Raw genomic sequence first — 144,179 nt, forward strand, 5'->3', positions numbered from 1 at the left:
CAAACTGGACTTGAAAAACTGCGACTCCATGCAGCTTTTTGCCAATTAACACTGATTAGGAAACATCAGATCTGAGTCACACACACACACACACACACATTCCCTCAGACAAGCAGCATGTGAGCTGTTAGCTGTGTGAATGAAGTCCCGCAGCATATTGATTGAGCAGTATGGATCCAGGTGTCAGCTGATCAGAAGTGAAACCAAACCAATCACTTTGACAAACAGCAGCAGCATCTTTCACTCTGGACGTTTTCTTCATCGTTTTCTCTCCACTGTATCATGATCTCGCTATCAATCACAGACGTATCAATTCTCCTCTCTGCTGCCATCCAGTTGGGAAGACAAATCAATAATTAAATTAAACGTATTTATAAAGACAAAGCAAGTTCATCACAAACTGCTTTGCAGAGCAACAAAAAGAGACAAACTAAACACAGGAGACAAAAGAAACAAATCACAACTATAAGAAATGCTGTCAGCAACATAAAGAGACACCCAGTTCACCTAAAGCGTTTTGATTACAGAAAAATTTATTAAAAAATGTATACTACAAACAAAACCCAAAGACAGGAGCAAAAGAAAAAGGAAAGATAATTATACAAAAAGGAATGAAGTGCTGCTGTCTGTATGAGAGAGAGAGAGAGAGAGAGAGAGAGAGAGAGAGAGAGAGAGAGAGAGAGAGATTTTTGATGAGGTCAGTACCATTATATTTTGGATTGAAGCTGCTGATAGTCAATATTAGTGTCAATATTCAATAGATTAAAAGGAACAACAAGAATATTTTACTGGCTCATTGCACAAAATAACCATAATATATCAGCGGGGGTTCGCAAGTGTTGTCGATCAGTGTCAGTCGCTCCACTGTTTCCTCAACGGCTGCTGAGATTTCAAGCTTTCTAAACAAGCCGTCCGGCCCGTACTCTCTGTTCTGGTGAAAACGCTCCACACCGCTAGGCATTTCAAGCTCCGCCCCCTGAGCCCCCCCCTGTGTTCGGAACTTCTTTCAGTTTCATTTGCCCAACCATGGAAGAACGTACAGCGACCAAACGATCGGCTTTGCAAGACACCGCCGCAGCGAAGCCTGAAAAGCCTCGTTCTGAATCCAAAAAGGCCGATAACAAAGCTGCTCCAAAACCCGAGTGAACGCTGCTGCAGCGTTTCAAAGGTAGAGGAACTCTGAAAAACCTCAAGACCGATGCAGAGCTGGCTTCACATTTGTAGGACAGGTAAGCAACTACGATGTAGCTAGCGTTAGCCCCACAAGTAAGCTAACGTTTACTGTTGATGCAACACAGCAAACGTTAGCTCGCCACAGCTTCGCAGGCCGAAGTTTGCCGATGTTGTTGTAGTTCCTATGGCTGACATTGTTACGAAAGAGTCTTTTACTGATTGTTCCTTCAATTTGACCATTTTCAGGCCAAAAAATTCAGGTATTCAGTGTTTCAGACCATCATGGGACACTAAAACTCTCCACTGAAAGGATGATAATGATAATAAAGCCATCACAGATTTTTGAACATCCTATAAAACTGTCTTTCTCTCCGTAACAGATCCTGATATCCCATTGGTTTACACCTCTTGAGTGATCCCTCCGCCCCGTTAACATCCTGTTTCAACTGGCAATGCGTCAAATTACAGAAGCAAGACGCTCTGCATTGTGGCTTTAATACAAGGCCGATATCGGTAAACCAGTATATCAGTCTGGCTGTATAAAGAATCTGCTGATGGCAGCAGCAGGCGGCCCGATGCGGTCTGAGTGAATCCCGGCTGATAAAGCGTAACAGGCTCTTGTTCCCAGATCAGGACGGAGGTAATGGCCCTTCCTTATCGCTCAGCATGATGCAACGCTTTGACAGCCAATCTGCTGCATCTACATTGTGTGTCTAATGTGCAGGCAGCTGCTTTCAGCTGTCAGCAGCCCGGCCCGGCCTGGATAACAGAGCAGAGCAGAGCAGAGAGCCTCGCTGCTCACTGAGTCGATCGGATGGATGCAGGAGTTATGAAAAATTCATGGAGTTTCCCCATACCCTAAATTCTCATCTTATATGTAACATTAGCATGACAGCCCACCGAGATGTACTCACACACACACACACACACACACACACACACACACACACACACACACACACACACAAGCAGGTACACACACATGTACACCAACATTTATCGAGCATGGGCAGACTGCTGCACATCATCCCAGAGTAAAGTAATGGTATTTTCCATTGCTTTGAATTATATGTAATTACGTGTGTGTGTGTGTGTGTGTGTGTGTGTGTGTGTGAGGCATGATGTTGAAGCGCTCATGCATGACGGAGGCTCGGTGAATAATTCAGCAGCCGGCCCCCTGCAGTCGGCCCTTCCACATGCTTCATGTATGGAACATGCACCGATGTCCAACCATGAAGGGAAATGTGACACACGCACACATATGTGCTTTTCATGAACACAAACAACCCCCCCTCACACACACACACACACACACACACACACAACCCCTCCCTCCGCACACACACACACGATCCTCTGTTATGTATCATCAGGTTGTGATGTTCAGTACACTCCAGGAGTTAAAAATGTTGGAATTTACTCTTTTCTGGTGAACCCACTTTCCCTCAACCTGCCTCGTCAACTTCTACTGCAGTTTGTGATTAACTACGTTTCCCAGAATGCCTTTCAACAACCCTCAGAGAAAGGATGTGAACTTGTTCTATTCAGCTGTGGGTTTACCACATTGCAGTTAGTTTAATATTCTATAGATATATTTACTATTCTGTGGATATATTTTCTCAATTATTGAAACCAGTGGTTGTAAATTGATCTTTCTGTTCCAGTAATCACAAATATTTTAATCAATGTGGTTTTACTTGTTTACTTTACAAGTTATTGAAGGTGGAAAACATGAATATCTACTGAATATCCAATATCAAGCGAACTTCACTTCGTTTTTTACGCGTAGGTGAAGAAAATGATAGCAATAGTTCTAGCTGCTGTTTCCAGTCTAGAAAAAGTGAATCTTCCCTTACTGAAACCCCAGCCTGTCTCTCTGCTGCAGTGCATTCTGGTCTCTCTCCTGCTCCTGTGGTGGAGAAACTGGTCTCTCTCCTCTTCTCCGATGGATTTCTCCCTGTATGATTGTTGAACGTCTCTCGGTGCAAAATGGCGGCTCTAGAAAGAAGCCCTCGCTCTTTGATTCTGAGGGACTGACACCAAAACCTGACGTTTACCGCTGATGTTTTACATCCTGAAACATTTTCTCATATCAAACTCCACTGTAGCTGCTGGAAACATCTGGAGGTGACGTCACCTCGTCTACGATTGGCCGGTTATCCACCAAGAAGAAAAACACAACAAACTACTGAATGGAGCCAGGAGTTAAAAGTGTTTTAGAGGGAGTTTTCCTTCAACCATCATCTCTCTCCATCATCCTCACCTTCATCTTCCTCTCCCTCATCATCCTCATCAACAGCCTTGTACAGCTGAACCTCCAGGTTTCCACAAATGAACTGTGGGATTGATTTCTCTCCACTTGGTGCCATTCTGTGTGTGTGTGTGTGTGTGTGTGTGTGTGTGTGTGTGCGTTGCAATGGATATTTTGCTCCCATTCTTTGTACAGTGTGTAGCTAGTGGTAGTGTGTAGCAGCTATAAATAGTATATAGATGGGAGTTGAGTGGACAAACCATAACAGTGAATGAATCCAGTGAAGCTTTGATCTCTTATTAATTTCACTGATTAAATCCACTTCAGTCCTGAAGGAGAAGAGACTAAGTGGCTTTCAGTCTTCTGGACAATCAGTTCAACAGCAGGAAGCACTTATAGTATTTGATACGGATTTACTGATTTGGTCCAACAACACACTGAGGTGATATTTTTAGTTACATGGAAAGAAGAAAGCATTTTTTTTCTCATTGCTTTTTGGTTTTCTGGACCATTAAAGGATCTGTAGATCCAGCAGGCCGCCATCCACATCCATCTTCAGTTACTTAATAAATTATTTAGTCTTAAAATTGCTCCATGCGTTGAGATAAGTAACTAATAAATTAAATTAGTTTGCAGAACTTTTCTTGAAATGTTTGGACTGATCTGCCTTTTGTATTACTTTTTGAAAACAAGTGAAACAAGTTACAGATTTTCACTTGTTTTTTATGACTGATCCCGCATTTAAATGATTTAAATGAAATGTTGAGATGGATATTTTTTACAGTGTAAATACAAAGCTACCAACTGATGCCTTCAGGTCGTCACACAGCAGCACTGCCACACACAACTATTATTTTTCTATAAATGATTGAAAAAATCTGCAGAGGGAGTGAGACAATTTCTGTTGTTTCCATTTTCTTTAAACAAGTATCTTGAAATAAAGATTTCTGCACTCACTGTTTTCATGAACTGGATTTACACTGCAAAAAATCTCAATCTTAACAAGTCATTTAGTCTATTATCAAGTCCTAAAATCATAATTTTCTTAAAATAAGTGAAGAAATCTGCCAGTGAGGCTCAATAATTTCACTTGTTTCCAATGCAAATCAACTTTTTAGTAGAATCAAGAGTCATTTTCTTGACAGCAGTGCAGTGGTCTGCCTTATTCTGACTGGTTTCAACAGATTGACACTAATTTCTAGAAAACTCCTGAAACAAGTGAAGCTGCATTGGAAACAAGTGGAGTTATCTCTCCTCACTGCAGAATGTTTCTCTTGGTTTAAGACAAATAAGATCTGAAGGCTGAATATGAGACTAAAAGACTTTTAAGATGGACGTTTTTTGCAGTGTAGGTTGGATCACTGTGTAATAGCAATCAGATAGAGAGGGGCAACACAGATATTTATTTCTATGAAAATATGGAGGAGTATTGGTGTCAGGTGGATTTGTTTTGCAGTGTAAACAGTGTGGATAAAGGAAGTCAATGCGGAGAGGAGGGAGCCTGTTTGGTTTCCGCTCCGCCTGCGTGACCCGGACTCCTGGCAGGGCGGCGTGTTCATTTCTGCCTCGCCAATCAGTTTTTTTTGCAATCACAACATGCAGCTGTTTGCAGGCTGCGGGAACAAGGCGTTAATTGATTGGCAGATATTTGCATATATACAGTACGGGGAGAAATGCCACGTCGCTCCGTCCCGCTGACCTGACGGGTCTGAGGACAGGCGGGCTGATGAGGCTCATTCATCACCCGGACGCTCTCAACCCATCGCCGCTCCGCTGTCCCGCCGACGCCAGAGAGAGGACAGGACAGGACAGGAAGTGACATCACGCTGTCGCTCAAGTTCGAGTCCACGACCTGCTGTGAGAGTCTGAGCTGAGGAAGGGAATGAAACCGTCTGTCCTTTCTTCCCTAAACAACCGTCACTGAGGAGCTCTTGAGCAAGGCAGGGATGAGTTATGTTTGTGTTCAGTTTTAGGAGGTGAGGCTGAGGTTTTCATATTATTGTTGCATATTAATAATAATAATACCTGATTTCAAATTTTAGGCACTCTGCTGTGCCTAAAATCTGTTGTACAGTGAAGGCCTTTAGTAAAAGTCACATCTTTTATGCATTAATGATCAGCTGCTACGTCATTAAAACTCTTACAGTGCAGATGTTGAAAATTCAAACTCTACTTCTCTTTTCAGCAGGCAGAAGGTGTGATGAGCGGCCTACAACCCAAACCCTTTTCATGCATTTCTAGAGAGAAGGTCAAATTTTAAAATTATAGTTCATTAAAAATTGCTGTCCTATGTTGCAGTAGAAAATTACTGATTGCTGTCATTACAAACAGCCTAAAGGTCTAAAATATCTGCAGCATAACATTGAACTGTAGTTTCACCGGCTGAGTGGTTTGGCATGTTTTTAGATTACTTCTCTGGCATTTTTTGCCTTTTTTTTAGCCAGTTGAAAGAGAGGGGGGATGACATGTGATAAAGATCCTGAGCGGGATTCAAACCCAGGAAGTTGCAGTTACATGGTACACACCTTGGGACGTCCCGCTTCGGACTTTTATAAGCCCCTAAACATTGTACAACCACCAGGACTGCTGTATTTATTTTTTAGAGATTTAAGACAAAGTGCGTTCCCTGGTCAGGTTCCCTCAGTTCCAGACCTGGTTGCAGTTTAGTTCTGTTCTACATGCAAATACCAATCTGCATGAGCGTCTGCATGAGCGTCTGCTGCAGCGGCGGCAGGACGGACGCAGGACGGACGCAGGACGGACGCAGGACGTCTGTGTCTGATCCCACAGTCTGCGCCCCCGCCGCTTTATTGAGCGGCTCATCTGTTTGCGTCCAAGGGCAAAGCAAACAAGATGCGAGCTGCTGGATCCACCGGAGGTCGGTGGCTTGCGGTCCGTGGGGACACGTGTTGTGTGAATACTTTATTCTCTCCCGCAGCCTTCGCTCTGCCGCCCCGCCTCCTGCAGGGCAGAGACGCGTGTCAAACTGTAACGTGTCCTCGCTCACACACAAACATCAATAGGCCAACCTTGTAAAGCGCAGCGTCCCGACCTGCGGTGCGAAGACGAGGGAATAATTGACGAACCAGTTTTTTAAGAGAATGAACTCTCTCTTTTCACATTTTCTCTTATTTTTTTAACCAGTGAATTTATTGGATTTAACAGTGTGTAGCCCATTCAACAGATTCAACACACACACAATAAATACATGAATAAGCAAGTCAAAATATAACATACATAAAACATAATAAAACTTGAAAAAAAGGGACAATAGTGGAACATGAACTTATGTGATACAGCTGTCCACAGTGCAGGTGTCGGTGCAGGTGTTGATTCTCTTCAGAGGGATTTTGCTTTATGAAGTCCGTAAACGAGCCCACGTGTCGTCAGAAGCTCTTCTCCTCTCAGTGGATGTTAGGCAGCAGCCAGACAGAAATAGATGAAAGGTATGAAATTCTTATCTGGATCCGTCTCTCTCTGTTCTCTGTCTGACTGGAGAGCAAAACGGAGGCGAAACCTGGATCTCAACCAAGAGGCCAAAACCACGGGTGAATGTTGAAGCCAATAAGGAAGTGGCGGCAGGCGGCGATTCCTCTAACGTCCGCTAGAGTCCGGCTCTAAAAAGCCTCCAAACCGCCCAACTCCATAAAGTCAATGGGACCACAGCTCAACTTCTGATAAAAATATAAAGTCAATACATTTTTTACACTAGAGGTTTTGGTCTCAGCAGCTAATTTCACTTCTTCTAATGTGTGTCCTTATGGAGATTTTCAATATAATTTTGTCATTAAGGGGATATAACGGTTATAAAACGGGGTTGTTTTCCTAGTGATTGACAGGTTGCCGATTACGGACCACCAAAAAATGTCAACATGGCGGCGACCGTAAACCCGATCTTTTGGCTTCGAAACCCTTCAGAAACCTGTGGGTGAAGAACACTCACTACTCATCTGTTTTTACAGTCTATGATCTCAAGCACAGACTCCTAAAATATAAATATCAGGATTCAGTTTGAACATCAACCTCAAATATCACGTCAGACCAGACCGGTTCTGTTTCTGTATCTGTAAACTGGTCGGCTGGTGAGGCTGTACCAGTGAAATTAGCTGCTCCTCCATTTTGAAAATGGAAGGAAAAGGCGAGCTCCACCTTTCGCCGTGTCTGATAGGCTGGTGAAACAGTGAACGGATGATTACTGCGGCCCGAAAAAAGTTCAAATGCTTTCAACTTTTGACGTTCGAAAAAATCTGAACAGCGCTGTGTAAAAAAGAGAGACAGCCCTCCGTTCTCTCTGTCATCCATCAGAGATTTTCTCCATCGATAGGAAGCCTGATGGTTCCTTCATATGATTGTTGGTTTTTCAGGGATTTTCCAGCAATTGTATTTTTGGCGTGAAGTAAACAGAAATACACTGGAAACACACTGGAAGATCAACAGAAACAACATGAGACACATTTTCTGCTGTTTCCAGAAACCTTTGATTACAGGACATTACGGTGAACAAATATCTAATGTGTCCTTATCTTATTGACATGTGATGCATTGATCTGTGATATTTGTGTTAAAACAGTGCAGGACAGAGGGTGTAACATCAGCCCCCATTAACCAGTTGTAAAAGTTTGAATCTCGTGTTAATAGTTAGGACTTGGGATTTAAAACGAATATCCTTCCAATCCGCTTCACACATTTCCTCATCAGTTTCGTGACTCCGAGCGAGTCTTCAGTCTTCAGACGACTTCAGACACAATTTGAGAGCAACAAAGACTAAAGTACGGACGCTCGGCTAATATCCTAATTTGAAATCCTCGTCACTCTCAGCGCTCCTCGGCTCGTCTGTCTCCGCCGGCACTCGCATTTTCAACTTCCAAAATTACATTCTGCTTTTTTCCCCCCCTGAATCATTATCACTTTATTCCCCAAGTACAATAAAGATAGAGGAGTGTGTATTGGCATCATTGGTGGAGAGACATGTGGACAGACCTCACATCCAGTTCAGACAGCCGCTCTGCTGCTAGTGCTGCAGACGACTGGAGTGGAACCAAATTACTGTATTCAGTCCTTCTATTTACCACCTATTCAGGGTTGCTGGGGAGGGGGTGTCTGGCGTCTATCCCAGCATGCATTTGATTGGAAGGCAGGGAGACACCCTGAACAGGTCTCCAGTCCATCAGAGGGTGAAGACAGACAGACAGACAGAGACTCCCATTCATTCCTATGGACAGTTCAGAGTCTCCAGTTTTTGGCATTTTTTTTTTTTGCCTTTTATTACATAGTTGAAAGTAGAGAGAGACAGGAAAGACTTTGAGAGAGAGAGGGGGATGACATGTGACAAAGGTCCTGGGCTGGGGGTCCACATGGTTCGCTCCTTAAACCGCTGAGCCAGCAGGACGCACCCTAAAATAAAGCAACAGCAAACATGTCGTCACCCACGAATGATGCAGTCCCCGTTTGGGCCAATCAGTAACAAGTAAACAAATGTTGTAGGCCAATCAGTGCAATTTGAATTTTTTTTTCCTAGCAGTTCCTCTTGGTGTTGTGAAGCTGAAGTCAGCATCATGCAGTAAAATGTGATTTCTTTATTGGCTGCAGCTGCACCTGTATAAAGGAAGAACGCACAATCCCATTCTCTCTTTGCAATGTAAATTTCTTTTCTCACATTCCCTCCCTCCCTCTCTCTCTCTCTCTCCACATCGCTCTGCCTCGCTCGCCCCCCTCCTCCCCCCCTCCCGCTCTCCCCAGACTCTCAGTGACTTCCAGCGAAGTGGAAAGGTGACATTCAGGAGTCTCTGGTGAGCTGCCGGCGACGTAAATCAATCAGTTTTGGTAACGGCGGTCCGGAATAACTGGCGGTCAACAAAGGCCCCGGCTTCCTCCCTGCTCCTGTAATCCTGTTACTACAGCGCCCCGCCGTCACCCCCCCCCCCCACCCTGAGGGGGGGTTCGTATCCATCGTAGGACGCCGCTAATGTAGCAGCGTGGAAGGTCATGGAGAATTCCAGCAAGTAGGCTACCTGGGTTTCGCATTACGGGCGTCACGGTGAGGAACCCGACTTCCTGCCTGCTGCCTGTGATAAAGCCGCTGGTTGCATCCTGTTGATTTATGGCACATGAGCATGAACGGGCGACATGGTGGATGAGGTGGTGACAAAGGGGGGACGGGTGCTTTCAGCTCCCCCCGCCTGTATATTAAGTCAAACCATAGCTATCTGGCTTGAGAAATGTGGAAGTCTTCTGCTCAAGGCTTCGCTGCAAAAAAAAATAAAAGTCCATCCTGCCAGCTACCAGGGTTGAAAATCTCATCTCATGTAAAATAAGTGGAAACATCTGGTAATGTGGGGAAATAAGTTCACTTGTTTCCAGTGCAGTGTCAAAAAATTTCACATATCAAATGACAATATTTAATAAAAATGGCAGATCACTAAAATACTAAAAATACAGTCACTTTGAACAGGTTGAGCTCTGCTGGTAAGTGGATGATCTTTCCCCGCTGGCAGATTCCTCCACTTGTTTAAAGTAAAATAAGATTTTGAGGCTGAACGTAAAATTTAATGACATTTTTTGCAGCGCTTCCTGAAGCCCCGGCGCTCCTAACCTTTGCATGAGAGAAAATCCCCCCCCACTGTGAGGGATGTGATGACTCTCAGGCTGCTGAATGAGCGTTGATGCTGGGCTGAGGGACGAGTCGCAGCCCCCTGCTGTCATGAATACAACTTCAACAGCTCTGTGTGTGTGTGTGTGTGTGTGTTTGTACTCATGTATGTGTGCTTGCATGTGTATGCATGTAATATAATAGTAATAATCTTTATTTACATAGAGCTTTTCAAAACACAGCTACAAAACACTATGCAAAGGATTAACAAACAACAAAATCAACAGCAAAAGCAATAAAATAAAAATAAAAAATGAAATAAAAAGCAAGGCAAGACTTATGCAAGTGTGTGTGTCTGTATGTACACATGTGGCCCCAGGATGTCTAATTGTGTCTGTGTATTTAACGTTAGAAGCCATTCAGTGAATGAGTAATTACAAAATAAAAGCCCACAATCCATTTGAACAGAAAGTATATGATGTCTTCAGCAGCATTACCTGCAGCCGGCACCAGCTGACACTTCAGAAGCTGCTTTGCTCTCAGCAGAGAGGGAAGAGGGTCAATCTTGTTCCATCTCCTGCAATCCAACAATATTAGTCCTGGGCTTCAATTTCAGTACAATTTCACGTATTAATAGCTGTCATGAAACACACATCAGGCCAAACATTTTCCTTTATGTTCTGCTTGCCTCTCTCTTAGCAGCTTTACACTAAATGGGAAGAAACGTATTGTAGAAATAAGCTTTCTGGTCCTACAGTTTAATATATTTAATCTATTTTATTATTATTTTTTTCATTTCATTTCCAGAAGTCTGGTTATATCCATAACTGGATGAAAACATCATGAAATAGCAGGGGAAATATGATGATTAAGCATTAACGGCAGACAGGCCTAAATGATATTACCTTATATCCAAGAGATCTTTAATTATTTAATTTAATGAAAGTTTAGCATCTTCTGCTGCGGCTCAGTCTAATGAAGTCACTCTTTTCAAGCAGGGACCCAGCAGACGAAAGGCCCTGACCCAGTTCGGATCCCGATACAGAGCTTTAGAAACCAGGCTTTTTGTTTAAAGGGTCTGCGATAAAATCTGCATTCTCTACAACCCCCAGACCCCCGCTGCCTCCACTGTTTATTCATCCAAGTCGATGCAGTCTGACTGTCCGTCCAGGTGATCGATGCCAGCAGATCTGTCAGCTTCACATCAGACGCTCCGGTCTCGAAGATGCATTAAGTGTCAATCGTCGTGTGGAGAGTCGGATCGAAACCTTCTATTCCCGGCTGTCCCGCCTCCCAAGGTCAAGGTTGATTCAATTGGTGGAGAACCGGCGTTCCCCTGGCTGTCGGCACCCATCTGCCGGTCACACACACACACACACACACACACACACACACACACACACACACACACAAACACATTCACATATCTTCCCCTGGAGAACAAATGAAACCTGTCATTCAACACCCACCAGCCTGAAAAGAGACCCATGGAGAACAATTAGATGTCTGTAGTAGTAGTTTTAGCAGTAGGCTATCAGTAGGTTTTTTGGGCGTGTGTGTGTGTGTGTGTGTGTGTATTGGAGTGAACTGGAGCTACATAAAGCTCTATAGTGAAGAAAGTGGCAAAATGTTGTGGTTGAAAATAAGTTTTCTCTAAAATTGTTGACATGACACACCGATTTGATTATGGTGTCAAAATTAAATTAGACGACTGACCTGATGAAGAAGAGAGATGAAGAAGAACTATAAACTACTACTGCTACTACTACTACTACTACTACTACTACTACTACTACTACTACTACTACTAATACTACTACTGCTACTACTACTACTACTAGTACCACTGCTACTACTACTAGCACTACTAACCATAATCATAATCTCCATCATCATCATAACAGTATATTTTTGTATATTTGCATAGCTCCTCTCTTAACCAAATTACAAAGCGCTGTAGGCTAAAAGCAGCTCATGAATAAACAATCAGCTGTAATAAGCTCATTGCAGGTTATTACAGATTATTAAAGCATGAATCTCTGTGTTGACACTCAAGCCAATGAGGAACACGTCGCCATCAGACTCATTACCGTTATTTAAAAGCAATTTCAGCCTGAGGCGATCGTCATCCTCAGACTTCCTCTCTGGGACGTCGACCTCGAAGGCATCATTACGTTGCTTCTTCCTCGTTGGTGTCGGCAGGGCGTCTCGAACATTTCCATGATCGGACCCCCGAATAGACACACATTAGACCAAGAACCCCAGTTTGATAAGACTGAGTCTGTGGGAGCCGTAAGGGAAGACTGTTGTTGTTGTTGTTGTTGTTGTTGTTGATTTAGTATTGAATTAACTGTCTACACTGTACATGGAGAGATAATAGAGGTGAGAGTACAACCTGTGATAAGAATAGATAAGATAAGATGAAATTTTATTGATCCCCGGGGGAAAATTCGCTGGTTGCAGCAGCAAAAGTAATGGGATTCAGCAGAGAAAACGACAAATACAATATAAGCACACAAGTAGATGCAAAATAAGCAATAAAACCAGTAAAAAAAAAAAAATTAAGCAATAAAGTAGAATGTAAACAATTGTGGGGTTCTACGTTTTGTCGCTGTTGTTTGAAAACCTTGTATCTCCAAAATTTTAACTTTTCTGAAACTAAGAAAAGCAGACTTGATTCCAACTTGACCACCAGGTATATTTGAGTTTATCTAATGGGATTTTAAAGGCTTTCATCAGACCAAGAGTCGACAGGGGAGCATGTGATCCTTCAATTGAAGTTAAAAAATGAAAATCACCAAAAATCATGTTAAAGGGTTTTAACATGACAACAGCAAATGTCTGGGTCAGAAATACAGGACAAGATGGATTACTGACGTGTGGATTAAGTCACATTTGTTACATACAGATGTTACCAGCAGTCACAATTGCTCACCTAAATATGGATTACTAAAGTAGAAACATAAAACATTTATAATGATATGATACATCTGTGGGGATTGATAGGGTTGTTGATCAGTACCACTGGCTCAACGACCCGGTGCAAAACACTACACTGCACTGCAAAAAACATCCAAGTTAACAAGTCATTTATTTTTATTTTTCATTTTTCTTCAAACAAGAAAGAAATTCTGCCAATGGGATGAAACACTTGTTTCCAATGCAGCTTCACTTGTTTCAGGAGTTTTCTAGAAATATCTTGAAAGCAGTCAGAATAAGGCAGATCACTGCACTGCTGTCCAGAAAATGACTCTTGATTCTACAAAGTTCTTGAAACAAGTTGATTTGCATTGGAAACAAGTGAAATGATCAAACCCCACTGGCAGATTTCTTCACTTGTTTTAAGAAAATTAGGATTTTAGGACTCAATAATAGACTGACTTGGTAAGATGGAGATGTTTTGCAGTGTGCTAGATAGGTTCTATTGATTTATTTACTGTGTTATGGGGGCAGTAAGAATCTTAATTATTGACCAAGACCTTAACCTAACAGTTTTACTCCTTTAAACCCAAAACTAACCTTATCCTAAGTGGTTTCAGCACAGGTACAGGTCCTGCTGGCCATATGTTTAGGTATAGTATGAATCAAGGTGCATAACTCTTTCTAAGATATCATATGAGCGCTGTAGAGAACACGCTGGCTGGAGACTCGTGGGTTTCAGTTCGTTCGACAGACAAACTCCTTTAAAGAACCTGAATGCTTTAGAGAGGAACCTCCGGTCCTCAGGGAACACAGACGTCTGCAGCTTTGATGTTTTCCCTTGGTATCTAATTTATCAATTATAGTCCCTGATAGAAGTTTACGATGAGTGTCACCTCACCTTGTTTAACAACTTAAAATTGCTGATTAAAAAGCAACATTAAAATCCAGCAGATGCTGCCAGTTCCCCCGGGGACGTGAATTGGGAGCGAACCAAAAATCAGTGATTATAAAGGCAGACTCTTCACACAGAGCCGCAGATGATACTGATACTGAGAGTCTGATGTCAGACAAACCCAGGGGCATTATGGGAGCTTATGGAAAGTATATACTGTGACTTCGAAGATTCAGCGACCATCTGCTGCTCGATCACACATTTATTTCCATGTGAGTTTATTTCTACACAACTGAGTCCCTGTTCTCCCTGCTGCCTGTGTTTCTACTGATCAATATATTTTTATTTACATTAACAACATATTTAATCCATACTATATCATATTCCGCCATGCATGTATGCTCTTGCATGTGTGTGTGCACGTGTGTGTGTGTAACCTAGACCTGAATATTAGTATTATGTGTCGGTCATTAGTGACAACACACACCAATCTCAAATGCAATATAATAATAAAATAATATAATATAGAAAATAAAAACGGAAAAGAAACAGGTCAACGAAAAACAAATAAATACATTAAAAATAAAATCCAAGTGGAAGATTAGTAAATCTGAAAGAAAGAAGCTTTGACATGGGGATGAACCTCTGACTGCAGCTTGTGTTACACAGTTATGCAAATACCGTAAATGAACCAATAAACCATAAATATTTGTTGTTGTTTTTTAATTGTCAAGCTTTCAGTCCTGCATGATGGTTATGTGGGACCAAAAGCTTGACAATTCAATAATGTATATATATATATATATATATATATATATATATATATATATATTTTGCTTTGATAAAGTGTGCGGAAGCTGTTTTCCTTTCTTAATTTATAAAATAATTTGTAAAGTAAACATTTTTGGCACAAATGACCTCCTGTTTGTTAGTTTACCTCATAAACTAATCCAATGAGAACTGAAGTCTCGATAACTTCAGCTGTAATTTCTTTTTCCTCTTCTTCATCTTCTAAATCTGCAGTGTGTGTCTTCCTCCTGCCCTGACACATGGAGGCAGCAGTGGAATGTAAAGCGGAAAGTTTTCTACACCGCAAACTTCAAGTTTTGCTTTTGCTAGATCAGGAAGTGAGCGAGTAAAATATTGAGTTGATGTAGTTGCATCCAAGGAACCGGTGAATTTCATTATTCTGTGAGAATGCCTTTCATGAAATGCAGAGGCTGGGGGGGTTAATTCATGAATCACATGAGGCCGACACATAATCCTGGTCCTGTGTGAATACAGCTTTAGACACACCTACATGTCCACATTTCACCAGTGGGGTCAGAGGTCAGGCGGCAGCCAGGAGCAGGAAGGAGTTCAGTATCTTTTCTAAGAACTTCAAGAATCAAACCATGTGGTGTCTCGGCAGGTAGAGAGCGGACGCACACCCAAAACTGAATTTACTTTACTTTATTGCCACAAATTTTCTGCAGTGCATTCATAACATCCATCCATAACACAAGATAACACAAAAAAACAGACTGAAGAGAGCAAAAATCTGACACAAATACAGTGATTTAAAAAAGCTAAATTACAATTACAATTCATGGACAAAATTTAAGTTAAAATCCAGTACAATTCAGCAGCCTTAAAACGAGTGCATTGGAGAGAGACTAGAGCTTCAAGTCATTCAGCTGCACATGCAGATCTGAAGTGACCCAAGTCTTTTCAAGCAGGGGGTTTTCTGGATGAGAAGAGGTGCAGATTCACAGAAAACAGGTTCATAATAAAGAAAAAGACACTCAGTGGAAGTGAGGCCGGCCCTCACAGTTTTATTACAATATCTTCTTTTAAAGTATAGCGATGAAATAAAGGCTTTTTGCATTTTTGCCTGCAGAGCGTCTTGCAGCTCCTTCCTTTACCGTGAAACAGAAAACCTTCAACAAACGCTTCCACACACCAAAACCCAAAAGAAGCGTCTCTATCCTCTCTTCTCTGAATGTAGCCTACACACAGAAAAATGAAGGTGTGCAGAACCTTTGTTCTTTAAAGAACCGTGTCTGCTCTCCTTTGCTTAGACTCCTGCGTTGTGTTTTTGTTTATCTGCCCTTGTAAAGCCTCATTTGAAATTGCACAATATACTGTGGAGGGGTTTGGTTATTTTCCACATCACCCACCATCCAATAAGTAAGGACTAAGAACCTTTTAATATATTACCTTTTAAGATATTCCCAAAGAACCATATATTAAAAGGTTGTTGAAAGGTTCTTTGTGGAACCAGAAATGGTTTTGCTATGGCATCACTCAGAAGAACCATTTTCAGTTCCAGTTCACACCTTTATTTTTGTGTGTGTACTTTGTCGCTCCTGCTTCCTGTACTTAAAATCACGTTCTCTGATTCTGTTTGACCACCAAACCTATTAGAGGTAATATGAATATGCGAGCGGTCGATGTGCGGGCGGCCTTTAAGAGACAGGCCCGGCGAGGTCGGGGGGGGGGGGGGCGGGGACACGAGGACAGGAAGGAGGCAAGGAGTCCTGAAGGACGACTCTCCCCGGAGCGAGGGGACAAGCCCGCTCCCCCCCCCCCCCCCCCCCCCCGCCGGGCCGGGAGGACAGGTGCAGCGGCTGCGGCGGCGGCCCGGGCCTCAGCGGACAGCGGTGACAGCAGGGGTGGTGGTGGACTCTACCATTCCTCCGAGAGCTGGGGGGGGGGCGGGCGGGCTGGGACGCTGCCTACAGATGATTAATGGCTGGGTCAAAATAGCTGCTTGAAGGGCAGGTTAGGATTCAACTGGCAGTCCCAACTCGTGGCCTGACATTAGCAGGAGGACAGAACAGTGATTCTCGGAGAGCGCCGAACTCCCTGAAGGCAGCCGAGCTTCGCGCCGCTCCCCAGAGCCTGTCCTCCCTCGCTCCCTCGCTCTCCCACACATCTTAAAACGCCAAATTGCATTCCAGAGACATTTATCATTTGTGTAATTCAGCGCTTGCCTTTTAAACCCATATTTTGAAATTCATTTAAAATCTTTCTCTGCGGTTCCTGAATTACACGTCGTTTTTTAAAAACCTTTTCACGTCTCCGGATTCTTCAAAAGGCCGATGCGATTCCTCCGGTCGTCTGGCGGGACGAGCGGCGCGGCGCCCTGCGGTGCTGAACATGGCTGGGAGATAATGTAACGCTACATGACATTATTAAATGGCTTGAAACAATTTTCTCCTTTCAAATGTGACATTGAGGAAAGGATGACTGCCAGCAGCCTGTAATTTGCAGCGGCGCTGTATGAGGCCGGGCTGCACCGGGGTTTTTCCCTCAAGTGCTCTTACGCTGTTAGAGTGCCAGAGGCTAAGTAACATCACAAATTAGGAAAATTAGACTTATGCTAAATTGTTGCAATAACAGAAGCTGTTCACTTTTTTTTGGTTACACTAGAATAACTAATGCTGACTGGGGTGAGAAGGACAAGTAAGGAGTTTTGTTCCAATATGAATATCCAATCCACCATTTTGTAAAAAGACGAGACTGACTCTGATAAAATGATTTATAGCACAAAAAAATTACTATTTAAAATAATTAACTATGGATAAAATCATTCATAATTAACAAAGGATAAAAGTAAATACAGATGGGATCCTGGATATTTTAGAAATAATTGAATGATGAAATTCAGGTAATGATGTTTGCATGTACAATTTTTGGAAATCAGCTTCTCAAATGTAATTTATCTAATATTTATTGTGGTGCAATCTGCAAGAGCTGTGCACTAATATCTTCTCATTTTGTCACACATAATGAATAATAAACTTTTTCAACAGTTAATCATTCCAGAGGTTTTTTAAACATAGATTTCTTCTTCTTGGGTTTTCTCCTGTACATGTGACCCATGCTATAATCTTTTTTTCATGGGCACCTTCAAGGGAAAAAAACAATAATTTAATTGGGTTTGGTGGTTGTTTGATAGTTTATGAAAAGGATTTCTGGCACAACAAGGTGCAGAATGGGCAGGTAACACTGGAAAAGAAAAGATCCCAGCAACACTTGCAGTACTGGGAACAAACGTTTATTAGTATTATGTAGTATTATTATAGTTTATTAGTTTGATAGTTTACCCACTTTTTTATTTAACACAACATCACTGCATATGACTTATAGAATCTGGAAACTTTTTATTATTTGGCTTACTATTCCTTCAAAAGGATCTACCAGCAGCCTGAAGTGAGACACTGTGAAAGAATTTTCCATGACATTTCCAAAACTTTTGTATAATTTTTTGAGTCTGCGTCAGTTTACACAACTTCTCCAGACCTGGAAAACCAAACTTCAACTTCAGAGACTTTTTCAGGCTGTCTGAACCCTTTACACAGGTTTCCAACAGAGATTCAGGATTTTGTTTTTAATTATATGCATGTGTTTATCTGTTTATGTATATGATATGAGAATATGAATATGTATACGGATTTATTTCCAAGATGAGATAAACACCCTTTGAAAACAGCTGCCGGTTCGGTTCAGACGCACAAGAAGTCGAACCATCGCAGGATCTGGCAGGAAATTCATTAGTAGAAGAAGACTGAAGACTGCAGTGCCTGAGAGTCCAGGGATAAAAGTGAACTGCAGAAACATTGAGTCCGAAGACAAAGTGAACCGAGTCCTGAAGAAACACACAGCTGAACATCGGGACAGAATCCATAGAAAAACTTTATTTTCTTTATTTTTCATCGCAGAGGCTCCAAACAGAAAGCACATACAAACTTTGTGTCAAACATTTCTATTAAATCTTCCTCGTTGACACAGCGTCACCACACCACATCCTCATCACAATAAATATAGAAGGAGTAAACATGCACACACCAGATTAATTAGCACCAATGACAGAGGGAACTGACATCGACCACACGCAGTGACACGGTGTTATATATTTATATTTGGGTCAGAAGAACTGTCGAAATTCAGGCTCGACATCTGTTAGAGAAACCAGAACCTCATGAAACCTGTTTCTGGGGACTAATGGTGCGTTCATGTGCTGGTGGGAAAGTCCGACATCCGGGACTTTCATGTCGGCTGCTTCCAAAACGGCGTTGCATTCATGTGCTATTATGTCGGAAAATCAAACCTGGAATACAAACAGTAAACAAACATGGCCGTCCTGCAGCTTAACAAGATAATGTCGGTCTGGCTAACAGTAAACTTTCAATAAAGCTGCACATGTACGTCACTTTGGATAAAAGCATCTGCCAAATGGGAAATTGAAAATTGCATCTGTATGTGTTTTCCTACTGTTGACTGACACTAAACTTTATTTCCTCGCCTTGCTGAGAAGGTTAAAGGTCATCATTATGTCATAACTCGGAAACTCGGGTAGCAAAAATGTTCTTTTTCCGACTTAATCATCTGACTTTGAGGGCGTTCATGTGAAAAAATCACGTAGGAAAAGTCGTTTTTCGATTTATCTGACAGCACATGAATGCACAATTAGTCTGAGCATAGAAAGTTACACACAACATTTCACAGAAGACACAGAAGACACCATGCCCTGGGGGTGTGATGTTGCTGTTGTCACCAAGGAAGATGTAATGGAAGATGTAATAATGCACAATACACTTTATATTTGGAGCAAATGTGATGCAAAATCGAAGAAAATCATGTTTTTTCTGTGCCTCTGTGAAAAAGATTGTGTGATTCTTCAGGGCCGACTCGGTCCATCAAGCAAAACACATCACTGCTCAGTATTCCAGCGGAAAACCAAAGGCTACTGGCATTATACTGGGCCATAGTGGTTCCAGTATGGATCCAACATGGTACTTATGCAAAGGAAAAACTTTAATTGATTCGTGGCTTAAGGAGAGATGTGCTGCTGGAACATATGCACTTAAGGAGAAGCTGCATGGAGGGTTTTAATTCAGCTCTGCCAAGGCGTTCTCAGAGATAGCGATGCCCTCTGGGGTCGAGGCGAGCGGCGAGCGGAGGAATCCTCCTGGAGGGGCATTATCCACCAATAAAGACAGAGGGGATTAAACCATTAAAACACCAATTTAGCCCTCAGTGTGGCATAAAGACTGCTTTCCTTGTAAACCACCAATGTGGCGATTTGCATAGAAAACAAAATGATGTTATTTATTGAGAGCGGGGGTTCATTTAGTTCAAATGAATAGGGTGTTAAAATCCTACACTTAAGGGAAGGTTTAATCTTTGCCTGGTTAATATTTTAGCCTGGGAAATTAATGTAGATTAAAGCTTGGCATAGTTAGCATAAAGGGGAAACCTGCAGGAATCATTCCAGCGGTCGCCATCGCAGAAGTCTTCCTTCATCCCTCTGTGTGTTTATACTGTGTCTGCCCTACATTAGCATCGCTGAGTTTCCCATTCATGCATTTATCTTGTATCTATCCTGTATAGATGATGCTTTGATGATCCCCGTGAGGAAACTGGGTCATATTATTACACACTGCAGTCAAGTCCCATTTCTGTCCTGCATTAGTCCTGCAAAGCTTCCAGTCCAGTGCAAACCAGTTCTGTCTTGAACGTTACACAGTAGAACCAAGTTAGCATAATGCAAAACACTCTGAAAAATCTCCATTTTAGCAAGTCATTTAGTCTAAATAATGGTTCTCTTCTATCGTTCATTTGTGGAGAGTATTCTAACTTTCTGCTTTATTGCCTGGTATTTCTCACTGTCTGTAGTTAACAAGAACAAACTCAATAAGATTGTTAATATGTCTAGCAAGATTGCGGGTCAGCAACAACATAGTATGACACTGCTTTGTGAGTCCCGAGTGGCGGGGAAAGGGCGAGCAATCCTCAGTGATGTATCACACCCTCTCTGTGGTGAATATGAGTTGTCACCATCAGGACGGAGGTACAGGGGACCGCCTCTGCGGACGTCCCGTGCCCAGAGATCCTTTATACCTTCCAGTATAGCTCTGTTAAACAAATCCCGATGATATGAGGTGTGTGTCACTTGCATTTTGTTGTATTAATTCTTGATTGTTGGTGATGTTGATGTGGAGCACTTTGTTGTTAAATGTCTGTCTTTAATTGTAATGTCCTTTCTGTTGTGGTTGTATTTGTCTGACAGTTACCACAGACACAAAGAGAATTTCCGAAAGGATAATAAACGAACTAACTAACTAACTAAAACTGAGTCCTAAAAATCGCCATTTTCTTAAAATAAGTGAAAAAATCTGCTAGTGAGGTTTGATAATTTTGATTATTTTCTCTTGTTTCCAACGCAAATCAACTTGTTTGAAGAATTTAGTAGAATCAAGAGTCATATTCTTGACAGCAGTGCAGTGATCTGCCTTATTCTGACTGGTTTCAACAGACTGACACTGAAGCAAGTGGAGTTATCTCTCCTCACTGGCAGAATGGTTCTCTTGGGTTAACAAGAATAAGATTTGAAGGTTGAATGTGACACTAAATGATTTAAGATGCACATTTTTTTTGCAGTGAACAAAACTGTCTCTAACCCGACCGGTCACCAGCACAGAGCTTCTAGTTTCAGCAGAACTTGATTTCTCCTCTTGGGGACAAACTAAAGTGCAGCAGCAGTTCAGTCTGCAGTAAAAACTGCGACTTCTACAGCGATCTTTCCATGTTGAGATCTAATATGCTTCATTGTCCCTGATGTCCCTTTATTTTACCCTCAGGTAGTTTTCCAGTGGAAACATGTTTTGTTGTGCTAATGTGTGACCGTCCACATGCAATTAGTTCCAAATGTGCATCTTTAATGCCCTGCAATTATAGATTTGCACCAGAAAAGCAAGAGGTGATGTTCTCTCCTTTTAACGAATGTGTTGCCATCAAATGCAGCTGAGACCCAACAATTTAGTGTGACATTTTGCAGATGTGACAACAAGGCTCCGTCTTTGTTTTGCAGCACTGCGGCTTCTAATTGTTCTCATTTGAATTGCAGATCGTCCGCCTCGCTGCCCGCCGAGCGCCGAGCGCCGGCCGCCTCAGCGCTACCTGAAGAATTCCCAGCAGATATGAACCGTGCTGCTGACAGTCACAGGCAACAATAAACGAGTTCATTCACAAAACACTTAACATCTATCATGTGTGGGAATAAAAAACTGTCAAAATGTTGTGAGATTGTATTGTGAGCTGTGTGAGGCTGTAACAAGACTTGCAAACACACAGATATAAAATTGTGTACTTTGTACCAATATGTAAACTTAAGTTGTGATATATTTTGTAGTTGTAAATAGTTATTTGCAAAATACATTTTGCAGATGAATGTATTTGACAATATGAGCTATATTCTTTTTGTAAATCAATAAAAAACATCTGCAGCCATTTTGACAGTGTCCTGCTGCAGAAACCACAAGCTGTTGTATTATAAGATGTGTGCGGCTGTAACATGACTTGCAAACCTGCAACACAAATGTGCAAATTCAAATTCAAACTCCAGCCCATAAACTTGAAAAGCAAAATATGTGTGTGCTGCAAGGTTGAGACACAATCTGCAAACCTGATGGATTTTGGAACAACTATTTGGAAAAGTGTAAAATACATTTTGCAAAAACGTGTCCAAAGCTTTGGAAACAGTGAGCAGAACTACAACATCACACTGAAAAAAGACAGTAAGAACGTACAGCATTTAGGAAATGTGGAACCAAATCAGATCCTTGCTGTCATTAGCTGCCCTGAAACCACGCTCCGCCATATTTCTTTTTTTTCTTTTAATGAATCGACTTGCTTATTCAAAATCCCCTCCGTATGATTTATTCATTGCTCAGCATTTAAAAGCTAATCCTCTGCTGATACCGTTACCATATTACCAGCATGGCTGATTGTATAGAGCTGCTATGAGGGAGGATTTGAGGCAGTCGCTTGCCGCTGGTTGGGTTTTGTTGCAGAAGAAGAAAAAAACAGAAAAGCGCATCACCAGAGAATGAGGCGGCAGCATGGTAAGTAGGGTCAGAATTACTGGCTGGGATGAGACCGGGCTTCGACTTTGGCTAATGCATATTTGGCTCTATTGTCACCTCTCTCTTCCCCTAATCAGAGCTGACAGGATGGAAATGGGGTTTTAAAGGAACTGGCAAAGGTGGTAATTTTTCTCATTTAGGTGTCAGCTGAGCGGCGGGGCCTGCAGCTGTTTGGCTTCAGGGCGACGCTGAGGGGCGAAGCGCATTATCCTCCGCTGGCCGTCCTGAGCGCTGCGGCTCTCTGTTCTCCACACTCTGCGGGTTTTGGGGCTTCAAGGCACTGTCAAGGTGTTTCCTGCCTTCCATCGTTACCCCGAAAACTCACAACAAGAAATCAAGAACCCCCCACCCCCACCCCCCCATATCCTCCTGCTCCACTGGCTCTGATACAATCTCTCCTGAGCATTTTACCTTCAGGTGCTCAATCTGTCAATTCAGGCTCTATATCTTTATTTATTGCTATATTACTTTCAATATGTTTGATTGTTGCAATTAATTGTTTGTATTACCTTCAGTACTCTCTATTTGTATTATTCTTATCTAAATCCTATTCATTGCTGCAATAATGACCCAATTTCCCTGCAAGGATCATTTGTCTAATCAGATCTAATCTAATCCTACCTTGAAGTAAAAAAAACACCAACCTTTCTATCTTATTCTCTTTCTAATTCCTTCAAAAGAATCTACCAGCAGCCAAGCTTGATCTAACACACGATGGAGCAATTTTCCATGACATTTCCAAAACTTTTGTATCATTCTGTGTATCTGTGATGGTTTTGGACGCCATCCTGGCATGTTTTCATTTTGTATTTTTTGTGTGTGTGTCTTTCTATAAAATAAACCAGTAAATCCTGAGACCTTTTGACATTTTCAAACTTCCCATGTTGGAAACCTGTGTAAATGATTCAGGGATTCAGGATTTTATTTCTATTATATGTACATGTATAAGATTTTAATTCCAAAATGGGATAGCCCCCCTTTGAAAACAGACACCTATTCTTAAAGGTTTCATGGCAAAAATGAATATAAATTATGTTCATTTTTGATGGATAGTAGGTAATCTAAGGACTTCATTGACACCACATACAGGCTGAATCTTCTATATTTTGCTTTTAAGTGATATTTAGTTTAGGTGATATATATTTTTTCAGAGTAATGATACTACTTTTCCCATCAGCCCTCGTCTCTCCTGATCAGTACAGCAGTGTTTGAGCAGAAAGCTTCACGCTGCGTCTCTTCCGTCTGACCCGGCTGATCCGAAGCCCGCGGCAGGAGCGGCGCCTCTGTGAGAAACATCGTTACCGATCCTCCGCATGCCCAGATAACGCTTTATTTCTGGGGCGGACGCTGCTGGAATTTCAAACGTGGGGAGCTGAAGAAGTGAATTAAGGGGAGAACAGGGTGCTCCCCCCCTCCCCTCCCCTCCCCTCCCCTCCCCTCCCCATCCAATCACAACATCGTGAACATTTTAATGGCGTCTAGTCAATGAGGCTGGCAGGTTTTAATAGACCCCTCCTGGGCTTTGCCAAGTTGGGTTAGCATTCACAGGCAGAGCTTTGGGTCGGTTCACATTCATTCTGAGTTCAGAGAGAGAGAGAGAGAGAGAGAGAGAGAGAGAGAGAGAGAGAGAGAGAGAGAGAGAGAGAGAGAGAGAGAGAGAGAGAGAGAGAGAGAGAGAGAGAGAGAGAGAGAGAGAGAGAGAGAGAGAGAGAGAGAGAGAGAGAGAGAGAGAGAGAGAGAGAGGTCTCCACAACACGACTGTCAGGCTCCAGATGAAGACAGGACTAATTGGGGGAGCGGCTCCAGTGTGTGTGTGTGGTGGGAAAAAGCTGCTGTCCCACATGGCAGCGGACCTGTCCTGGTTCCAGACTCCTGAATCGCGTCCCGCACAGTTTTCAGATTTTGTGGAGCGATTCAGAGAGTCTGGCGTTTCCCTCGTCAACGGCATCAACAGCTTTCTCGCTCGGAGAAGCAATAGAGCCAATCGGAGCCTTTGTGGGCGGGACTAAAGTTTGAACCGTTTCTGCAATGGTTTTTCATTGGTGTTTTCGACAGAATAATATTTGTCATTTGAAATCAGCTCCTTTACCAACAGATTGGTGGGATTATTGGTTGGAATGTATATTTACGCCTCCTGGTACAGTATGATGTCACCATTAAAGATACACTGTTTTCCAAGAAGTAAAAGTACTGGGAGTTCATTTCATGGACTGCATCAATTAAAGGTTTTTTTTTGAAGATCATCCATCGGCCTCCAAGACGAGCTGAATTTCTTCTCTTTCTAGTTATTTCCAGTTCATGCATCTTGGTTTAAAGTTTCTCTACATTTCAGTATGAAGTGAAAGCACATGCAGCACAATCTCAGTTTTTGCATTGAATGGCAACATGTGGTTCTGAATTTTGTTGTTTGGTGTAATTTTGTTCTTCCTGTGGATAACAAGATATTTACCTCCACCAACCAACCTGGAAGGATGTTGTGTTTTCACTCCTGCCTGACATCAGGTAGACAGATCACTCTCGGCCCAAAGATCAGTTGTTTCGATTTTGTTTTTTCCACTATTAGACAATTTTTGTTTTTTAGCCATAACTATTATGCTGCATTCATGTGCTGCTGGGAAAGTCCAAACTTCAAAACTTTTTTGAAACTTTTTGCCTCTATGGATAAAATTCAAATCGCACACTCTTCTCTTTTCTTTTAGTTTTGTGCTTTACTGATTTCACTGGCTACACAGCCTTCGTCAGGGTGATGATGGTGGGAAAGTCTGACATCCGGATCGAGTCAAGACTCGAGTCACAGTTTGAATTGTTTGAGACTTGACCTGATTGAAGAGAAGACCTGAGACTTGACTTGACTTGGGTTCTGGTGACTTGGGACTTGACTCTGACTTGTACTTTGATGACTTGAAAAGGTTTCTAAAGTCTTGACTTGAGATCTTGTGTTTGTGTAAATGACTTGAAAGTGATGAGATTTGTTCCAGCGGACGACTGAATTTAAATTCTGTTTTCTGAATTTGTATGGAATGATTGACTTTATTGAAGCTGAAACTGATTATAGAAATCAAACTCATGATGCTCTTACCAAGTTTTTATCCAATTAAAACCATATTGCATTGAAAAGTCCTAGATATTTAGTTTTCTTTAAGATATTAAATTGATACTGACTTGAGGATTTTTTACTTGTTTTAAGAAAAATTCGATTTTAAGATTGAACCTTACACTAAATGACTTGTTAAGACAGACTGTTTTTTTGCAGTGTTGATACAGAGGTCGACTGTGAAGTCAGAACTGCAGCACCACATGCTATAAAATGCTTTTTATGAAGCTTCAATAACCTCTGTAGGTAGGAAGACCCATTTTGTATGAGACTGATTGATGGGGAGGAAGTTGCTTCAGCAGTCGCGTAGCATTTTCTCTCTCTCTCTCTCTCACACACACACACACACACACACACTGCGCGGAGTCCCAGGACGCAGCAGAGGTGGGAGGCCCTGCGGTGGCGGTGTAATAGAAGGTGTTAATGTATGCAGGCTGTTAGTGATGTTAAATGGACCCCGACGCCTCGCTGACACGGGCTCATCTCCCTGCAGCCCAGAGAGAGAGAGAGAGGGGGGGGGGGGGGGGAGAGAGACAGAGAGAGAGAGAGAGAGACAGAGAGAGAGAGAGGGAGAGAGAGAGAGAGAGAGAGAGCATTTCTGTCTTTGTCTGAAGGGTTTCTTAAACTGATCAATCTTGTTTAATTTGACAAGTTATATTCCGATATTCTATACATGCGTTTTATGTTTCCGGTTTGTTTAGAATAAACAGAAGAAGAAGAAGAACTGGGTAGTTAGCATGAGCAGCGATAGCCACCATGGCTGAACAGACAAAGAAAAGAGAAACTCAAACTGCATCAACAGAAAATCCAAGCTCCGCCCACACTGTTTGATTGACAGGTGATCTCTGGGAAGTGCAGTGCAGGAACCAAGCAGCCAAACCCTCAGGTGAAGCAGCAGCAGTTCCTCTAACGTCCGCTAGAGTCCGGCTCCAGAAAGACTCCAAACCGTCCAACTCCATGAAGTCAATGGACCACAACACAACTTCTGATAAAAATATAAAGTCAATACATTTTTTACACAAGAGGTTTTGGCCTCAGTAGCTAATTTCACTTCTTCTAATGTGTGTCCTTATGGAGATTTTCAAAATAATTGTGTCATTAACAGATATAACAGATAAAACATGGGGTTGTTTTCCTATTGATTGACAGGTTGCTGATTACGGGCCAATAGTAGTAGTAGTAGACGACCCAAACCCCGCCCCCTCCACCTTGGCTCCGCCCTTTGACTCGCTTTGCCTCCTCCGGCTCCAAAAAATGTCAACATGGCGGCGTCCGTAAACACAATCTGCAGCTTCAAAACGACCTTTCAGAAGACAATGGGTGACGTCATAAAATTTCATCTCTTTCAACTCTGAGACTCAGCTTCCATGTTTCTGACAGGAATCCAGTTCAGATCAGGTTCCTCCTCCAGTAAAGGATTCTGGTCCAACAGCAGGAACTGGACTGGACATTTCCACCTGTTGGTCACATGAAAAGGTTAGCTAACACTTCAGTTTAGCAGCTAAAACAGTTAGCTTCAGGGTAGCTTCAGGTTTTGCTCACGGTTCAATAAATGAAAACTTGTTGTCATGAGTTGGGAATTGAACCATCCGCCCCCCGACCTCTGACCTCCACACCCTGACTGTCCACCGTCAAACTACTTCCTGGTTCTAGTCCTGTCTCCTCCAGCTGATCCTTTCCTGCTGGGAAACACATTTCTAACACATTTCCTGCATCCAGCTCCTTATTTACATTTTAAGACATCATGATCATTTCACCAGGAGAGCAGACTGGTCACAGCTGTTGCCAGGATGCTGTGGCTCTGACCTTTGACCTTTTTACTATTGGTTGCTTGACATATTGGCAATCTATCAGTTTAAGCTCATTCTACCGCTGCTTGTGTTTCCAGACCCCCCCCCCCCCCCCCCGATAAGAGGGTTAACTACTTGCCTATATGGCCTAGAAAGCGTAAATGTAAACAGATCGACTGTAGCTGCAGTCCATGGCACTGAGCAGAACAAGACCTGCAAGACAGTCTGATCTGTGATTTTAATTCCCACTGCTTGACTATTAATCCATTAAAGTCTGACCCACTTGAAATCCCAGGAGAGAATCTAAAAGGACGACGTCACTGCTTCACCTGAAAAGTCCATAGCTAGAGGGAAACCCACACGATTCCTCAGAGACCCAAATTAAATATGGACAGACAAGACTTCTAACACGCTGCAGGATATCAGCGTTGGAAGAAGAAGTCGATACATCTTACCTTCACCACTTGTTGGGCAAGTTACTCTGAAAATGTAATAAATTTGCTCTTACTTATTACTCATTTAACAAGTAATCGCATTACTTTACTAATTCCTCACCAGCAGCAGTAATTAGTTCCCTTCCTCGTTCATTACTCTGCGTCTCGTTGGCAGCAGCGGCTCCTTGTTTCTCCCTGAGTTTCTCATCTCTGTGTTTCTGTATCAGATGCTTTGATAAAACTGGATGTTGTGTTTTTCTCTGTGGAAAGAGTTTTGCTGCCACACAAAGTTCACAACGGACCAGAATGTTCTCTGATCCTGACTGAGATCAATTCAAAGTAATGGGAAAACTTCCAGCTGCTGAAAGTCTGCGTCTCTCCCTCATCCTCCATCTTTTTTTTTTATTTTTTAGCGAACAGCTGACGTAAAGCTGCTGCATGTCCTGAAGATACATGTGAGGGAAAAAACAGAGATTGAGGGTTCAAGTTTAATTAACGCAGTAACAAAGCGTTACTGGGATTAGTAACTGTAAAGTAATTACTGAATTTGAAATTGTAATCTCCTACACTACTGTTACCAGTGCTGGAAATGGCCAGATTTTACTGGGGGGACTCTACCCAGTATCATCATCCAGAAAAAACAATATGAGCAATGTAATGCACCTGTGATATAAAGCCTACTAGATTAGTCAACTGCTTTTACCTCACTCTGACTCTGCCAAGATGACACAATTGAAAATAAATCATATGATTTCTGCTTGTAGAATATTGTTTAAACACTGGGCCTGTTTTCATAGAGAAAATCAAAGTAGGATACCTGATCTATTCTTACAGGCTCCTTGGTGATCCTCCTTATTCTACTGAAAACTGAGGCTTTATGAATATTGCCTTTTACAGCTTAACTGTCCAATCAGACAAGTAAGATGAGATAAGACCGAAAAAAGTAATCACATTACTGTAATGTGTAACACGTAACCGCCCAACACTGTTGGAAACCGCCTCTTTCACTGCAGATGGTTGTAATATCGGTTCAGCTGTAGAAGCACCAAGCTGCTGCACTTGAGACGATAACTAAAGCAATTAAAAGGGAAAACAAGTGTATATAAAGGCTGGTATGAAAACACAAAGTTGAGCTCGACCTTTGACCCACACAAGCACGTCTACATTTTTCAGATGATGGTTTTTACCGCCTGGTTTGCTGACTAATGACTTCGGTCACAGGGGTTAAAGGTAAAACAAATATTGACCCGCTAACGACTTGGACCCTTGGAGGACCATATTAATGTTTTCTCAGCTAATCCCTATCGGCTCTCCAGACACTCAGCTGCTCCGTTCACACTCACTTGATTATTTCTCCCAGTGATGAACGACTGGGCGGCGGGAATCTTCAGTTTTATGGTCGACTCTATTGACTGTTTCTGTCTCGCTGTGATAGGAGGAGCGCCGGAGAAAGGAACATTACGTATCGATTTGCCTTTTACTACACTGTTATAAAGTCCGTCAGGCTGGGGGACAACACACGGTTTGTCTTATTTTTCAACACAGAGCTGTCACGTGAAAACCTCGTAACTCCAGTTTTTGGTGATTTTCATGTTAAAATGAAGGATTAGATGCTCCTCTAGTTATCCAGTGGGTTGTGAACGGATTTTCTCAACCCACGGGATAACTGGATAATAGGGATGGGACAATACATCGAAATTCATTATATCGTAATACAGAAATGTGGCAATCCGTATGGTGGGTCAGAAAAATGAATGGTGATATCAGCTCCATGTTATTCTGCTGTAGTAATCACTAATGAGACTCTTGACCATCACAGTTTCAAGAGCTCTCCATCATCCAAATTCTATTATTGTCACATTTTTAAATTGTTGTTTACATTCTAGCAAGTAAAAATAAAAATAAACAATAATTTCAAACATGCATCATCAAGCTGAAAGCAAGGCTGTTTTTCTTAGCTCCTGAAAAGTTGATATTTTGGAGATACAAGGTTACGACAGCTACATTTCCATTCAGGTTTTACGCAAATTCTAAGTGAACTTTTGAAAAGTAGACGATCTTAAAATGCAAATCTGGTGCGTTTCCATTAACGGCTTTTAAGAGAATAAGTAGGTTTGTGTGTGTGTGTGTGTGTGTGTGTGTGTGTGTGTGTGTGTGTGTGTGTGTGTGGGGGGGGGGTGGTTGAGACAAGATCACAATGGAGAGAGCTTTCCAAGAGTTACTTGCCATAGGAGAAGTAATCATTTTTCTGTCATGTAATCTGCTGGTGGCTGTATTTCTTTCTTCCTCACGGCGACGACTAAATATTATGGGTAATATTATAGTAGAAATGCCCATTCAACGACGGTCGCCATATATCTGGGAAAAGAGATGCACAAAACAATTCTGGGAGTCACAAAAGGCATTTTACTGAGAGCCTTTGGGTGCAACATTTTAGGGTCCAGAACAACATTTGATCTGCTGCAGGATTATCGGGCCGCCGGTTCCTCCAGAGGAACGCATCGCGACAGACCGGACAAGCTGAAATCAAATCCGCCTCAAGCGAATGTAAATTTTTTTTTGCAATATTTGTGGATTTTTTGCGAAATTTGGTGTTTCCATTCAGCTCATTCCCATTTGAAACTTAAATTTTTGCGTAAAATGGCTTGATGGAAACACGACTAGTGACGATGTGTTCATATCCACATGTACGGACACAACATGTTGGTGTTAATACACAGGTTTTGAAAATCAACACAAGTGTCTGTGGTTCCAGACTAGACACACTGATGTGATGAAAGTGATGCTTCCTTTTTAACAGGGAAGTCTGATAAAATCTCATCATGCTGCATTAGAGGCAGAGACTTTCAGCATGATAGTTTATACCAAATTCAGAAACGATTCTTTCATGTTTAGTTTTGCTATTTAGTGGAGACGCAGGATCTATAATTAAAGAGCTGGAGATGTGAATAGAAAAATTAAGTCAATGTGTTAAAGCATAAGAAGATAACAAATGAAACACTTCTGATCCTGAGGAGGAGATTGATTTGTCTCAGGATGTTTCGCTCTTGATCTTTTTCCTGTTTGTTTCACTTGAAATTCTGTTGGATTTTCTTACAAAACAGAGACATGGAAGTTATTGCTGCTATGGATTAAAAACAACTGCAATTTCAGTGTTTTTCCTAGTTGAACTGAGAGGTTAATGGTTAGGGTTAGACAGACAGAAAACAGACAGAAGGCAGTCACAGTTCATTCTAAAAGACTGTCGGTGATTTTAATTCCCACTGTCTGACTGCAGATTGTAGTTTTAGTTCAACAAACATTTCTCAGATGCAGAAATGATCTCATTGGTTCAGTTAAACCTTAATGGGCGGGGCCAAAGACCCACAGTTTGTTGGTGTGCAAGTTAGCTAGGGGTGTGTTCATATATAATTCTTTTTAAAGGAACCGAACTCAGTCCTTTTTAAGTGAACCAAAAAGTGAACCAGCTGCATATGAACTCAGAGGGTCTGAGTTCATTTGACGTGTTCACATTCACACAAAAAATTGCTGAGTCATTGGAGTGAGTCCACTTGAAAGGCTGAAATGGACCAAGTGTGAAAACATCTGAACTGAATGGCAAAGAAGGAACTCTGGTCAAAATATAAATAAAAAAATATAAATGGCAATGACTTCTTTATTTCATTAATTTATGACCATGGCAACATGATTTGGAAGGTCAACAGCTAGCTAACTAGCTTACCTAGATAGCGATAGGCTAGTATGGCTAGTTTAAGGTGACCAGATTTTTGGGAGCAAATCAGGGACGTGTGTGGTTCATGTAATCCAGATGCTGCTGTGCAGGTCAGTACTGTGTGAATCACCAGATGATTCAGACAGGATTACAGTAACACAGGATGTACAAGTTCATTCATACAATACAGCAGATCGGTCATTTCAGACAGAACAATTAATATTACTAGTAGCATAGTTGTACTGGAGTGAAAAAGTGTTTTCAATCCCATGCATTTTTTCAGTTAGTAGCAGAGCGCTAGGCTTCAAAATATTTGCTTCCTCCTCTCTGTCTTTTTCACTGAGCTTCAGTTTAACATTACTTACCTAGAAAAACGGTGATTCTTTGGCTCCGCCCACTGAGGTTTAACTCAGCCAATGAGATTATTTCTGCTTCCAAGAAATGTTTGTAGGGCTGAAAGTACAATCTGCTGATTGACCACCTGACCCAGTTAAAATCAGGAGTCTAAATGAACGACATCACTGCTTCCCCTTAAAGGTCCCATATGGTGTAAAGCAGGACTCCCCTTGCCTCTGTGATGATAAAGGAGTTGGATGGTCTATCTAAACATGGTGAAAGTATCAAAACTAAATCCACACAATCCATATTAGAAAAGCGAGCCTCTAAACGAGCCGTTTGGACTTCCGTAACTTTGTGGCGTCACAAAGGTTCGCTCATTATCATTTCTGTAAGAAATAATAGACTAACAAAGTGTTTTTTTCAAAGCGGTCGAGCGGTCGTCATCGTTTATTACCGGAGAGTTTTCCCTACCTGTAGCCGCCGGGCCGCGGCGTCTCACGTTTCACTCTCGAAACGGTTAGCCAATCGGAACAGAGGGGTCGTTAATATTAATGAGCCTTAAAGACACGGCGACAGAAACGGCCTGTTCTTGGTAAGGCTCAGAGAGATGCTGGAAAATGAACGTGGAGAAATGGATTGAGAGTGTTTTTGGTTCATGACACCACACACACAGCTTTGAATAGACCTCAAGACACAAAATAAAACAGTGGAAAGTGGAGAATATGGGACCTTTAAAGAACCACAGCTAAAAACCCTCAGGATTCTGGAGACCCAAAAAATCTGGATAGAGGAGCAGAAGTGAAATTCAATCAAATATTTTGATATTTGATTTATATTTTTGGCACTTTGTTAGCAAAGCCATGGTAGGAAACATTTGACTTTTTAGGCATTCGTGATAGGAAATGCTAGGAAATTAAATAACAGCCAGAGAGAAAAGGTTGGAGACAGGAGCATTTTCAAGCAAGTAGAGGAAGATAATGTGGAAGAAGGGGATTTGAAGATATGGAGAAACTCTTCACACATCACCATCTTCTCCCACCTGATAACCGGAGCGGAGGAAACTGATGAGCAAACAGCCAGAAGGACGGACGGCCGGCAGCCATCGTTTACACAGGAGGAGGAAGACGAGCTGAACGGGGGATTATCTGTGAGAAGGAGCCGGGGAAGACTGTGAACACACAGGCTCCAGGTTTCAGCCTCTCAACATCACACACGCTTCTGTTACTGTTCAACACAACACGTTAACAGCATGCGTGTTATCAACAAACTCCAGGAAACTCAGTCTGCCCTGTTTTCAGCTGACATAAATCTTCATGACATAAATTCACAGTATACAGAAGAGTGAGTCCTGTCAAACTGATGAGACCCAGATGAGTAAAAAAAAAACACTTTAATGGTTTTATGGAAGTAAAATTGATTTTTGTTCCTGTTGGTGGTTGTTTTCTTCACATGATCACGTTCTTCATACAGTATTTACCACTGTACTTTTAGTAAATGTTTCTTATTATTTATTTCTTTTAATCAGTATATATTCCTTGTATCTTTTTTCTTTTTATCCTTTTTCATTTTTTAAATCCTTTTGGCCACTTTTGTTATTTATTATTTATTTTGTTTCATTCTTCCTGTTTTTTTTTAATGTAAAGGAGTTTGTATACTGTGTACTATGTAAATGCTGTATAAATAAAGATTATTATGATTATTATTATTGTTGTTGTTGTTGTTGTTACACCACTGGCTGTCCCAAGCTAGTATGTGTTGAAAGTAATGATGTACTTATGTTATAATGTGCTGCTACTACTACAAAAAATGAAACTTGATATGAAATCACATAGCATGATCTTAAAAGAGGTGTAGGCTTATTGTATAACAGAAACATCATATTTGCTACTTAATAACCAAAAACATACAAATTTGAATACAGTAAATACAGCAATAGCATTGAAAATGAATTGTTTTAACCCCAAAGGCTACATATCCATTTTGGTGAAAAAAAAAATAAAAATCTGTAGTTCATCATTCAGTGTCTGTGAAATGTTAAGGATCCAGGCTGTAAATTAATTTTGTAAACCCAGGACTTAAGCTAAAGCTACATGCTATCTGTTAAAGAAAGTATAATGTTTTCTTTTAATTTTGTGAGAGTGTCGCTTTTATTCAGATGCTTGATGTCTCATTTTGGAAGAATAGTCAGGTGACATTTCCCCATCACACTTACCTCAGTGAGCCTCGCCGCCTCCTGGAAGAAAAGCACGTCATATTTAAAAAGCGACATTCACAAAGCGTGACGCCGCCGACCTTTACACGCCTGCCGTGACCTTTACACGCCTGCCGTGACGTGACATGACGTTCTGTCCGGCTTCACTTACTCTGCCTTTAAAAACCCAACAGCTGTATGAAGAGCAGAAATATGCTTATCTCCTCCTCTTGGTAGAAGTGGGCTAATAGTACTGTAGAGTATAACTAGGCCAGAATAAAGTTAATAAATAAAATAGGATAACGTAAGAGAGCCGAAGCCTCTGAGAGTACAGTCCTACATTTTAGCTGCTCAGTATTTTTAGTTCTTCCAAAGCCTTAAAACTGTTCCATTAAGTCAATGTATTCAGCACATATTTCACCAAAAAGGCTTTAAACGTCTGAGTTTCATTTGGCGCTGTGACATTTGAATTAAGACGTGTGAGTCTGGGATCCTGCTAACCTCCACTACCTACCAGGAAGCTAAGATCTTAAAATATACTAATATATCCATTTCTATATATACTATGTAGGTGTTTAATAATTAATGTTTCTCAGTACAGTACATCAGTACATCCACAGCAGCGGGAGCCCACCTCTACATGTTATAATCATCTTTAAAAAAACCATTAATATTCTGATAGAAATGTAGGAAATTCAAAATATTCCATTATCTGATGTAAAACTATGCAAACTGGCATCAAAAGAAAATGTTTCCAGATTAAAGGAGGATGATCAGACTCTCCGTGTTACACATCACTGCCACAAAAAGCACCGTGGTGTCGGTTCAGTTTAATGTAAAACATGGTTCAATAACGCCAGAGCATAAAAACCAAGACAGTCGGGAGGTTCGGATCTTCGCCGGCGGGACGGCCTGCAGGATCGAGACGAGGATCGAGAGACGACTAAGGCAACGAGCTACAGACAGACCGCGTCCTGTGTTTTGGTGTTTTGGTGTTCAGAACTGCAGGAAAACTCTCCGTCTGTCCCCACCAGGAGAAAATACCAGTGTGTCGTCACAAATCATCAGACAGCTCGGAAAGGCAGCGGAGTTCAAATGAACAAGACAGACCAGCAGCTGGAGGACAGAGCTCCTTGTGTATCCACAGTTTATGATGGGCAATGTGACCACATTTTCAGTGTTAAATAAGGTTTTCTACAAAGATACAACATATAAAACTGTTAAATATATAACTTTAGGCTTTTGAAAATACATTTAATGCTTCTTTCCCCCAAACAGATATGACAGATTTGCTTATTTTCTCCCCCTACGCTTTGTTTCTAGTGTGAAATGGTTTGCTTGTTTCACTATAACCAGCCATGCTGACTGCATATTGTCCAAATGTAGCGTTTGAAAATGTAAATTCTGATTTAATGCATGTTCAAAATAGAGCAGTGAGTACACAAGTACAATTAGGCTGTCCCAAGAGAAATGTCACCAAGTTATACAATATCCCCTGACTTACTCTCTTGTTATACATATTTTTTGTCATTAACTTGTATACAATATTACTTTGCGCAATAAGTCACTTATATCACAATGTGTTCATTTGTTTACATGTATGTGTCACTGTCTCCAGTCAGTGGGAATAAGGGTTTGTAACACAAGTCTCCGTTCCCCTTTTCGCCTCGTCCTCCCAAACGTTGCATCGTTGGCTTTGTTCATCTTTGGTCTGTAAAAACAAGACAGAGTCGTGCGCCAAACGAAAAAACTCCAAAAGCAAACGTCTCGTGTTGCGTCTCTGGAGTCGAGCGCAGGCACAGATCCAACAGTTAGCCGTGACCCACTTTTAAAATCTCTTGGAAAAAAAAAGTCACACTGTAAGTCCAGTGGAATCGATATCCAAGCGCTCCGTGTTCAGTCCCTGCTCCTGTCCGCGGCTACAGACCTGTTTCAGCGCCGTCTGAACGGTTCAACATTGCAAAACGGGGAGCGCCGGCTCGCCTCCGGCCCCGACGGCGAAGGATGGGCGGATGGCTGATGATCGTACGGCGGCGGCGGCGGCGGCGGATGCTACCGCTCCGCTCGGCGAAGGGCGATGGACGATGGGAAGCGGCTCGCGCGCCGTGCCTTCTCTTGGGAGCGTGTGTCCTCGCCGCTGTCAGGAGACCTGGGAGGGAGGATCGATAGAAACACAGAGCGTTAGGAGGGAAGCGGATCAGAGCGGCAGAGAATCCATCACAGACAAACGCTACGCCTCGCTGCTGCAAATATGAGCGCTTCTGCTGGTCTAAGCAATGTGGAGGCCGCCATCGATAAAACGAGCGAGCCCACCACTTCACTTTCACTTTCACTTTCAAGTTTATTTGCCATTTGCATAAAAATGCATTGGAATTCTCGATCACGAGCCAAAAAAACACATAAGAGACAGGGAAAAAAAAGAACAAGGACACGTAAGACATTTGTTAAAAAAATACAACAATATCCATTCATAAATCTATTTTATTTATGCCAATATAAATATCCATTTTGGAGAGAACACCTGATGTTAAACGTTCAGTATTTCCAGGTCATTACATCCTCTGAATCTTATTCTTTCGTATGAAAAGGGATCCAGGCGGGCTATTAATTCTGTTCAGTAATCAGTTTTACTTTCATGACATTTCTCAGCGTGTCACATCCTGTAAACGGAGGATATCTCACTGTGGAATGAAACTTCATTTACCGCTAACAACCTGATGCCATGCTGCTGATATTAAACTCCGCTCCGACACACAGACCGGCGCCGCACACACACTCCCGGCGTGTCGGTGACGCTGCGGATATTAAGCGGCTCTGAACGGAGAGGCTTGTACCATCTGCCTGAACCACGGCTCCTGCTTAATTGGATCAAGGAATGTATGGCTTTTCTTTTCTAATTCTCCAGCCTGTGTGACGCTCATTTCCACTAATGAACTCCCCCAGTTGGCTCCGAGGTGTTGCTCCGGTCGAGTCGAGGTGTTCAGCTCCACGAGCCCAAATGTAAATTAAGCTGAAGGGACTGATTCCTGCAAGACGAACCCCAGCCACGTCTCAGCAAGCGCTAATTCAATTAGGCTGCTGTCGCAACAGTTGTTTTTTTTAATTTATACAAAATCCTGATATTACCGAAGTTAAAATGCGCAACCGATCTTCTCCAATATTTTTCTTTTTCCAGACGCTGCTAGACGGCGGTTTGTCTCGGTTCTTAATGCAGCCGGTGTCGGTGAGGTCTACACTTCTCTCCGCCAATTAGCATAATGACTTGTCATGAAGAGAATCTCGGAGATTAAGTTGAAACAGAGACACTACAGCCTGGCTGAACTTTATAGGTGCCGCCTTGTAAATCCATTACAGTCGCCTCTGGCAAGTAGCAGCATCATGAAGTTAAAAGAGAAATCCATCCTGAAACACAATTCACATGAAGCAGCTCTGATTTTTTTAACCAGGTTCCCCCACTTTTTCCATTTCAAAACCTTTTTCAGACCTTAATTTGGTTTAAGAGGATGCTCGATATGTTGTGTACTGACTGTGGCTCTGCAAGACAGCAACTAGGTCACAACAGTCTACAAATGATTACTCTTCACAACAATAAATATCGCAACTCTCCATTGAAACCCAGTGCAACAAAATTTGTATTGCCTGAGTAGTGGGGGAGATTTGAAACCTATCCAGCAAAGTTGGTTGCTCTAGGACTCACAGTCTCTGAGGTACAGATCGTTTTAGAGAAGAAGAAGAAGAAGAAGGAGGAGGAGGAGGTTACTGATGCAGGTGCCTGCATCATTCATGGGGGATGACAGGTTTACTTGTTCAGACTTCAAATTGCTCAAATTATCAAATTTATTTTCAACACAGAAAAGCAGACCTGCCAGACTTACTCAAATCCAAACTTTGTGGATTTGGGTAAGAAACGCTCTCCTCTTACTGTCCATGTTCCCTTCAGCAAGGCACTTAACCTCCACTGATCTGCCAGTCACCACCAGCAGCAGACTGGTTGTACTGGGCAGCTCCCAGTGTGACCGGAGATCAGTCAAGGTTAAAAAGGTTGACTGAAAGATGTAAAGCTGAAACAAAGACGAGAGTCCAGCTCTGCAGCAGGAGCGGCTTCGGTCGTTCTCAGTATCGACTGAACTGTCTGAGATGATAGCAAAAGTATATATGAATTTTTCATCAGGCCGGTCTGCCTCTGGATCCGCAGCACGCTCAGAGTGTGAAACATGCCGCCGCTTCCTGGAACAAACTCAGCTTTCAGAAATACAAAGTGACTTGATGTTTTTCCCAGGATTTGCAGATAAAGAATCGACCTTTCCTGGAACGTAGCTCAAGCTTCAATAATCATCTAATTAGGTTTCTACCAATATGGGTTTCTGAAAGCCGATACCGATATTTTGAAGCAGCTGATATTTTGTACTGATATCCAACATCTTACATTTTTTTTCATTTTTCAAGGATTCAGTGTTTTTTCAATTATCTTCTGAAACATTTAGAGCAGAAAAGCCTCTGAAACATTTAGAGTATCATGGGACACTAAAACTCTCCACTGAAACCTGGGTAATAGCTGTAATCCAGGAAGTCCAGATATGCTGTGTGCAGAATTTCATTGAGATTGGATAAACTTTGCAGGAGAAATAGTGAGAAATAGAGTATGCATAAAATTCACAATGGAAACCAATACGATGGATTTGTTGTGTTTAGCCACTGAATCTGAGGGGGAAATAAAATGATTGTAGGCCTTATGGTTCTGGAGTTATTTGGCCAAAACGTAAAGTTGCTTTCCACAATAGATGGTGGAACTATAACAAATTGTTAACAAATTAACAATTAACATTAACAAATGAGTAGTTGGGGAGATTTGAAACCTATCCACCAAATTTGGTTGCTCTAGGACTTACAATCTCTGAGGTACAGAAAGTTTTAGGGCAGAAGAAGAAGAAGAAGAAGAAGAAGAAGAAGAAGAAGAAGAAGAAGAAGAAGAAGAAGAAGGTTTGAGCCCCACAGGGTTGAACCCCTAATAAAATGTGTAGAGAAAATCAAATGTCCTGTTTAAGGTTTTCCAGTAGCTGTGGTCAGGAGGAACCTGCATCATATCAGAGTGATGATATCTGATATTTAATAAAAGACCAATATCAGCCTGTTATATCAGTCTAACACTACATCTAACTAAAATAATTTAACAGACACTGAGGTCATTTTGCTATAAATCACACTTCTCAACTCATGTAAAGAACAAAAGAACGTAATCAATGAAATTAATTGAATCATACATCCATATATTCACACAGAATCAATCATTTCTTCATAAACATTTTTCATAAATGTCTAACCCAAAGTTAGACGATTATGAACAATTAGCAGAAACGGAAGCCATCTTGCTGTAAAGCTGCAGATCACATAGAAAACAACAGAACATGAAATCAATCCACATCCTCAAGGTGCTGAGAAGTGTGTTTTAAAACTATACATCCGACCTGTGAATCACAGCTGGACAGCCGGGATCGTTTACACTCAACACCTAAACAGTTGAGACATGACATGTATTTCTGAATGCACTGAGAATTTTATTAAAAAAATTAAACACTGGGGAGGAGAAGGGAGAGTTCACTTCTGACCCCTATAAAGGAGAGCTCTCCATAATTGCTTCCAGGTGAAGACTCAGAACAAGTGCACCTTTGGGGCGGCTGGCGCTGAATTATTCATGCCTGTCTTGTACGACTGCAACAGGAATCCAAAAAGAGCCGGGAGAGTCAGACAAGGACAAGCTGGATTATACCAGGACCGTCCCGCCGCCTCCCCCCCGCCCCCCCCCCCCGCTCTGGAAAAGCATCAAACATTAAATCGTCCCTAAACACTTGGGACAGAACTGATTAAACACGGAATAAGATGTATTCAACTTTTCACAGTGTGACAAATGTCTTTTCGTGTTTGCAATTTATTGCTTAAAATTGCCAATTGAAGTTCATTGCTTAAAAACTCAGCTTTCCGACACACGAAAGCTTTCAACATTTCATCTAACAGCGTTACGTGATCATTACGGTCCGGAAAGCCGGGGTGTAATTTGCCGTCACAAAGGTGTAATCATGCATTGCGGTGGAAAACAGAATTCATTTGTACCTTGCTGTGTTGAGCTAGCCTGCCAGGCTGCAGCTAGCTGTTCACATGTCTGTCCTTGAAAAGTGGTTGACTTTTGCTGTCTGTCTGTCTGTCTGGGAATGCCTCCTGTCTGGTTTGTCTGTGTGCCGTCATAGGGCCTGAAATCACAGCAGAGGTACTTTGCATTCATTTTCGGTCACATGCGCAGGGAGAGCAGCAAAGCCTGGGCCCTACTCAATCAAAAAAGAAATCCAATTCTCCTTGGAGGGAAGGACAACAATTTACTTTGAATGTGAACACTGCGTTGTGCAAATTTGAATACTGAATATCTTGTAAAAAAATGTTCCTTTTTCAGAACAAAAAAAAAAAACTGCTACAGTTGCTCTCAAAACACAAAAAGCAGAAGACCTTGTTTTCAGCTCATGCAGAACGCTCAGCAGCCGGGTCTCATTGAAAAGTTCCAGTAAACATTTTGAAGTATTTAAGGAATGAGGAGAGGCATGCAGGAGAGAGGAGAGGAGCAGAGGAAATACACTGTAGACAAAGAAAGTCCAGACAGGAAAGTGGATTGAACAGTTGGGCATTGAAAGATTATTAGGATGGAAAATTTGACATTGACACACAAACATGGTCATTTAATCCTGTATTCAGTTTTAAAAAAGTTTTGTCTTCACAGTGAAAATCTTCTACTTTTCACTTCTTTCTTCTTCTTTCGTCAAGCGTTATCACCAAGATTTATCTGTCAGTGTCTTTAAAATGTGGCAGCTCCACACTGCTATCAAGATGTCACTTCATACAAAACCATGAAACAAGTTGCTTTGTATTGGAAACAACTGAGATTTTTTTCCATTTAATTTAAGAAACATGAACATTTTCTGCAGAATGTTTGGTTCAAACAGCTACAGTAGCTTGTCTCTTTTTATAGCTCGTGTCTGCGGAAGAAAAGTTAAAGACCCTAAAGATAAACCCGACCAGTAGCCATGTTGCAAATCATGCAAAACAGCAGTCCAGAGGGAATAGCATCAAAGCCTGCAGCAACTAAATAAAGAAGCAACATTTTTAAGGAGTGATGTATGCTTATTGCAAATACCAAGAAACAACTTTCTATTGAAGGACAAAGGACACAAGCCTTTTTTTTTTGTTTTTAAATAGCGCAGTAGCAGCAGTAGTTAGTAGTCTTAGTCGGTGTAACAGTAACAGTAGCAGTCGTATTAGTTGTGATCATATCGTCTTGATAAATCCTGACAGACCGGCTCTCTCCACCTCTCCTCTGACATCACTCTGTCCTGACGCTCACTAAGGTTCAGCAGCACGAAGGGACAGTCGGATCAGACCGGACGGATGTCAGATGAACAAGCGGGTATTTGGTGATAAGCGGCGACCAGCTTGGCTCTTAGAGAAGGCGTGGCGGTCACGTCACATTTTGTCCTTTCAGTCTGTGGCTTCAATCAGGAAACTGAACTCCTGGCACAGTAAACAGGATTCTTTAGGCTGGATATTCATTTATAGACACAGAGCTGACAAGACAGATAAACTAGGCTGCAGAGCAATCCAAGGATGTGTCATTTTTAACACATCTGTGTATCTTCTTTGGGACAACACACACTTGTGTTACTTTTCAATACAACAATAACAATACATGTGTTGTTATCTTATATCGACAAGTAACACAAGTGTGTGAGGTTTGATAATTTCACTTGTTTCCAATGCAAATCAACTTGTTTCAAGAATTTAGTAGAATCAAGAGTCATTTCCTTGACAGCAGTGCAGTGATCTGCCTTATTCTGACTGGTTTCAACAGACTGACACTCTGTTCTAGAAAACTCCTGAAACAAGTGAAGCTGCATTGGAAACAAGTGGAGTTATCTCTCCTCACTGCAGAATGTTTCTCTTGGAAAAATAAGATTATGAGACTAAATGACTTGTTAAGATGGATGTTTTTCACAGGGTACTACTTCTGCTGTGGAGTGACCCGATGCATTTTGGGTATGTGAGTCAATTCAATGGAGTCAGCTCCACTAATCAGAGGCAATGTAACACTAGAGTCGGGTGTGAAGTTAGCGCCACCTATCAGACGGAACGTATGAACGGTGAAAATCACTGCCGGCTCATCTGGCTCGATCCAAGATGGCGGAGCAGCAGTGAAAAGAGCCGACTACAGCCTGAGGTTGATCCATTAGATGATGTAACTGAGACACAAAATCTATATAGCTGAGTTACAACCAAGGTAATTATTCATATCATGAATTTCCCCCCCAACCGCTCTGTTTTGTGAGACACATTCATATGGGATAATGAGATTCAGTGTGCCGGATGCATTTGGATCAAGTGAAGATTTCGCAATTCGTCATTTCCTGATTTAGCAAAACAAGACTTGGAAGTTTGCGCTGAAAATGCGTCTGAAACCTTCCTCCATAGATTCCACTGCTGCCTCCATTGTTCATGACAGGAGGAAGATGAAAATCTCATGTCTAGAGGAAGACAAAGAAAACAAATTACAGCGGAAAACACTGAGGGTTAGTATAGTTATAGTATAGTCAGAGGACTGTTGTCTTCAGCAATAATACAGCAGGTGATTTGCACTGGAATTTCTAGTTTACAGTAATCCCATGTGAATCTGCCATGTCAGTATTTTATAATCTAGATGTAGCTGTATTAGCTGTTAGCTGTAATCACGGTTGTGATTTAGAGTTGTGACCTTTGTGTCTGAGCAGCAGTTGGAGTCGTAACACTTTGGCAGTAAGTCAGTTTGGCTCTTTGCATTAAGAGTTGAGCACAGTGAAACTCTGTTGTGAAAATTGGGCCAAAGCGATCGTAAAAAAAAACTGTAAAATCCCCAATGATCTCCGCAATTATTACAAATCACTGGCCGTCCCCAGGTGATATTAGTCCAGTGCGAACAGGACTTAACTCACTAATCTGCACTTTCCTCAGCTTCAGATGTGTGTGTGTGTGTGTGTGTGTGTGTGTGTGTGTGTTGTGTCACTCTGCTGAGACTCCGCTTCAAAGCCTCCCTGCCTTCCCGGCCCGCTGGAAGCATCCGGTGCAGGCAGGCCGAACTGCTACTTCCACACCAGACCTGCTGTTTTGTTGGCATTAGATGAGCAGCTGTCCTGCCGTGGCGATTGGAGTTAAACCTGCATTTTGATTGGCTCCGCTAACGCCCAACGGCCCAATGGGATCAATTACAGGAAGAGGATCAGCCCGCAGCGCCTGTCATGCGCTCTTCTCTGCGCTGTTTTATCCTCTCCCCAAACGGGAATGCTTTTTAATTCATCGCTGGGTGTTCGAGCCGCACATAACGCACACTAACATGAATGCAGCGTATATCCAGAACATATGTTACAGAAGATACAGCATTAGACAGACAGCTGAGTGTGAGTTCAGGCAGACAGATGGACAACAAGCCATGCAGTCCGCAGAATATCTGGAGAGACTGCAGAGCGCAGACTGGAATCCTTATGAAGTTAATACAGCACCTGCATGCCAAAGACCTGCAGATATACATGACACACACACACACATAATACATACATACAAACATATATATGCATGAACACACACAAATGCACACTCACGAGATACACACGTCAAACACAACATCAAACACAAACACACACACACACACACAGAGCCTAAAACAGCTTGACCCAGATGCTCCTTTCCTCCTACAGTTGCAGTGATTACGAGACAATTCATCAATTTCAAACATCCATTGATTGATTGATCCCAGTAGTCCAGTATTGGGATCACTGGATGTTTTACAGTGGAATTTGATTTATTCTAAGTGCTGCTGCTGGAGGTCATCTGAGATCGAGGCAGGAACCTCAAAACTACCTTCAGTACTGGTCAGACTGGACCTGATTCCTGCTGCTGAGGTGTTTGGTTGGAGTGAAAACCAGCAGACTCTCGGTCCTGCACGGCTCATGGTTGCCTCTCCCCGGCTTAGACAAATTCAGTTCACTGTCACCTGGACGTATAGATTGTACCGGCACTGTGTCATCAAGCGTGCTTGGCCAGGGCCACGCCCCCTTTTGGGGGAAAGGAGAGCATGGTATGTATGTGAGTTAATGAGCTTTGAGATCGCACCACATTGGCTGATCAATATGTGTCCTTGTGTCCTCCATGACCTCCATATCTAACCGCCGAAGCATGATTCAATAACAAAAGAACGACAGGATGGAGGATAATCGCGGAAGTTTACTTACTAGTCAACAGTGGATGGAGATTTGACCAACGAGAGCGAACTGAAAGCCCCAGGATTCATTGCGAGAACGACGCATCAGGTCTGAGCAGCGCTGCCGTCTACAGGACAGAGCCGGTTAACAGGTGGGAAAATGTCTTAATCACACTCAGACATGAAGCACACAGTCCATCTGAAACTGTAAAGAGGCTTCTCTGTCCATCGTTCTCTCCAAGACGAATTGGGAGGAACTTTCTTTGTTGTATAAAGTTGAGTTGTGGATTGCACCTCCAGCAAGTGTAAAAATCAGAAATGTTGGCAGTTTACTGCTAGCCTGCCACTGAACTGGTTCCTGACTCATTCACTGCCATCAAAAACAAAGTAATGAAGCATTTACTTTCACTAACCTGGTGATCAGGATCTGTAATGTCTGGATGTCTGGAGCTGAGTTGGCTCACTGATTCACTTTGAGGAGGCAGACTGAGGCTGAACAAGTAACCTGAACGTTTCTAAATATCTGAAACACCTGAGTTCAGGAAGGGTCGCACAATAATCTAAAGACATTTCTTACCTTATTTACTTAATTTAGTGAAATACTAGTGCAGACTGATGTAGACCAATACAGTCTCCCACTTTCTATCCGTTTTGTGTCTTTTTCTTTTTTGTGTAATTGTCTTGTATTGTTTTTTATGGACCTATTTTTAAGATGAGTCTTGAATAAAGTTTAAATTGCACTGAATTGAACTGAATTGAATATAAGTAGAGGCAGAGTCGTGCCGGTCTGACCTGTTGGTTTAACAGCAGGCAGACCGGCAGGCAGGTGAATCTGAAGGTCTGAGAGGACAAAACTGACGACAAGCCTGACAGCCACACAAACATTTACTGCTCACTCTCCATATGAAATAAATATAATGCTTTTTAAATAAATAATGGCTCCACAGAGAGCTTTGTGGACTGTGTGTGTGTGTTTTATTTGATGTTGCCAGCTTGGGTATATTTCCATATTTCCATTGTTTAGCATGTCTGTGATGAAAAGCTGGTGAACTGCACCGTGGCCGGAGTGTGTTTACTGAGGCGGGATGAAAAATACACAGAAATAACAACAGAGCTGCGTTTGAGTATTTATTATATACTGTAGTAAAGATACTGGGACTGAAGCAAATACAGCCAGGGTGAGAGAAGCCTGATGAGTCCGGATCAACTTGTTTTCATAAGCAAGGAAATAAAGGCTTTACAGTTTCTCCAGCCAGCTGAGTCTCCATGATGGAGGAACATTATTGAATCATCTGTTAGTTAATAAAGTGTAAATCTCTACCAAGCAGCTGAGTCAGCTTGTTGTGGTGTGGCTGTAGATCCATTCAGTAACGTTCTCAGTAAAAGTGAATAGTGTGATAAGGTGGATTTGTTTCCAAATGTAGGTTACTGTGACACAGTAAACTGTCTTGTCTTTAGCCCTAGTCTCTACTCCAAAACAGCACAGAAATGAAGCGTGTCTGTTCAGTTGTAAGAAATAAAATGAATATTGTGCGTTTTATATGAATAACACACTCTGTTCTTTGTCCTGCAAAGTGGAGTGTCTTTTGTCCTACTTACTACAATGATGTAATCAGTGCTTGAATGCATGCGTGATCACTATATATGGTTATGTGAGGTTTTGAGTGATTCTATAGGTGGACACGTAGTTAAAAGTCCGAACTGGTGGGTTGGTTTTGAGCCAAGTAGGTTTGGCTATGGGCCTAAGATTATAAGATAAGAAGATAAGGCTAAGATTTATAGTTTTGTTTACTTCAACCTATATAAGTGGATCGTAAACTCCTGTCTTGGTCACTTCTTTGTTGCTTGCCTGGAACACTGAACTGAACCATGCATGTCTGAATAAAGAATCCACAGAAGACTCTTGAACCTTGCAGTTCTTATAGAGAAGGACTAGCAGTAAGTTCTAGTCAGCAGCAGGTCTCCAGACAGGAACTTATCCTCAGCCTGGACCGTGTTTCCAGCTTTATTTGCTGTGATACAGGAAACATACGAAGCCTAGAGTATGATGAAACATATCTGACTCACCAGTACTGATAGAGGTTTTTTTTCTGCTGCTTTTCTTGGAGGCAGAAACCTGCTCCATCAGGCTGACATCTGTTAAAAAACTTGTCAGGTTTGGATTTTTTTTTTAAATCTCTTCTTTAGCTTGCTTTAGTCGTTTGTTTTCTTTTCTTGCATTTCTGTCCAGCTTTGTACGTCTTTCCACATTTCAGCAGAAAACAGCTTGGAAAAAATCTGTTGCGATAGCTTAGAAGTAATACCACTGGTTGTTAATTTTGTGGGACATTTGTCGAGAAAATAATTGTCTGGGCATGGATCCTGCTGCGCTGAACACAGGAAGACATGAATATCCAAACGCCTAAACAAAGCAACACTGAAATGTTAGAAAAATATCTATATATATCATATACAAACAAATATATCACATCCCATATCACATAGCCTAAGTTTATTGTCTACAATAAGAGCTTCTATACTATTTCCATATGCAGGACCTATATGGCTGCTATGCCAATTAGGAGTACATATAGCTGGAACTACTACTGTATTTCCTTGAATAATTTAGAAAATCAAGCAGCAGTTTCTACAGACAGTGGCTCCAGGGAAATGTGGGACAGTGTTGCTCATTTTTTATAAGCTGAAATATTTAATTTTAAAAATTTAAAACGGCTGTCAACTAACGCCTCGGCCTTTTCCTGTATGATGATGATGATGATGATGATAATGATGATGATGACGATACTGCTACTAGTAATGATAATAGCAATTGTACAGCTCGTTTCTTAACAAAGTTACAAACTGCGGTAAAATAAAAAGGAACAAAACAAACACATCAGCAGCCAGCAATAATAAAAGGAAGACTTGTATCGCCGGCTCCATTAAGGCCTATAGCTCGTTAACGCCCACTCAGCAAATTTCAAAAACCACATTGGACTCACAACAAACAAATTAGCAGCAGCACCGCAGCATAATGAGCACAAACAAGTTATCATCTAAATGCAAGTTTCTAAAATGGAGTCGTCATTTGTGTCCCAGAAGGAGACGATGTCCTTCCCACGGCAAAGTTAGAATCCCTTCGGGGGAAAAAGTAATATAAAAAAAAAAAATATCAGTGACAGAGACGACGGGAGCAGACAGCGGCTGGAGTGTCTGTGACAAGATTATACTGAACACTTGACAGCAGCAGATGAGCTTTATCACGCCATTAGTACACATCACATCACTTTAATACACGCCGCCGCACCGCGCTCTTGATTAAAGCACGGTAGAACGGACTACAGGCAGTGTGAATGGTTGCATTATGATAGCTAATTTGTGTGTGTGTGTTGGGTGCAATCTATAGTGTTATCTGCCATTTTCCATGATAAACACGCTAGTTGGAGTAAATTGGAAAGCATACGGTCTCGCGTTTGCTCGGGAGCGAACATAATTGCTTTTTGATAAATAGTGGCCGGCGATGAGTGTGTTTTGAGAGCAGCACAATCAGCTCAATTTCTATTTATTTCAGTTCCGTGGCAAAACAAGCAAGAAATTGTCTCATTAATATTGCAAGACAAACTGTAGTGTAGCTCCTTTAAAATATTAAAGAATGCTATAAAATCCTCTTGTAATATTCTGGGAGACTATAGATATTTAACATACTCCCTGCTGCCAATAGTAGCAGATTACACTCCCATTGTTAAACGGTGCGATGTGTTGGCAGGACGCCCAAGGTGATGCGACCGCTCCGAGCCGAGCCCGTCTGCCTCTCTCTCTCCCTCATCCTCCTCTCCTCTCCTCTCATCCTCCTCTCCTCTCCTCATCCTCTCCTCTCCTCATCCTCTTCTCCTCATCCTCTCCTCATCCTCTCCTCTCCTCATCCTCTCCTCTCATCCTCCTCTCCTCTCCTCATCCTCTCCTCTCATCCTCCTCTCCTCTCCTCTCCTCATCCTCTCCTCTCCTCATCCTCTCATCATCCTCTCCTCTCCTCATCCTCTCCTCATCCTCTTCTCCTCATCCTCTCCTCATCCTCTCCTCTCCTCTCCTCTCATCATCCTCTCCTCTCCTCATCCTCTCCTCTCATCCTCCTCTCCTCTCCTCTCCTCTCCTCTCCTCTCCTCTCCTCTCATCATCCTCTCCTCTCATCATCCTCTCCTCTCCTCTCATCATCCTCTCCTCTCCTCATCCTCTCCTCTCATCATCCTCTCCTCTCCTCTCCTCTCCTCATCCTCTCCTCTCATCCTCCTCTCCTCTCCTCATCCTCTCCTCTCATCATCCTCTCCTCTCCTCATCCTCTCCTCTCCTCTCATCATCCTCTCTTCTCCTCTCATCATCCTCTCCTCTCCTCATCCTCTCCTCTCATCATCCTCTCCTCTCCTCATCCTCTCCTCATCCTCTCCTCTCCTCATCCTCTCCTCTCCTCTCATCATCCTCTCCTCTCATCCTCCTCTCCTCTCCTCATCCTCTCCTCATCCTCTCCTCTCATCATCCTCTCCTCTCCTCATCCTCTCCTCATCCTCTCCTCATCCTCTCCTCTCCTCATCCTCTCCTCTCATCCTCCTCTCATCCTCCTCTCCTCTCCTCATCCTCTCCTCATCCTCTCCTCTCCTCTCCTCATCCTCTCCTCTCCTCTCATCATCCTCTCCTCTCCTCTCCTCATCCTCTCCCCTCCTCATCCTCTCCTCTTCCTCTCCTCTTCCTCTCCTCTCCTCTCTCTCTCCCTCTCCTCATCCTCTCCTCATCCTCTCCTCTCATCATCCTCTCCTCATCCTCTCCTCTCCTCTCCTCTCATCATCCTCTCCTCTCCTCATCCTCTCCTCTCCTCATCCTCTCCTCTCCTTATCTTCTCCTCTCCTCATCCTCTCCTCTTCCTCTTCTCTCCTCTCCTCTCATCCTCCTCTCCTCTTCCTCTCCTCTCCTCTCATCCTCCTCTCCTCTCCTCTCCTCTCCTCTCCCCCCCGCTACCTTTCGGCTCGTATCCAAGCTCGCACCAGCAGACGGATTCCCAGCCATCGAGATTCAACAGCAGTTTTCTCCTGCTGGCTAATTTGCCTGAAACATGGCGGCGGGTACCACTGCGTATTCACCATTCACCCTGGCAGAGCGCGGTATGCAAAGTACGAGGAAATTTTTGTTTTTAAAGGAGCTCCACGCAAAAAAAAACAAGATCCGCCGCTAATGAATGGCAGGAGATATGATTGCCTTGCTGTAAGGCAAATTAAATCAAGGGGACGCAGCGCTGCCGTGAGACAGCGAGTGGGCGTACCGACACGCAACTCTGCTGTGTTTACAAGGAAGTGGAATCCGTGTTCATTAAAACTCGGGTCAAGCAGAACGTGGATGAGTGGAGCGCATTATGCAAAATTAGCCCTGAGAAAATGAGCTGACAAGCCTACAAGGATGTATGGAAAGTGTAGGATGTTTGTTAATTGGTAATATTTAAGAGGTTTGCCTGTGTTTTTGATATACATTTGACTTTCACGCACTATGGTGTCTTCTTTAAAGATTGATGAGAGCCTTTAAAAGGATATTGCTGTTGTTACATGGCTCCTTTATGGTCTAATAAAAGACGGTATTTTCTATGCGACTCTCTCCCCTCCTCCTCCTCTTAAGCCGCTGTATTGTCGGCTCTAATCTGAACATCAAACCCACGGCGGAGCTCAGGTTAAACACTCGGCTGCTCGGTGTTTAATGACCTTGTCTCTGAAGCAAACTCCTCTCTCCTCCTCTGACAACGAGGCCAACGAACCAGCGGGGGAGCAGAAGACCAGAAGTGTCCATCCATCCTCAGCCTCTAACTAAACTCAAGTCTGTCCGTTACACCATGTGCATGTTAGGTATTCATTTTTTTTGGGAAAATGTGCTATGCGAGTTTCCAACTGTCTGACTGATGATTGAAACCTGGAAATGTCAGATGCCGACAACTCAACTGAACTGCTTGTCATTTCTCTTCCTCCGTCTCTGTAAAAACCCGGCAGACATGACAGTGCAGCTTAATACTGGAGAAATAAGGTAACTAGGTGCCCTTCACTGACTGAATTGGGGTAATTGAAGCTGCTGTGTGTGGAATATTTACCTAAATACAGTTTATCATTCTCAAATTAGTTTTGACAACATAGTATAATGGCTGTAGAAAAATGAGACCATCAGCGAGAAAATTGCTTAATTCTGTGTTGTTTTCTGTGTTTATTCTATTTGTCCCCGAGCGTGATTTCCCATGAATTGTGCAGGATTGACTTGCGGCTCAAAGGAAGTGCCTCAACCAAAACAGGAAGAGGACTGCCTCACTTTGAATGAGCAGAGTGAAGCTATTCAACATGGCGCCCAACAAGCTCCCAACAGCTGTTGCCTCTTCAATAAAACGTGAAAAGAAGCCTTTGGCGGAGCGTTAACATCTTCCAGCAGCAGTTAGCTTGTCAATATGAAGATTTTGTCTTCGTCCTCATTGAACCAAAGACCCAAAAATCTGCTTACTCATATTCCTATAACAAATTAGTTAATGGTACAGCGCTGATGTTAGAAACACTAAGAAAACTTAGCTAAAGTTATCTATGGCACTGCTTAGCTAACATGATCCAGCTACACTGTCTTTGCATCAGTGATATAAAACATTACCGCTAAGGGACTGAAGGGGTCGCCGGAGTCATCAAATTTCAAATTCTACTGGTAACAGCTTTAAAAGGATAAGTTCAGCGATTTTGGATCTATATATAATGAGTCTCTTCCTCCCTGTAGCTCTTGGACCCACAGACAGTATTGTCTCCAGTCAGCTGTCAGTTGAAGCAGCGAGCTCCGCTGCCTCTCGCTGCAACAACGAGTCCAAACTGTTTGTCAGAATATCTCCAGAAAATCCAGTCTGTGAAAACGATCTGGAGAGCGACCGACGTATTTCTCTCCGCGGCCCGGAGAGCGGCGGCACCGACCGTTTCCACTCAGCGGATCGTCTTCTACTGAACTCTACTGTTCACAATCTGACCCGACCGTCCAGAACCAGATCACTCTGCCAGGAACCGCCTTTCACCCCACAGCGGTCTGTGCTGCGGCCGAGAAAAATAGTTCTGTGATTTCCTGATTAGTGAAAGTTGCGTAACGGAGGAACTGAGTCTGTTTCCTCTCGACTCTGTGGAGACACAAACGGCTTCTCTGGAGATATTCTGACAAACAGTTTGGACTCGTTGTTGCAGCAAGAGGCAGTGGAGCTTCAACTGACAGCTGACTGGAGACAATACTGTCTGTGGGTCCAACAACTACAGACAATACTGTCTGTGGGTCCAAGAGCTGCAGGCAATACTGTCTGTGGGTCCAACAGCTACAGACAATACTGTCTGTGGGTCCAACAGCTACAGACAATACTGTCTGTGGGTCCAACACCTACAGGAGGAAGAGACCATATAGGGCCAAAATTGCCAAACTTATCCTTTAAGGGAAGTAGTACACTGAATGTGTAAAACAAAAATACAATTGAAATGAACACAGTGGGAACACACACTCACTGAGTTTATTTTGACAACAAACTAAACCAAACTGGGTGACAAACTGGCGCCAGGAGCCAAATATGGAACTATTTCACTCCAGAACAAAGACGGACAGCCAGGCAAGATTGAAACCCCAGAGGAAACGTTCCTGCAGAGCTGTCAGGTCAGATGACTTAGCAAAGCATCTCAGTGATTTTTATATAACATCACTGCCCAGTTTTCTTCGAGTTCTGATATATTTATTTTGTTGGTTGTTCTCATTGCAGAGTTGAATATTTATGAAGTTATTTAAGTTCTTGATGTTGATGTTGTGGCGCTTTCCGGTGGGTTTGGTTAAAATAAATCACAGCGGTTGTTCTGTGGCGTTGCTTGATGTTTTCTTGTTCGCTGTGTTTCAGAAATTAAACTGACAGTATTGGTATCAAAGTCAAAACTCTGGTATCATGACACCCAGGATAAATAAAGGATAAACATTAAAGTGTTTTGGGACGTCCAACTACAAGATGTTATGAGTCAACATACAAACAGAAAGTCACTGATTATAATAGCAGGGTTTCTGCAGCGCTTATGTAACACTGTTTACTACTAGGGCACGGGAGCTGAAATTATGGAGTCAAATATATTCCAAATACAACATCAAAATTCATGAGTTTTTGTTGTAGTCAGCTAAGGTGAGGGCTTAACTTCTGTGAGTCTATTTGCTGGTTTGGACTGGAATAAGCATGTTTGTTTATCCCCGCTAAAGCTGTATCATTAAGAACATCAATTATTCATGCGGCCCTTTGCCAGAAAAGACACAGCGAGCTGGTCATTATCCACCGGCGGCCAAGTCACGTATCGTTTCTTAAAGTTCAATTTATGGCATTAAATACAGTTATAAGTGAAGAGCTTCATGTCCATAACACATTTATGCATTTTGGAAAAACAAATATTTCTTGGTGTTCATTGCTGAATATTTTAAAAACCCACATGATGGCTCTCAGAAATGAATAGATGTGAAACCCTGGAGAAAATTACATATATTTTAAGGAAGAAATCTGACTACTTTCTGAAAATTTATCAGCCTTACATTGACTACATTGAAACCCTGCCTTTGTCAACAATAGAAAGGTATAATACAGATTTGATCTTTCTCATGAAATTGGTCTAAAATGTCTCTACCTTGTATTTTTTTTTGTATTCAGTGTTATGTTTGCTCATAAGTTTGTATGTTTTATATTCTGAAAAACAAAAAATTATATATATACGCTTTAAAATGTCACTATTTTGTGGCTCAATATCAGACCTTTACTTTCATGCCACCAAACATTTTGTCTAAGTAGGTGTCACATTTTCATTTTTCAAAATGCTGGATATCGCATTTTGGAATAAGGTTAATAATAATAAGGTTTTCAATTACAGCATCATATACTCTCATACAGTCAGCGTCATGCAGAGACACTGACTACGTTTACATGGACTGCAATAATCCGACTACTGACCTTATTCTAAATAAGACAATATTTTGATTAAGGTGTTTACATGAGTTTCTTATAGAATATTCCATTCATATTCCCATTTACATGCTACAGAGCAGAGTCCCATTAATGACGCCCACATTACATCCAAGTTTCCCTCTGGAATTTAACCTGAAACCCTTTCTGTCATGTTGCTGCCGTGGTCGGGACAAAATGTGGGGGCTTTCTTTTTACCGGTGGCAGTCATCTTTTCTTCTGTAAACAAGTTGCGCAACACTCGCTGGAAGCTAGACATGTGTCGTCAAGCAGTTGGATTGCCGTACGCGTCGCAAAATGCTGCGAAAACTCTTAATTTGACTGTTTACTCCAACTATGACCTTATTCGGGTTAAGGTAATCAGAAAATGCTGTTTACATGGCAGTGTCCTATTCAGAGTATTGTCTTAATCGGGTTAATATCGGAATATTGCAGTCCATGTAAACGTGCTCACCGTGTGATAGAGCAAAGCTAAAAAATAAAAAATCCCCAAACATTTGTCCGATTTCGAATGGCATAAAATGTAAAAAGCAGCGTTTTGGCCGACTGCTCCCTCCGGCAGCTGAGAGACGACGGACGAGCGGTCTGACACTGAATCTTATATGGTTAGCAGCTCCCCGCTCTCCTGTCCATCTTTAAAACAAGTCCCCTTTGGAAACAAACTCAGGATTCTTGGGCCGAGCAAGGAGGGTGATGGGAGGGGTGTGTGTGTGTGTGTGTGTCTCTGCTTTCCGCGCACAGAAACCGCCTGGATGCTCAAAGTGAACGCCGGCTTGACAGGTTTCATTATTCAGCGAGTATCCTGACAGCGCGGCGGACTCGTCTCAGCCCCTACCAAGCATGGCGGCGAGCGGGGCCGCGTGCGACTCTGCCCGTCAGCTCCCAAACGCTCCCGCATGGAGGAAACGCGCACGCTTCTGATATGCAGAAGAAGAAGAAGAAGAAGAAGAAGAAGAAGAGCGAGCTTGGTGGATGTTTAGCCCGGTCGCTCCGGTTCAACAGAAGACCTTCCACCTAGTTTCATCCCCTAAGAAACCTTAATCACACTAAAGAACGTCCCCTCAGGTATTGTGGCTTTAGCAGCAAATGTGTACTTATTGTGAAAATCCCTTGCCACAATATAATAACAGTGCTGGATTTAGATCTTTTTGATTTTGGAAGAATATTCCCTTCAATATTGGAGACAGTGCATCTCTTGTCATCTTTAAACGGTCTTATTAAAACTTGCTGCTGCAGGTCGGGTCGGTCCTCTCTGACTTGTTGTAGTTAAATATCTGGGATCGCCTCCGAATCAGGAAACAGAATCATTTTAAATTCTTAATCGGTTCCTTTGTAGCTTCCTTCACAGGCCTTGGATATCTTGTTCCTTATATCTTTTCCCCTCATCTGTTTCCTTTGAATATCTGTCTCTTTTGAATCCTCTGCCTTTTAAATACTTTATTGTTTTCTCTTTCCGCTGCTGCAGGACAGGAAACCAGCAGACTACGGCCCAAAGTGTTTTAAATACCTTGTATGGTGTTTTAACCTTTTCTCCTGCATAAATAAATGAATGAGAATGAGAAAGAGGGGAGAGCGAGGCAGATCTCTAACCAGCTCCCTTGTTACCACAGGAGTTAGCATCACAACCACTTTCAGCTCTCATAACGTACAGCTGGCCGCGCTCCGTGGGAATTATCAACACAGCTGGAAGACGCCTTTGCCTAATCAGGTTGTTTGGCTGAAACTACCTGTTGTGTAATGAGTCGTGATTAAACTGGATCTGGTGCCTATACTGCACCAAATGATGTGTACTATGCAAGGAAGTATGTGTATGTATCTGCAGTCATTTAATTCACTCAAGTTTATTTTGTGTTATGCTTCATATCAGGAGAGAAAACACAGGAACCTGCAGCCAGTCCAGTCAACATGCTGACAGTCTACCACAGTGGTTCTCAACGTGGGGTCCGGGGACCAATAGGGGTCCTTGAGGGGATTCCAGGGGGTCTAAAGCAAACTGATGAATTGTTAAATTGCAGCATTATTTCTTTTACAAGAAGTGAACACACTTAGATAATGTAGAATACTGACTGTTTGACTCTTACTACAGATAGTCATGGGATTCTGAACAAAATCATATCTAGCAATAAAAATATTCTCAGATTTGAGTCCGAGAGGCAAAATCTCATTAAATGGGGGTCCGTGGCTCTAATGTGGACTAAATTAGGGTCCTTGATATGAAAAAGGTTGAGAATCACTGGTTGACCACACTGTGCTGTGCATTTTAATGCTTCTGTCCTCTGTCTTACAATGGAAAACTTCAATGTTTGTTGAAAATGAGATTTTTGTCGTTGCTGTTCATCAGCTTTCAGGTCAGGGTGAGAAGAGAAAGAAAAACCTCTTACTGAGCCATCAGATCACATTATCATGGATACTTTAACAGTTTCACACTATAGCCAGCTACTGCCTTGTCTCCTTTGTGGGCAACATCTTCATCAAGTTGTACATATATAAGAAATAAAATGATGATTATCTACTAAACGTCTTTTCAACATCAGAGAGGACAAAAGCAAATCTGAAAAGCAGCAAATCTGACGACAGACAATCAGTCTAATCAGACTAATGGTAATCAGCTCCATAGAAGATGACAAAGAATGATGGAAGACAATGGGTCGTACTTTATAAATCAGCAAATCCTCATTGCACTTTGGTTGGTCTGGTGATGCTGCTGATGCTGATGCCAGCTTAACACTGCATGATGACGCTATTGAAACAACACTTGTTAATCAGCGGGGAGATGAGAGCTGTGAGCAGAGACTGACAGAGCCGCTATTCACTGACTGGAAGCGAGTGTTCGTGGGTAACAATTATTCTATCAACACACACATGAGCTTTGATTTCATAATAGTTACAAGTGGCCCAAGGAGTGTCCTCGTTATGAGCTATTATGTTACTTGAAGCTGACATTAAAATTGGATCCTTCTGTTGCGAACCACTAGTCATTAGCTGCTGGACTGATTGGCTATAAGTAAAGACACAGCGGAGGGAAGGAAAGACGCAAGGATGGGAGGAGGAAGATAGGAAGGAAAGAAAGAAGGAAGGAACGAAAAGAGCCAAACTCCACCACTTTGGCCAGATGCATAAACTCCAGGCCTTGGACTGGTCTTTATAGTTTATTATAAACTAATTTAAATTATTAACTGATTTAGGACTTAAACTGGTCTATAATTCTCTATTTAGACCAGTTTGACTGTATAAGAATGGATCTATAAGAATGTCCATTGCATGATAACAAGCTGAACAGCCACACAAGAAATGCAACTAGCATTCCTCTGTTTTTTTTGGTGTTAACAACAGAAATATAATGTTATCATATTTCTTACCAGAAAACAAAAGACAAGATCACACCACCATGATATTAGCATCTTTACATCGGTTATCTGTTAGTTTTATAATTGAGTTTTAGATTTGAAAACAATATGTCTCTATTGGCTGTTCCAATCTCCAGATTAAAAACACTAAATCTCTATTGGCTGTTCCCAAATCCAAATTAAGAACTATAGGTTAGCCAATAGCTATTGGTGGTTCCAAACTCCAGATTAAAAACAATATGTCTCTATTGGCTGCTCCAATCTCTAGATTAAAAACAATACATTCTATTGGTTGGTCCAAACTCCAGATTAAACACAATAGGTCTCTATTGGCTGCTGAAAACTCCAGATGAAAAACAATATGTCTCTATTGGTTGCCATCTGGGCTCCTAGATGTCCGACCAACCTGCCTGAGGACCACAGGCCGCTAAATCTGTATCAACTTCTATATCACTTCATAAAACTGTTTTATAGACTCACATTTATGTAATGAGCTTTTATTGCTTTGACTTTCCTTTTATGTTTTCTTGCCTTGGATTCATATTTCTTACCTTGCTTTTATTGCTGTTAATTTGATCTGATTTTGTTTCTGATGCTTGCTAGAAGTGCTGGCATCTCCATGTTGCTGTCTGTCAGCCTGTAGTATTTTCATTAGGTCCTAAACTCCTGTTGTAGTAACATTTACAGAGCAGCTGATGCTCCTGCTGCTGCTGGTTTTCATTGCAGTCGCATTGGAAGATTGATTTTTCCATTTCACATTTCTCTGCAATCCAAATGTCTTGTGGAAGCATTTGGCTCGCTAGTGGAAGATTCATTTCAACTTCCCTGGTTTCCTGATCAGGTGAGTCGTCTCGTTTTACAACAACAGATGGTTTGACTTAGGCTTTGCATTTTGTTTGTTGGAGTTCTTCGTTGTTAAGTGGGTGTAGGTAATAGGGTTAGCATAGCAGGGTTAGCATAGCAGGGTTAGCATAGCAGGCCTTGCTAAGTGTATGTTAGCAGTAGCATTAGCTGTTACGTTGGAGTAGTCATTAGCAATTATTGGTGATTTGATTTTATTACATTTACTATGATGCTCACAGCTGGTACACATGGAACTTGTTTTGTAAAATGCTGTACAAGTAAAAATTATATTATTTATCTGTATGCTGTAATCCATATCTTTTAATGCTCTGCTCTGATCTGGCTTGCTTTGGTCTAGTTTGGTCTGGTCTGGTGTTGTCTGGCCTGGTCTGGTCTGGTCTGGTCTGATGTCATCTATTCTGGTCCGGTCTGGTCTAGTCTGGTCTGGCCCAGTCTAGTCTAGTCTGGTCTGGTCAAGTCTGGTCCAGTCTAGCTCGGTTCTGGTCTTACCGTGGTGGTCTTGACCCGGCCTCCCGGCTGTGTGCAGGTCCAGCCCGACTGGTTCACCAGGAGATCGCAGCCTTCGTCATCCAAACACGGCATCATGTCGCACCACTGCCGGCTCCTCACGATACGAGCTGCAGGAGGAAGAGGAGGAGGAAGAGGAGGAGGAGGAGGAGGAGGAACAGGAGGAGGAAGAGGAGGAGCAGGAGGAGGAGGAGGAGGAGGAGGAAGAGGAGGAGGAACAGGAGGAGGAAGAGGAGAGGGAGGTGAGTATATGAGACAAATGTATGTATACATCTATCTATATATGTATTTGTATCTTTTACATAAGATAAGATGTAAGTATATACATTCATACATACACACAAGATACATAGACAGGAAGACACATATAGATATACTGTGGATAGATCAAGTCATCAGCAGCATACTGAGCATAGTAAATAATATTACAGCGTGCTGACTTGAGATATATTTCCCAATGATATTAAAAAAATCATGAACCTGACTACTACACATGTTCACATACAGACTGTATTTCACAACAAGTTTTCTTTATTTTTTAATGTCCAAGTACGACATGTGACTGCAGGACTGCAGACCAAGCTGTCTGAAGTCCCTTGATGTAGATTCATAGATTTCATATGTTTTTACTGAGGCCCGCTCTGCCCCACAATGGCAGCCTATTTAGAAAATAAATGAAGAAAGCAAAAATCAACACGCAATATCGACTCCCTGAGTTTCCACAGATCACAGGAGGCTTCAGTTTTTTTCATAAAGGGAAAGCTGCGAGGGACCGGCTCCTGAACAAGGTATTGAATTCCTGGCCTAAAAATCAGGTTGAACATTGGGAAATATTTCATGATTAAAAAGCAATTAAGTCCTAAGCATGAGAATCTTATTTTTTTTCTTCTTGGATCTTTTTCTGTCATTTGTTTTCAAGCACATAAACTGAAATTAGCGAACAATTCAGTAAATTCGGGAAAATGCATAGCGAAAAGAACCAAAATATTAGTATGATTTAGTTGAATATTTGCATATCTCATCAAGATTTCAGACCGACTTGGGTTGGAAGGAACTGAATAGAAAACACCGGAAAAAATATACTTCTAGTGTCAGGAATGGACATAAATCCAGGTCCAGGCACAACTGTGTCGGGTGTAAAATGTCTTTATTTGGAGGGCAAAGATATAAAAAAACATGATTCAGTATTTTCTCAGGGTTTACAAGCAACAGTGAACTCAGAGAAGCAATCTCAATTTCATACCTGACTCACAGGTGTGTCTGGACTTGGATTTATATACTTTCTTGACACTAGAATTATGTTTTTCCATTCTTTCCTATCAATCTAAAAATGTTTAAATGTCATGGCTTCATTAACCTTCAGACAAATAAAAAAAGCACAAGTCCTATTTCAGTCGAGTCTCCAGAAGAGTTTTCTGACTTACGTCTCAGCCAATATGTAATGTTGACTCGACTTTTTTCTGCCCATTTAAAAATAGAAAAAGGGGAAATGTTTATTGATGATTGGTTCATTTTCTCCCCAGCACTACAGACAGTTTAAGGGATTTCACCTGTACAGATCTGCGTATGTAAAGATCCTCAAATGTCTGTTTACTGATCAGTTGAATGCTGAAGCTCAGATCTACATCTCTGTTAACATGTACAACGTTTACTCAGTTTGCTCTGGTCTCGATCCTGACTTGGTCTCAAACCCTTTTGGACCTGGTCTTGGAACTGACTTGGACTCGACTGGTCCTGATCCTGGAATTGACTCAAACCAAACCAAACCAGACCAGACCAGACCAGACCAAACCGACAGTGAAACTAAAAGTCTGTCTTCTATCAGAGAAGAGTGCGGCTCTCTCCTGTTTACCGTACACACTTCATCATACATGCAGATCTATTTATAAAGAAATAGGACATTCTCACACCCGCATTTGCATATCATGGCACCCCAATTGGCCCACAGAGAGAGAGGGGAGGGGGATGGAGGGGTAGTGAGGGAGGGAGGGGGGTGGGGTGGGTGGGTGGGGGATGGAAGGAAGGAAGAGAGAGAACAAGGACCGACGGAGGAGAGAGAGTGAGTGGAGGGGGTGGGGGGAATGGAGGTGCTGTTGGGGGGAGGGGGGGGTGTTTAGGTCTGGGGGGAGATTATAATTGAGTAGAAAATAGCTAATAAGAAACAAACAGAAAGTATGAGTGCCAGCTAAGCACTGCAGAGGAAGAAGACGAGCACGATGAAGCCGAGGGCGACGCTGCGTTCACAACACTCAATTACCTCCGAACGCCGCGCAGACAAATCAATTCTAGCGGCTCAATTAAACTACAGTAGATTCACACTGCAAACCGCAGATAACACATTTTCCTGATTGCAGCTGTTGCAGCTGCACAACGCTCCCGTCTGATGTCGCGTTTCTGCAGAGAGACTTCAGATGGAGCCGCTGCAGAAGTCCGACTCTTCACTGCAGGCTGGAGAACTGCTGCACTCCAGCAGCTAAAAACACTTTCTGCTCTATTTTTTCACTCGGAAGTTACAAGGAACGGTCTGGTAACTAGTTAGTTATGAGACACAAGAGTTTTGTTAGGAGAGATACAGGATGAATACACAAGGAAAGGGGGTTTTGGTGGGGTGGGGGGTTCAAAATGGCTGCTACTGCTACTGCACATTGAGTAACAGTAGATTAAGTTAAATCCCTGGATAACCGACAGTACAAGCAACCCACAGGAGGTCACTGGTCAGAGTCAGGACTCAGTCAGGATATACAGTATATTGTTAATATAGTCAGTCAGAGAATATGGAGCAAACATCTGTGGGCAATTAGCAATAAGTGCATCTCATTAAAGATGGCCGCTAAAAACAGGGAGAAAAGAAAGCAATATGACAACATGCAGATGAAGGATAAAGGATTAAGATAAGCCAGACCAGAATGTGACATAACGACATGACATGACATGACATAACATGACCTGATATAACATAACATGACATTAACATAACATAGCATAACATGACGTAACACAATGACATGACATGACATGACATTAACATAATGACATGACGTGAAGTGACATGACACCGCATGCATAATGCAACATTCAACACAACGCAACATGACATAACGCAACGCAGCGAAACGTAGTGTAACATAGCTTAACGTAACAAAATACAGCATGACATAACATCAGTGTATCTAATATCTGCCGTTTGGTGGACATTTGGCGGTCTCGAGTGCCTGTATCGACAGTACGGACGGCCTCAGGGGGAACGGACCCCCCGACCCCGTCCCGTCAGAGCCTCGCTCCGCCTCTGAGCCGCACATACAGCACATAACAAACCTTTCTGTCTACAAAAGAAAATATGAGTCTCTGCCCTCCTGTGTGTGTCAGCTCAGTGAATCCTGCATCCTCCGACCGCTGTGATCTCATCTGAAAATGACAGTTCAGTTGGAGGGATGTACCGAGGTTCGTGTGACACTTTACGACGAACCGGCCAAATCATTTCTGCCGCTCCGATCCGCGGCACTAAATTACAATTTGCGCGCGGGGCCCAGGGATAGATAAAGAAAATGAAAGGCTATACGGGCCTGTAATACATAACTAGGTAATAAGTTCTCCCTTTGGTGCCGGGAAGCAGGAATGTGATTGTGATAGCCCGTTAGCCCCAATTATCAATCCAATTTTCTATTGAACAACACAAGGGGGGAACCCATCTCCCTCTCAGCCATGATACTTAATTAAATTCTTACATCGCCTCATACCTCTATCCGATGGGGAGGGGGGGGGGGGAGAAAGAGAGAGAGAGAGGAAATGGTACAAGTAGGTGTCATGTAAGAGTGTGTCTTTAGACTTAAGTTGTGTGTGTGTGTGTGTGTGTGTGTGTGTTCTTGTACTTATGAGGACCAAGTGTCCCCACCAGCAGAGTAAGATGAGTAAAATCCTCCAGAGTGAGGAAACATTTAGGCCGAAGGGTTATTTTAGGATTAGGACTGGGTTTAAGGTTAGGAGGCAGTGGAGAGGGTAGTCAATAGTGAGTGTGTGTGTGTGTGTGTGTGTGTGTGTGTGTGTGTGTGTGTGTGTGTGTGTGTGTGTGTGAGAGAGAGAGAGAGATAATACTCTGGTCTGTATTTCTGTCATTAGGAGACAGATAAAGGGTCATTCCACTCATTCCTATTCAGCAAAGAAGTAAAGAAATGTCATGAGAAGATTGAACTAAGTATTCTAGAGTGTGTGTGTGTGTGTGTGTGTGTGTGTGATACCATTATATAATATCCAAACATAAATAAAGCAAGAGTAGCTGTAAAAAGGCACATTTTTGCTCTCAGTACTCCAGTAGGCTAGTATAAAGTGTATTCAGTGTGTGTGTGTGTGTGTGTGTGTGTGTGTGTGTGTGTATGCAGGCGTGAAGTTTGATTGATCCATTACAGTAATGCAGGCACACATGGTCATGATGCATGCGAGCATGACACACACACACACACTAAATTTTATAGTAGCCTACTAGACTACTGAGAGAAAAAATATGCCTTTTTACAGCTACTCTTCTTTTATTTATGTATGGATATCATATAATAGTAACACACACACACACACACACACACACACACACACACACCCTTGCATTTCTATCCTTATGAGAACCGTGCATCGACTCTGTTCATTCCCTCACCTCTAACCTAACCTTCATCCTAATTCTTAGGCTATTTCAACCCAAATCCTAAACTAACTGTTTGTAGAAGTGCGGGCAGGGAAAATGACGTCACTCTGAAGGTCTAACTCTCTGGTTCTCCCAAGGATACACACACACACACACACACACACACACACACACACACCAGAATAGCTTCATTACAGCAGCAGCGGGGTGGATCTCACCATGATGTCAACAGTTGCTGATGAATCTCTTTGCTGCAGCTCAAACTGATTCTGCAGCAGAAGACACTCGGTGTGATTTACAGTGAGCAGGAATGTTTCAGATGTTTACCTGAAGTCTCTAAAACACCGTACAGTTCGTCATCTAACAGAAGGAATTACAATCTCAAATCCTGCTGTTTGTCTAAAATACATTTAAACACCTTCTGTGATCCTCCTGCTGCTTTTCTCTGCTCTGAACCAGAGTGGAAAAGTTGACGTTGTTGTATTTTAGTATTTGGTTCTTTTAGGTTCAAACTGACCAATTACAAGCCAACCGGGACTTGGAAACAAAAGTCACATGACTCACAAGCAGCTTGTTTATTGGACAGAGTTTTAACCTGTCATCCTGCAGGTTGGAGATGACGGACTTGTCTGTCTCTTCAAGTCAAGTCAAGTCAAATTTTATTATCCCACTAGGGGAAATTTAGTTGTAGCCAGGTATTAAAAACACATTCAATCCATCATAAAATACATCATGAAAGACAACATACCATACAGAACAAGAGACAACAATACAATACAGTACAATATAGTACAGTGCAAGATCACTTCATGTGAAAAACAAAAGACGAACAAATTGCCGAGTGCAGAAAGTGCTTAGTACAATCATTTGTGCAAATTCAGCCTTCTAATTGCAGTGCAACCAAAAGAGTCTGAATTTTTTAGTCCTCTGAGTTTGAACTCTATATATTCTACCTGAAGGTAGAAGCTCAAACTCCCTCTGCAGGGGGAGGTCAGGACAGTCCAATATGGCACGGGCCTTCCTTACGACCTTCCGATCGTAAAGGTCAGAGAGCTGTGCTTGGTTCACCCCAGTAACTTTACTGGCCGCTCTGACAAGCCGACCAAGCCTATTCTTATTGGCCGGATCCAGGTTCCCAAACCACGCCACAATACACAGCCTGAAAGCACAAGCTATTATCAAACACAGTACCCAGATATTTGTAGTTCTCCACCAAATCAATCTCAGTTCCCTCAAGAACTGTGAGTTTGGGGATGGGTGCTGACTTCCTAAAATCAATAATCATGTCCTTGGTTTTAAACACATTCAGTTCAAGGAAAGACTCCTTACACCATGACACAAAGTCATTAACACACATTCTGACAGCTGTTTGTGTAAAGAATATAAAGAAGGGGAGAGCGTACACATCCTTGGGGTGAACCAGTGGGACACCGTTAACTCTCACACACTGTGATCCATCTGTCAGGAAGTCTAAAATCCATCCAATAATATTAATATCATCTTCTTCTGTGGTGTTCATACCAGTTCAGAACACATGAAGAAATAACTGAATATGAGCATCAGTCCAGACTTCATTTTGTTCTGCTAGGCTTTTCCAAGCATGAGGAACCACATCCGTCTCCTTCTACCCATAATCCCTTGCGTTTTGGGGTGGTTTCCTGTAGTTGGTTCGGATTGGTTTCGAAAGCCAGAAATCTCAGCACCTGGCCGAGGAATCGTTGATCAAACCTAACAGATAGATTATGGTAATTTTGTGCTGCTTGTACATTTTAACTTCAAAAATGTAACTATTTAAAAAAAATAATAAATTCAGTCTTCCTGTCTCTTCCTTCTGTACACTACTGAAGCAGAAATGCCATGACAATAATCTAAAAAACAGAATCCTACTGTAGATAATTGCGCACATTTAAAATGACAAACAAGAGTGGGAGAAAAAACAAACACTGTAGAATTATCCATGTTAACGAGCCATTTAATCCTGTAATTAGTCTTAAAATCTTATTTTTCCAAAGAATAAGTGGAAAAACTCTGCCAGTGGGCTGAGATCATTTCAATTGTTTCTAATGCAAATCAACTTGCTGCAAGAATTCTCTTGGATCAAGTGGCATTATCTTGATAGCAGTGGACTAATCTGTCTGACGAGTGAAGTTTCACCCCGCTGGCTGATTCTTTTTCACTTATTTTAAGTAAAATAAGACTTTAAGACTCAGGACTAGGCTGAATGTCTGGTTATGACGTTTCTGCAGTGTGTAACCCCAAATTTCAGTTATTAATGTAATTCCTGTGTCTCCTGTCAGCGAGCGCAGCCTCGCTCGCTGCTCAGCCCTAATCCTGTCTTCCCTTGAAGAATTAACATTCATTACCAAAGTCTGGGCTAATGACAGCTCAAACAGCCTCTTAGGCTAATTCACTGCATCTTTATTTGCATTGCCACTTCTGATACGAACGCTCCGGCTCGGCTCATTGAAATCTCAGAGAAAGGGAATCGCTGCCTGGATTTGACGGAATGTGATTGGCTGTGACGAACGCTCTTCCTGTTGTGGCTTCAGTGAATGTTATTCAGCTCATGAACGTTGTTTTCTGCGCTGCTCTCTGCTCAGTACAGTGTACACTTCATATTCTGATCCGGCATTACAGTGAGCAGAAGGATAATTTAACTGTGAATGCTGTTAACTAGTGTGTGTGTGTGTGTTGTGTGTGTGTGTCCGCTGCAGTGTGATCCACGCTGCTTTCTGTGCTGGGCTTGCAAATTGAATTTCCCTCGGGGCCGCAGGCTCCCTTACCCTGCAGCAAGGTTATTTAATTTCAGGACTAGTTTAAATGATTTCCATCCTCTTACTTGGTATTTATGTCTTTGCTGTCTTTGTGCTGTTGAGTTTTCATGCCATCGGGTTTCTGTTGGTCAGTTCACCGTGTTTCTGTCGTCTTGATAGTTTTCCTTTTTGGGGGATGAGATGTTTTTATAAGCCCCTTGTATTTCTTTTCTCCTTTGTTTCATTTTAATCATTTGCATGTGTAAATAAATTAAACCTAAATTAGTCCTAGCAGTCCTTCAGCAGCTGGGAAACCCAGTTCGTTTGGTTCTATTTTGGGTTATTTAGTCTTTGGTTAAGCGCTTCATGCCACTAATGATGTAAAATCAAACAGGCTGGTTTCCATTAGGTGGCTTCTTCTCTCTTTCTAAATCTAAACCTATAATTAACTTGTGTCTTGTATTCCCCCTGATGTATAGTCTGCTTGATTTCAGCAGCAGTAACATTAGTAGCAGCCATACAGGGAAAGCCTGGCTCTAATTGCTTTTCATGATCACAATATTGTTGGTAGCATTTTAAAATGCCGTTATCACCGGTGGACTGACTATGGAAAGCTATAATACACAATAAAAATGTGTATGTACTTAATATAAAAATCTCCCTAATGGCTTGAGGGTTTTTTTTGCACAATCTTTCAAAATTATAATATCTGGCGCTCTGTCCGCTCTCCAAAAGCCTCCCAGCTCATCCCATGCATTCCCCTCCTACTCATGTTCTGCTGCCGAGCGGCCTGAACACACGGCAGAGACTGGAAGCTGCAGAATATATGGAGAGTCTGCTGTACCATGAGCCAGGATGGATTTATTATTACTTGTTTTTTTTACTTACTTAGTTATTTATTACTGTTTCTTTAGGGGACAACTTGTATTGACCGGGTATTTGTGTGGTTAGGAACACACTTTTATGTAAAATTCTTTCTGTTTTTAGTTGTATCTCTGTTTCCCAGTGGTATCTGTGTACACTGCAGAAACATTTCCATCTTAACAAGTCATTTAAGTCTATTATTTAGTCCTAAAATTGTAATTTTCTTAAAATAAGTGAGAAAATCTGCTAGTGGGGTTTGATAATTTCACTTGTTTCCAATGCAAATCAACTTCAAAAATGTTGTAGAAGTGTCATTTTCTTGATAGTAGTGATGCTAATTTCTAAGAAAAATTCCTGAAAGAAGTGAAACTGCATTGTAAATAAGTGCCTAAATTATGACTTCGATAGTTCAACCTAAACATTCAATATTACTACGATTAAAAACATCAAGCATTGCCACAGAATAACCACTGTTTATTTTAACCAAAAGCACCAAGGAAATCATCATAGCTTCAACATCAATATATGAGAAAATGAGACAAGAAAAATATATCAAGAACTTGAATAAAACTGTGCAAGACGTTTCTGCAGCGCTGCAGAAATGTTTCCTCTGGTGTTTTACTGTCGGCTGGCTGTCCGTCTTTGTTCTGGAAGTGAAATCGTTCCAGTTTCGGTTCCTGGTGCCAGTTTGCCAACCAGGTTCAGGTGGACTGGGATCCAGTTCAAGACGTGATGGACTGTTTCATGAATGATTTCAGGTGTTTGACCGCTGCAGTCCGCTGTCAGCAGCCAGACCGGCGCTCCGGATGAACATCAGATCCAAGAACACCAAGTCAGTCCTCGTGTCCTTGAGGAGAAAGTTGTTCCTAAGTTGTGCTGGAGAGAACAAACCTCTGAAGAACAGAGAAGCTTCTTTACAGTTTGGGATGGACTGTGTGCTTGATGTCACGCGTTCAGTTAAGACGCATATTTGCTAATTTTCTCAGCTGTTTTTAACTTGTTCTGTACTACAGACTACAGCGCTGTTCAGGTATGAAGCGTCATTCTGGTCTTGAATCCTGAGGTTTCCCGTTCGTTCTGGTCGGCCGAGTCGACGTCCGTCCACAGCTGGTAGAAAACCTGTGGGATCTTTCTCCGTCCTCCGGCCTTCTGTTCTAGAATCGTGCTTCACTGCTTCGGCCGTTACACTTTACATCAAATGCTTCCTGGAGGACAGAAGAACACAAACTGAGGAATGGTTTCTGTCTAGTTCAATCCTCCTCCTCCTTCTTGTTCTTTTCTTCCTCCTCCTCTTCTCCTCCTTCCTCCTCCTCCCCCTTCCTTTTCTTCTTCTTCTTCCCCTCCCACTTCCTCCTCCTCTTCCTCCTTCACCACCTCCTCCTCTTCTTCTTCTTCTTCTTCTTCTTCTCCTCCTCCTCCTCCTCCTCCTCCTCCTCCTCCTCCTCCTCCTCCTCCTCCTCCTTCTCCTCCTCCTTCTCCTCCTCCTTTTCCTCCTTCTTCTTCTTCTTCTTCTTCTTCTTCTTCTTCCTCCTCTTCTTCTTCTTCTCCTCCTCCTGCTCCCTTCTTCTTTAAAATATTCCAATCTGCATGTTTATATCTTCTGGAGGCGATGTTGAAATGGAATTTCATCTGAAAGAACACATTTGGTGAAAGTATCAAACGTTTCCCCTTGTGTACATCATGTATTAGGTGGATTTCTCTTTTGAACTGATCCAAATCATCTCTCATATCACTTCTTAGTTTTTCCTTGAATGTTTCCAAATCAGTCTTCAATTCTGATTTAAGGTCCTTTATCTGTTTGCTGATGGTTTCCAAACCTGTTCGCACCTCGGATTCTGGAATCACTGCGGTTGTATTTCCCTCGCCGCCATTTTCCTCAACTTTGCAGATGTCGGGTGTCTCTTCCATTTCGCCTTTATTTGCTTTTATGTTTCTTACCTCCATTCATGCTAAGAAAACTATTATTCGTCGTTCAGTTGTATGATTTTAGGGGGATTTTCGCAGACGACCTCAGGGAGTTCAGAAGTTACACAGCCACTCTGGCCATAGCGCCAGAAGTCCTCGCATCATGTATGAGGGAGATATTCATTAAGTTCTTTCATAGTATTGTTGTGTACTTTCTATAGATTAATACACTGAGAGTGAGTGTTAGTTTTTGTGCACAGCTCAGAGAAAACAACAGACGTCCATCCGAGCTTTCTGTCATTCCTCTAATTAAAGCTGTTCTCTCTCTTCATCAGTCCACTGGTGCGAGTCACTTCTCTCTCTCTCTGTGTCACATGACCTGCCGCTCTACTGTACAGTTACAGCACTGGGTCACGGTCGGCAGGCGAAACAAAAGAAGCCTTTTCCGCATAATTAGCCACAGAATTTTTTAATTAGATTATTCTGCTCGTTCGGTGGGCCTGATGAGCGTCCGCCGGCGCCGAGCAGCCGCCGTCAGACTCGGAGAGGTTGGACGAGGGGGCGTTTGATTCGAGGCTCAGTACGAGGAGGTTGGGTGAAAATTGCTAAAGTGCATCGGAAGATCAGTGGGAAGCGGAGCGTTCGTCTGTTGTTGTGATGATGAGGAGGGAGATGATGGGAGGTACAGTAACTTACAAGACAGTCTCATGGGATGAAGACACCATGAGCTCATCCTGGGAGAATCTGTATACAGATATATAGTGTCACTTGTTAACATGTTTTACCTATGGGATGTGATGTTAGGGTGAGGCTGATCAACCTATTGACAATGGTGTAAGATACTCTACCAGTCAAAAGTTTAGACCCACCTGACTGAATGTTCTGTGTTTTTCATTCTCTTAAAGCCATTTTGATCTAAAGGCTTCTGCTTAAATGCTTGAAATGAGTTTCTTAGTCAAATATAAACAGTGAAGTTGATCCTATGTATGAATTTCTTTCCAAAGCCTTTGCCTTTCCATCAAGGCAAAGGGCGGCTACTTTAAAGAATCTAAAATATAAGATAGTTTTGATTTGTTTAACACTTTTTTGGTCTCTGCATAATTCCATTTGTGTTATTTCATAGTTTTGATGTCTTTACTATTATTCTAAAATGTGGAAAATAGTAAAAATAAAGAGAAATGTGGTGTGTCCAAACATTTGACTGGTAGTGTAACATTGTCCTCCCGCTTCCCCTTCCCTTAACATTAATATACAATAAGAGGTATTACAACTCAAAATATAATAAAATGTTTATTGTTATTCATTCTGTAACTCATTGTGCTGCTGTGGCCAGGTCTTCATTGTAAAATAATTTAACAAGACTAACCTGGAAAAGGTAAACAGAAAGATACATCAAAGTAAAACAAACAAATAAATAAACAAATAAATATATCCTCTAATTGTGTCAGATGAAGGCAGTATTGCTAATCACATCAGAGGCGGTGTGTAAGTAGGAGGTGGGCATTACTGAGGCGAACAAACACAAACACCTCGCACTCCAGCCGTCCTATCAGCTGTCAGGAAACGCTGCGACATCCACCTCTAATGAGGCAGACGCTGTCATGGCGGCTCTGAGCGCCTGTCACTCGGCGGCGGCGGCGCAGACCTGAGCGGAGCACAGCTGTTCCCAGCGCAGCGTTTGTTAAGTCGTCACTTCAAAGCCGCGTACTCTGCCTGAACCCGGAGCTGCCGGACGCAGGCGGGCCGGCTGAGGAGAGGAGAGGAGAGGAGCCGCTGTCCCGGCTGCACCTGAGGGGGTCGGACCGGGGCTTTTTAAAACACATTGTTTATATCCACAACATGGTTGACTGAGCATGTGTGCTGGTCTGCAGCAAAATGCCCTTCTTCACATTCATAGACAGGGAGCTGACCAGAACAACCACAGAAGAAGAGCCTTCCTCAAGATGGGAGGGGGACGGGACATGAGGCCTTCACCTTCACACTCATTATAAATTCTTCTGAATAAGAGCGGCGGCTAAATGAGTGAAGCCAAAATAAATAATAAATAAAAGCTTAAATCTTTGCTGGCATAATGAGCATGCAATAAAGAATCTGTAGATTTCAGCGGAGGGTGAAGGATCGATTTCAGCGGTTTGACTTCCTACTGATTCCTGCTCCTCCTCACAGGGGGAATGTTGAGCCTGGAGCTGGATGAGACTGATAAAAAAATCATGTTTTTTTTTTTTACTGAATGAGTGTGATATGAATTGCAATATATCTGGAGACAGTTTTTCTTTTTTTTCATAATTATGAGAGTGAAGAGGGGAATGCTAATGCTTCAGATTTGGTGAGTTTGAATCCGATGAAGGATTTTCATTTTGTCTGATGTGTAAGTTGATTTGGAGGCCGGGGATCCTGCAGCAGCACACCTCATATCTCATATAGGAAGCTGCCTGAAACACCTTTCCCTCTGATAAACAAACTGCAGCCTCTTGCAATTTGAAAATCGCCGTTGTCAATATTGCAAATGAGATTTTTTGCGATTAGCCCCGGCAGATCCACCTCGCGATGCCGTTTCTCGCATAATGAGCAAACCGTAGAGAATCCATAACAATTTCAGCTCAGAGAGTTCAGAGAGGCTTCATTTGAAAATACATTTCACCACATTCACCGCCACGCTCCTTTTTGGCGGTGCCTTCCTCCGCGGTGCGAGTGCGCATGTTCATATTACCCCAGAGGCATAATGGAAAGTGTCAAAGAGTACAACAGTGGGATGTAGAGAGGCAGGAATTCAGGAGCCACCTGTTCCCACTCGGAGATGTAATCACAGCTCCGACGCATAAGGGCCTGTTTTCTCTTGTTACTCCCGGCCGAGGAAGTGTATCGAACCCGACAGAGGCGAGGACATTTTTCTTTGTGGTCTCTCGCGGGGGAGACGCTGCCCCTTAATCTAATTCCCCAGGAATGTCTCCGGCTACGTCTCTATCCTCCATCATCCCGGGACACCTTCGCTAAGTGAGCACGCCACGCGCTTCCCTTGATAACACTTTCATTAATTCAGCTCCGTCTTTGCCTCGGCTCCGAGACGGCTTTTTATCGGAAGCCTCACGGCGAGACTCTAAAGCGTTAAGGCCTTTCATGCTATCGGCCCGAGAGCGGACGGGCTGTATAGATACCGGCGGCCGCTCTGTCGTTTTGGAAACGCCTCGCAGCCTTGGCAAGCCGGCCCTGTTGTGTTTGGCTGAACACCAGCCGAGACAATAGCCATAGCTTCTCATGTTGACAGGCGGATCAGATAAACACACATTACCGGGTCCAGAAGACGCAGCCTTGCATGGATGTTACCTGTTGGCCTGTGGCTTCTGTTTAAACCAATAATGTGACGTCGTATCCCATAGGAACGAGTTTTAATAATAAGGGTGAAGTGCAGTCCCGAAATATCCTTAATTTCTCAAATACATAAACATTATTTATCCATCAAAAATAACATAGCTTTAAAAAATTAAGGGTTAGTATCATGGGTTTATAGGGGATTTATTCATGGGTTGATTAATATTTAAATGTTTTAATGCCTTTTGTCTGTGATTTACAGGGTTATTAATGAGTTATTAAGGGAAAGTTCCTGTCTCCCTGAAATGTTCATATATATTAGAAAGTCAAAAATGAAGGGGGGGTTTAAGGGGGTTTCGATGGGGGTGGGGTCTCCTCAATTATTAACTCCCTTAACTCATTTTAAGGCTATTTTGAATGCATGAATGAAGGTGTTAATTAATGTAAATGTGAGGTTATTTTAAGGGATTAGCGGTTCGTAGTGTAATGTGTCACTAAAACATCTACTGGGTTTCAGGCAACCCTAACTAATGGGGTTAGGGTTAGGGTTACAGTCTTAGGGTTAGGGTTAGGGTTACTGTCTGTAGAGATGCAGCAAACAGACAAGTGACTCTTTGTTGAACATCTACTTCCTGTTACCTGAGGATCAAAACACTGGACTGTCCAAATAAAGTGTTACCAAGAGTTGTTTGAGGATAAAATGATTAGTTTTTGACTCATTGACTCATGCATTTCAGGTAGTAATTTATTTTTATAGTTATTTCTAGTGTTTCGGAGTGAATTATTGCAGAGCCTGCTGTGCTGCACAGCTGGTCCTGAACCTGCAGGTCTCTGCCAGCCTCAGTGTGGTCTCAGCTGGATCCTGATGTCTGAGAGGCAGCAGCGTCTCTGGAGCTTCCGTGGTCTTGACCCACTTAAGATGGCCGCTGACTGATGACCGCTGCAGAGACCTGCCACCAGGATTTATGGAGCCGATAAACGGACGAGTGCATCGCGGCGGAGAGATTATTTATACTTTTCAATAAAGACTTTGTGTGAGAATTACGCCACCGTGTGCTGCCGGTTTATTTTCCAGGAGACAAACTGCTCTCCTTCCTCTTCGGTCATTTCTGATCCGCACAGGATTGATTAGTATCCCTGATTATTTGCTCAGCCAAGCTCAAAATACATGCTGTACAGCAGACCGGGAGCACAGTCGGAGGTAGAATGCATGAAAATGTCACTTGTGCTAATGGCATTTACTGTACTGTAACGAAAAATTAACATCAGAGCCTAAGCATCGGTTACACAGTGGAGTTCACGGCTCAGGAGTCGGAGTGCTAACATCTGTGGCCACTAACTGCCCGGGTGTTGTGCTTGACATTTCCAACAAATCAGCTCCAATCAATAACAAAGGTTACGGCGGCGGCACTCCGGGCCCGGGCCGAGCTAAATGGAGTCAGTCCGCTCCGTGTGAACTCTGCCCCGCTCCTAAAACACTCCGCCGGTTCTGCTGGGCCTTTCCCTCCCACATCGATCTGAAGCATCGGCTGCCGGTGTAAGATCTTTATTATTTGCTGCGGAGAACATTAAATATCAGCTTTCTGTTGGGGGGTGTGCAACACTGAATATTTACTTGGAATTTAGGAAGCTTAGGTGTACTTTTCAACTTAATTGTCTCATAAAGCGGGAAGACAGAAGGTGTTGTTGGCTTTGTATGTGAAAATGCATTCTATCTGATTACAGTAACGCTCAGTCGAAATGAAAAGTTGATCTTATGCCATTTGGTGGACGCTTTCATCAAAAATGTCTTACTTTTTTTTTTTATTTTTTTACATTACATACATTTTTAGCATGGATGGACTCAATGCTCTTCCTGTTGAGCTGTATCATGGCCAAGGCTTCTCCTCAAGAAAAACACTAAACAACTCATCAGATATTCATTTGTCACTGGAGCCACAGAGGAGGGGTGTGTGTGTGTGTGTGTGTGGATACTCGCTTTTCTCCGAGCAAAATTAGCTGATCGATTTCTGCTCAAGTGGGAGGCTATCAACAGTTTTATACAGAAGTGTGTTAAAACGTTAAAAGCGGTGGCAACTGAACAGACTCTCACATCATGCTTTTTATAACTAGGGCTGAAACTAACAATTATTTTCATTATCAACTAATGTATCGATTATTTTTTGGATTAATCAATTATTTATTTAGTCTAGAAAATATCAAAAATAATGACAAATTCCCATCACCAGTTACCACAGCCCAAAGCAGCAGCCAAAAACACCCCAAAGAATTCATTTCATAATGATATTAAACAGAGAAAAGCAGCAAATCTTAACATTTGTGAAGCTGTAACTACCAAACGTTTGGTATTTTCACTTGATAAATGACTAAAACAATTAATCGATTATCAAAATTATAAATCGATCAATTTACATTTACATTCACACAGTTCCAGACGTCCATCCAGGAGCTGAACCTCAGCTCCTGTTGCTCAAAGGCACATCGGCAGTTCAGAGAGAAAACTCCTCTGATCCTCTTCACTGTCAGATCTCGTCAGTCTGTGATGTTCAGTCCATTCATGGAGTTATTTTGTGATGAAGAGTAATTTACTTTTCTGGTGAACCCACTTTCCCTCAACCTGCCTCGTCTGCTTCTACTGCAGTTAGTGATTTGCTACGTTTCCCAGAATGCCTTTGGACAAGCCCCAGAGAAGGGGAGTGAACTTACCGCATCCAGCTGTGGGTTTTAGGTGAAGATTGAGAGAGTGATATCGATAGTAAGAGCAAGAGAGTGAGAGTTTTTCCAGTCTAAAAAAAAGTGAGAGTCTCCCCCACACAACCTGTCTCTCTGCTGCAGTGCATTCTGGTCTCTCTCCTGCTCCTGTGGGTGGAGAAACTGGTCTCTCTCCTCTTCTACGATGGATTTCTCCCTGTATGATTGTTGAACGTCTCTCGGTGCAAAATGGCGGCTCTAGAAAGAAGCCCTCGCTCTTTGATTCTGAGGGACTGACACCAAAACCTGACGTTTACCGCTGATGTTTTACATCCTGAAACATTTTCTCATATCAAACTCCATTGTAGCTGCTGGAAATATCTGGAGGTGACGTCACCTCGTCTACGATTGGCCGGTTATCCACCAAGAAGAAAAACACAACAAACTACTGAATGGAGTCAGGAATGAAAAGTACATCAACAATGGCTGATTTTAACATTTTAACAGAGTTACAGTGTTTTAGGGTTGGGGGTTGGGGGTTGGGGGGTTGGGGGGGGTCTTACTCGCTGCCTCCCACCCAGCAGCTTCTTTAACAAGCTTTCCTGCTGCTGCCGCCTCCACATGTGCAGCCTGTGTGGGCTTCATATGTGAGTGATGCTGCACTGTCTTCTGCATTTACATTCAACTTCCAGCTTCCTCATAGTGTCTATATGGGTTTTCATGCCCCTCCCCCCTCCTCCTCTCTCCCCCCCCCTCCTCCTCCTGACACTACCAACACTGCTTGGAGGTATTTTGAGACAAATTATTGGTGGAAAGAGGCGCTCAACTGAAAATGTTTTCAGCCAAAAAATTGTAATAGATGTTCTATACCAACCTTTAAAAACAAAAGGGGTTTCACAGAATTAGGCTGCGTTCGCACACAGCGTTTTTTCCCCAACCGCCAGCGCCCTTTTCTCATTAAAAGCAACGGGAAGCGGCCGCAAGGCGCACAAAAGGCGGCCGCTCCCGAAAAGCCCTGCAGCCGGCGTTTTTTTCGTCAGAGCGGAGCGCTTTCAAAAGTTCAGAAATGTTCAACTTTTTCCAGCCGACCAATCGCGATCACAGAGACGCCGGCCGTTTCCCATAGCAACAACAAATATGGAGAAAGTGAAAGTGCCGGAGAAATTGGACGTTGTAATAAGTGAGTTTCCGTTACCGCAACAGAGATCTTCAAGGCAGTATGGATTATACTGGACATGTATTAGAAATATCTGGTAAGCCTTTGCTTGTTGCACAACACTGTTCTGTTTTGTCTGATAGAAGTGCTAACCAGCTGCTCAGCTAACGTCAGGTGACATTATCATGATCTGCTTCTTATTTCTCCTTTCAAAAAGCGCTCCAGGCAGCGCTTTTTCCACATCAAAAAACACTATGTGTGAATGCAGCCTTAATGGTGTTTTAAATCACTGTTAACACTGCCACACTTGCTATGGGTTTACCTCCAAATCTCTCTGTGCAAACTCCAAGTCACAGTGTGGGTGGAATACTATTTTTGGTTTCAAAACACCATCAACAAGGGGCTTCAAGCTTCTTTCTACTAACAGGGAAGGAAAACAGCTGCAACTCCAACTGGGCTCGCTCGCTCCGACTGCCGTAAAAAACCCTCCTTCAGCTCTTCTTGTTATGCTGCGGGGCGAGCGGCGCCGCGCCGCCGGCCCGCTGGCATTTGGGCTGAAATGGATGCATAAACTGTCACAGCCTGAAGCACACCGATGTTGGCAGCTGGATCAGTCTTCTGGTTGCCCGCTCCCTGGACAAATTCACAGCCATTTGAGAGGCTTGGCAGTCGCAGGTTTCCTCACACAAATCTCCCTGCAGCTTTCACAAGTCACATCACAACAGTTTGTTTCAGGTTAACAGTCGGTCCTTTTAAAATGGACATCGGGACGATGCTGGCATTTCAGGCCGAGTTAAGAATCCACATCAGAATTAATGTGATTTCATTCCATTTTTACATTGATCACCAATCAATAGTGACATAATGTCTTGAGAGTGGTGACAGATCCTTTTGATTGACACGCCTCCATGTTGGAGTGACAGCAAAGGCAAAGCTGGCAATGTTATCTTCTCTTCTCTTCTCGTCTCAAGTCAAGTCTCAAGTCTAAATGTAGAACAGCAAGTCAAGTCAGAACAAATCAAGAGTCCAGTATCAATTTAATATCTTAAAGAAAACTAAATATCTAGGACTTTTCAATGCAATATGGTTTTAATAGGATAAAAACTTGGTAAGAGCATCATGAGTTTGATTTCTATAATCAGTTTCAACTTCAATAAATTCAATCATTCCATACAAATTCAGAAAACAGAATTTAAATTCAGTCGTCCGCTGGAACAAATCTCATCACTTTCAATCTAAGTCATTTACACAAACACAAGATCTCAAGTCAAGACTTTAGAAACCTTTTCAAGTCATCAAAGTACAAGTCAGAGTCAAGTCCCAAGTCACCAGAACCCAAGTCAAGTCAAGTCTCAAGTCTTCTCTTCATGAATCAAGTCAAGTCTCAAGCAATTAAAATTGAATCGAGTCCAAGTCATGTGATTTGAGTCCCCACCTCTAACAGTCATCAATATAATATCAAATATCGAGATAATTTTAATATGAAACATTGTTATTGACACAGAATCTAATCCCAGCACTGCTCAGAAACCAGACTCCTTCCTTTATTCACAGGCAGAGAGGTGAAGCTGTTCTCACCTCTCCTTTAGTCAGAAACCCCAAACTCTCTGACAGACGCTGCTTTCCACAATAGACGGATCTGAATAATCCATTATGTGCAATCAATTATTGTACAAAAAGACTACGGAGTATGATTGATTAATATTAACGTCATATTTTGTGGCGTTGCTTGTGATATCGCTGCGGTGCTGACGGGAAGGGGAAACATTTTGACATCTGTTTCTCGGCGGCTCTCTTGATGAAGTGAGGAGCGTGGGAGCGGCTTCATCGAGGAAACGGCGTCACGGAGGGAGAAAAAAAAAAACTGAATCTGCGGTGACGCTACAGTAAATATTAATTCACGCATCACTCATCCCTCCCTCCGCCTCACCGGCTGTAATCATTTGCCTTTTAGCCGTCCCTCATTTGTTTCTCTCATGCTGCATGAGCCTGTTGTCACTGCTGTAATAAGGGACAGTTTGAGTCACACACACACATACACACACTCTCTCACACACACACACACACACACACACAAGCACACACAGCTGTATGCTCACACAAAGTTACACGCAGGGTTGGACACAAACCCTTCAGACACACACACACAGACACACACTTAGACTGTATGCTTAGAAGCAAATGGACACAAACACACACACACCCGAGCAGCACACACACGCACACACACACGCACATGAGCACACACACACACGTGAACACATATAGTACACCAACAACAGGCATGCACACACACACACGCATTTGTACGCTCACACAAAGTTACACACACAGACACAAACCCTTCAGACAAACACACATGCACACAAACCAGACACACACACACACACACACACACACACACCCCCTTCAGACACACACAGGCACACACAAACAAACAGACACACAAGAACAAGAACACACAAAGGTAAAGGCACATGAGCACACACACACACTCAAACAAGTACGCCAGAAACAAACACACACACACACACACACACACACACACACACACACACACACACACACACACACACACACACTCTCTCTCTGTAAACCCAGCCAGTGAACAGCAGTCTTGAATGAAAATGGCCTGCAGCGCCGCAGCAGAGGGACGCTCGTCTTTATTTCGATGCTTTTTTAATTCCGCCCTCTGGACCGGACAGCAGCTCCGCAGCATCATGATGAATGTCTGCTTTCATTAAGGCCATCAGGACACAACCGCCGCTCCGCTCCACTCCCCGCTACCTGATTTCCCACCGTACCGTACCGCGGCTCGGAGAAGAATGAACCTCGCCGTCTGACTGTCCCGGGCCGGTCCGATTAGCTGAGCGGGTCTCAGCCGATACGAGTTTAGTAAGAGGAAAGCAACCTGAACTCCAAACAACAAGACTGAGAGGTTTATTATACGAGATATAAGTCTGTTTTAATCCAGCGTGCGGGACAGGGAGGAACGCACTGCTCACTGAATACTCTCAAGTCCTAAAACACTGAGAAACACAGCCAAATGTGAATTTCTTCAAAATTAATATAATGATTTAAAATAAATTTAAATGGCAGCTGTTGAGTATAATCTGCTGTTAAAGCTGGATGCACACGAGATTTCACAGCAGATTTTGAACATATTCAGGCAAAGTTAAACCATTTCTTAGAGCATAATGATCTGAAAATTGTCTGGAGCTTTAGTTTTTAGTGTTTAATTAAAGCAAGAATTGATCAATTTGGTGTAAAAGATGTTAGGTTTACTGCTCACTGTTTCAAAGACACATGAATATTTCTCCAAAATCTAAGCAAAACCGGTCCTCAGATCCCAAGATAACTAACACTATCCATAACATTGATGAGTTTTATTATCATGACACAAATCGTTCTGTCAGAGTCGGTGTAAAAATGAATAACTGGACATGCCTTGGGTGCCTGTGGTGAGTGTCTGGCCTGGTACTCGGGTGGTTCAGCTGTTATTTTCGACATCACACAAACAGGAAGGTGGCTTTCATCATCGGCCCATGCATCACTGACTCATTTCTTGCCTCCCTGCACAAATCAAGCAAATCACCTCCTGCTAGATCATCTCTGCACATTACTGACGGACCTGAGATCAAACATGTCACTTTGACTAATGGCAGCAGTACTGTGCATGTGTGTGTGTGTGTGTGTGTGTGTGTGTGTGTGTGTGTGTGTGTGTGTGTGTGTGTGTGTGTGTGTGTGTGTGCCTGAACACATTTATGTCCCAGAGCTCCATCACCGCTACACCATATTGTATGTAATGGCTACATGTTTTGCAAGTGAAAATCACAGGATGTAACAGCCATGATGCATCGGGCCAAATATACACTCCACACATTCTGTACTGGAAGCATCCTCATATCATTTATATGGAAACTAATGGATTTAGTTTTATATTCTGCCCACTGCTGAGCTCGTTGGCCTCTTCATATTCCGAGTTCGTCTTCCTCGAGTGACCCGGCTGATAATTTAACTGTGAATGTTGTCAGCTAGTCAATGCGTGGATGTTTTCTCTGCCGCCGTTGTTCGATGCCCGCCGCTGCTTTACGCCGGCCTTGTAAAGTGAATTTCCCTCGGGACGATAAATGGCATCATATCAGACAATATATCATGGATCTAATCAAAACGGAAACTGAGAGACGATAGGAAAAAAAAATAAGTGAAAAGGGAAAATGTCAAATTTTCCAACCAGGGGAGGAAATATCTTGCTCATTCACAGTCGTCGATGGATTCACAAAATTCACCAGACACTTTCACAGCTTTACCATCCAAATACAGTTTTAAAAAACAGAACAACGGCTAAACGACACCTGCCAAAAAGTCAAACTTAGCAGCTGCTGTCGAAGTTTAGCAGCATTCAACGTGGGGTCCGGGGACCACCAGGGGGTCCTTGAGGGGGTTCCAGAGGGTCCCCAGCAAAATGATGAATTGTTAACCTTCAGCATTATTTCATTTACAAGAAGTTAGGGAAATTAGCGAATGTAGAAGAATGACTGTTTTGATCATAGTTTCTCTGTTATCTCTCTACCTGCAATACAGATAGTCATGGAGTTCTGGACAAAATCATATCTGACAATAAAAATATTCTCCGATTTGGGTCCGAGAGACAAAATCTCATTAAAATGGGGGTCAGTGGCTCTAATGTGGACTACTTTTGGGTTCCTTGATATGAAAAAGGTTGAGAATCACTTGCTTACAATACATTAAATTAACAGTACTGATGCTTAATGCTCCTTCTAAATGCTTAATTAGTGTTGATGGTCCTAAATTAAATCATAATTTTGAAAACAACATATAGATGTGGGGAAAAGACTCATTTATCTGCAGGCCTCCGTTCCTATCGATAAACAGAGCATGTTAGATGTAAAAGCTTTCCTACTCAGGTGATAAATATAGAAAACAGTCATCCAGGACTACAGACCAACAAACGGCCTCTAATTGCGCAGCTAATTAACTGAAGCTGTGCGTCTTCAGAGCGAGCGTATTAATCTCACGTATCAATGAACACACCTGAACACCTGCGAACACTGCATCACCGCGCCCGCTCTGATTAATGGACGCCGCGCGCAAATCCATAGGATGCGTCCGCCGCAGAAGTAAGTCCATTTATTCAAAGAGGAAGCCATTTTGTAATCACTTCATTCATCAATATGGTGGCGTCGTCCGGAATGAGCGGCGCTTTACGTCCCCTGAGGCAGAAATGAACGAAGAGGAGAGAGGAGAAGAAAATCAAATGAGGTGCAGCACAAAGAGACGGGAGGAAAAAAAAAAAGAATGTAAATGAATGGAAAAAAACCTCAACCTTGCTACAGTCGGGGAAAGTAAGTGGGCACAAAAATCCATTAGTTCTCACTTAATGAAGGGACAGATAGTATTTGATGAGCCGCACAGGAAAATGCCCGCAGGCTTTAGAGGATTCCACTGTTTGGTGAAGTTACATCACTGCCTGTCGTTCCTCCTCTCTACAGTTCAACGTCCCTTTCCTGTCTTTTACACTTCATACAATTCACATTCAGCTCCCATCTGTGATCCAAGCTGCCGACCAATGAAACTTCCACCCGCATCTAAGCACAGGCAGAGTCACATCATTTTATGTATTTCAATTTGGAAAAAGTTTGGCATCTGAAATTAATCAGACAGTATTTGAAAAAGCTGTCCTGAAAAAAGCAAAAGTCATCAGATGACTTCAATACCAACCCATAATGTGCTTCACTTTCATGCCAGCTGTCAATATGGGAGAGTGGCTGTCATTTTATTTTATTTTTTTTAAAATAAAAAAAATAATTTTGGAATCTCTTCACTTTCAGTTGACATAATCCCCTTCTGGCGGCCATATTGGAGGTCTGAGAACAGCCGATTGTGTTTTTAAACGTACTTCACCGTCTCAACAGAATTGAACAGACGGTTAATTTCTGTCTGTTTCTGACTGAACTGATCATTTCATCACTGATCCATCTGAGTGATTTAGTGTTTAGATAATGTCAGCTTGTTAGCTAGCTAACCATAGTATCTGGTCAGCTAACATCACTGTCTTGTTGTTAACACATCTGATTAGCACGCTAGCTAACGTAGCTAGTAGCAGCTAGCGTTAGCATGTTCACATTAACATCAGTGTGTTTGCCGGCTAGTTAGCTAGCTAACAGTTTGTTCAGGTTAACTGAGCTGACTCTTCTCAAGCTACAACTCAGAGTGTTTTGGAGTAGAGACTAGGGCTAAAGACAAGACAGTTTACTGTGTCACAGTAACCAAATCCACCTTATCACACTATTCACTTTTACTGAGAACGTTACTGAATGGATCTACAGCCACACCACAACAAGCTGACTCAGCTGCTCTCTCTACAGATTTACACTTTATTAACTAACAGACTACAATGTTCCTCGTATTTCACCATTCTGTCATAGGAGCGGTGATTCTTGCCCTTTTTCTACACTCACTCATTTTTTTATTTTTGAGGATAATAGAGTTCAGTTTTTTAGTTATTCAGGAAGGAAGAAAAGAATGCGTACTTCCTCATTGATACCCATGTATTTTTGAAATCATACAATGGAGGTTTTAACAGGTTTCAAGGGCCTGAGTGTCATTAAACTCACTCAACACAAATGACCATGTCAATTTTCAATTCAAAATTTGCTTTGGACATTTCGCTTCATGGAAAAATGTTGCTCATCTTAAATATATTTATTGTATCTGAAGGTGTCAGACAGGCCAGTCAATATCTGTGAACTCTCCTCCAAGAAACTGGGATACAGAGACTCTCAATTTATGATGCCATTAGCTGCCCCATTGATAATGAATGGGAGGATGACTGTCAACTCCCACCCCAGTGAGCTCCATTTCACAACAGTAATGAGTTCAGAATCAGAAAATACACTCAATATGCCCTTGTCCCTATAAAACTATCACAGGAACTGTCAAAATCACTGTTTACATCACTTCTAATTGATTCTCAGTGAAGCTTCACATCACATCACAGATTAGGGACAGATTATGTTTCTGGCTATGGAATAGAGCTGCACAATTAATAGAAAAAAATCTTCAATTTCCAAATCATAAGAGGCTACAACATATTTATCAGAGTGGTGGCTCCTGAACATATTACTCTGGTTCTGAGCTTGACTTCTGGCCTATAAATTAAATTGCACACTGTAAAAAAAAAACGTTCACTGCATTCAAACAGAGCAAATCGTATGCAACAAGATCTGAGTTTTTAAAATTGTTTCTTGTCGGCTGAAAATCTAAAATATTGAAAAATCTGTGTCTGTATACTGTACTGCAATTTATATTGGAATTGCAATATTCAGAACAAGTGTCTAACTGGGGTTTCCAACAACACGAAAAACTCTCTAGCCTTTCTCCTCTTTACCTATTTTACCTCTTTATCTGTACATGATCATTACCTGAACATGTGACTGATGTCTTTGGCTTGACTCTGGTCCAGCAGCCTTGTTGCATCATGTCATTCAGGCTGGATTAACACAGCGTGCCCTAGGATGACCTCACATGAAGTGCCCCCCTCCTTCCACTTTACACGCAAAAAAAGTGACATTTACTATCGCAATAAAGATCATAAATTTACATTAACTTAAACTATACAGGCTCAACACACATACTACAGACAAATGTAAGACAGTGTACTAACCAACAAATTACTTTATACCATAGATTGACTTGAGCCTACAAATGCCATTTTAGGCTTTACACACAGAGCTATACTGTATCAAATTTGAATGCAACTCACATCAAAGACATCATGCTAAAAATCATTGTTTCCACCATAAATTTGGCCTGAATGAAGACTAAATGCCAAACCATTACAGAGCATGACTAAAAAAATCATAAAACAAAAAAGAAAAACAAATCACTACACAGACATCTAATGCAACTTCAGCACCACAGACAAGGCCCCACATACCACTAAATAAGGCAAGCTCAGTGACTGTAGCAAGCAATCACTTGCAGAAGGTGAAAGCAGCAGCACATTGAGACGATGTATTCTGGGATGGACTGGGACGTTAGTCCAGACCGGTCCAGACCAGCCCACCCCAATCGGCCGGACACCAACCATCCTTGCTGGTGATTTCACAACACAACCTGTCAGCTCCGCGGCTCAGATTAAACAGTGCCTGTCATTTGATGTGAGTTTGTTTAACGTGGTCCAGCTTCCCGGTTGGGTGGAGTTTGTGTTTTTAAGTGCTGTGATTGGCCCGAAGGTCCAAACACCGCCCAGCCGGCAAACTTGGTGTAAAAACTAACCAAACCAGTTGTTTAAGCCAGCAAAACTTGTATAACAACCGGTACTGCTCCGTATTTATTTTTTCAGAACCGGAATGCCGTCGTCAGATTCACTCCCGGATTGCCGATCCAGTGCGTTCCGGCCCCATGACACCCTCTCACTCTGTTTATAGAGTAGATAGAGCGGCCCACAGTTAGTAACAGGCAGGTTAAGAAAAGCCTGACTGCGGCAAACACACTTGGGAAAGTAGTTTTCAGCCTACTTTTTTGTAGCAGCTCCGCCGGTGAACGGTTTTTGTCTTCCCACACAAAATGCTTAAACTGGACAAATTCAAATGTGATGGGGGGGGGGTCATAAAGAAAATATGACAAAACTTTTAAAAGTATAATTGTGGTTTGAATGTGTGGTGCCCCCCCAACAAGGCAAATTGGCTGATGCCCCCGGGCATATATGGATAATCCGGCCCAGATGTCATTCAACTCTTTCCTGTCTTTCTCCACTGTAATCTATCCAGAAGAAAGAAGAAACTCCATAAATAATAATACAAAATAAGTATTTGTTGTGTCTATTGTCAGGAAGCTGTGGCTCTGACATTTTGCACACCTTATTATTGGTTGCTTGTAACGTCGGCAGTCTGGGAATTTAAGCTCATTCTGCTGTTGCACTCACTGTCAGCCTCTCTGGATAAGAGAGTCTGGGAAATGCCTAAAATATAAAACTGCAGATGAATTGTCCTCAGACACAGGGATAACATGAAAGCTACAATTGACTGGAATTCTTTTGAAAAGATTTAAGGCTTACGTGATATAATAAAGAGAAAAAATATCTAAACAGAGGTTTGACAGCACAAGTGCTAGAATCCCATTTGAAGTGTTCGCTGTGCAGAAGCAAGCAGTGAGAAAATACTGTGAATATAGTCACAGGTCAGCGATGATGTTAGTTCATAAAGTGCGCTAACAGCCGCCTGCAGGCAGGTCCTTGATCCTCGACGCTCTCAGGTTCACCGCTGATGACAGAAATACCAGAGGAGACCGTTCAGACATGTTGAAAAATGGCATCATTTCCTGCAGATGATATTGCTTTCTTTGGCAACTGTGAACTCTGGGAGACACCAGAAATCACTTGAAATGAGTCAAGTCCCCGAATGCAGAGAGTCTGCCCTTTCGGTCGCCCCGTCTGCTTCAAAAGGTCTCGGCTCTCGCCTGTTTCGTAATCGCGGCGGTGCGGAGTGAGCTCCTCTCTGTCCCTGCTGGCCTTTCTGCAGGCCGCCCGGTCTGATCTGATTACATCCACCGAAGACATCAACAACAGGGGGAATCTGCCTGGTGGTTACTTCATCCCTCTCTCTACAGCACCTTTTCATTTTCCCACTTTCTCTAACTGAAATCAATAGCCTGCATCTTGTTTCGCAGAAGGAGAGCGATGAAAGAGAAGAAAATGTCAGATAAGGACCGTCTGCGGTCAATCCACACCACACAAAACAAACTTTCTGTTTGCAATTATGCCTGTTTTTGTGGACTCAGACCAGACTCTGCTTTCTCGCTTTCAGGATTCAGAGGTAATTTCTCCGCTAATGTCTTGGATGGAGAACGACAGCTGCTCCTTACGTGATCAGAAAGGGCCTTGTGGGTCTTTTGAAAAGATCAAAGTCACAGGTGCGATCATTACAAGGCAAACCACCACAATGCAGCAGCAATCTGAGCCAAGACTCAACCTTTGTGTTTGTATTTCTGCCAGAGAATACCGTTGGCTCTTTTCCTCCAGCTCGCCTGGATATTACAATCAGCTGTTATTCAGAGAAACTTTCATTTGGTGAGCTTAGTTCGTTTAGGTTTAGGTTTACACACTATTCTTGCTACTGTGAATAATCAGATTAAGTTGGTAGTTTGGTTAAAGTGTTCACATGGTTGGAAGCAACGCAACTTCCCTCAGTAACCCGGGTTTACAGGCATTTATTTGATAGATGTCAGTTTAGTCTGAGAAGAATGTGACACGATGAGATCCAGCTCACGATCATCATCTCAATATCAGACCAAAATGTCAAAACATTTGGTCAGATTTGTGTCTTTATTAGAGAGTTCAGAGCAGAGAGACAGCAGAGAGAGAGAGAGGGGGATGACATGTGACAAGGTCTCAGGCTGTCAGGGTTTTTTTTTTGGTGTTCTTTGTTGTTTGTATTGATGTGCTTACAGAGCATCTTTATGCGAGCAGCATTATTCTCAGTGTCAGCTGTCATTTATATAAACAAACTGCCACTGCATCCAGGTCAACTTCCATGATCTTTTTTGACAAAGCCTCACATTGAAAAAACAAGAGTGATATCAGGCTGAGGCAGACTACTGCTGGGTTTCTATCCTAACAGGCAGCTAATTGCTTTCACCTTGCATCCCAGGTGTAACTCAGTCCCTGATTAGCAAACTAGAATGAAACCAGCAGGACTCTGGGTCCGAGGACCAGGACAGAAAACTACAAAAAACATCCATCTCAATCTCAAATCAAGTCATTTAGTCTCATATTCAGCCTTAAAATCGTATTTTTCTTAAACCAAGAGAAACATTCTGCACGTTCCGTCTGATAGGTGGCACTAATTTCACGCCCGACTCTAGTGTTACATTGCCTCTGATTAGTGGAGCTGACTCCATTGAATTGACTCACATACCCAAAATGCATTGGGTCACTCCACAGCAGAAGTAGTGCAATGCAAAAAACATCCATTTTAACAAGTCATTTAGTCTCACAATCTTATTTCTCTTAAACCAAGAGAAACATTCTGCAGTGAGGAGAGATAACTCCACTTGTTTCCAATGCAGCTTCACTTGTTTCAGGAGTTTTCTAGAACAGTGTGTGTCAACAGAGTGTCAACAGAGTGTCAGTCTGTTGAAACCAGTCAGAATAAGGCAGATCACTGCACTGCTGTCAGGAAAATGACTCTTGATTCTACTAAATTCTTCAGACAAGTTGATTTGCATTGGAAACAAGTGAAATTATCAAACCCCACTGGCAGATTTTTCACCCATTTAAAAAAAAAAAAATACAATTTTAGGACTCAATAATAGACAAAATTACTTGTTAAGATGGAGATGTTTGCAGTGTATTTATGTTTACACTAATTATGACCTTTCTCTTTTTTTGTTTTTTTGTTTTTGATATCATCAGTTTGTCATGTTCAATACATTCATTCCAGTTATTTTGAGATATATTTTGAGCTTCAGTTAGTGATTTCCTACTTTTCCCAGAATGCCTTTGGACGACCTCCAGAGAAGGAGGCTCAGTTTGTGAGGGTGGAGAGAGGAATAGTGTAGTGAGAGGAGAGAGAACGATGCTGCGGTGCCCGGCTGCTCAAATTACAAATCAGAAACACTGAAGAGGCAGTTTGGTGTGTTTCACATGCTACCAACAACACATCCACCAAGATGGAAGCTGTAGCTGCATTGCATTCTGGTCTATTAGAAATTGGTCTCTCTCCTCTTCTCCGATGGATTTCTCCCTGTATGATTGTTGAACGTCTCTCGGTGCAAAATGGCGGCTCTAGAAAGAAGCCCTCGCTCTTTGATTCTGAGGGACTGACACCAAAACCTGACGTTTACCGCTGATGTTTTACATCCTGAAACATTTTCTCATGTCAAACTCCATTGTAGCTGTGCTGCAACAAAATGAACCCAGACATGCAAGCTTCATCTTGACTTCCTGTGGGTGGAAATATTCCCACTACTCTGATGAATTTTGATAACTTCAAAGATTAAGTGAGAGAAGGAGAATATTGTTTTGTGCAAAGTTTGAAGAAATAACTGAAAAATGTCATCAGTAAAAGAATCACCTTTAATCTGCTTAGATTGAAAGTGATGGCCAGTAGCTGTTTTTAATCGTGTTGAAGTGGATTTTTCCTTTAATCATCTTCCTGAACTTGGATTATTAATGTGCCTGTGAACATGAACAGGCAGGAGTTCAGTGGCTTCCTGAAGGACACATGAAGGGACGGTGTCTCGAACCTCAAAGCCGGCCTGACGCTGAAACCACATCTGTACGACCGCATCTGACTGCGATGGATATTTGGATTATCCTGTTCAGAGCGTGACCTTACCAGAGGAACGGGACGGGGATCGACAACAAAGTGAACCGAGGTATTCAAGCCAAACGGCCTAGGAGCTTTGTGATCCGAAAGAGAGATAAAAAAAAAAAAAACGATTGAAATCTCATTTAGCCTTTCAACTTCAGCGGTCTAAACCCTGCGCTGCGAGCGCTGGTATATTTCTGGAGCAGACGACAAAAGAAAGTGAGTGCCCCTCCACAGATACAAGCTGACATAAATACCAAGATGCAGCGCACACCGGTTGTGTAAAGGTCACAGAGAGATATGGATGAAGCCACTGGAGAAGTCCCACTTTTTACTGCGTACTTGCTGAACTATTGCTGCACTTTGGCTCCATCCTCAAGAGGAATTGTTAGAAAAACTTGAACTGTTGGAAGTTACAAGGAATAGCAATGAGACACCGGACTGTAGAACATTAAAAAAAGAAACGCCTGCAGTATTAATGAGGGTAGATGCAGGATCGATGCATGAAGGAGGATTTCTACAGCATGTGTAGCATCTTCTATGTGAGAATAATTGCAACCCCTGGTCATCTTGTGCAGTTAAACTTGTTAGAAAAGGGTTTACAAAGGGTTTAGTTTTCACTTTCAGAGAGATTCAAAAGTATCGTGGCAGCGGGCGATGGGAGAAGCAGGTTGACACCCTCTGAGCTCAGAAAGCAGGTCACAGCAATCAGCAGCATTCTCACAACACCAAACAAGTCTGCCACTGCCTAAAATATCCTCCCGCGGTACCAAAGCACATTCAAACAAATTTCTGAATCATTGCCGTTTCCCCGTGCAAAATATTAACCTTTTCGATTCTGTTCCACATTCACGTTCGTCATCTGAACCTCTGTAGGAAAGTGTGCAGAAGAGCAGGTACTTTAACTCAACAAAACATTTGTTTGCAACCTCTGAAATTTCGATGAGCCCGACGCAATCCCCGCAGAGACGATCCTGTCTCTCCCAGCTGTTTTCCATCGTCTCCAGATGGCACACAAAAACAGGGAGACAGCAGGTGATGAAATGCAATGCAACACTCTGCTGTTCCCATATGAGGAGCCTTTATCCACCTTTGTGAAGATGGAGTCCAGATGAAGCCGTGGGATTGGGGGGGAAAATTTGGCTTCTGACAAGCCAAAACTGATACAAGCTCCATAGCGTCTCTGTTTGTGTTTGCTTCCCAGCAGCGCTACAGCTGGGCGCAGAAATTAAAAATAAATGACACTGTTTTATTTTATGCATCGAACCGGCCTCCTCTGTCTCAGAGGTACGGCAGAAGATCCTTCAGATTACAGACACAGAAACCGTCTGAAGCATACAGATATCCACTCTTCACTGCATGCTTCTTTAACTCATATTGCACAAAGGGAACTGCTTGGAAAAATTTAAGTTTTGCTCTCTTTCAGCCATCAGTTACACTACATGCAGGTTATTAATTGAGAGTCACACTACCAGTCAAAAGTCTGGACTCACCTGATTGAATGTATTACGTTTTTCATTCTCTTAAAGCCATTTTGATCTAAAGGCTTCTGCTTAAATGCTTGAAATTAGTTTCTTAGACAAATATAAATAGTGAAGTTGATCCTATGTATGAATTTCTTCAAGGCTACTTTAAAGAATCTAAAATATAAGATAGTTTTGATTTGTTTAACACTTTTTTTGGTCGCTGCATAATTCCATTTGTGTTATTTTTATGGTTTTGATGTCTTTACTGTTATTCTAAAATGTGGAAAATAGTAAAAATACAGAAAAATGTGGAGTGTCCAAACTTTTGACTGGCAGTGTATGTGTTACAATACACTGATTTGGTTCTCCTCTAACATTAAAGAATAATTTCTCTGCAGTATTAATGCAGGATAGATGCAGGATAAATTCATGAAAGGGAACTTCTGCAGTGCCTGAAACTGTATCGTACCATAACTACTAATTTATCCTCAGACCAAGATTCCTGCCCTCAATATTCTGTACACCCTATCCCATAAATCCATAAATATATATATATAACAGGAACAGTGAGGGCAGGAATCCCTTTTATATACAGTATATTTATGGATTTATGAGATAGTGTGTAGAGAATATTGAGGACAGGGATCTTGGTCTGAGGATAAGGCAGCAGCCTGTTTGAATCCAATGGATGATAATGAGTCTTTTATGCTTTTATATATTTATTTTCATTTTCCTGCTGTGTTGAAATGTCAGAATTTTGTTAATGTTATATGTAGTTTTTATATAATGCTGCTGGGTGACACCCAAATTAATAAAGTACATCTGTATCTGCATCATGTCATTTAATGCAGTGGTTCTCAACATGGGGTCCGGGGACCACCAGGGGTCCTTGAGGGGATTTCAGGGGGTCCCCAGCAAATTGATGAATTATGAAATTATTGATTTACATGAAGTTAACACAATTAGAGAATGTAGAAGAATGACTGTTTTGATCATAGTTTCTCTGTTATCTCTCTACCTACAATACAGACAGTCATGGGATTCTGGACAAAATCATATCTGACAATAAAAATATTCTCAGATTTGGGTCCGAGAGACAAATCTCATCAAATGGGGGTCTGTGGCTCTAATGTGGACTAAATTAGGGTCCTTGATATAAAAAAGGTTGAGAATCACTGACTTAATGGACGCGTTAGCGCAGTGTTGCTGCCTTGCTCTACCTACTGAGCTCAACCTGGACCTCCTTTCTCACTCTCTATGTTTTCACTCTCTCACACCAAAAATCAGGAGGAGAAGAAGAAGAAGAAGGAGGCGGGACACGGCGGCTCTTACCGTCGACGCAGGCCGGTCTGGCTCGTGTGGTGCCGGCGATCTGGCCCTTCTTGCAGGCGCACCTCGCCGTCTGCCGCGCGATGGTCCGCCTCGGCTGGCTGCTGTCGCGATCCAGAGTGACGATCTCACACGTTCCCGCCGCCAGCTGACCTGGAGGAGAGAAGAGGAAGTGATGTCACTCACGGACGATGGACATACAGGTCGCTTGGACGGTTTTGCGGAGGAGAGAGACAGGAAAGATGGGAGAGAGAGAGAGATTTCACACAGGTTGGATAGATAGTTAACTGAGCCACCAGAACACCCACAACAAGTCAGTTTGGGAAAACACGCATTTGAATTACTTTTCAAAACAACATGTGGTCATGATAACATATGTTGTGTCAATCTGTGCTGATACTAACACATACTGTGTTGAAAACATGGGTGTGTTGGCTGGTTTCTGGTTCTGACTATATATAAAAAAACTAGTCATGCTGCTGATTTTGTGGAACATCGAAATCCGGTCGGAAGGATTTCAGTGTTCCACTTGTTCAAACTGAAAGGTTTAATAAACATAAAGAAAGAGATTCACTTAAACACAATTCAGCAGCAGGACTAGTTTTTTATATATAGTCAGAATCTGCTTTGTCGGCGTTCCTTTATGTGCTAGAAGTGATTTTCAGACTGTTCCTCCAGACAACGGCAGTGAATGGAGAGAGAAAAAAACACAATTCTCCAGTCTGCTCTACCGGAGCAACAGATCACAGAATCACTGATTTTGGGGGTTTTATCATGGAGGAAGAGACACGACCCAAGACACTACCAGAGTCACACAGAGATTTAAGAGTTGGACAGCAACTGGTCTGATGTGGATCAACATTTACATCTAAAAACATTTCATCCTTAATTCAGCGTTTGTTGCCCCAGATCTCAGTGTCACGTCAAATTTATTCATAAAGCGTTTTTTTTTTTTAATCAATCAGGCTCTTCACAAAGTGCTTTACAGAAAACAAAGGGCAGAAAGACAGAAAAAAAAAGGAGAAAGACATAAACATGAGCGCATAAACCAAACATGCGTGTGTGTTTATTTTCAAACACACAGTATGTATGTGTGAATTAAATTGGTGTTGAGGAAGCTCGCTCTGAGACACAATATATATGTTTAGGAAGAAATATGAATCTAAAATTCATCATTCAACAGTTCTCAATATCTCCAAAATATAGAGGATTCAGTCTAAGTGCTTTTGTTTTTTTAACCAAGAACTTAAGTTACCTCCCATCCTTTAAACAGAACCATTATTTTTACTTGGTAAGACAGAAACATGTAAATCTCATCAAATCCTGCTGAAACGCTCTCAACTGTAAATCTGTGAATTTGTCGCTAACCATCACAGAGAGACTTCTTAACAGCCAGTAGAAACTTTTAAATAGTATCATGCTGTACATTTAATACGTCTTTTATTTCTTTGTATTCTTATTTATATCCTTTATTACCTCTTTATTAATATCCTTCAGCACATTTTACTCTTTGTTCTTCAAGCTACATCTCTATTCTTTGCTGCTGCACCGATTCACTTTCCCCTCGGGGATCAATAAAGTTCATCTTTTCTTTTTCTTTTCTTTTTTTTTTTGGTGTTTCAGTCATTTTGCAAGAGTCTTTATTTGCCAAATGCCGGATGTTTCAACTCTTCAAATGATCCAAAAAAATCCCCGTCCACCAGCAACACTACAGTCAATACATCTGAGTGGTGGGAACCATGTGACACACACACACACACACACACACACACACACACGTCCATAGGGAACTAGTAGTCCATCACAGAAAGGGTGTTTAATTTGTGAACACACACACACACACACACACACACACACACACACACCCACACACCCACACACAGTGATTTAATCTGGCCCCAAGTCACCGTGTCGAGGATCTGGGAGAGTTAATTAAGTTTACTGCAGGGAAACATCCAAAGTAATGGCTGTGTGTCAGGAGAGTGATTATAAAGTACTGGGAGCGCTGGGTCAGACTGCAGCGGCTGCAGCTCACACACCTGATGCAAAAAACCACTGAAGTAATAATAATCCACCACTTTTTCATATAAATAAACTGTCTTGTTTGTGTGCGGCCGTGCTGTGGCGTCTGTTTCCTTGGATTTCCTGTTGCTGCAGTTTGAGTTTCTCTTTTCTCTGTCTGTTCAGTCATGGTGGCTATCGCTGCTCATGCTAACTACCCAGTTCTTCTTCTTCTTCTGTTGATTCCAAATAAAGTGGAAACGTAAAACGCATCACAGCTTTCATGAAGTGAATATAGGTTGGATCACTGTTGAGTTAGAGCAGAGAGAGAGGAGCAGGACAGACAGGTATTTAGTTGTTAGTAAGAATCTGAATCTAGATAAAATAAATTAAACTAAAGTAACATTTTGTTAGTAACATAACGATAAGTCATGACTCCAGTATGTTTTAACTTCAATTGAAGGATTGCATGTTTCATCTATGAGTTCATCTATGAATTCTCCCTCCTTCGGGTTTATGAAACCTTTTCAGAGCGAGAGAGAGAATTATATATTCAAAAACACATGGTGGTCAAGCTGAAATCAACGCTGATTTTCTTGAATGAATGAATGAATTCACAACCAAAAGAATCTCCACTGATGTTCAGCTTCAGCGTCTCGCAGGGCAAACACAGCGACTGTGTTAGTTTACGCTCCGAGCTGCAGGAAGTGCTGCAGCTTCCGGTCACTCCTCTGTCGCCCTGCTGCAGGAAAACACCCAGCCTCCCCAAAACAAACCGCTGCTCCTCTTCCTCCACCTCCTCCTCTTCCTCCACCTCCTCCTCTTCCTCCTTCTCCTTGTTCAGAAAGGCAGACGGACTCCCATCACTCATGCTAACCCAGGCATGAATGTTAGAGATGCAGCCGGTCTAGAAGTCCTTCTTTTACTGCATGTTTGCTGCACCACTGCTGCACTGTGGCTCCTCCCCCAAGAGGAAATGTTCTTCCTGTTTTTCTTCCCTCTCAGCTGTCAGGACCGGTCCGGTGGCAGTTTGACAGATTACAGTTTTGGTTGTTGTTGTCGGTTGAGAAACACCGGTGTTTCAAATCATACACGGCTTTTTCAATACTCAATTCTAATTGGCCAATGAAGGCCTTCTTATTTCTGAATAACAGAGCGCTGTTTCACATCTCCTCGTATCACTCTGCAGTCAAGAAGTCTGCTGCATTTCGTTGATTTCTAATCAGATTAAGTGGCGCCTTGTGGCAAAAACACATTCCTCCCCGGTTCCTGCAGGCGGACCTGCTGGACCAGGGTTTTGCTGAAAGCTTGTAAATTATTTTTTAGCTCATAATAAAATCATTTTAAATCAGTATTTGGTGTCAAGTGATGAATGTCATTGGTGAGTCGCTGTGTAATAAACAGAGTAACGTACAGCGAGCCTCCGCTTCACGTCGGGGTTTGATTCATCCTGTTGGGGCTTATTTTAATAATTTGTTTCACAATAAAGAATTTTTTTTTATTTCAAAACACTAAAAAATGACATCCATTGATATCCATTTGGGGAAAAAAATTAATTACCTTAAGTTTATCATTCAACCTCCATTCAAGGTGTTCTCTTTTCGTCAACTAAGGACAAACAGACGTACTGTCCTTTAAAAAGTACTGTGATTTGTTTTATTTTTGTGCTACTAATCATTTCGTAAGAGTAGGTGTCGTTTTTTTCCAGAAGGTGGATCTCATTTCGTAATAAAAATTCTTCCCTTGTCTGCAGGATGAATCTGCAGCACGGAGGCTCCTCCAGCTCTGCTGTGGGAAAGCCATGCAGGCTATAAATACACATTACGCTTCATAAAGCCGAGGTGTCACGTTAACGACGGCCAGATGAAGATGCGTGTGATGCGATGGGGGATTGTTGGGGAAAAATAAATGTTCCATCAAAAGCCTGTATGGAGACAGATTAGGGTTCAGATACTGTACCGCATTATCAATAGGATTATTGACAGTCCGGCCTTCGGTGCGCTGCCCGCTGTGTCGCTGCTCATTTGGATTTATTTGCCAACTAGAAATGAAATTGGGAATAAAGTCCTGGCGACAGGTGTGTGAATATTGTTTTCATGCTGTGTTCCATTTTCACCATGAAATAAACAGGGTTCCTACGCAGGTCTGGAAAGTCTGGAAAAGTATTAAAAATGAATTTGATCATTTCCAGGTCTTGAATAGTTTGGGAATTTGAAAAAAATGTCTGGAAAAGTATGGAAAATGTTGTGGTTCAGGTCCGATACACACATAATTATAGCTTTTATGTTGTTGTAGACCCACTTTGAATCCACAGTTTTGGTTGATGTGAAGAATAATGTTCAGATAGAGGGATGCTCTTATTACCCAGCCGCTGTCAGCGTGCATTATATCAAATACCGACCAAAATCAAATCCAGTCAAGAACATAGGGTCTGGGAAAAATATGGAATTTTAAAATGGAAACCGTGTAGGAACCTGCCAATCATCTCACATATTCTGATAGGCTATTTGTCGCTGTGAAGAACAATCTTCATCTATACAGTGATATGACCTAGTTAGCAGGGGCAAGATGTCTGTCTGCGTAAATCATATTGAACACCAGACAAAATCTTCAAAACAAATGGAATGGAAAAAAGTATGGAATTTTTTAATTGAAAATGTGTAGGAACCCTGAATAAAGTCTTCTGCTTTCAATTCCCTGCTTAGCATCACACTGGATCCACATCTGAGAAACTCTTGGAAGGTCTCAATAACTGTGTACACTCATATTTTATCATTCTGAAACGTAAGAATTTAGGTGTTCAATTATCATTGATGAAAACTGGTTGATTCTGAGCACAAGTGGCTGCTGTTCTGATTTAGATTCAGGTGGATTATTATTTACTGACAAAGGTTTAAAGCATGGTTATGAATCCAAAGCAGTCAGTTAACCATCCATGAGAAAGAACTGAGACAAGTGTTTGGTCTTTCCTGTTGCTTGGAAATATCTTTCATTTGAGGAATTCAGAATAATTATGATCTGGTAATTCATCATCAAGACGCGGCTCTGCTGATTTCTTTGTCTTGATGTTCTATATTTTGTTTCATGTACGTCTATACTTGTACTCAGGAGGGTTTGTTTTCGTCTGTCTGTCTGTCTGTTAGCAAGATTTCTCGAAAAGTTATAAACAGGTTTGTCTGAAATCTGGTGGACAGATCTCTCTTGGCCCAACGATCAGCTGATTAGATTTCCACCATTACACTATTCTCATTTTTATGTCATCAACTATTATGGTTTGTATTCATATGTTGGTGGGAAAAGTCTGACATCTGGGACTTCCAAGTTGCTTTCACGTGGTATTTTGTGGGAAAATCAGACACTAAAGAAACAAACCATTGTGGAGGCTGCAGCTTTGAAGATGGAGGATTGTTCAGCGTTTGACTGCTGAGAGACTTTTAGTTTTCTTGAGGTTAGAGAAGCAAACTTGTGACTGGGAGGTTTCTGGGTCAAATCTTCCAACTGCCTGGGAAAACTCGGTGGGGGAAAGTAAAGGAGAAACTGTCTCCCCTCCCTCAATAACTACTGCTGTTTCCCTTGAGCAAGGCACTGAACCCCCAGCCGGTCCACTGGAACCACTCAGTGTCCAACAGCAGGAGACTGGTTGTACTGGGCAGATCCCAGGTCAGTGTGTGTCAGTGTGTGAGTGTTGCTGTGAAAGAGTGTGTTCAGTCACCCTTCCCTGGATAAATCAAGGTTTAAAAACATACATTCATGATTCACTGGAAACTGTCTACCTGGCAGCTGCAACAGACATTTACATTTTACATTTCAGGCATTTAGCTGATGCTCTTATCCAGAGCGACTTACAGTAAGCTTCACTTCCTAGATTTCCCATGTACCTGTGCTGCGGTGTCAAATGCACAGCACCGCTAAAGATGACAGAGGCTGAACACTGTAATTCAGCCGATGGAGCGAGGCGTGCGATTCCTCCCTCTACGCTTTTATCCACGTCGCTTTAAAGTGGAGCTGCGGTCTCCGCTTTCACCCGGGCCCATTTTCTGCCTCTGCCTGCTGAGCTCAAGTGGCTGTCAGCTCTCAGCTCCTCGCCACGGAGCAAAGAAACTGATTTCTCTCATCGTGATGAATCTCATCGTGGCGAGGTAAATGATGTGCATTAAAAGGTGCGTTTGCTACAGAGGAGAGCGGCTTTAAACGTCGAGTTTAGAAATCAAGGGAAGAAACGCTCCCGAGCCGAGAGGCGGGGCTCGACGGGGAACGAAGGCAGCTGCGAGCGCCTTGATACGGTAAATGTGATTTTAAAAAACTGTCCTGAAGGACAGACTCCAAATATTATAATCAAAACTGCTGATAAGCTTCCTGTCTGTATGCCAAGCCCTGCCTCTGCTGTACAGTGGGACTCTGTGCTACTTCATCCACAATGTATTTTTAACATTTTATACTCAACGTAATTAGGAATTTGTTTCTTTGCATATAAAGCTAAGGACTAATATTCACTGCAAAAAATTTCCATCTTAACGAGTCATTTAGTCTATTATTGAGTCTTAAAATCCTAATTTCACTTGTTTCCAAGAATTTTGTAGAACCGAGTGTCATTTTCTTATTCTGACTTAAAGATTTTGACACTCACAAAATGCAAGTGAAACTGCATTGGGAAAAAAGTGAAATTATAAAACACCCATTGGTGATTTTTTCACTTGTTTTAACAAAATTAGGAATGTAGGACTCAATAATAGACTAAATGACTTGTTAAGATGGAGATTTATTGCAGTGTAGGGACTTCATGTAATTTATGACTTAACCCCAATCTCTGTGTTTTGTCAAACTCATTCACACTGGATAATGAAATTCGCTCAAATCACTGGTGTCACAGATACAAGTGCATAAAGATTTTGCAATTCAGCACTTCCTGATTTAGCACAGCAAAAGTTTGTGCCAGAATTTCTTTCAAAACGTTCCTCTATAAATTCCACTTTCATGACAGGAGAAAGAGAGACATGACTCATGTAGAAGAAGAACAAAAAGAAATCTCATGCCAAAAAATAATTACAGCTGAAATTACCAAGAGTTCGATTCACCCTATTAGTATTATCTGGGAAACTGTCTTCACCAAAGTACAGGAGGCAATTTGCGCTGTAATTTTTACTTTACAGATTACAGACATTCACACAGGATTCAAATCATCCAATCAACAATCTTCTCAATTATAGCAAATCGCTGGACGATTTTATTATTTTATTTTCTCTTTTATCCTTTTTTTATTCTCTTACTTTATTATTTGTTTTACTACCTTTTAGTCCTGCTTTTTACTCTGTTTTATGACAATTTTTGAACTCCGTTGGTGATTTTATCTTGTTTTGTAAAACACTTTGTAACCTAGTTTTGAAAAGTCCTAAATAAATAAAGTTTATTATTATATTAGTCCCATACAAACAGGGCTTCAGACTCAGTTTCAGACACATGAGCTGTTTCCAGGCTCCATACAGTTACAGTCCGTCTTTCTAACAAACCATGTAGAAGAAATGCAACATCTAAATCAAAGCTACTGTAAAAAAAAGAAAAGAGAAAGTTTTGTGGACGACACGCCGTTGCAGCAGATCTCATCATAAAAACCCAAAAAGTACTTTCAATCCAATCTATTTCAGAGAGGCCGAGCTACTGGAGCGCTTCACTGATTATTGGAAGGTTTTGAGGAGGCGATTCTCTCTCTGCTCTCTCTCCTGATCCCCCTCCGCTCCGCTCACAAGTTATTCACAAACCTCCAACTGTTTATTCAACTCTGCCGCCTTGTTTTTCACTCCAAAACACTGAGTGAATACCCGCCTCAAAACTGCTTTATCCTCCATGGCAGTGACTTGAGTGCACCGACCGACGTTTCTGCATCTAATAAAATATCAATTAATTTCAATCGAGGAGGCTCATTACCGGACGACCTGCTTTCATTTGGTCGATAGAAATTCTGTTTTGTCTCGTTTTATAGTTTTCCTGTTTCCCATTAGCAAGACTAGAAGAAGAGCACGTTGTTTCTAAAAGCCCTGTGTGTGTGTTTGATGCAGAGTATAAAGGATCCAGATCAGCGTAAACCCGCACGGATCACGGTGTTCCCTCCCTCCTCTTTCACACCCCGTCTCTCTCGCCCTTCACATGAAAACTCCACGGCAACCGCAGTTTCGGGTCAGTCGGCCCAAAGCGCCGCGTGTTTTGGGGAGGAGCGGAGCCTTTTTTTAAAACCACTGGCAGGAGGTTTCTCATCTCTCCTGCTGAAGTCCAACACAAAATAAACCTTTTGTTGCTGCTAGTTTTCAGAATCAAGTCAAGTCAAAGTTTTATTTATTTATAGCCCGATATCACACAGCTTGCCTCAAAGGGCTTCACAAAACAAAAAGGTAAAAGCAGCGGTCATGAAGACCGAAACAATTTGTTCAAACCCTTCCTCTAAAAATTCCACTTTCATGTCAGGAGGAAGAGAGAAATCGCACGTGTAGAAGAAGAAGAAAAATAAATCTAATGCCAAAAAATAATTGCGGCTGAAATTACCGATTCACCTGGTTTCAGCATCGTCAGGGGAAATCTGTCTTCACTGAAATATGGGAGGTCATTTGTGCTGGAATGTTTACTTCACAAATTATAGACAAGATTCGCACAAGAGGAAAAAACAAAAAAAACAAATGCATGACAAGAAATCACAATGCATGACATTGACAAAAAAGTTTCCCGACTAAATCCGTGTCCTTTAAAACGAGCCACAGCAACAGCAATTTACAACAAATTGCCCAATTTTTTTATTCATTTATAGCCCGGTATCACACAGCATGCCTCACAGGGCTTCATGAAACAAAAGGTAAAAGCAGTGGTCATGAACACCATTAAGTAAAATGAAAAAACAACCCTAAAAAAAAATCACAATGACATTGACAAAAAAAAGTTTGCAGACTAAATCTGTGTCGTTTAAAAACGAGCCGCAGCAATTTACAGCAAATTGCCCAATTTTCCCTCAAAGATCATCACAGTTTCTTCTTCTCTGAGCAGATTGGTTCAATTAAAGGCTTAACGAATGTCTGGAGTGTTGTTGCTTGTTTTTCTCTACGTCGCCCCACTTTGACCCCTGAGAACCCCCATTCTGAAGACAGCAACCCCCCCAACACACACACACACACACACACACACGCGCTCTATTTCCCACTGATTTCCTTTGCCTCAGAGGCCGTGATTGTTGTGTCCGGGTTGGTGCTGAAGTGCGGAGAGTCCATGGATCCATTGATGGCAGTTGATCAGCATGCGAGGCGGCAGCCGCTCACACAGGGACCGAATACAGACTCCAGCTCCTGAGGCTTTAATCTCTCCCTCCTCCCCCCCACACTCATTCACTCATTTATTCATTCATTCATTCGTTCATTCACTCTTTCACCCATTCAGGCCCTGGCTTCAGCTGTATGGTAAACATACACACATCCTCTCTCTCCCTCTCTTTTATTTCAAATACACCCTTCAAATACAACTTCAATTTTTGCAAGTTTTTAATGGTTCAAGACTCTTGTTGGGATTTCTATTTCTTGAATTCTCTGCCACACATGCAGAAAATGGTTCCAAAAAGTGCTGCCATAGAAGAACCATTTCTGGTTCCACAAAGACCAGATCAAGGTTCTTTAAAGAACCATTTCTGCTCTCCTTTGCTTAGACTCCTGCATTGTGTTTTTGTTTATCTGCTCTCGTAAAGCCTCATTTGCACAATATATACTGTGGAGGGGTTTGGTTATTTTCCACATTTATGTCATCACCTACCATCCAATAACTAAGAATTAAGAACGTTTTTTGGGGATATTAAAAGGTTCTTAAGGTTCTTTGTGGAACCAGAAATGGTTCTTCTATGGCATCACTCCCAAGAACCATTTTCGGTTCCAGTTCGCACCTTTTATTTTTCTGTGTGAGGAAACTATAGGAAAGAAGTAAGAGTGAAGAGTGCACTCTTCACTCTTACTTCTTTCCTACTTTCCTCTCCTCCTTCCACTCTTCTTCTCTGATCTAAATCTCTGCATCTCACCTGACAGAAGTGTCTCTTCTGGATGCTGACGGCCTCAAAAGGTTTAGCGAGGTTTCTACATTCCCGCTGCCTGTTTATTATTGCCGAGCAGCTGCTAGTAATCTCCTCTGATATCTTTTTGAAGGCTTTCTGACTCATAGAGCAGATGCGAAATAGAAATTTATGAGCCATTTCCTCCATGCATTAAATATCAGATAAGAGATGAATAGTTGTGCTAATGTGCAATTTCACTGTCAAGGAGAAAACAAAAAAACGAGTCAGGTTTGAAACAACACTAAGTGCAGATCAGTATGAGACTTTAAATCCAAATGTATGAAACTGTCCGTCATGTCGGTCTTTTATATAAGAATTTTTATTACAAGATTTGTATTAGAGCTTCATCATTATATGGCACAAATGATAATTAGGATTATTTTGCTAAATATTGTGATTAAGATGATTATCACAATTATTTGTCCTGTCTTATGAAACAAAATTATTTTATTGCACTTATTTTGCACATTATCATATATTTTCACTTTGTCCCTTTTTTCAGTTCAGTATTTCTCAAAGTATCAGCAGCTAAAAAGTTATTTTCCTCTTACTTAAAGTCAAATCATCAGTAATTATTACTTTATTACTTTGCATTCTGCTACAAACTGAAGGCAAAATGACCAGAATCTGGACTTGTTTGTCATCTGATTTCAAAGTGTCACGATTATTAATCATGGAAACATAAAATCACAATATACGATTATCTATGATTAATTTTGCTGCAGGACACCCGGCTGCAGCAGGACACACTGTGCTGCAGCAGGACACCCGGCTGCTGCAGGACACCCGGCTGCTGCAGGACACACTGTGCTGCAGCAGGACACACTGTGCTGCAGCAGGACACCCGGCTGCAGCAGGACACACTGTGCTGCAGCAGGACACCCGGCTGCTGCAGGACACCCGGCTGCAGCAGGACACACTGTGCTGCAGCAGGACACCCGGCTGCTGCAGGACATCTGGCTGCAGCAGGACACCCGGCTGCTGCAGGACACCCGGCTGCTGCAGGACACACTGTGCTGCAGCAGGACACACTGTGCTGCAGCAGGACACCCGGCTGCAGCAGGACACACTGTGCTGCAGCAGGACACCCGGCTGCTGCAGGACACCCGGCTGCTGCAGGACACCCGGCTGCTGCAGGACACACTGTGCTGCAGCAGGACACCCGGCTGCAGCAGGACACACTGTGCTGCAGCAGGACACCCGGCTGCTGCAGGACATCTGGCTGCAGCAGGACACCCGGCTACAGCAGGACACACTGTGCTGCAGCAGGACACCCGGCTGCTGCAGGACACACTGTGCTGCAGGACTCAGTGGCTGCAGAGGGAATCGAACCCGTGTCTTTCCTCTCACTGAGTGCTTTGCCTCACCAGCAGCCGCCTGACAAAGCTCCCAGAGCGTCAGGATCTGCTGTGGCTCTCATGACCTTGGAGAAAAGCAACAAAAGCAAACAAACTAAAACTCCTTTGCAGTATTTACAGTATATCTGTTAATAATTGCGTGATAAAACAGCTTACTGTAACGCTTACTGCAGCGGTTTAGGCGTCATGCAGCAACTGCGCTGCAACTGTTGTCATTTCCAGCAGAAATAACCTTTTGGAGTCTCATTTACAGTAGAAGTCAAGGACCTTGTGTTGTTTTGGAGAGAAAAATAATCCTCATCCATGTAGTTTATCACAGAGACACTAATCCCCCCAAATGCCTTTGAGCGATAATGCTGAGCCCTTCTTAAGCGAGCCAAAGTCGTAATGGACAACGGCGATGACTTTGAGCAGATAAACAATGTGTCTTCATTTGTGTTGGCGGAGCGGCGGCTGACAGCGAGCGCTGCCCGCCGCAGCGCCGCCGCTCCCGACTTCAGTTAGCGCGTCATGTTCCCTCTCTTCAATCTGACAACTGTGTCATCCAAAGAGGCTTTTGCCCTGACAATGTCGTGTATTTCAAAAGCGCTCTCATACCGGGCAGAAATGACAGGATGAAAAAAAAAAAAGAAAAAAAAGCCGTCTTTACTCCTGAAGGACAGACTCGCCTTTCAAAGCAGCTGCAAAACGCTGCTTTCATACTTGACAGGGAAATTGTGCATTAGCAAAACTATTCATCTCTGATCTGATATCCACAGCATGACCAAATGTTAATGAGATGGCTCATAAATCACTATTCAACATCTATCTGCTCAGGTTACGGGTGAGAAAGTGCACCAGAGGATATAATTAGAGGTTAACAGTAGCTGCTTAGCATCAATAAACAGCCGCACCGGCTTTAACCGCTCAGCTGCTAACTGTCCAAGATGGCCGCCATACAAACAACCGTTGAACTCTTGAAGCTGAAAAACCGAAGCGCCCTCACTGCAAAAAATGACAAGCTGTCCAGTGATTTGAACTTGTTTCCAGATCGAGTTTATTTCATGATAATTAGAAGTGAACTGCTGGTTCTACTAGCAGCGTTTCTTAAACTGACAGGTTGGGGTCCTGGTCCTGGTCCTGGTCCTGGTCCAGGGTGAAGTCATAGACATGTAAGATGGTCTGCAACTCCAACAAAATGGTCCACCACTTATATGGAATTTCAATATTTATTTATTTTGCAGAGCAATGCTTAGGCGTTTCGACTTTGTCTTAGTGGTGCACCATTTTGTTGGGTTGTTGCAGACCATCTCACACGCTTATTTCATGATATTTTAGTCAAATTATCTCACTGCACTGGCAGATAATCTTGCTGGTTTCAGTAAATTTCACTTGATCCCCGGCAATATGACAAGAAATCATCATAAAACCATGAAAAATCTGGAAACAAGAAACTTTCTCCAAGACAATTTCCCTTTGACCCAGTAAAAGTTACATTCTCCTGCCAGTGCAGTGAGACACAGCTAAAATCAGCTTGATAAGTCTGGATACAAGATAAAATAACTCAAGTCTGTGAGTTTCTGCAGCGCTCCCAGTCCTGGCTGATGGGAATAAAATGTTGCGCGCTGCAGCAGGAGGAGGTGTGAGCGCTGACCCCTCGGAGGCCGGCAGACTGTGGCGATAGTCTGCTGGTTATCTGTCCGGCTGCCAGACGGTTTTGGCAGCGGGCCGCAGCGCGCCGCAGCCAACACAGCGCTGACAGCGATAGGCTGCACATCCCACACCGCCGGGCTGCAGCCAACCGCAGGGACACTGTTGGAAAATGTGTCTGTCTCCATGTTCCGGTGCTGTGCCATGGCACCGGATTCCTGTAATTATGTCCTTTAATCAGGGGCGGACTTTAGTGATTCGGGGGCCCCACGCAAAGCCGAGCGCGGGGCCCCCCGGATCCCACACCGGACCCTTTTCAGTCCATCCTTTCTCTACGTTACCTTCAGGTTGGGGCTGAGCAAAGGCTGAGACTCCCTTGGCGTCACTCTCCATGTTTTCTGTCTTCCTCTCTGTTTTTGTTTTTCTGTTCCACTTGGCTACATTTGCTTCATTTTTTTCACTCCTCTCCCAGCAGCCGGTGCAGAGGGAGGAAGACGAGCTTAAAGTCAAGTGGCAAAACAAAAAGCTAGAAGGTAAAGGAGAGTCCAGTGTGATGAGTGTGTGAGTTTTTACCATCCCTTTAGCGTTAACTGTTAATTGACAGTTTTTACATGCATGAGCCACAATTAAAGGCATCTAAAGGCATCTTACATCTGCTTTCTATTTCTGCTTTTCAGCCAATAGCTAATGTTCTCTGCCATTCCGTTAGGCCCCGCCTCCTGTCAATCAACCCAGTCAAGCCAACAGACAAACCAAAGCAAGACTCTTCCTCCAGCTACAGTCTGTAAAATGAAACGGAAATTAAAGATAGATTTTACACAATTCCAGCTTTAAACTGCTGCCCTCTTCTTTACTGGGACTAACTCGCAATATTTACACAGAGTTTGATTCAGAATATTTACTTTGAAAAACAACTAAGACGAAGGCAAAATATCAAATATCTCCTAATGTGATAAAAGCTGGAAAACCATCTTCAGTGATGTAAAACAGGAAGGGAATGAGGTGTGTGTGTATGTGTGTGTGTGTGTGTGTGTGTGTGTCTGTGAGTAAGTATCTCTTTTAAATTGATGACTATAGAGTTTGTCATTGCCACTTTACTTGCTGAACAAGGGCGTCAAAACGTCCGTGCGGCAAATACATATGTATAAAGGAGTGCTGTCCTGTAATATTTATTTTTTAAATTGATGAAAAATAGGTTTATATTAGTTCTATTCTAGTCTGTTGTGGCCCTCTGGCTGCCTGAAGCCTCTGTCTTTAATTGATTTATCTTTTGTCGTTGCATTTTTTTTTGCATCTGGCTGCTGTAAAAGACATTTACATTTTCTGTTTAGCTGAAGCTCTCATCCAGAGCGACTTACACTGACTGCACACAGTAGAAGAGGCTTTAGCTTTGGTTGTAATGTTGGTGATCCTGGAATTAGAGTCAAACTGCTGAGTCTCCTGCTACAATGGAAGGATAATGTGAGAGAGAGTTTGAGAAGTGACTGGAGAGGAAATAAGAGCTGAGCAGAGAGGTGGGAAAGGTTTTGTAAGGAGGAAAGTTTAATCTAATTACTGATGAGTGTACAGAAGCAGCCGCACATCCACAGCCTGCAGTACAACCAGAACAACGTCAGAGAGCAGCGGGAAACAACACAGGGTTTGTGTCCTGGTGCAATCTGCAGTATTTCTAGTTAGTTGATTATTTTCGTCTCGGATTCTTAGCAACTGTTGCTACTGATGCTAATTATTGGATTCTAGTGTATGCAGGCAATATAAATGATAGGAGGAATTCATTTCCGAAATGCTATATATACATTTTTCTAAAAACATTCAATGAAGCACTTCAGGTTTTTCAAAAACAGACGATCAAGTGTTGACAAAGTGTTACAATTTTGTCAAGTATGGGCTTAAATTAACTACTATTCTTTAAAAATGTTTAAAATTGTGGTACGAATGAATCACTTTGTGAGAATGGATGTCAGTTTTTCTAAATAGTGGATATCTCATCTCTGAACTAAACTCTTTATATCTTTACAGTGTCTGGGTAAGTGTTACATTTCACAGGACAGGATACAGATCAGAGCCATAAAGCAGTGGCATCCAATCCATCTGCTCAGACTTTACAAGAAAAAAAACCCAAAAAGATATTTTTTATCACTCTGAGCTCCTGTCAAAAGTGCCTGAGCAGAGCCGGCGGGACGGCCTCCAATCACAGAGCGGGAACAAAGCACGACACCGAAACCTGTCCTTCTGAAAAGTAATTTACATCCTCTTCAAAAACAGAAAGGCCAAACAAGCGCTTTCCAAATAATAAGCGGTTCAGAAGCGACAGAATCTTTCCCTCCTCACAGATCTAAGAGGAGCGAGTTCCTCCGACTCGCCTCAACCTTAACCAACCTCGTAATTGCTTTTGACAGCCTGTATTAAGATATGAGTCTGGGCTTCTTCAATCAGAGCTGGTCCCTCTCTATTGTGACCCCCCTCCCCCCTGCCCCCCTGCCCCCCTGCCCCCTCCCCCCAGGGCTACATGGGAGCTAATATATCTCATCTCTCGGCTGCTCGGCGGCCGGTGAAAGCCGGTCTGATAAGGGTTATCAAACCTCCTACCCCCACCCCCACCCCAACCCCCCCAACAGCTCCAGCCTGCCTGCACTGAGATAACACGGCCTCTCCACAGCATCTTTCTATGAATAGAGAACGACTCGTGTGCGCCGCGGAGGCCGTGAGCGCTTTCATCCGATGGTGTTTTCCTCGTGTCTTCTCTACACGGACGGTTAAAGGTTAAAATCAAAAGGTGTCGGAGCGCTGTCTCTGCCAGCAGAGGGTTTAGCCGGCGCTGACCGCAGCTAACAGCTGTAAACGACACAAAAGGGGAAAAGAGAGAGACGCTTTTACCTTCATCCTCCGAGCGTAGTCGAGTCTAACGCGAATGTCAGAGGGTCAAAAGATGGTTTCCCGAGAAAAAACAGTGTGAAGGAGCGCTTGTTGGTGTTTGGTGTTACCTCCACTGATGCCCTCTGGGAAGGGATCAGCGTATTCAATAAAAAATCATCAAATCCGAGGCGCTCACGAGGGGTGTGGAGGTACAAAGCTTTATTTCAGCAGGGCTCAGGCATTAAAACCCTTCCCATGGTTCCCTACAACTGAAATCAATCAAAGAGTCAAGAACTTTTGATCTAAAACAAGCAGAGTTTTAAGCCTGGAAGCAGCCGCACCAGTCTGAAAGCCAAATAATTTATCATACTCAGCTGCTCAACTGATCTCTGCTTATCATCCTTTAACTGACATGGCTGTGGCTAGGTGTCGAAGCCCTCGACTGAATCAGCAGAAAATAAAATACCATTCCAATTTGAACCTTCGGCTGCGGCGCACCGCGATGGGAACTGTCAGGAGCCGGGGGGGAATTGGGGAACCGGCTCTTGCCATTTCCCTTTCCTGTGTTTCTGAATATCACAGGCTGCGCTTTTTTTTACTTCAATTATGCTGCGACTCTGGGCTGCGGAGAAAAGACCTGCTTCAGCACCAGTTGAAGCCCAGGAGAAAGGTAGTTATTTGCGGTAATTGGCATTCTGTCTGCATGTAGATGATGTAAGACGCGGCGGAGAGCCGGAGAGACGGAGCCGGGTAATGGGTATCCCATGGTAACCAGAGAGAATGGCAGCGGCGCTCCTTCTATCTGCCGATCTCTCGCTGCTCTCTTTGCTCATTACCTCCAGTTCATCGCCGCGGCCTTCATTTTCTCCATCTGGCGCGGCGCACAGTAATAAAAACGGGAAGAGTTGATGTTCCCCCTCGGCCTCAAAAGACAATGCTTGAAAACGGCGGCTCAATAGAACGTTGTAAACACGATTAAAGAGAAGCGGCGACTAAAAATATCCTCAAAAGCAAAAAGGCAACTTCAGTGGGAAGCTGCGGAGGACCGAGGCTCCGCGGTGGTCTGGTAGCTTTGGAGCAGAAGGCTAAAACTTTTAATTGTTTGGCATCTTTAATTAGTATTAGAGCTGTGTTGTGCTCTGCTAATTATTCAGCCTGTTCTCTGTCTGTATGTAGAGTCACATGATGGATTGCTGCGAGTTACAGGCTTGTTTCTGCTGTTTGTAGCTGCAGCAGAGACTGAACAGGTATTGATCTTTAAGCCAGAAATAGCATCTCAATCACAAAAGAGAGCAGGTATCTTTCATAATTTCACCACTGACACACACACACACACACACACACACACACACACTACAGCTGCAGCATACTGGAAAACAATCAAATTTTGCTGAATATTGCAATTGCTAAAAAAAAAGAGTTGCAATACAGTATACAGACACAGATTTCTCACTATTTTAGATTTTTCAGCAAACAAGCAACAAAATCTCTTTTTTTTTTAATTAAAAATGTTTAAGACTTACTCTGTTTGAATAGAATGAAAGCATTTTTTGCAATGTGCAGTTTTAATTTACAAGCCAGAAACTGAGCTCAGGAACAGAAAACATTCAGCTAAAATAACTGCAGATTCTTACTATTTGGAAAATAATTTGTTCATATTGCAATTTTCAATTAACTGTGCAACCCTAACACTCATACACACACACACACACACACACACACACACACACACGCACACTCTCCCTTTAAGAACTGGGCTATTCCAACTGTTTCAGATGAAGGTCATTTAATTCCAGCCAGATGAAAAGCGCAGCAGCCTGCACAGTACAGTAAGCACTCAGTCAGCGGCCATCAGAACATGAATGGATGTTGTGACCCTTGTAATGTCTCGTCCCAAATAGACCGGGGAAGACTCCAAAATAGCTCTGCATAAATTGCGGCGGCGGGGCGATACGTTCTGCTGTACGGCGCCGCGATGACAGGAATGTTCGCCCTTGTGCAAGCTCGTGATTTTTATGATGGATAAGTGGAAATAAAGAAGTCATTTATGGAGGTTGAAAGGTACACTGACTACTTTTAAACAAGATGTCAGTCTTTAGAGCTAAATGTCATTCTGTGGTGCAGAAACAGCCCGGGAGCCTCATTAATACTGGAACACCGGATATACAGAAGCAGCCGATTTCCACTCTGCTGTATATTCATATCGGACAAAAGATCATTCTGCGGTTCACTCAGGTGTTCAGTCCAGATGGTCCATTTGTGGAAACAGAGTTCAAAGCTGCAGGAACTGAGCTAGCTTCTCTCTGCTGGACTGTCAGTTCCTACCTCTGTGCACTGCAAAAATCTCCATCTTAACAAGTCTAGTAATTTTCTTAAAACAAGTGAAGAAATCTGCCAGTGGGGTTTGATAATGTCACTTGCTTCCAATGCAAATCAACTTGTATCAAGAATTTAGCAGAATCAAGTGTCATTTTCTTGACAGCAGTGCAGTGATCTGCCTTATTCTAACAATCTAGAAAATTCCCGACACAAGTGAAGCCTCATTGGAAACAAGTGGAGTTATCTCACCTCACTGGCAGAATTGTACTCGTGTTAAGAAAAGTAAGATTTGAAGATTGAATATGAGACTAAATGACTTGTTAAGATGGACGCTTTTCGCAGTGTGAGGAATATTTTTTCAGTTCTGAAAATGTTTGCGCTTCAGTATTTTCCCAAAACTGATTACTGTGAGCCGTTTTTTGTACGAGAGAAATCCTGATTACAACAACTAAACAACTTCAAACAGGATTAGGATTAGATTTGGTTACATTGTTACTTCTGTGTATTGATAATTATTCAGTTTGTATGCGAATCCTGCAGCCGTCTCTTATGGAAGGAAGCACTTATACAGCAGCAACCGTTCTTTGATGGCATTTAAATATGGAATATGCATTTCAACTCTTTTTTGTTGTCAGACATGAGTTATAGAGTAATATACATTTATCAAGTTGCTGACATAACTTTACAATTTTCCATGAACAACATGAAACAAGACAAAAACAAATAAACGCACATACTGTACATGCAAACAACTGTAATGGGAAGGCAAGAGATTGTCACATCTACTTCTCTAGTAGAAAACCTCTTAACTTCCTCTTCCTTAACTTCCTTCCTGTCTACACATCACTTCCTGTGCTTCAGACCTGAGTGACATCATCACGTCTCTCATGCATCTCATCAACCGAACATAACTACAGCCTGGCAGACCGAACCAGTCGGCACACTTCCCTCTGCAGCTGCACTAGTTACACCAGTTACACCGCACTGCTTTAATGCACAGAATGAATGATGAGTGAACATGTAGAGAGACATGTAGAGTCCACTGTGTGTTCTGTCTCTGCATCATGCTGCATGTGAGGAATGAGGAAGTGTTGAATTTCCTCATCCTGCATACAGTGCATGCTGTGTTCAGGGCAGAAACTATAGGGAGAATTGTTTTTAGTCTTTATTAGCATCATAAAGACCTATCCTATCTTAAATATCTTATTTTGTTTTATTTTTCTTTACTTTTTTATTCGTATTCTTTAGCACCGGGCGCTCTCTGCTCACCTCCAGCTCTGCTGCCTGCTGACGACCCGCTTTCCCCCGGGGATCGATGAACTTCTTATCTTCTGGCTCCCGTGTCGGGAGGAGCCGGGCGAGCCGGCAGTTTGTCTCTGCGCCGGCGTCGCCGCCGCAAACTCTTGTACATTTATTGTCCTTTGCGATTACAGTGATTATGTTTCTGATTCAGCCGTAGGAATGCGGGCCGACGAGAACGGCAGAATCGCAGAACGTTGTAATGTAGAAGAGAGAATGGAGCGCTGCCTATTGTGCAGCGTAATGACTGCAGCAAACCAGAAGCCCACTCAAATTACCACAAATAATGAAATTATGGCGGGATCCGACAGAACGTCTTCTCTGGCGATATTGCTTTTGCGTTGCCGCTCGGCCTGAATCACAATTCCTCCAAATTGCATCGCGGGCTCGGCCCAATTGCAACTGGCATGCAATCTATTCAAGGATGAGGGAATAAGAGAAAGTGACATGCGTTGATACGGGCATTCATTAAGCACCATCTTTTTTAATTCCTCGCAAAATTGAAAATAAGAATAACAATCACGCAGCGCATTACATGGGCATGCCGCAAACTCAAGTCGCCTTGTTTCCCTGTAAAGTAAAGACAGGGAAATAATGATTAGGTCCAAATTGCTTTTGACATAATGTGGCGCCCGATGCTGATCTTCTTATGACGGTTAATAACTCCATTATTGTGCAGCATGAGCAAAATCCATAATCCTATGAGGTTTGTATGGAACGTCATCAAAGTCTCAAGTGCAGGTGGGAGCTGCTTGTTCTGCAGCAAGCTTCACATCAGCTGACGGACTGGAAACAGCAGGGAAGAAACGCTGTTCAAGGCTTACATGCAAGTCACGGGTATTTGTCGTTGAACATGTTAAACACGTTAACCGACAGTCTTTAAACAACGGGTCAAACTTTAATGATAAGTGACAGTTTTTGAGGTACAAAAACCTCAAAAACGACACATCCCGCTCTGGAAAAAATACTATTTCTCTGAAGATAATCTAAAAAATTCGACATTACTATTTTGTCCAGACTGGAGGAAGTTTCCGTCCTTTCAAAAGTACCATCATTTGTTTGAATTTTGTACTATCAATCATTTTAGAAAAAGCAGTGTCACTTTCTTCATTTCGACTCAACACCGTTCATTTTAAAAATCAGAATATGGCGTCAGATTTAAAGAGTCGAACATGACAACAATTTTCCCAGCAGGTCATTCTGTACCGTCTGAAAATCACACCAATCAGGCAGCAAAATAGGAGAACTTCTTCTTGCTGTTTTTTTTACAGGGTAGTCGGATATTTTAAACTCCACTCAGAATCGACTAGAGAAATAAAACTGTGCGGCTTCACTGTAGGCATGTAAAACTGTAAAAAAAATAAAAACACACAGGTTAACATATGTAGCGTAAATGTGTATTGTTGAGAAATACAGAAGAAAAATCCTCATGAGCTCTGACCAACCACTCTGCCACAGTATTTGTGTGAAAAGCTTTAATGAACACAAACCGCAGAAAAAATCTAATTCTCACGACTCTCTATTTACTGTGTTTTTTTGTTTTTTTTAGCCTGCTTATAAGCCTCATTTAGATCCTGGAAACAAGCCTATTATGCACAAGACACACTGTTGTGCCTGTGGTATATAAAGCTTACCTAAGGAGTCTTCAGAGTCCAAATTAATTCTCAATGCTCCATTAAGTCAAGCATATATTCATGGGAATTATGAACACGCTGCATCTGAATGGGAGGCCATGACGCTCAAACAGAAAATCAGCAGCTGGGAAAAACACAAACAAAAATTAACTGAGCAAAAGACTGCAACGGCGTAATTAGATTTGAATAAATTCGTCTGCAGCAGGAATGTTGAGCGAGCGGCTCGGCTCCGCGCAGAACGCTTTTCAAAACCTCGGCCGCTTCCCTCCGTCAGGAAGAGTCGCTGGACGGATTCTTCCTGGAGCGCGGCGAGGTGCTTGACCGGCCGCCGGCGAGCGCCGCTGGAGTGCCGGGGCGGGGCGGGGAAGACGGGACGATTACAATACGACTAAAGAAGTGACGGTTATCATTATCCCTCTTCAGAGTGAAGAGCCTCTGCAGTGCCAGACGGACACACCCTCCTTTAGGGTTGACACAGTTTGGGGTCGAAGTGCTCAATTTCAGTCAACGACACTGTATGATTTTCCTATGCTCTCTAGCATGCACTGAAAAAATGACATTTAGTCTCATAGTCAACCTTCAAATCTTATTTTTCTTAAAACAAGAGAAACATTCTGCCAGTGAGGTGAGATAACTCCAATGCAGCTTCACTTGTTTCAGGAATTATCGAACCCCACTGGCAGATTTTTTCACTTGTTTTGAGAAAATTACGATTTTAGGACTCAATAATAGACTAAATGAGTTGGGTACTTGGGGAAATGAGGAGCAGCTGCAAACCAAACACTGCTGGATTTCAGCTACCAGACATTTTAACAGATAGCAGAATGATGTGTGTCGTCTTCTGTCTAGAGTCTGTAGGTTTTCACTCCAACCAAACACTACAGCATCTGGTTTCACTGGTGAGTTCCTCCTCTCTGGATGAAGGTTGTTAACCAGTGATATCAGTTTCCCTCCCTGTCCTACTGTACTGCACTAACATCAGCTCCTGTTGTTCCCATGTGTGTCAGTATAGGGTTAGGGTTAGGGTTAGGGTTAGGGTCTTTTTGTGAACAAGATATTAATATCTCTGCACTAATGCCACCAAGACATTTTCCTGTGCATTTACTGTACAAAAAATAAAAATAAAGCTGTCGAAAATGGTTCTTGGGAGTGATGCCATAGAATAACCATTTCTGGTTCCACAAAGAACCTTTCAGATCAAGGGTCTTTAAAGAACCATTTCTGCTCTCCTTTGCTTAGACACCTGCATTGTGTTTTTGTTTATCTGACCATGTATAGCCTCATTTGCAATTACACATTATATGCTATGGAGGGGTTTGGTTATTTTACACATTTATCACCCACCATCCAATAACTTAGAATGAATAACCTTTTAATATTCTTTGGGATAATAAAACCAGGTGGAACCAGAAGTGGTTCTTCGATGGCATCACTCCAAAGAACCATTTCCGGTTCCAGTTCGCATCTTTGTTTTTCTGAGTGACTTAGTGAATAAAGTGATTCAGATTCTGAACTTTGAGGTCCAGCAACATCTGTGGCCAGAAGACAGAAAGTTTTTTTCCTGCCTTCAGTTTATTTCAGAAAGCTTCAGTGGATCCAGACTCAGAGGGAAGAGACACAAGTTAAGACTTGAGACAGAAGCATCTAAACATTTGGGTCGTCTCTCTGCTTCATATGTTCTGTGGAAGAGAGCTGACTGTCCAGTCAACAGACCTTCATAAAGGTTTAACCTGGGATATAAGCAGGTCAAGATGCCAGTTGGTCCACTGTCCACACTATCGATCAGTATGAACTGTAGTGAAGCACACTGGGCCGCTTTAATCCCAACAGCACTGAACTACAGCATGAGAGTTCAACTGAGCAACTCTCTGACTCAAAGCAAAATCCTGCTTCTTTCATTTTACGTTTCCATTTGAGGCATTTAGCTGAGGCTCTTCCACAGCAACTTACAATCAGTTAAACAGCAGACTAAAACCAACATTACAAGCAACCAATAGTAATGAGCGAATGGGTCAAAGCCAGAGTGTCCTTACAAGAGATGGAACAAAATATTCCTGACACCCTAAAATCATCACAGAGGTTAATTCATGCTGGAGAAGAAAAGAAATGTGAGAAGTGGGAAGAGGAAACTGTTTCATTCCTTTCTGCTCAAACCAGAAGCCCAGTGGCTTCCACATGGCCAACTTCCATCAGCTGTAGTGAACAACATTTAAGTATGCTAAATCGAAAAGCATGCTAATTTGTAAAGTATAATTTTGAAAAGCATAATAACTTTGAAAAGCATGTTAATTTTAAAGGCATAATAATTTTGCCCATGTTGCCGTAACGACCTCGTCAGTCGCCCAACACACAGCTACCTGACAGGAATGTAGATCCTGCCACCGTCCTCTAAACCAGTGGTTTTCAAAGTGGGGTCCGGGGACCACCAGCGGTCCTTGAGGGGCTTCCAGGGGGTCCCCAGCAAATTGATGAATTGTTAAACTTCAGCATTATTTCATTTACAAGAAGTTAACATGGTAACACTTAAGGGTCACTAAGTTAAGGGTTAGTTAATGCTTAATAAGCATTAACTAACCCTTAATTAACAGTTAACTAATGTGTCTGGTAATCATTTAATAATGGTGTTCATGTTAACTAAGGTATTCATTTATACATTATTTAATAGTCATCTTTATAAACTATTAATGTATAAATGAATACCTTAGTTAACATGAACACCATTAGTAAATTACACATTACTTAACTGTTAATTAAGGGTTAGTTAATGCTTATTAAGCATTAAGTAACCCTTATTAAGCATTAAGTAACCCTTATTAAGCATTAACTAACCCTTAACTTAGTGTACCCTTACTGTTTTGATAATAGTTTCTCTGTTATCTCTCTACCTACAATACAGATAGTCATGGGATTCTGGACAAAATCATATCTGACAATAAAAATATTCTCAGATTTTGGGTCCGAGAGACAAAATCTCATCACATGGGGGTCTGTGGCTCTAATGTGGACTAAATTAGGGTCTTTGATATGGAAAAGGTTGAGAATCTCTGCTCTAAACGATTTGAACGTCAGTAAGTAAACTGATATGATCGATGCTTTACTCTGTGTGTGAGCTCCTGCTGTCCTGCACCATGTGTGTCAGTGTCACTGTGCTGCGTCTCTGCACCAAATGTCACCAAGACTAAGACTCATTGCTGTGCATTCATTGCATTAAATGAATAAAATATCTTTCACTCTGATTGTGAACAGCATCCAACCTCTGTACGATGTCAGCAGATGCAAGAAACCCAACAGGCGGTCTGGTGTTGTGTGTCAGTCTGGACCGATCAGTCGGTCTAACCGGCTCTGGTGACGACACACAGTGATGTCATGGGGAGGTAAAAAGGAAGATGAACTTTGACCCCCAGTCGGTGATGATCACACCACCAGCACAAGCAAAAATCTATTTAACTTCCAGAATTGTATTGATTCAAACTTGTTCCCTCTTAAAAGGCCTTGTCTGCATTAACTTGCAGCAGATTGATGGTACTTATTATGATATATATTATAATTTACCTCATAAATACTTATGCTGGCCCTAAAATGGAGGGTAAACTCTATTCTAAGAGCAAGAGAGAAATATCTGCATGCTAAGGTAAAGTCCAATGATATTAGGTTTGATTCAGGTGTGTGGGTTCAAAAATCACAAGCAATAACAATCCAACAAGAACTCCTACACTGATAATAAAAAAGTAAGAAATCCAAAAGAGGCCAAGAGATGCAAAAAAGGACAAACATTTACATAAAGTGACAACAGAAAATGCTTCAGTCATGAAGCATCATCAGTCCACAAGTTCTGTGACATTTTTGTTGCTTTTACACCTTCTGTTATTAGGTATGGGACGATATTCTTATCTGACGATATGCAGAGTCTGACTGTGCAGAATTCTGTTTATTTCTGAGTCACAAATCTTTCTAGGGATGCCATTGGCTGCTAGAATGTAAACAACAATTGAAAAATGGCATTACAAAGGGACAATAATATAATTTGGATGATGGAGAGCTCTTGAAACTGTGATGGTCAAGAGTCTCATTTGTGATTACTACAGCAGATTAACATGGAGCTGATATCACCATTCATTTTTCTGACCCACGATACTTATTGTCACATTTTTTTTATCGCAATATATTGAATTTCGATATATCGTCCCATCCCTATTACTGTAATGAATGTCCTTGTTTTGCATCACTTGGCCTCTTTTGGAATTCTTCCTTTTTTATCATCAGTGTGTGAGTTCTTGCTGGTTTCTCTCTCACGTCTATTTCAACACAGACCGGGTAAACCGACTGCAGGTTTCGTCGCTGCCTGTCCGAACCGGCAGACGACGCGCCGCGGCGGTCGAACCCGGCCGCCGCTCCGGTTCGTCCTCCATCCTCCGCCTTCTAATCTCATAACGAAGGAACAAACTCCCACTGAATCTGGCTGGCAGACAGAAGGCAGGCATGGGAGAGCAATTACTCCTCACAATGGGTCATTCTTGACCGCCTTTCACGCCAAGACATGGAGGGAAGAGGATTAAGCAGCGCTGCCGGGCCGAGTGTATTCATCCCACAAAGAGAGAGAGAGGGAGGGAGAGAGAGAGGGAGAGGGAGAGAGGGAAGGAGAGAGAGGGAGAGGGAGAGAGAGATGAAAACACGTCACCTCGCTCTGTCCTTCACGTTGCAGCGGACCGGACCACTCAGCCTCAACAACACTGGATTGTTTTAGTGCGGCCACACAAGAAATCACTTAACACAGCATGAAGACATGTGACGTGTGTGTGTGTGTGTATGTGTGTGTGTGTGTGTGTGAGAGAGAGAGAGAGAGAGAGAGAGAGAGAGAGAGAGAGAGAGAGAGAGAGAGAGAGAGAGAGAGAGAGAGTGTATGCTGTGATGTGTCTGTTCCTGTGTGTGTGTGTGTGTGTGTGTGTGTGTGTGTGTGTTCATACATAGGCAGTGTGTGTTCATGCAGGCATGATCGTGTACGTGTGTGTGTGTATGTGTGTGTGAGAGAGAGAGAGAGAGAGAGAGATAGGGTGAGCATGCTTTTGTGTGTGTGTGTATGTGTGTGTGTGTGTGTGTGTGTGTGTGTGTGTGTGTTCATACACTGTGCAGCATTCTTGAGCATGTGAGAATGTGAGTGTGTGAGCGAGCCTTCGTGTTTTTTGTGAGCATCCGAGTGTGTGTGTGTGTGTGTGTATGTGCGTGTATGTGTGTATGTATGTGTATGTAAGAGAGAGAGTGGTAGAGTTACAGTGCTGATCTTCCTAATCTGACATAAATATTGAAATATTCTGGATTATTCCTCAGCAGGAAAACACTGGAGCTCCACTGCAGTTAAATCAGACCCAAACCAAAGCTGTACCGGTCCGAGCTGCACTGCTGTTACTAATGTGACTGGTGTGACTGGTGCGACTGGTGCGACTGGTGTTAGTGGGTCTGCTGCTGGTCAGACAGCGTGTCCCTTCAGAGAGACTCTGGTGCCATCTATTGAGGAATAACCAAATAAAGCGGAGCGACAATAGACTTGATCTGTTCTGCCTCCCTGGAACCAGATCTCCTCATGCACAGGCGGGACGGGTGCGCAAACACGCACGACTGCACGCGCACACACACACACACACACACACACACACACACACACACACACACACACACACACACAATACGCATTCCCTTAACGCTGTCTCCCCCTCTCACTCACTCACACCAAATAATAATAATTATGTGAATAATAAGGAATATCTGCGTCGTCCTTTAGCTGAGCTGTTAACCTGTTGAGGCTCGGGCAGAGACGTGACACTCGGTCTGATCGTCGCCTGCGCCGTTCCCCTGCCTAAAGTCTCCAGACTGCAGCTTACCTTCTTTCAGGACGTGGGAGTGGATGAGCAGAATCACCAAAAAGCAGACCGCCGCCGCCGTCAGCGCCCAGGCCAGCCGGAGGAGCTGCATCGCCGCGCCGCAAGAAAAAAAGTCCAAATGACCCGCAGGAGCGCACGGTGCCTCAGCGGCAGCACGATGCCACATCCATCCCGATCCGGTGCAGAGGAACACGGGAGACGGGTGGCATTTCCTCACGGCAACCGAGAAGACTTTACAGATTCCCCAGATATCACACAGGCACGGATCCGCAAGTGAGAAAGTACGATCCCGCGTCAAGTCCCGCACACAGACGGAACGGGTTATATTTGGAGGAGCGGAAAGTTGACGTCGTGAGAGGATTTTTTTTTTTTTCCCCTCTCTCTGACTCTCCAGGTGAAGCCGCCGGTCACCGCGGGTTCCTCACTGCGCTCCGCGGCGCGTCACGGTGCGCAGCGGCCAGCAGATGCCTGGGTTGATCGGAGCCGGCTGCGCCACAGGAGCTCTCCGCTGCAGCAGTTTCATGAGATGCGATTTGTCTCGATGTTTTCCGCATGAGATGCCGAGCCGAGCGTTTCTCCTCCAAGTTAAAGCTCTCTGCGCTTTGGATCCATTTGGAGTCCGCGTCCGCGTCCGCTCGTCCGCGTAAATTCCTCCAGCCGTCTGATGAGAGGTAAATCTGACACCGGATCAGACCGGACCTCACCGACCATGATGCAGCCCGTCAAGCCCCGCAGCTTCCCCCCTTCCGCTGCCCCTCGGACCGGCTGATCGCTGATCAGCTGCTGAGTGAAGCTCGGTGGAGAAGACTGCAGCTGCCTCCTGGGTTTGTTGCCCCGCTTCTGCAGCCTCGACAGCGACTTTCTCTCGACTCCCAGCCTGACGTCACACCGGTTATAACGTGTATCTCGGGGCAAATCCACAGGCTGTACATAGGGGTTGATGGCAGTACAGCAGGGGTGCGCAAACTGGGGTCCGGGGGGCCTCCAGGGGACCCTCAGTGCAACACCAGGGGGTCAGGATTTGTTCAGTTTTCATTTCTGTTTTAGTTGTAATTCCTCTCTAATACAGTTTAGTTTGAGTTGGTTTTCCGCTGCAGCAGAGATGATTTTTCATGTCTGGTATAACATTTACAAATCTATCTTGTCATCTGTCTTGGCAAAATGTTCTGGCTGCGTTTCCCATCACAAACCAAACAAATTTATTTTTACACTTGTTTAGTTTTCAGTTTTGAAGACATATATTATTAATAGAAGCCGTCCAATGTGGCAAAGTATTTCACCAGATTCTATTTTTCACTTTCTCAATCAGTTTATGTTGTTTTCAGAGTGTGTTTGTTAATTTCAATCAAAGCAGTTTATTTTTTTCCCACATGATTTAGTTTTTATTCATTTAGAACCCGATGATGTGAGATCTTTACTTCATGTTTAGGAAAGGAGCCTAAACATTAATGTTTTTTTAATATGTCTGAAGCTAAATTCCCTTAAGTTGGGAGATTAATTTGCTCTGATGCTCTCTACACACTCAGGACTGTCAAACCACAAATTGAACAGTGATCCATGACCATTTGGAACCAGGTAATATACTGTAGTTTTAATTTAGTTTTAGTTTTTAAGCTTCATTTAGTTTGGATTTTCATCTTGGTTGATGGAAATGTTTTTGGTTTTTTTGGCATTTTCTTTTAGTTGTAGTTTTTGAACTCGCAGGGGATCAAAATGAGGAACAGTTTAATTTAATTCTTGTTTATATCAGATAATTTACAAGGATTGTTTTTATCCAAGTTATCTTCACACCTACATACAGACATGCATGCAGTTCTGAATCATAACGAGCTGTAAAAATCTTCACATGGAGTTCCTGAGGACAAAACCCTGTCAGATGAGGCTCTGTGGTCTAATCCACTTCTGTTCATGGTCCTTCACAGGTTTGGCTCCTGCATCCACGACGACTTAGCCTACTTTTATTTTTGTTTCTGACACAAATTTCAGTGAGAGCAGAACCCACAGCTTCCACTGCAGGATCAGAAACTGAAGGACATCGTTACCATAACGATCACCAAAACACAGCAAGTATATCATGAATGTTGATGTTAGAAAATACATTGAGCTATAAAAGTATTTGGACATCCTTACTCTTATTTCCTTGGATGTGAGAGATGTGAGAACAGATTATGTGCTTTAATTTATTTTCAGGGATCTCAGATGAAAAGGTTTTTTTTTAGCTCTTTTTGCACATACTGTACAAAGAAGTCATTTTTACTATGAAGTTAAACATTCTTCATTACATTAAATCACTACTGTATGGCTCTTACTCCACTACAGCAGCATGCTCTACTTTCTCTCCCTGACGTAAAATGTACAAACCTCCACATTACTCTTGTTGTTGTTTCTAATCCAGTCTGGCACAATGTTCCCGCTGCCTCCCCATCATGACCCAGCTGCGTTTAGGGTTAAAACATTAGGGGTTAAAAAGACATGCATTGTTAGATGCAATCTGGTGGATGATTTTCTAAAGAGGATGTATTGTTGTAAAGCAAAATTTACATATTCGAGATGTTGGCAAGGAGCCTCGACACCATCAATTATTACAGCGACGTACCAGGCGATGTCTATTTTTACGTTTTCTCTCAACTGAGATGTATTTCAGGCCGGCTCTGCAATCTGGAACTCTTTACATTATGCTCTAATTACTGTGTTATTTACTTTTAAGGTATAAATAATTCATTGTTTCTATAGAGACTGAGCTCACCAATGCATAAGTGAAGGGGTGTTAGCAGAGTAAACTGCTGCCAGCAGCCAGAGGGATGAAGGACGAGGAAGAGCTTCACCCAAAACTCTGGTTCTGGTGTTCATGGCCCCTCGTCATATCTTGTCACACGGCCCAGAATCCCTTGCAGCACCCCTGACCCATGCATTATTCAAGTGACAACGCTGGCCAACGTTCTGTAATTTCCCTGACGCTGGTAAAGCAAAAGCTTATTTACAGTGTTGTAGTTTATTCCTTTAGATCCTCTACTGGACCGGCCTGTAAGCTGCAGGTTTCAGGTTTGATCCCAGCCTGTTGAGATTAGATCAGACCAGATGAAACTTTATTGATCCTGTGGGGAAACTGAGACGCTGCAGCAGCAAATAAAAATAGAATATGAATGAGAATAGAGGAAATGTGGTTTGCATAAACGTACACAACACTAGAACATATGAAGTAGAAATGTGTGAATGAAAAGTATGAAGTAAAAACAGCATGATGAGGAAGTGTGAAATAACAGACTGAGAAAATGAATGCAGATTATGTATGATATGAAAATATACCAATACTACTACTATTGCTATTACCACCACTACTACTACTGCCACTACTGCTAATAATAATCATAGGAATAAGAATAAACTTTATATAACACTTTTCAAAACAGAAGTTTCAAAGTGCTGAACAAACAGACAGTCAAAAGAAACAGCAAAAAAAAATGATAATCCAATAAAAATACATCAAAATAATTAAACTCATGCAAGTAAATGGGTAGAAATGGGTCTTGCCAGTCTAAACTAATATCAAATATATTCAGTATGAAACAAGTCAAAAATAGAGATATATATAGAATAATATAGAACAAATGAAAGACATGAGAATATGCAGAAAACAAATATGTTAATTTACAGCATATATACAGGATGTGTAAACCTGCATTGTGTTCACATTACCAGTCTGCAGAAGCCATCAGCATGTACAGAGAGTATTAGACATCCTCCTGAATTTATTTATTTTAGTATGGAGCGTTACAATCTATTTGCAAAAACAGAAATCCTCCAGCGGCGGTGAGATAACTCTTAACTTAATTCCACTGCAAATCAGCGTTGATTCAAGACGATTCTTGAATCAAGTGTCATTATCTTGATACTTGAGAGCGCTATGATGCGAGATTTACTTGTTGTCATGGCAACGCTGACAAAAATTCTGATGCGGGCGTTCAAACACCAGTCGCATGTAGGTCACATGCGGTCCAGATGGGAAGCGGAAAAACTGCCGACTCCAAGCAGCTTTTTTCTCCCGTTCACACCGATCAGAAAACATCAGATCTGCACTTTGAGCTGCAGTGTGAACGGAGCCAGACACACACACACACACACACACACACACACACACACACACACACACACACACGCAGCAGTTGTGGATGTGATGGGGCAGTAATCACGCCCCACACATGTTCCCAGCTGACAGCGTGTCGGCCGGCGGGTGATTGACAGCGGAGGAGCGGGCCGCTGTCGGCTGCCTGTCTGCCTGACTGTTCGCTCTGCCTGACCTTTGTTTATCTCCCAGACAGCAGAGCAAACACACACACACACACACACACACACACTGCAGAGGGAAAGGTCTCACACCCTGATACTGACACCACTCCTCTGATCCCACAGGGAAACAGATCACCAACACCACAACGTTACAACTAATTAAAATGCTTTTTAAGGACAGTACAGCAGCTAAATCAAGGATGTGTATGGTTCTGTGAAAACTTGTATCTCCAAAATGTCAACTGTTCTGTAACTAAGAAACACAGCCTGGTTTTCCGCCTGATCATGCATTTTTGAGCTTATCTAATTGGTTTTGAAAAAGTTTAAGTGAAACATGAAAATCTACAAAATTGCATTCATGAGGTTTTCACCTGACAGAGACGGCGCAGATATGAATCCTCAGATCTCTCACTTGGTTTTTTATTCAGTGATGAAGTGATTAATAATCGTCGGTGTCCAGCATGAAGCTATGCTCTTATTTCATTTAGCTGAAAATAGTTTTGTTCCAAAATAACAGATCCACCTTTAGAAAAGTGACACCTGCTGTCACAACATGACTGATATCGCAACATTAGAACTGATTAAAATGCTTTTTAAGGACAGTTCAGCAGCTAAATCAAGGATGTGTATGGTTCTGTGAAAACCTTGTATCTCCAAAATATCAACTGCTCTGTAACTAAGAAAAACAGCTTGGTTTTCGGCCTGATCATGCATTTTTGAGCTTATCTAATTGGTTTTTAAAAGGTTTCATAAACTTACATACAGCAGCATGTGAAGTGAAACATGAAAATCTACAAAATTGGAGTTATGAGGTTTTCACCCGACAGAGACGGTACAGATATGAATCCTCAGATCTCTCACTTGGTTTTTATTCAGTGATGAAGTGAATAATAATCGTTGGTGTGCAGCATGAAGCTATGCTCTGATTTCATTTAGCTGAAAATAGTTTTATTCCAAAATGACAGATCCACCTTCAGAAAAGTGGCACCAACATGAGTGATATCACAACATTAGAACTGATTAAAGTGCTTCTTTAATGTCAGTAAATCCAGGATACAGACAGCAGCACTCAGATATGAATCCTTGTCAGTTGATTTTTCCTCATTGATGAAGTTAGTACGGTTTATAACGGTTATCAGTCTGCAGCGTGACGCCGCGCTCGGATTAGATTTAATTAAAGAGACTTCTGTACTGAAATGAGATATTATCCACCGTTTGAAAAGCGACACCTACTTTAACAATATGACTGATATCACAAAAGTGGAACAAATTGCAATGCTTTTTTTAATGACAGAAGCTAATTCAAGTCTTCAGTTAATAAAACGACGAGCTGTTAAAGAGTGGAACCTCTTCACTTTAAAGGATTCTGACCTTCAGGTGATGAATATCCAGCCGGAGCCATACAGATCTCCTGAATGCTTCATCTTGTATCAGTCTTGCATTAGTTCAGCTGATTTGGTTTTTTATTCTACTGAGTACAACCAAAGTAGTTTAAACTGAATGTGCAAAATATCATGAAGTCCACTGATCACTTATTGATTTCCCTCATTAAATCAATACTGATCACACAGAGGGAGACGGAGATGAAGAGGAGCAGACGAGTTACAGACGTCTGAAGCTTTGAGACAGTTTGACATGTGGATTGTGCAGCTTCAATATCAGGAACATGTTTCTAATATTTTCTATATTCATGTTAATCTGTTGTCAGAGCAAGGTCATGGTATCAAGACAGATATAGATGGATAGATAGAGAAAGACCAAAGAAGATGCGAAGAGGAGAGGCACTGTGAGATGATGGAGAAGAAAGACTATTTGTCAGAGAGAGAGAGAGAGAGAGAGAGAGAGAGAGAGAGAGAGAGAGAGAGAGAGAGAGAGAGAGAGAGAGAGAGAGAGAGAGAGAGAGAGAGAGAGAGAGAGAGAGAGAGAGAGAGAGAGAGAGAGAGATAGATAGCAGGGCTGGGGTCAATTCTTGAATGATGTCATCAGTTCCAATTCAACTGAGGAATTGGAATTTTAATTTGAAAAAACCTACAGGAAACATAATTGGAATTGAATTGGTATTTCAGGAAGTTGAATTTAATTCTGTATATGTATGTATGTATTTTTTTGTTTTTTCTTCCCACATATCTGAGATTTCACATAGTGTTATATATTATCAATACTGAATATCATAAAATGTTAAAGGAACCTTTCAGCTGGTGTTTGATGCAGAACATGTAATGGTAATCCATACATTATGATTGACTGTATTTGATTTGTTTAACTGTCTTTTATTTGATTTTCATAATGTTGAGACAAACTCTCTCAGAAGTGGAATTTAATGGAATTTAATTCTGTGTTCCTGTCATTCCAATTCAGTTCACATTCAGTTTCCTTACAGCTGGGAGACTTTCACACTCACACTGCAGGAGCTGAGTTGGAATTTATCATGCATTTAGCAGTAAGCAGTAAACAGTGGAAATGTTGTCCTGCCCCATATAAATCAAGAATGAAAGAAAGATACAGCACAAATCCATGTCTGCACATCACTATGTACAGTATACAAATCACACAGCACAAATCTGTATCCACATACTGAACGTAATTGCATTTAAGCTCATTAATTATGAATTGAAGTTTATTCCACGGTTACTGCGCTCGTTCAGCTGAACTCCTGCAGTGTGACTGGAGCAGATCCCGGCTCCTGCAGCGCCGGGCTTATCTGGTTCAGCCCGTCCTGCGGAGCGGCCGCCCGCGTGTCTGGAAGACAGATTACAGTGGGGGGGGGAGGATTTAAGGCGCGACGCCGCCTCGCCGCTCGCAGCGCGCCCGCTATCTGCAAGGTCACCGGCCGCCTATCGGGGAGATCGTCCCGACGCGAGCGAGAGGAGCCGACTTTAACGCGTTCAAGTACGCTCAAGTGCCGTATTTCATCTTCATTCACGCTCCCGGCAGGCGGGCGGGGAGCCGAGGGCGCTAATGGCTCGGCCCCGCCGGCCGGAGACGCTCTGATGTCAGAGAGCTGAACACGCTGCCAAGAGCGCCGCTGTACGCCGGGCTGCTCCGGCTTCATGTGCACCGCAAGAAATGACCATCTGAACGTCTGAAGTAATAATCTGCGACATTTTCACCTAAATAACTGTCTGTCCTGCTCCTCTCTCTCTGCTCTAACACAACAGTGATCCAACCTATAGTATATCCACTTCATAAAGCTTCTCCATCTTCTGTTTCCGGGGAGAATATGGCTCAAGTACATTCTGCCTGAGGAAGAGCACAAAGCTTTTAACATGTTGCTTATCCTGCATGTAGCACAGAAACCACAAATCACTGTTTGGTTTTATTCTGAAGGGTTAGCACCTTATTGTTTTGCACCTACAAAGCTAATAAACTAATAAACTTTTATCCTCTGCAGTGAAGTGGCTTCCAACCTTTGCATGTGATAAATGGTTATATAAATAATCAAACTTGAACTTTTCTTTTTGTACATTGTCTGTTCTAAACAGCCGGTGTCTGGTCGCTCTTTCCCGGGAAAACTCCTCTGCCGCACAGGAAGTGATGCGTTTTATGTTTCCGGTTTGTTTGGAATCAACAGAAGAAGAAGAACTGGGTATAGTTAGCATGAGCAGCGATAGCTGAACAGACAGAGAAAAGAGAAACTCAAACTGCAGCAACAGAAAGAAAATCCAAGCTCCGCCCACACTGTTTGATTGACAGGTGATCTGTGGGAAGTGCAGTGCAGAAACACCACAGCAAAGGAGGCCATTTTAATTTTGTAGTCAGTGTGCAGATCTCATGTAATGTAAAGATAAATTCACTTCATTACACTGCAGCTCAGCCTGTTACAAAATCAAGTCAAAGATATAAAAAGACGACACATTTGACACAAGTGACACAAGTGAAGCTGCATTGGAAATATGAAATTATTTCTATTATTTGACCCCTTATTTCTATTGCTTTATGAACAAAATAAGATTTGGAGATTGGATAGATGAGATGACATGTTTTTGGTCATGTGTTTGCAGTGTGTGTTTGCAGTGTGTGTGTGTGTGTGTGTGTGTGTGTGCATGCCGGCAGTGTGCCAGCAGTCATCTGATTATTGTAATGCTCTGCGGAGCCGGCCGGCCAGCGGCTCGCATTTAAAACACATTTGGCGGTCCGGGGAGCGGAGGCATCATGTTTATGTATCGCTCGCCGCCTCCCATAGTTTCCTGTCGCACAACAAAGTTTTCTGGGCAGGAAGAAGAAACTCGCCGCTTTCTGAAGAGGCATTTAACATTTCTTTTATTTATGAGTGCATGAAAAATCCCCCATACAGATAAACAAACAGCGCAAATGTGTAGATTTTAGGTTTATGAATGGATTCATGTGTGGCTTCTTGTCCGCTCTGCCTGGCTGCAAGCACACACACACACACACACACACACACACACACACACACACACAGAGTAGGGAACCTGAGTCCTGTCACTGCAGTGGATATGAAAGTAGTGTCACTGGTATAAAACACACAAACAAATACACCAGGAAAGATGATAATAATATTAACTTTATCTGTATAGCACTTTTCTAAAAACAATGTTTACAAAGTGCTTTACATCCAATAAAACCCAAAGAGACGGTGATGTAAAAGTACCACAATTAAATAAATAAAATAAAGTTGAATTAAAAAATGTTAAACAAATAAAAAAAATAGGAATAAATGGTAATAGAAGAGATAAACAGATATAAAAGTTTGAGCTGAACTACATGAACGTCCTAAAGAGACAGTAATACATAACTAAATAAGTAAAAAAAACAAGTAATAAAACGAGAAACACAATTACAAAATGTAAAACAGATGAGTAGTGAGTGACATCACCCACAGGTTTCTGAGGGCCGTTTTGAAGCCTAAAGATCGGGTTTACAGTCGCCGCCATGTTGACATTTTTTGGAGCCGGAGCAGCCAGAGAGCCGCAGCTCCGCCTGCTATTGGCCCGTAATTGATGACCTGTCAATCACTAGGAAAACAATATCCCGTTATATCCCGTTAATGACGCAATTATTTTGAAAATCTCCATAAGGACACACATTAGAAGAAGTGAAATTAGCAACTGAGACCAAAACCTCTTGTCGAAATCATGGAGTTGGACGGTTTGGAGTCTTTTTGGAGCCGGACTCTAGTGGAATTAGCAGATTAGAGGAATTGCAGCTTTCAGCCACTTCCTTATTGGCTTCAAAATTCGCCCGTGGTTTTGGCCGCTTTGTCTGGAGAGAGCAGGTACACCTCAGCAGGTACGATTCCCCCCGCCGGCTCCAGGACTCCCGGCGGTCGCTACACGCCAATTAAGCCGCATTAGTCAAAAGGAATCTCTCACTGCCACTAAATTAATTGGCCGGCTCCTGGAGGAACAAAATAAAACCCAGAAGAGACGGGAAAGAAAAGAAAAGAAAAGACGGGCTAATCTCCAGCTCTTTGGATTCTCCATCGGACGGATCGGCAGAATCGTGGCTCGTTTCCGTAAAAATCCACTTTTTAAAGCAAAACGTCCCGTTCTAATTTACTGTGTGCAGCTTCTTCTTCTGAATTTACATACGTTTCATGGTGATTGAAGTGATTTTTCCCCACAATTCCTCCGTGTCTGCAGAAGCATGTAATGGAGTCTGGAGGTATTTTGCCAGCACAGCGCATGTGAAGCACATTTCCACGTAATAAACAATAGAGTCCTGTTCCATCCAGTTAACACTTTCTTCTTTGCACATGAAAGTCAACAGTCAGTTCATGCACATTTGAAAAACCCCCTCAGCGTCTCTTATGCTAATAGCCGCTGGGAAGCTGCTGCATATTCAACAAACTCCAGTGGAGAATTCAGCTCATCCTGTCCTCCTGTGTGACGTTTATTCAGAAAGCAGAAGAAGAAACTCTAATTTTGATAATAACTTTATAGACTATAGGACTTTTCTTAAAGTGGTAAACCTCAAGTTCCTCTTTTTTTTATTTTAGTCTCCATCTTTGTCCCTCAGCCTCTTTGCTGTGGTGTTTCTGCTCTGCTCTTCCCACAGATCACCTGTCAATCAAACAGTGTGGGCGGAGCTTGGATTTCCTGTTGATGCAGTTTGAGTTTCTCTTCTCTCTGTCTGTTCAGTCATGGTGGCTATCGCTGCTCATGCTAACTACCCAGCTCTTCTTCTTCTGTTGATTCCAAACAAACCGGAAACGTAAAACGCATCACTTCCTGTGCAGCAGGAAAGAGCGACCAGACACCGGCTGTTCAGAACAGACAGTGGAGAAGCTTTATGAACTGGATATATGCTGGATCACTGTTGTGTTAGAGAGAGAGAGAGGAGAACAGACAGTTATTTAGAGGAAAATGTGGTGTTTTTTAATGTAACGAAGTTACAAAGCGCTGTAAAATTAAAGGGAGAAAACAAACATACCGACAGTTGGCGCCCAAAACTCATTAAAGCTGCAATAAGTGAAATGTTCTGACCACTAGAGGGTGACAGAGACTGCGACAGCTTTGTTAATTAAGCCATATACGCCCACTGCACTACGGAGGCCTACCAAGGACAAACATTGCAAAGCAGCGTGCATAAAGGCTAACAGCTAAGCTAACCGTACCAACAGAGAAGTGTCACCGGTTACCAGTCTCACTTTGACAGATCTTTCTCCTGCTGAAGGTCACATGACCCACAATGTTCACTAGTTTAACATGTGTACTAGTTTAACAAGTTCACTAGTTTAACATGTTTACTAGTTTAACAAGTTTACTAGTTTAACAAGTTCACTAATTTAACAAGTTTACTAGTTTAACAAGTTTACTAGTTTAACAGATTTACTGGTTTAACAAGTTCACTAATTTAACAAGTTTACTAGTTTAACAAGTTCACTAATTTAACAAGTTTACTAGTTTAACAAGTTTACTAGTTTAACAGATTTACTGGTTTAACAAGTTCACTAATTTAACAAGTTTACTAGTTTAACAAGTTCACTAATTTAACAAGTTTACTAGTTTAACAGGTTTACTAGTTTAACAAGTTTACTGGTTTAACATGTTTACTAGTTTAACAGGTTTACTAGTTTAACAAGTTTACTAGTTTAACAGGTTTACTAGTTTAACAAGTTTACTGGTTTAACTAGTTTACTAGTTTAACAAATTTACTCGCTCTTCATCGATTCTGCCATTGCGAGAGTATTTTCCGGAATGGGAGGGGGAGAGCTCCGCTTTTAAACAGCGAGGGAGGAGCCTAAAACATTTAAAAGCTGCTGAACGGAGCGGGAGGAGCTTCGTTCAGGAGCGGAATCTGACAACAAGCTTTAGAAAAGAGGAGAAAACAGCAACACAGCTGCTGCCGTGTGGATATTGGTTTATATCATTTTGTCTCAATGAAATCTCCACACAGCACACATTAGCTTCAGGATTGGTTATACGGTCTGATATCGTTTATTGCAGCTTTAAGGCTGACTCCGCAACATTCAGAAACCACTTTGGATTCCCAACAACAAACGAATGGTGATGAACTGCTCAGTCGGAGGTTTGAGTCTCCGCGGTTCAGACTGAATTGCGGCCGTCCTGCAATCTCCAAACACACACCTCTGATCCGCCGCTCCATCGTGTCAGACGGAGGCGATCTGTCGCCGCTCGGACAGTTCCATTCCCCGTGTCGCTCCGAGACGACAGATGAGACCTGACAGGGCCTGTGTTGATATCTCACTCCCCCCCACCCCCCACCCCCCACCTCCTTCTCACATGAAACCAGAGGCTGCTGATGGACAGCGCTGTGGAAAGGTAATCGATGGGGAAAAAGCATCAGCAATAATCACTCCCGCAGGGGGCCGGGAGACTTTAGCCTGATGGAAAGAGATCCCAATCAAAACACAGAGGGCAACTTTGATGGAGTTTCCATGACAGATGCAGGAGTGTTGAGGGATTTGATAAGACTCTTGGCCTCTCTTAACTCCCCGCTCCACAAAAGCCGGCCGATCAATCTCCTCGCTGGACTAATTTGAGGAGAGAGAAGCAGGAGGCGGCCGGTGGCTGGAGAGCCGACAGTCTGCTTCCACAGCAACTGAAACACTTCCCGCCGTCGGTTAAAAGTTTGTATTAAAATAAAACCTGGTGCATCTGCGTTATCACAGCGTCGTTATCAGGACGCATATGCTTCGCTTAGTGGTTGACTTAAAAAAAATGGAACGCTAATGGAAGAAAACATCTGTGTATAAACTCTTTAGGTCACTGCATCTTCCTCCCATACCTTCACTGCAAAAACTGACAAACTTGTTAGGTTATTTTTATCTTGTCTCCAGACTTATCAAGCTTATTTTAGCTATTTTTTGGTGAAATCATCTTACTGCGCTGGCAGATAATTTTACCGGTTTCAACACATGACTGAAATTGATTGAAACCAGCAAGATTATCTGCCAGTGCAGTGAGATCATTTGACTAAAAATATCATGAAATAAGCTTGATTGGTCTGGAAACAAGATAAAATCACTGGACAACATTTTTTGCAGTGTTCCTCATCAATTTGTACTGAAAATGCAGCTGCCTTGTTTATGAAAGGATAATCCTGCTGTTTTTTTTTAAGGTGGCTTTCTCACCTACATTGTTCGGTCTGCACTTTACAAACTTTTTTGCCAAATTCAGATCATTGTGACAGCTGTGAACACGCCATGTGGACTCGGTGCAGACCAAACACTTGTTTTTAGACAAATTACAGCCAAGAGGAAAGAGTTTACAGTCGTAGCTTGGTCAGTATTGTAAACACAGAGCTAGTAGCAACAATATCCTTTTCTCTTTTTTCTCCACAAATAATCCACAGATTATTGGTATTTTTATTTGTGTGTGTGAGACTGAAACTTTAAAAATCCCCGAAATGTTACCCCTAGTTTTTACCTTGTAATCATTGCCTTGGCTATTGTTGATCGTTAAACTTGTGGTTTATAATGACTTATAAATAATAATGAAGTATAAAAGCTGATTATTTGCTTTTTAAAGCTGCATTTAACAAACAACCACCTGGATGTTATGTAACCATAAACATAAGCTTTTTATAAACTCAACCATAAACAACCATAGCCATAAACAATTATAAACAGGATGGTATTTGGATTCGGGAACGTTGCTACTAAGCGCTCTGCTGATGCAGCTATCTGAAGTCAGCTAACGCCTGAAATGTAAATGCAGAATGTAAATCTGCTCAGATCCTCAGATCCAAACCTCATTCTGCATTCTTCACCGGCTTCAAACTTCTGTTTCTGTCTCTCTGCTGATGTTTAAATCTTATTTTTCTTTCCTTTTTTAACCTTCATTTATCTAGAGAAGTGTGCATGCAGTATACAGTTGAATTTTACTTGTTTCTAATGAATGTTCACTTACTTCTATCTTAAAGTAAGGCAGATCGCTTCACTGATATCTTGTATTTTAAGAAAATTCTCATTTTAATCAAGGGGAATTCTCTCATCCCATTTGCAGATTTATTTCCACTTGTTTAGAAACAGATGTAAAGACTGTAGAGATAGATGCAGTAGATCAGAGAGATTTTTTTTGCAGTGTATCAGACTAGCAGCTCCTCCCTGCCTCCCTCGCCTCCCGCCGGGCGCCGGGGCCACGTCTTTATCAGCCTCAGGCCAGATGCACCCTGGGAGGTTTCAGTCGTGCTCCGTCTGCCCGGCGCGGCGGCCGCAGCGGGACCGACGCATCGAGACGCCTCACACAGGAAGCCGGCGAGGGCGCTTCCTGTCACGGTGAGGACGGCGAGGCCTGCCCTCGATAGCGAGGCGGCGCCACGAGGGAAGCGAGGGTAGTGCCGTCGCCATGGTAACAGGGTGACCCCTTCTGCAGCGTGTCGCCATCCTATTAGATCCTGTTATTCAGTCGCAGCCTCAGAGCCGCCAGGCCGCACCCTCACTGTAAACACACATCCGCCTTAACAAGCCACTTAGCCTTCACAGTCTTTAAATCTTCCTTGTTTCCCTAAAACAAGTGAAGAAGAAGATCTGCCAATGAGGTGAGATCATTCCCTCTGTCCTTATCTGTCCCTGCAGTCAGAGAGAAACTGCAGGCAGAAGAGCTTTTCTGACTGTGTGATTAGAGAGGAAAGCTCTACTGATGTCTTTAAATCCAGGATTAAAACCTATTTTATCTTCACCAGCATTTGGTCAAACTTAACTCAACAGTTAACTTAACAGTTACTGGGACTGACTCAGTCTCTTATTAATATTACAGTAAGTTAGACCAGCTGGCTCTATAGCTCAGGTTCCTGCCCATGGGAATTTAGTCTGTGTGTCCTGTTTGTTCATGTTGTTCATGTCTGTCTTTATTTGCAACACAAATGAACTGACTTGTTTCTAGTGCAGTTTCACGTGTTTCAAATCTTTCTCTGAATCAGATCGCTCCACTAGTATCAAGATTATATCACTTACAAGAAAGATACAAGAAAATTGTTGGTAATTTGCATTATCTCACCACACTGGTACATTTCTTCACTTGTTTCAGTGAAGGATTACATGACTCATACAAACACATCTGACTGATCCGTGGTCAGAGTGATAACAGGAGAATCTGGTGTTGTGACTGACTTCTCTGAACAGCACTGAGCTGTAGTGTGAGTGTGAGTTTGTTCAATAGTGGCTCAGGAACGTAGAAAGTAGAAAGATGGTTTTGTCTAAAGTATTCTTTTCCACATCCCACTACTATAATTGGAGAGCGGTTTGTGTGTTTGTGTGTCCCACCATGGAGGAGAGGAGAGGAGAGGAGAGGAGAAGAGGAGAGGAGACAAGGAGAGGAGAGGAGAGGAGAGGAGAGGAGAGGAGAGGAGAGGAGAGGAGAGGAGAGGAGAGGAGAGGGGAGGAGAGGAGAGGAGAAGAGGAGAGGAGACAAGGAGAGGAGAGGAGAGGAGAGGGGAGGAGAGGAGGGGAGGAGAGGAGGAGAGGAGAGGAGAGGGGAGAGGAGAGGAGAGGAGAGGGGAGGAGAGGAGAGCAGGAGAGGAAAGGAGAGGAGAGAGGAGAGGAGACGAGACAAGGAGAGGAGAGGAGGGGAGAGGAGAGAGGAGAGGAGGAGAAGAGAGGAGAGGAGGAGAGGAGACAAGGAGAGGAGGAGGAGGAGAGGAGAGGAGAGGAGGAGACAAGGAGAGGAGAGGAGAGGAGACAAGGAGAGGAGGAGGAGAGGAGAGGAGACAAGGAGAGGAGAGAGGAGAGGAGAGGAGACAAGGAGAGGAGAGGAGGAGGTTATAAATTCTAGTTAGCAGAATAAGAAGACGATATTGCAGTAACGCCTTCACTGTATTCTGTAATTATTGATACAGCGGTGATGCAGCAGGTACGAGGTGCAGCAGTACATCAGCATCACTGGACGTCCCATAGTACAACCTATAGAAGGGTATTATGTATGGATGGGACGATATATTGAATTCAATATATTGCAATGCAAAAATTTGACAATCCGTATGTTGTGTCAGGAACATGAATGGTGATATCAGCTCCATGTTATTCTGCTGTCAGGAACATGAATGGTGATATCAGCTCCATGTTATTCTGCTGTAGTAATCACTAATGAGACTCTTGACCATCACAGTTTCACAAGCTCTCCATCCAAATTATATTATTGTCGCTTTGTAATGACATTTTTAAATTGTTGTTTACATTCTAGCGGCCAATGGCATCGCTAGAAAGATTTGTGTCTCAGAAATAAACAGAATTCTGCACAGACTTTGTTGTCATTGAGCTTTTATTTATCACATTAGCCCCTTTTCCACTGAGGGCCAAACCTGGTGCTTGAACTTAGTTCCAGAGTTCCTGACCCCTTTCCACTGGGTTGGCCTGGGCCAAAACAGGGCTAGTCCAGGAACTCAAGCCCCACTACTTGGGCCTTCCAAATCCTCAGGGCCAAAGCTGTTAGCCCTGGTGCTTATACATCATCATATTCTGTATTTTTTCAAATAGGGGGTGTTAACGTCTGTAACTGAGTGCAGCCATTCCTACATTAATGAGCATCTACCTGTTAGAAACTAGGTACGTTAATTCTTAAATCTGCATTACTTTCAGCTGCTATCTTAGAAAAAAAAACAACCAAAAAATACATCTTGCTACACATAGAAAAATAAGACTGTTATGAGTTGGAAACAACTTTTTAGCCTGATACCGTATATTAAAACCAACATTGGCCTTATTTAGCTGTGTAGAAAATACCCCAACTACTATCACTCACTTTCCAAGTTTGACACACACAGTAGTAAAGGACTAATGTTAAAGGAAAAAAAACTGCATTTGCTTACGCAGGCAAGGCAGTTTTCAGTAGGCGTTTAAATCACTGCCCAGCGATGACACTTTGTTTTTTTATGACAAAGTGTCATGTATGATGTTAACCTCATGCTGCAACCTTCTTCTTTTTTATAACTTCCCACAAAGTAATTAAAACTAATGTTAACGATCATACGGTACATTTGACAGCAGCGTTGTCTGCCATGTTTGATGACAAGCAGTTGTGTAAGTTAGTTGTCATGGTTACGCAGGGACCAGGTTGCTCAGTGGAAACACTTTAACAAGTTTAGCCCAGTGCTTAAGTTCCAGGCTAGAGTTCCTGGGCCGAAGTTCTTGGGCTTTTGGCCTTCAGTGGAAAGGGGGCTAATGTATCCTGGTTGTATTGAATCCTGATCTGAAGGTCTGAAGCCTCATATTGTGTATCGAATCGTATCGTGCGATAAGCAGATCGTCCCATCCCTAGTATTATGGTCTGTATACAACACTTAACAACTCATGTGTGGCCTCCTGTCTGGAGAGTTTATCCACAGATTGCTAATTAAATCCCTGGTTAGCAAAAGAGTCAACATTGTAGCCGATGAAGGCACAGCTAGTGGTGTATTATGGGAATCATCGGCACGATTTGAAAGTCTATTCGACCAATCAGATTGTCTGGCTGAAACTTCCTGGTTCCATTTCTATTCTCAGAAACCGCTTCCCTCGCCTTTCATCTCCCTGATGCTCTCCGGTCTGGAAACCAGATCGATGCCATTTGCCAAGTACAGGACAAATAAAACCTGAACGATGATGGAATTAGATCAGAAACACAGCAGAGTAACTTAATCCAGGGAAGCGCTCTCTTTCTCAGATTGACCTTTAGAAATGTTAGTCACCTGTAAATGGAGTGTGTTGCCATGGAGACAGAGACTCTGAAGTTACATCACTTTTTACCTTCATTTATCCAGGAGGACGGACTGAGCGTGCTCTGTGCTTTATTAAATCTTCTCCACACAGGAAGAGACCGATCCAGACTGAAGAGGGAAATCCAGAAGAGGAAGCTGGACTCACCAACATTAGATCTTTTCCTCTCTGGTTCCTTTGGTTTCCTTTGGTATGAAGCAGCACGGACCGCTTTACTGACCTCACCACACAGGGTTTCTGGGTAATGTCCAAACTATGTGAAGTTGCCTCGCGCAGCTTTAATAAAGTGTAACCCGCAGCAGCAGCCCGGACAGACTGGTGACATACGGCTCTGACAACAAGGAAATACGGCCTGGTGACAGCAGCAGCCACTGATTACACAGAGGCAGTAAAAAATAAAGTAGCGGTGATTAAATATGAATGCAGTCCAACAGATTTTATCGCCCTACTTGCTGTAACTTATGACAGCGAGTGTTGGCTGTTGCCTGAGATGTCCAGCATGCTAATCTGTGGTGAAGACGGTCGGTCTGCACGCTGCCCGGCCCGACGCCGCTTTACTTTTACACTCAGTGCAAGACGAGTCATTAAAAGTTTGCTTTTTCCTTTTCAAATATTTGAGCTACCTGACAGGTGCTGGAGATTTCAGCACATCACTTCTAAGACAAAGTTAATTCACGTCTGCAAACTGCAGTTTTGCCCATATGTGGAAGAAAATCGAATCAATAGAGAACATACAGCAGATATTAACTCAGCACCGAGGCCAAAGCTGCATTTATAAATACATCTGATTCATGTATGGAAGTAACTAAAAACAGGATGGGAGGGGGGTGGGGGGTGGGGGGGTGGGGGTCTGAGGTGTAATCGATTATACAGTTACAACCATTATGAGCAGAGATGTCGTGGAAAATAAACGTTAGATTTATTTATGATTATCTTCAGGCAAGGAACCACCAATAGGAACACGACCTGGTTTCTACCGCACTTTCACATCCACAGCAACATTTTAGCTGTTTAACTGTTTGTGAGTGCAGCAGCAGGATGAGCTTTGATTCCTTAATGAGCAACAACATCACAGTCAGCAGGTCAGGGGTCAGAGGTCAGCAGGTCAGGGGTCAGAGGTCACCGTGTCCTGATAATTACTGTAATAGAACAAATATTTCTGTGACCCTTGAATGATAAGATAGAGGAGAGCTCCAGGTAAACAAATAAGACAGCAAACCTCTCATAACTGGTATCTACGTATCTATCTATCTATCTATCTATCTATCTATCTATCTATCTATCTATGATGTAATGAACAACAACGCCAAAAACGGCATTCAAACTTGCTGCTAAATGAGACTTTTTAATGGACCGGCTTTTAAAAAAAATGTGCAGAAACATACTGCAGAGGAACTTAACTGTGTGTTAAACGATCCATTTCCAATCTGACGCTGCAGTAAAAATGAGCAATGGATTTTTGGCAAATAGTCTTAAAAACGAGCGCCAAAAAAACCCCAGAGGGCGATCTCCGATCTCCTCGGAGATATTACGGGTGTAACATAACGATTCGGCTTAAATATTGTTTGGAGCGACATTACGGCTTTGTGTTGAGGAAAAGCCTCTTCTTCTTCTTCTTCTTCTGCTCCCAAACACGCAGCGGTAGATTGAAAGAGAAGAAATAACCTTAATGTTCCCATAAAAGACGGGACGCTGGATGAGTTTTACTGGCCTGGGGTCAGATGTTCGCACATTTCCCCCAAATCCTGTTTGAAATTTATCTCTGTTTCCGGTCGTTGCTATGCAAAGCACACAAAGACTTTCTCAAGGCAACTCATAAAATATCTGTGGGTGAGAGACACTCACACTGAACTGACTCTCTCTCTCTCTCTCTCTCTCTCTCTCTCTCTCCCTCTGTCTTTGTCTCTCGCTCATTCTCTCACTTGGCCTCTGTCCATCTGTCTTTCCTTCTCTCTCTCTCTCTCTTTCTTCTCACTCTCACTTTCTCTTTCTCTCCCTCTGTCTTTGTCTCTCGCTCATTCTCTCACTTGGCCTCTCTCTGTCCGTCTGTCTTTCCTTCTCTCTCTCTCTCTCTCTCTCTCTCTCCCCCTCACTCTCTCTGTCTCTCTCACTCTCTCATTTTCTCTTTCATTTTCTCTTTCTCCCTCTGTCTTTGTCTCTCCCTTTTTCTCATTCTCTCCCTTTCTCTCTCCCTTTTTCTCATTGTCTCTTTTTCTCTCCCTTTTTTTCTCATGCTCTCTCTCTCCCTCCCTTTCTCATTCTCTCACTTGGCCTCTCTCTGTCCGTCTGTCTTTCCTTGTCTCTCTCTCTCTCTCTCTCTCTCTCTCCCCCTCGCTGTCTCTCTCTGTGTCTCTCTCACTCTCTCTCTTATTTTCTCTCACTTTCTCTTTCTCCCTCTGTCTTTGTCTCTCCCTTTTTTTCCCATGCTCTCTCTCTCCCTCCCTTTCTCATTCTCTCACTTGGCCTCTCTCTGTCCGTCTGTCTTTCCTTGTCTCTCTCTCTCTCTCTCTCTCTCTCTCCCCCTCGCTCTCTCTCTCTGTGTCTCTCTCACTCTCTCTCTTATTTTCTCTCACTTTCTCTTTCTCCCTCTGTCTTTGTCTCTCCCTTTTTTTCTCATTCTCTCACTTTCTCTCTCCCTTTTTCTCATTGTCTCTCTTTTTCTCTCTTTTTTTCTCATGCTCTCTCTCTCTCTCCCTCTTTCTCATTCTCTCTCACTTTCTCTTTCTCTCCCTCTGTCTTTGTCTCTCGCTCATTCTCTCACTTGGCCTCGCTCTGTCCGTCTGTCTTTCCTTTTCTCTCTATCTCTCTCTCTCTGTCTCTGTCTTTTTCATTTTTTTTTCTATTTAACGAGCTTTATTGGCATGAATGTTGAAAACAATATCGCCAAATCAACGAAACAATCAATGTCAAAGTAGTGAGTTAATCAACATTTAACCAAAATGTTTAAATCTCTTTCTCTCTCTTTCTCTTACCCCCTCTCTCTGTGTGTGTTTCTATCTCTCTCTGTCAGTCTTTCTCTCTCTCTCTCCCATTCCCTCCATCTCTCTCTTCCTCTTTCTGTCCCCTCTGTCATGGATGTCCTCTCTCTCTCTCTCCCTCCATCTCTTATCTGTCTGTCTCTCTATTTTTCTATTCTTTTACCCTGTGTGTGTGTGTGTGTGTGTGTGTGTGTGTGTGTGTGTGCGTGTGTGTGTGTGGACAGTTGATGGACTGTTGAAGTATTAATAAAAGAAAAGATAATAAGCTCGCCCTCGTCTTCCAGTCTGCGCTCCCATTATTCTGCTTTTATCAAACTGTCTGCATCTTTTTTTTACTTTAAAGCCATAATCTGTAAAATTGTCCTCTAACTCTCTGTCTGTCCTGCTCCTCTCTCTCTCTCTCTCTCTCTCTCTCTCTCTCTAACTCAACAGTGATCCAACCTATCTCCAGTTCATAAATCTTCTCCTCTGTCTGTTCTAACCAGCCGGTGTCTGGTCGCTCTTTCCTGGGAAAAATCCTCTGCCGCACAGGAAGTGATGCGTTTTACGTTTCCGGTTTGTTTGGAATCAACAGAAGAAGAAGAATGGGGTAGTTAGCATGAGCAGTGATAGCCACCATGACTGAACAGGCAAAGAAAAGAGAAACTCAAACTGCAGCAACAGAAAGAAAATCCAAGCTCCGCCCACACTGTTTGATTGACAGGTGATCTGTGGGAAGAGCAGAGCAGAAACACCACAGTGTCTGTTTACAGTAATTATACCAAGGTAGCAATATTAATTTGATAATGATAGATTGACGTTTTAAACCCTAATTTTGCTGTGTGTGTGTGTGTGTGTGTGTGTGTGTGTGTGTGTGTGTGAGATGTCATGTCAAAGGCTGTGAATGGTTCAGAGCGGATTAAGAAGCGACACTGGGATTTGATGTTCGCCTGCAGCTTTCTGCCCCCAGCTGCCGTATTACACCACCGGGTGGGATTCACTGTGTGTGTGTGTGTGTGTGTGGGTGTGTGTGGGTGTGTGTGTGTGTGTGTGTGTCCTCAGGCTGTGTGCTGTAGCTCCAGGCTCAGTTGGACTGTCTCACAGCGCTGTGCGGTCTGAAGCTGCAGCTCCTTCCAGCTGAACTCTCGGTGACCTTTCACAACCAAACAGCCTGGACTGCTGCTGCTGTGGCTCCGCCCACTGAGGAGGCGTATACATGCAAGTAAAAAATGAAATGAAAATGAAATATACCCTGAGTCTGATCCAAAATGTGACCGTTGTGGTGAGCCCCAAGCACATCTCACGCATATGTATTGGTCTTGTCTAGGGACCAATACATGGCTAAAATGGAATATCGGTATCGGAGATTTTACCCAAAACTAAAATCTGATACCGAAAGCCATGAGTAACATGTAAGAAATAAAAGCAAACTGTCTTGACTTTATGCATTTGTGGCACATAGAAGCCTGTATTTCTCAAACAGTGGGAAAAACAAAGATTTTATCTCAATAATTTTGTCCACTGACCCCAAACTAAGGAAGTAAGCCTGCACTGTTCAGTAAAAGTAATGGATCGGATCGGTACTCGGTATCGGCCGATACTTAAACTTTCATACTTGTAATCGGTATCGGCATTGAAAAAGTGGCATCGGTGCATCCCTAGTCTTGTCCACAACTGCAACTATTCTGGTCTTCAGTGTTTGATACGTTATCTACTGTCCTACATATACCACTAAACCATGATATGTTATCTACTGTCCTACATATACCACTACCACCATGATACGTTATCTACTGTCCTACATATACATATATATTGAGTATTTCAATAACCTGTCAACCATTCCTCCAGACTAAGAGTCAAATCTCTGGCCTGTTTACTACATGTATAATCTGTTGATCTATTAAGTATGCCGGTACCTTTATAACCTGTCAGTCTATTCCATTTACTCCACTAAATAACAACGTTTAACTCCCTGACGAGTCTCCTTACCCTCGCTTCTCTTTTTTTTTTTTTTTTTTTTCCTTCTCTCTCTTGTGTTGCTGTTTGGTTTTGGTTTGTTTATTTGTTTTTTTCTTTTACAACTTCTTGAGTTGTGATGTTATAGTTACAGTAAAAGTAAAATATGGTGATATGTAATTGACCATTGACTATGTTATACCTGTATCTCGCTTTCACCAATAAAAACAGCTGACAAAACCAAAAAAAAAAAAAAATAATAATAATAATAAATACAAGGCACAGTCTGGTAACTAGCTGCTTCAGAGACAGTAGAGTTTTCACATTATAATATACTAATTTGGTTCTGAGAAATGATTCCATACAGCACTAATACGGGATAGATAGGCTACATGGAGGAGGATTTTAAAGGTGCAACCTGTAGGATTTTAGAACAATCTATCGTAGTCAAATTAATGTTGCTCAGTTGGTCTAATGACTGTAAACCAATGAGAGCATGGTGGAGACGATCGGTCTCCTCTGTCTCACAGCTGTAGTATTGTTAATTCTAGTGTTTCTCCACATTAAGACTACATTTCCCATCAGCCCCGTTGCTTCCTGCCCCCCCCCTTCCCCCTCCCTGAAGAGGATCAACATGTTGGAAGTGATTTCTCCATCTTCCTTTCCCTCCTTCCACCATCTGCTGCCAGAAACTCTTTCAGCTTTAGCTCCGTTTGCTCTGGAAGAACAGAACCTCTTCCTGTTTTGTGCCGTAAAGCGATCCAGCAGATTTCCCTCCAGATCCACCAGGTGGAGAAACTATGGAGGATGGAGTAAAGGCCGTTATTAATTATACTAATGTCTCTAAATTAATGTGGTGATGATTTACTGATGATAAAATGATACGTGTAGCAGCTTTAAAGCCAGAAACACACCGGAAGTGTCAGACGTCAGATAGCTATGTCCATGTTATGATGCATGCTTTTAATATATTTCTAATTTGCAGTCTTATATTACAGGGCGTTAATTAAAATGTGACTCATGGTAGAACTTTCCTTTGAGGAAGCTAGGAATTGAACTCCAGTCGCCGGCTTTGAAGGCAAACATGCTAAACATGTCTGCAGTCACGGCAGCATGAGGCACTTTGGATAAAAGCGTCAACAAAGTGGTTGATGGGAAGCTTGTTATGTGTTGAAAATGTCAGAGCAATTTTTTCACCTGTACTGAAGAGTTCCAGCAGCTCGGAAAAGGAAACTGACTTCCACAAATTCAGACGGAGAGGCGGAGTGTGTCGTGTTCATGCTCTGCTCTCCCCGGCTCCGTTCCTCCAGTCATTTACCGTTCACTTAATGCACACAAACACATAGACACACACACACGCATGCACACACGCACACACACATACACACACACACACACACTGGTACACACCGAGGTCAGAGAGGGTCTGAGAGATTTAAAAGGTTTTAACATGATGAAGCTTCCTCTTTAACCTGCAGGTGAAGCTCTGGCAGGGCCGAGATGTCAGCACTGCTGGATCTCCAGGCAGCGCAACCAGGCTGCAACCAGGCTGCAACCAGGCTGCAACCAGGCTACAACCAGGCAGCAACCAGGCTGCAACCAGGCAACAACCAGGCTGCAACCAGGCAACAACCAGGCAGCAACCAGGCTGCAACCAGGCAACAACCAGGCTGCAACCAGGCTGCAACCAGGCTGCAACCAGGCAACAACCAGGCTGCAACCAGGCTGCAACCAGGCAACAACCAGGCTGCAACCAGGCTGCAACCAGGCTGCAACCAGGCTGCAACCAGGCAACAACCAGGCAGCAACCAGGCTGCAACCAGGCAACAACCAGGCTGCAACCAGGCTGCAACCAGGCAACAACCAGGCTGCAACCAGGCTTCAACCAGGCAACAACCAGGCTGCAACCAGGCTGCAACCAGGCTTCAACCAGACTGCAACCAGGCATCAACCAGGCTGCAACCAGGCTGCAATCAGGCTGCAACCAGGCAACAACCAGGCTGCAACCAGGCTGCAACCAGACTGCAACCAGGCATCAACCAGGCTGCAACCAGGCTGCAATCAGGCTGCAACCAGGCAACAACCAGGCTGCAACCAGGCTGCAACCAGGCAGCAACCAGGCTGCAACCAGACTGCAACCAGGCAGCAACCAGGCAGCAACCAGGCAACAACCAGGCAGCAACCAGGCAGCAACCAGGCTGCAACCAGACTGCAACCAGGCTGCAACCAGACTGCAACCAGGCTGCAACCAGACTGCAACCAGGCAGCAACCAGGCAGCAACCAGGCAGCAACCAGGCAGCAACCAGGCAGCAACCAGGCAACAACCAGGCAGCAACCAGGCAACAACCAGGCAGCAACCAGGCATCGACCAGGCAACGACCAGGCTTCAACCAGGCAGCAACCAGACTGCAACCAGACAACGACCAGGCTGCAACCAGACAACGACCAGGCTGCAACCAGACAACAACCAGGCTGCAACCAGGCTGCAACCAGGCAACAACCAGGCTTCAACCAGGCTGCAACCAGGCAACAACCAGGCTGCAACCAGGCTGCAACCAGGCTGCAACCAGGCAACAACCAGACTGCAACCAGGCTGCAACCAGGCTGCAACCAGGCAACAACCAGGCAACAACCAGGCTGCAACCAGGCAGCAACCAGGCTGCAACCAGGCTGCAACCAGGCAACAACCAGACTGCAACCAGGCAACAACCAGGCTGCAACCAGGCTGCAACCAGGCAACAACCAGGCAACAACCAGGCAACAACCAGGCTGCAACCAGGCAGCAACCAGGCTGCAACCAGGCTGCAACCAGGCAGCAACCAGGCAGCAACCAGGCTGCAACCAGGCAACAACCAGGCAACAACCAGGCAAAAACCAGGCTGCAACCAGGCAACAACCAGGCTGCAACCAGGCTGCAACCAGGCAGCAACCAGGCAGCAACCAGGCTGCAACCAGGCAACAACCAGGCTGCAACCAGGCAACAACCAGGCAACAACCAGGCAACAACCAGGCTGCAACCAGGCTGCAACCAGGCTGCAACCAGGCTGCAACCAGGCAACAACCAGGCTGCAACCAGGCTGCAACCAGGCAACAACCAGGCTGCAACCAGGCTGCAACCAGGCAGCAACCAGGCAGCAACCAGGCTGCAACCAGGCAACAACCAGGCTGCAACCAGGCAACAACCAGGCAACAACCAGGCAACAACCAGGCTGCAACCAGGCAACAACCAGGCTGCAACCAGGCTGCAACCAGGCAACAACCAGGCTGCAACCAGGCAACAACCAGGCAGCAACCAGGCTGCAACCAGGCAACAACCAGGCAGCAACCAGGCTGCAGCATGACAGAAAAAAAGATGAGCATTCTCAAATGAATAAAAGAATGGAGAAAAGGTCAGGCTGCCTCCATGTGGTAATTTGTTTGGAGAGCATTCAGAAAGAAGGAATGCACACACAACAAAACACACACACACACCTACACACACACACACACACATGCACACGCACAAACACACGCACACGCACACACACACACATGCGCACACACACACACACACACACACACACACACACACAGCCATTACGCTTATATAACTGTTTTGAAAGCATTCCTGAAATTAGTTCAACCCTGAGCAGCTTTGCGAACAAGCCAAAGGAGCAATTTCTTTGCATTATTCAGGGAGCGCAAGACTCCACTCCGGCATGCCTGGCACATTTAACTTTAACTTGATTTAGTTTAGCAGGGACGCACGGAGCAAGAGGCCGAGCCGGCTGAGCGCACACAGCCGCGATGCGTCGCAGGCACGGAGAGCGGGGGAAAGCAACAAAACAATTTCAGCGACAGCGATCTCCCCGCGCAGTGAGCGCCTGGCGGCCCGCGGGCAGCCTCCGCTCCGCCCCGCTCCCTCGCCCCGCTCCTCGCCCCGCTCCCCGCGCCGCTGCCGGCTGTGATGTACGGCCTTTTGGGGGGCAAAGGTATTCTGCTTGTTTTCTATTCCGTTACCGTCACTGTGATGCATCTTCTGCAATACCACCTCCCATAGCTCCCTGGGATACAATTTACAAGGGTTACAGTGTTGAGAAGTGTTCAGACGGCATCGCCGGCGGG

At 42.7% G+C, this 144,179-nt stretch overlaps 1 protein-coding gene across 2 annotated transcripts; it reads right to left on the reverse strand.

Moving 5' to 3' along the window:
- Positions 1 to 36,116: 36,116 nt before the first annotated feature.
- On the reverse strand, positions 36,117 to 117,845 carry LOC139924217 (chemokine-like protein TAFA-5). Of its 2 annotated transcripts, XM_078282920.1 has the most exons (4): positions 117,755 to 117,845; positions 90,715 to 90,864; positions 58,253 to 58,380; positions 36,117 to 36,448 (listed from the first exon to the last, which is right to left on the reverse strand). In XM_078282920.1, the coding sequence occupies exons 1-4, from the start codon at positions 117,843 to 117,845 to the stop codon at positions 36,440 to 36,442; spliced, it is 378 nt and encodes a 125-aa protein (XP_078139046.1). In that variant the 3' UTR covers positions 36,117 to 36,439. The 2 variants fall into 2 exon arrangements, with proteins under 2 accessions (XP_078139046.1, XP_078139045.1); XM_078282919.1 differs by lacking the exon at positions 36,117 to 36,448 and having other exon boundaries at positions 58,232 to 58,380.
- Between the last annotated feature and the right edge of the window lie 26,334 nt (positions 117,846 to 144,179).

The sequence above is a fragment of the Centroberyx gerrardi genome, chromosome 4 (assembly GCF_048128805.1).
Source record: "Centroberyx gerrardi isolate f3 chromosome 4, fCenGer3.hap1.cur.20231027, whole genome shotgun sequence".
Classification (NCBI taxonomy): domain Eukaryota; kingdom Metazoa; phylum Chordata; class Actinopteri; order Beryciformes; family Berycidae; genus Centroberyx; species Centroberyx gerrardi.

Excerpts from the sequence above, each read along its gene's own strand:
- LOC139924217 (XM_078282919.1), bottom strand. The coding sequence starts at position 117,845 with ATGCAGCTCCTCCGGCTGGCCTGGGCGCTGACGGCGGCGGCGGTCTGC. Across the intron at positions 90,865-117,754 it reads CTCCCACGTCCTGAAAGAAG|GTCAGCTGGCGGCGGGAACG; the intron begins GTAAGCTGCAGT and ends TCTCTCCTCCAG. Across the intron at positions 58,381-90,714 it reads CAGACCGGCCTGCGTCGACG|CTCGTATCGTGAGGAGCCGG; the intron begins GTAAGAGCCGCC and ends TTCCTCCTGCAG.